Source organism: Phyllostomus hastatus, unplaced genomic scaffold (assembly GCF_019186645.2).
Source record: "Phyllostomus hastatus isolate PE091 unplaced genomic scaffold, TTU_PhHast_1.1 phas_scaffold_21, whole genome shotgun sequence".
In the NCBI taxonomy this organism is placed as follows: Eukaryota; Metazoa; Chordata; class Mammalia; order Chiroptera; family Phyllostomidae; genus Phyllostomus; species Phyllostomus hastatus.
The window spans coordinates 15,166,658-15,272,789 of NW_025334017.1; the positions used below are offsets into that span (position 1 = coordinate 15,166,658).

Genomic DNA, 106,132 nt, shown 5'->3' on the forward strand with positions numbered 1-106,132 from the left:
AACATCCCCCTGTCTATTTTGTACCTACCAATTATACTTCTTATTCCCTGTACCTTTTCCCTCATTCTTCCCCCATCCCCATTGATAACCCTCCATTTCTGGAATTCTGTTCCTGTTTTAGTTGTTTGCTTATTTTTTGTTTTTTATGTTCAGTTGTTGGTAATTGTGAGTTTGTTGTCATTTTACTGTTCATATTTTTTATCTTCTTCTTGTTCTTAGGTAAGTCCCTTTAACATTTCATATAATACGAGCTTGGTGATAATGAATTCCTTTAACTTGACCTTATCTGGGAAGCACTTTATCTGCCCTTCCATTCTAAATCAAAGCCCTGCTGGATAGAGTAATCTTGGACGTAGGTGCTTGCCTTCCATAATTTTGAATACTTCTTTCTAGCTCCTCCTTGCCTAAAAGGTTTCTTTTGAGAAATCAGCTGATAGTCTTATGGGCACTCCTTTGTAGGTAACTAAATGTCTCCTTTCCTTTTGCTGCTTTTAGGATTCTCTCCATGTCTTTAATCTTGGGTAAGTTAATTATGATGTGTCTTGATGTGTTCCTCCTTGGGTCCAACTTCTTTGGGATTCTCTGAGCTTTTGGACTTGCATGTCTATTTCCTTTGCCAGATTGAGGAAGTTTTCCTTCATTATTTGTTCAAATAAGTTTTCGATTTCTTGCTCTTCCTCTTCTTCTGGAGGAAGAGCAAGAAATGCCCTATGATTCAGATATTGGAATGTTTACAGTTGTCCCAGAGGTTCCTAAGCCTCTCCACATTTTTTAAAATTATTCTTCATTCTGTTTCGGTTGACTGTTTATTTCTTCCTTCTGTTCTGAATCGTTGATCTGAGTCCCAGTTTTTTTCCCTTCATTGTTGGTTCCTTGTATATTTTTCTTTATTTGTATAGCTTTTTCACTTTGTATAGCTTTCATTTCTTTTATTTTGCAACCATACTCAATCATTTCTGAGAGCATCCTGATTATCAGTGTTTTGAACTCTGCATCTGATAGGTTGTCTATCTCCTCATCACTTAGTTCTTTTTCTGGAGTTTTGATCTGTTCTTTCATTTGGGCCATGTTTCTTTGTCTCAGCATATCTATTACATTGTAAAGGGCAGAGCCTTAGGTATTTGCCAGGGTGGGGCAACCCACTTCACTGCACTGTGGTGCTGTACACAGAAGAAGGGTCAGAGAGGGAACAATGCCACTTGCTTGGCTCTCCCGCCACTTTTAGTCACTTTCTCCACTATCCACAAGTGAATTGGGCCCTTCTGTTACTGACTTCCAGGTGGGTGGGTTTGTGTATGTTCTAGGATCCTGGGCCCTTCCAATAGACTCTCCATGAGGCTGGGAGTTTCTCCTGCCACTACAATCCCCACAGATTTTTACAGCCAGAGGTTTTGAGGCTTTATTTCTGTGCTGAATCCCTTGGTTTTGTGATCTCTCTTGCTCCCCAGTTGTTCTTCCTGGTTTACCCACAGAAAAATGTAGGACCACCTGGTCCTTCAGCCACCACCTTGTCACACGTCCTCTCTGCCCAGCTGCCCTTCTCCACCCCTCCTACCAGTCTGGGTGAATTTAACGCCTTGGTTGTGAGACTTTCACACAGTTTGATATTCTGGCAGTTCTGGTTGTTTTATGTTTTTAAATTGGTTGTTGTCCTTCTTTTGGTTGTGTGAGGAAGCAAAGCATATCTGCCTATGCCTCCATCTTGGCCAGAAGTTCCCTTGAGGTGGACATTTGTAATTGGCTTTCTGACCATCCATCCTCCCCCTTTTCAGGAACAGCCAAAATTTTTATTTAAGGATCTATTTTCCACTATTCCTCATCCATTTCTGAAACCGTTTCCCCTTTGCTGAGAGCCAGTATATTGTTTTTTTGCTCAAGAGAATTTAGGTTGGAATTTCTGCAAACTGCAACCAAAACCCTCCAATGACTCACTTTATCATACATTCTTTGTCCTCTCTAGTAGCTAGCTTGGCTAGACACAACCAAATGTTAAAGTTGTTCTGTCATTCGCTGGAACCAATTATTAATTATATGGGGAAATACCAACCTTGTGCTGGTTTTGAGTCTCCACACTTTGATTTATTATCATCAGCATTTTACCATTTTTTCCCCTCAGTGGCCAGGCTTGCTTACTTGCCATTGCAGACTTAACATTACTCCTTGCTGGAAAGAAGAGGTCACTTTTTGCTTTCCTTTTCTTGTACATTCTTCTGGATACCATCGTTGTTTTATTTCTGGCTTCTTGCCCTAGGAAGGGAAGATTCTTAAACAAAGTTTCTGGAATTCAACTTCAGCTCTACTGACTGTTTTTTTTAATTACAGTTAACAATATTATACTAATTCCAGGTGTACAACACAGCAATTACACATTTATGGGTATATATATCTTATGAAGCCGACTGGTTCTTCAATAATGCTTCTTGGGGGCGAGAGAGAATGTCATTCCAAATGACTGTAGACTAAAGCACTGGCTATTACCCCTCAACCACATTGTTTACACCTTCTTTCCGAGAAGACTCCTCACCTAGATGGAGTCAGCCCAACTCTTCTGTAGACACTTTTTTCTTTTTTATACTTTTTCTGTGGGAAATTGTACACACCAAAAAGTAGATGGACTAGGCATGGGATTAGTGTATGGTAAAAGCCCACTGACCCTCCTACAACTAGAAAAATTAAGATAAAATATGCAAACCAGATCATTAAAGGGAGCAACAAGGATGTTTTTTTCAAATTTTCTACCATGGCTCTCATCTTTCGTTTAGGCAGTGCCAGATTCCACTTACAGATTGATAGATAAACATGGCTGAAGTAAAGGTTTCTAATTATTGTGAACTAGTTACCTAATTTAGAACTACAGGTGAAGAAGTAGAATGAAATGAGGTTATGAACAGAGTTAAACCAGTTCGGTGTTGCATAAATACAAAGGACCATAAATCTTAGGTCCTTTCTAGTGAATAGCCACAGGAGTCATTCAAAAAGGCCCACAAAGCTTTAACTACTCCTCCATGACCTTTTACCAGCTATAATATAAACAAATATCCGGCCAAATTCTGCCCGCAGACATTCATTTAAAAAATGTTTAAGCTATGTAAAATCCTCCTCTGTCTACCATTCCCATATTAGCATCCTTGAGGCAGACACGAGAACATTGCAGAGGTAAGATTCAATGAAAATTAGGAAAATGGAAATCCTCCTAATGAGTAGTTGGCCACAGGACCATCAAGGTTCATTCCTAGGGAGTTCTCCCCAAAAGTGCAGGGTACAGGACTTGCTAGATTCTCATCTCTTGTTCATGGAAGGACAGGAAATATTTCTCAAACACTTTAGCCAATATACACACTTTGAATACTTTTTGCCCATGAGATGTCCTGTGTAATGTATGTACGTTGGGTTTGGTTTTCTCTGTAGTTTCAGAATCTACTTGGGGTTTTGGAACATATCCCACACAGATAAGGGGGCACTACTACATATATATATCCTTTGACCAATGATCTCACTTCTGGGACTTGAGCCTATGTATAAAAAAATGGAAAATGTACAGAGTTAATCACTGGAAAACTGTTGCAATAACAAACCAGTGAAAAGCACCCAAGTGTTCATCCATGTTGAGCTTGTTAAATAAATTCTGTTTTACCAACACAGGGGCCTGTGGGCCTGGGCAATGGCTGTGCATGTGCTGGATGAAGGCATTCAGGACAGGAGAGCAGTGGGAGTGGGTGATTCTCTCCTAAAGTCTCCAGAAAGAATGCAGCTCTGCCAACACTTTAATTTCTTAAAACCCATTTTAGACTTCTGGCCTCCAGAACTGTAAGAGAATAGATTTCTGTTGTTTTAAGCCACTGAGTCTATAGTAATTTATTACAGCAGCAATAGAAACATAGTGCACAGTCTAAAGCCAGCAACAGGTTAGGAAGAAGCTAAAGGGATTTACCCACTAAAATCCCAGCATTTTAGTTGTGCTGAGTTGGAGGGACCCTGGGAAGGTTCAGGAATTCAGCTGGGTGAAATGGGACCTGGGGTAGAATTGAATAATGGCTCTCACTCCCCAAAAGATGTCTATGCCCTAATCCCTGGAGCCTGAGAACATTACCTTCCATGGTAAAAGGGATTTGGCAGGTGTAATTGAGGATATTGAGATGGGAGACTATCCAGGTGGGCTCAGTGTAATAAAAAGGGTACTTAGAAGAGAGGCAGGGGAGGGTCAGAGCCAGGGAGGGAGGTGTGAGGACGGAGGTGGAGGTCAGAGGGACTGACTCTGAGCAGCACGGCCTCTCTGAGTTGAAAAGTCAGGAGCAGATTCTCCCCTAAAGTCTCCAGAAAGAATGCAGCTCTGCCAACACTTTAATTTCTTAAAACCCATTTTAGACTTCTGGCCTCCAGAACTGTAAGAGAATAGATTTTTGTTGTTTTAAGCCGCTGAGTCTATAGTAATTTATTACAGCAGCAATAGAAATGTAGTGCACAGTCTAAAGCCAGCAACAGGTTCAGAAGAAGCTAAAGGCTTGGAGGCATGAGGTGGCTGAGGACGGGATCCTCAGGGGAGAAGAGTGAGCAGAAGCTGAATAAAAATGCTGACTGAATATGGGGGGAAATCAGCCCTTGAGCAGCCCTGGGTGAGAAACGGGTTTAAGAAGATCCGTGCCATCAAATGTCCCAAGAGGACAAACCACAGGGTGCCTGAAAAATCACTTTTGGAGGGGACAGTGAGGTCTCGGGCAACCATAGCCAGGGCATTTTTGGAGGGAAATGGCAGATGGCAAGAGGTTGAGCAGTGGCTGGTAGTGAGGACCAGACCAGACAGGTTGTGTACACACAGTCTCAGGAAATCTGGGGTTTGTCCCAACTGTGCCCAGCCTCAGCAGAGACCCTGGGCACAGTGGCACAAGGGCAAGATAACAGTCATGCCCTCAAATGACGGAAACAAAAGGTCCAAAGGTAGGGTGGGAGGAGAATGCCAAGCTGGAAAGAAGGAACATTTCACATCTATTTATTAAATGGGAAGTTGGTGCTGTAATGCTCAGACAGGCTTGCAGAAAACTCAGCAAGTCTTTCAGTACCCCATAAGGCAACACAGTGCTCAGTACCACTATTCAGTTATGAATCTCCACATTTAATCAGCCTAGTTCTGTGCTGGGCACATGGAAAGATTAGTGAGCTGCTTCTCCAGCCCTAGGAGATCCTGGTCCAGGGTGTGGGGAGAGAGTAAGCATGTATCTCTCCCACCAGATGGGAGGCACCATGAGGTGTGGTGGAAGGAAGGGGAGAGGAAGGAACCACTTGCCTCTCCCTTCCCTCAGAGGCCACGGAGGCTGCTGCAGCCCTGCTTCTGGGACTTCCCCTCCCCCAGGTCTCCCTCCAGCAGAACCACCGCCTCTGCCATCCCTAGGGAGGGGCAAGGACACTGGGTTGGCTACACATGTTGTTTTCCTCTTTGTTTTACACACAATGCCCCAGAAAAACATTTTGCTGATATGTAATTAGACCAACATAATAGAATTAAAGAAAGCACTTGGTCTCTTTTTAGACAAATTTGGCTTTTACAACATTCAAAGAGGATACATTAAAAAGATTAAAGCTTAGTTCTAAGATGTGGGAAAGGGCAGCAGATGAAAACATAAGCAGGGCATAGAAGGCTTCTGTTCCAAAACTCTTTAGCCACCCCTGTGGTTAATTCACATTATTGCCTGATTTTCTCTAATGCACAAGAAAGGCAACAGACTCTGCAGCCCTTTGAGAGCCCAATGAAATAATACTAGTGTTATTATTTGAGATACATTGTCTGTAAAAATGGCCTCAATGGTTACCTCCCTGTTTCCGGGCCTCTGCACAACGTAATGCTGCAGTTTCACCCCAAAAGAGGTAGAGTCCAGAAAAAGCCACTATATAATGGGAACGGTTTGCACAACATCGATGTAACCTGGCAGCCAAGGAGAGTGGCCTGGAATGCGCATGTGTGAACAATGATGACTTCACTGTACTAGTCAGTTGGGGCAGTAGATGACATTGAGTGAGCATGTGTACTGTGTGGATGTCACATTTAAAATGACTGAGCGAGTGCAGCAATGAATCTGTGTCAAATTTTGTATTAAGCTTGAACATTCCTCCACAGAATCTATTTGGATGATTTAGAAGGCTATAGCTATGGGAAACTGGTGATTGGCAGTTTCATCACAACAAGGAGCCCACTCATGTATCACATCTTGTTTTGTGCATTGTCTTGGGGAAACATCAAAGCACCCAGGTAACTCAGCCCCACTGCAGCCCAGATTTGGCACCCTGTGACTTCTGGATTTTCCCAAAACTAAACTCACCTTTGAAAGGGAAGAGATTTCAGACCTATCATGGAGATTCAGGAAAACATGATGGGACAGTTGACAGTGATTCAGAGAACTGTGTGAGGTCCCCAAGGTACCTACTTTGCAGGGGACTGAGGCATCATTATCCTATGGACACTGTTTCTTGTATCTTGTATCTTCTTCAATAAATATCTCTATTTTTCATAGTACGTGGCTGGATACTTTCTAGACAGACCTCATATAAGCCACAAATTTCACCAGTAAAATCTATTTCAGGTATTCCTTCAACAACCTAATAAAGACTCAAACATTGTTCAAAGTACAGGCAACAGAAGTGCTTACAGAAGCCATTTGTGTGGCATAGCCTTTTTGATGTGGCCTAGGTTACCTGTGATTTCTTATCAGTGCAGGGAGACAGCACTGCCCTCTCCCTTGTTCTGAAAACAAAGAAAATAATCTGCTCTAGTTTTAATGTAGCGAATGGGTCTTTATGCATTTGTTCCTCAACAGAGGTAAAGGTAGTAACCGAACAAAACTAAAGTTATTCAATATTTACTGGGGACCCCCCCTGTGCCTCCTTCCACTGAGCCTGTATAGCATCCAAGTGTGTATCTATGACACTTTGAGAGGTAACACCACAACCTAATATCCTTTAAAAAATCTCTTCCTGCTTAAATTAAGTTAAATAAACTCGGTTGCCTGCCACTGAGAATATTTATAGATACAAAGTCCAAGGACAGTATTCTGCAGCATTTTGCTAAAGATCTCCATGTGTGTCCATGGAGAAGTCCATGTATGAGCCTTCACTGGGTTAATGCCACAAATCTGTTTCTAGTGCACTTAAGGGATAACTTATATAACATTATAATATGCTAGTAGCACGTTGATCTTCTATTTTGGGGGTACCACAGTGTGGGGAGAGAGGATTAACCCCATGCCATACAGCTCCCAAGACATGACTTGAGTTGGTGGTGGGCTGGGTCATTCCCTGAAGCTCCAGGGTGTCAACCTTGACCTTCTGCAATAAGAAACAGCTAGGAATCTGGAACTGGGTGGCAGGGACCTGACAGTGTCTTAGAAATTTAAACCAGGAAAGTGTGATTGTTTTATTGTATTGGATTTAAGTTCTAAATGGGGATTTTTAACATTTTCCAAGAAAAGGACAAGATGGAAAGGCATACAAAATCCCATTTAGTGGCAAAATAATGACACAGATAAGAGCTGGTCCACGAGTCAGGAATCCAAAGTGAAGATTCTATGTAGGTTATGTTTGCCTTGGCCTTGTAGAAATATCTCACATGAAGATATAGATTCTTAAATATGCCTTTTCCCCAGCCTCTTTTAAGTATTATTTATGTGTGTGTGTGAAAAGGTTAAACTCCTTCAATGGGCTTTGAAGAAACAAGAAAAAGGATTTCGTGTTCTGGGACTAGTACTTTAAAGAGGGACAGGAAATTTTGAGGAGCCAGGCCAGAAGGCAATGTGGGGATCATGAGACAGTCTCTGGGGACGGGTATAGAAAGACCGAGGCTGGGAGGCCGGGTCTGCAGCTGTGACTGCCACATTCCCCCAGGGACTTGCTCCAGAGCTCCAGCCTGGTCAAACCACAAAACTTAATTGTACTGCACCTGGATAAGGAAAGTCTTTATCTTACACCACTGAATACCTACTAGGAGTGCTTCTTCATGAACGTAAACATACTTTCTTTTAAAGCACTGGAAGATAATGTAACAGATCAAGAAGGTACTTTAGCTTCTAATGTCTTAGAAGACCCAATTTACTTCCAATGAGAAATTGTACCAACAGTGGCTCACAGTGGCATTAATACCACTGTTATTGGGATCAGTCAAAGAACTTTTGAGAATCCCATTCTCGTCTCAACTGACTTTGAGAAATCTCTTCTCCTTCCTAGATGGTTGATGTTGAACTCTGTAAGGTAAACCCTTTCCTTTGTCTCTGCTGCACTGGTTTCCAATTACTGTTGCTGCCCCCACCCCTGGTTTTGACATTATTACAACTCCACAGGATTGAGGTTTCTTTGGCACTTTTCTGAACAAGAAACTTCAATTCACTGTGGGAAGCTTAATAATATTAACATTGTACTCTCAGAGAGCACTTTGCATCTCCCAGTTGCTTAAAGCTGGGAGTCACGGTACTCACTGGATGAAGGTGATGTGGCTTTTAAAACCCATTAGCTTTCTGAGAGCACCCCCGACCTCCCTCCCTTGGATCCAGATCATTTTCACTGTTTCCTTCTGGAAACGGCCCCAGCAACAATTAGGCCCATTAGAAATAGTGTTCTCTAAGTCCACCTTGATCTGAGGTCCAACTCTTTACTGAAATCTCAATTTAAGCTTTTCTCAGATATAATTTCTACCAAATTTTAGCTAGAAAGACACCTTATTCAGACATTCAGTCGCATACATTAGATTATATTAGAAGAGATTGAGAATAAAGGGTTTCTCCCCTTTTTTTGCAGAAGTTAAAGTTATATTCTTAGGACAGTTTACAAATATAATGAAGGAAATAGGTAACTTTTAAAAAGTATAATTAAAATCTTTGTAAAATCTGAATTAAGTGTTTTGTTGTGACTTCCAAATGTCTTTCATATTTATATATTGTACCACTACTGTGTGTAGAGGGGTTATACTGCCATGCTAAATAAATGAAGAAATGGTACATATCAAACAGACCAGGAAGGTGCTCTATTGTTCTTGGAAAATGAACTACACCCAACTCATGTTATGGTGACTCCATCATATGTAAAGAATTCTAAGATTTTAGAAAAATATTTCCAACTTTTTATTTTAATGCCCAAGTAAGAGTAGTAATTAAAAAAAAATACCCTCTATCAGCATCTCTTCATAAAAGAATTTTTTGCATCAAAATTGAACAGAGATCATAGTTGTAGATAATAAAATGGAATGGGTTTTGTTTTATAATTTTTTTAAAACTCTGATTATAGCATCCTTTTCTTGTTTTGCTGAGGACAGGTGAAAACTTTATCACAGTCCAGCCAGGGGTGTTGTTTAGAAACCTAAGGAGACCTGATTTGTAAGGTCCCTGCTGATCTGACATTCCAGGATTAAAAATAGGGATTTTCAGGGTGTTCTTTCTTTCTGAGTGTGATACTCTGCAAAATAGCCCACTATTAGGACCCCTAGAACAGCCCTTCTTGGGCACCATGAGCCCAGTGTTGGTTGTCTGCTAGGACTAACTCTTTTATTTTTCCAAATTTATCTCTCCTTCTCACCCCACCTCCCACTCTTCCACATCATCCACCCCCCCCACCCACACACACACATTTGCCATCCACCAGAATCACGCAGGAAAATCAAGGAATTTTTTTTTTAGGACTTCATGCTAATTAGTGGCTTAAGTTGTACCTTGATTTTGCACACTTAAAACTCATGAAAACACTCTTCAGTCAAAGGGCTGCATCTTTACTGGTCATTTCTCACAGAGTCAGGAAGTCTACATTTTTTAAGTTCAGTAGGTAGTGCCAGCTACCTAGAATTCAACTCTTTCTTCAGGAGTGAAGATGAAGCCAGCTGCTCTAAAGATGTCTGTATCCTCTGATTCTTTGGGCTCTACCCTTAAAACACACTTGCACAGAAAAGCACCAAGCTCTAGGACTTTGGGGAGGTGGGAATGCAGGATGGGAAGTGGAGGCAGAGACCCTCTGGGATTAGGTGGAGCAACCGAGGTGAGGTGCGGCCCCGGCCCCGCCCCTCACTCTAGGCCCTTTTCAAAAAGCATGGGAATGCCTTGCGCAGGGGCTGTGCCGCTTGAGCCTTAGCCGCCACCTGCAGTAACGGTGAACAGCAGGATGATAGACTTGGTTCCCTTTGAAATTCCCACTGAGAGTGACAAAACCTTGCTGGTGTGGGAGCTGGGCCCTGGACCCACAGCGGAGGCCTTGCACGTCAGCCAGGGCAGGGTGGAGGGAGGGATGAAGGACCATCTACCTTGGCCCAGAAATTTTCCAATGATCCCTCTTCTGTTACAGTTTCACAAGTGCCTGTTTCCCTCTTAATTTATCAAGGCATATACCTAATTTTGAATTATTTTTCCTAAAGGAGGCTACAGTATCCTCTTGATTTCACTTAAAGCTCCTAACGCGCCAGTTAAAAAAAAAAAAAGGCTTTCTATTGCTTCTAGGAGGTACAGTATTTTTTAACCAGGCATCATGGGATCCGGCCGCTTGTCACTGTGCATGCACATACACAGAGACTTGTGCGGAGGAAAATAGCTTTTTGCTAACAGAGTTCTCAGTTGAGAAGGCTGGGAGCATTGCTGCTCTGAACCCCTCTTTTCCACAAGACACAGAACCTCCCTTGTTCCCAAAAAGATTGCCAACCAAAGCCACACCCAGAAGTTCCTCTGATTGCTTATCTGTCCTTTCATCCTTTTGGAGCTTAGGCTGGCCACGAAAACAGGCCACCATCCTCTCTGGGGTAGGCAGTTGTGGGTTTCAGAGTCGCCGTTGTCTCCCAGCAGCCCTCTCTCTCAGAGCCTGGGGTGCGCTGCCAGACCACGCCCCAGAGTGGTGCAGGGGAAGCTCCTCCAGAGGATCGTCCCAGCTCATGCTTCCCTGTGCTGCTCTCAGTGTCTGTGCACAGCTCTCAGGGCAAGGGAGAGGAAGCAGCCCAGCATCTACCTGCCATGCTGCACTGGGTCACAGAGTCCCAAAGGCTGGAGCCCGGCAAGGCACACATCCCAAGGTGGGACCCTGCCTCCAGGGAGCTGGCTTCCAGCTGTGTGGGGCCCACGTCTTCCAGTTCCACAAGTCCTCCCAGAAGCAAAAGCCCAAGAAACCAAGAAGCCGAAAGAGCAAGAGACCTGGAGCTACATGTGAGAGTTTCTGCCTATCTTCTGTTTAAAAATCCTCTCCCACAATCCCATGTGTGAGGGGTCATCAGGCTTTACCAAGGTGCCTCAGTGCCCACCATTTTTCTCAGCTCCCCACTGTCTTTGACCTTCTTCTGGGTCACTCCGGTTGCATTTTGCTGAAAGGGGCAGAGATTTCCCAGAGTCTGTTTGCCCAGTGAGGGGCATGGGAGGTGCCCACCGCTCATGAAGGTGCTGAAAGAGCTCTGCCCCCCACCCAGCTTTGTCACTGAGTGGCTCAGCTGCTGGCACATTGGCACAACCACGTGGCCTTTGTTTATAGTTTGGCTCCAGGGTGTAAGAATGCTGCCCCACGATTTTGGTTTTGATTTCTATTTAGGTGGCCTCAGGTGCTTCCTGCAACCAGCAGCTCTCTGCAACTTTCTCTCTTCTGAAGGGAGGGGCTGACCCTGGCAGATTGGAGTCCCCCTGGGCTGGGGGCTCCCTCGCCTCCCAGTGACTTCTGGCCAGGCCTAACCACCCCCCACCCCCTGTTATATTTTGTTGTAATTGAGCATACAAATAAACAAACTTTGGGGTTGCAAAGTGACCCCATCTTAGCCAACAGAATTTGAAATTATCTTGTGTGATCTTTTTCCAGAGGTCTAGCCAATGGCAATTCCCTGGACCATTCTTTTGCTACAATCAATCAGCCAAAGTCCTGCACAGTGGCTGATTAGCACATGAAAATTTAGAGCATGGGTTACCCATTTTGCACTCCTTCTTATGGGTGGCAACCTCCTCCCCCAAGTGCCCGTTAGTGTGAGAATCCTCACAAACCTTATGGATAAAGCTTACTCCCAACCTGGAGGATACCCTTTCTGGTGCCAAAGGCAACTGAGGGATGCCCCTCCTATGTAGCAAACCCAAATTGTACGGAGGGCCCTCTTGGTCTAAATGTATGAACCAAGATCACTGGATGACCAGTCCCCTACCCAAACCAAATGCAGGTAAAATCTCTAAGTCCTCAACAGCAACTGTGGGAAGTCCTGGATCTGAGAGCCTGTCCTGAGATCCTCAGGTGCCGCAGGGAAGACAACAGGAGCACAGGGGGTTGCTCAGGAGCCAGATATGTTGGCTCCAGGGTGGTGTCAGGGGATTAGGTGGTCACTGCAGAGCCCCATGCAGGCGCCATGAAATGTCAACAGATGGTCATTGTTGCCAATTCAATGCCAACAAGAATCTCTAATCTGGGGTGCTGTGAAGAAGAAAACTTTATTCTTTGGTGCAAACAGCTTAATGATAACACAGCATAGCTGTAAAAAGAGCATGGCCAGGAGGCTGCCCTGGGGCCAGGTCTCTCTTCCACTAGGCAGCTCCGCCTCTTTGATGGCTGGTTCTGCTCTGCCCTATCTGTGCTGGTTCACTCTGGCCCACGGCTGTATGCCCTCTCCACACAGTCTGTTCTGCCACTCTGTTCTGGTGAGAGGTCTTCGTATCTCGCCCCCAGCCAGGGAAATGCAGTCTTTAGTCTTCGGTGGAAAATGTGCTCTAAGATTCTTTTTGAAAGACATATTTTTAATATATTAGCTGATGGGATGAAAGACTAAAATAAAAATCTTTATGAAGGGGCTCCCTCTCCATCTCATGATCCAATGCCTTTCCTTTACTGCCTAGGGTTTTCTTGACTTTTTGGCACATTATGCTTCTACACTATAGTGGTAAGAGTACCAACATGAGAATCACGCAGTTTTGATCCTCAAGAGGATCCCATACAAGAGACCATGAACGGGATGTGAATAGGTTATGCAATCTTTTTCAGTCTAGAACTCCCCCACAGGAGAATTGGGGAGATCATGCTCATCTCATAGTTTCATTATAACATGGCAGAACATCTGAAGCATGTATTAATAGGTAGCTAGATTTATTATACTCAGTGCCTAAAATATTACACTTGTTTAAAAAAAGTGTTCATAGACTTGAAGTGTAGACCTGTATGCATTCTATAGTTCTATGTCCATATTGTAATTTTGTTAGTATATAGCTAAAATTATTTCTAGAATATTTTGCTTTTACAAGTACCACTAATTTATGGATTACCTATAGGTTGCATCCAAACATACAGATCAATACAAATTATATGCCAAAAGCTTATTCAAGTACATTCACATAGGAAATTTAATACAAGTTGTGGTTAAGTTTCTAGGATAGGATATATAAAACTACATCATTCATAAAATAGCTCAATCATATGAATTTATTTATATGGGCCAAATCCCTTATCTTGAGAGCCATAGGTTATTCTGGGCATGAGTTCTGTTGAGGCTTAGATAAACCCACTGATTTTCTGTGGACTTTATTATCTTCTTTAAAACTGAGCACCATAAAATCTACAGGGAAATTTTTAGGAGAGAATGGAGAAGAAAGAGAAAATTTCAACAACACACTGATAGAAAGAAATTTAGAAGTTTCTAAACCTTTGAAGAAGGTTCTGAGCCAAAAAAGCAGTAATTACAAAAGAAATTCTATTGTTCACCCATGTTCATGTTCATAGCAGCATTGTTTCAAATGGCCAAAAGGTGAAAGCTACCCAAACATTCACTGACAAATGAACGAATAATCAAAATGTGGTACATATGTACAATGGCATATTATTAAACCTTCAAAAGCAAGGACATTCTGACACATTTATGATATTGATTAACCTTGCAGATATGACATTAAGTGAAATAAGTCACTAAGAGACAACTATTGTATAACTCCACTTGTATGAGTACCTAGAGTATTCAAATTGGTAAAGACCAAAAGTAGCAGGTGGGCTGTGAGAAGAGAGGCTGGGGAGTTGTTTCATGGGTGCAGAGTTTCAGTTTTCCAAGAAGAAGAGTTCAGGAGATTGGTTGTATCATGATGTGAAGGTACTTAACGCTACTGAACTGTAAATGAAAAAATGGTTAAGATGGTAAATTTTATGTTATGTGTATTTTACCACAGTTTTATAAAGTGAAAGAAATGGATTATAATATTAATAAAAACCTTAGATGTGGGAGCAATGTTTTTTGTTTTGATTTTAGTATTAGCTCCTCTAGAATGTTAATGATATCTGTAATACCGTAAGCAAGGCAAGAGCCAGATGACTTGATACTTCTGTTTGGAAGCGTCCTGGAGGATTATATAAACAGGTTTTTATTTCCGTTGTTAGCACTCTTTGAGGCTCCTGGGAAACATTAAATGTTCCCTCGGCTCAATCATGGGATTTACTCTTCAAGTCTCTCCCGTGGGTAACTGTATTATTCCACAAGCCCTCCAGCAGGCACTCAGTTTCAGTCAGCTGTTGAATGTCCTACTTTTCAATGTCAGTGGACAGCCAGGAACCTCCAAGCATTTAAGAAAATATTCTAAATGAAAAAATAGAAGTAAAATGAATAAGTAGGAAAAAAAGTGTGGCATAGTGATAAGATAGAGGAAAGAAAATAGTTTTAAAAAGGAAAAAGCTAACATTAATATCATAAAGAGAGGAGGAAAAATATCACATCCCTGAAAATAGAATATTCAGAAAAAATCTTAGAATAATATAGAAAAGATAATTTCCAAAATTTTTTAAATTCAATAAAAATTCAGAAAATAAGATTAAAAAAATGTCACAGAAAGTAGGGCAAACAGAGAGATAGTTGGAAAATAGCAAGAGAATAAGATAACTGGGGGACATACAGATATTTGGACTTCTAGGAAAATGGGCAAAGAAAAAATAAAAGGAAGGAAATAATTCAAGAAAATTTCTGAGAACAGGTGATATGAGTTGACAGATAAAAGGGCCTACCAAGTGTCTAGCATAATATGTAAGAAGTAGAGAAAAACTGCAGAAAACACTAGCTTCAAAAAGAGAAAATATCAAAGTGATTTTTATTAAAAAAGGGAAATTATTTTTAAAAATTAAAAGAGACTTCTCAACAGCAGCACTGAAAGATAGGAGACAATGGATTAACATCTTCAAAATTCTGAAAGAAGTTTATTGCCAAACTAAAATTTTATACCCAGGACAACTATCTATGAAGTGTTCAGATGCAATAGCAAGTTCTCAGAAAAGTTGTCCCCAGTGTGTTCTAGTTAAAGAAGCTAAAAGAGGATTTGCCACATCATATCAAGGGATTAAAGAAACAAAGAAGACATGGAATCTGGGAAGCAAGAGATTCCTGACGAGAAAGGAGGTGAGGGTCACTACCAAAATCATAGTGAAAGGGGGTTTTAAGACAACACCTTGGGGTAGGACCAAGAAAAACCCACCCAGACTGAAGCATGTCAGAGAGCTCTGAGAGAGACTTAGTCAAGAAGATAAAATTTATAGTATCTCTAAAGTGTTTGAACATACTGAGAGGAGATTTAAATAACTAAAGGTGGTTAAATAAGGAATAAATACATATAAAAGCTGGCAAACAAAAAAATAAGACTATTGTTAATGTGAGTGAAAATAAAACATACAGAACAGAAAAAATGATCACTGTATATTAAAATGTTCAGCTTTCATGAGCATTTCTATCATCCTATGAATGTAAAAATGATAAAGTAACATTTTGGGAAGCATGAGTGTGTGTTTGTGTGTGTGGTAGTGAGAAGGTAAAAAAGGAGCTTATACCTATCTTCTATTTTTAGCAGAGGACTAAAATTGAAAAATTAGAAAGTAAATAAGAACATTACGTTGAGATATGGAGATAAATATTACAATAATTAGATTAAAAATTAGAAGTCATCGTCTTTGTGGAATAGAAAATGGTGATAGTATGTGTATGACTTTTTTAAAGCATTTAAAACTATTTGTTTAAAACGTGTACACCTGTGATAAAAAGTAATAATAGAATTTTTAAAAATATTAGGCCCTGGCCAAATAGCCCAGTTAGTTGTGCATTCAATTCCCAGTCAGGGTACACACAAGAATTAATCAATCAATGCATAAATAGATAAATAAGTGGGATGATAAATCTCTCTCTCTCTCACCCTCCCTTTCCACTCTCTCTCTCAAATCAATAAACAAAAGTATTAGAGCCCTGGCTGGTGTAGCTCAGTGGATTGAGCGCAGGCTGGGAACCAAAGTGTCCCAGGTTTGATTCCCAGCCAGGGTACATGCCTGGGTTGCAGGCCATGACCCCCAGCAACCGCACATTGATGTTTCTCTCTCCCTCTCTCCCTCTCTCTCTCTCCATCTCCCTCCCTTCCCTCTCTAAAAAAATAAATAAATAAAATCTTTTAAAAAATAATAAATAAATAAATAAATAAAAGTATTAGAATATTTATATTAGAATATACTATCAACCTCTGCTAAAATGTCAGCCTCTTAAAACAAATAATATGTTCTTACTTTCCATGGTAGGAAACAAATGTCTCCACCAACTTCTGGAGCCAGTGGCTTCTTAACTGACTTCTAAATCCTGTGTCTCTCCTCTAGCAAATTTTCTTTATGTAAGAAGACAGGAAATAACATTGGTAATTTAAAATAGAAGTAATATGAAAACTTGTATATACTGGTGGTAACAACACAGTGCCAGATGAAATTTCCTGGGAAATTTCACAGATCCTATCCTGACAAATAGAAAATTTAATCAACACTCCTAATGTTGTTAAATTTCCATGACAAACACTTCCATTACATAGGAAGGGAGACAGGAAAAAGAAATAACAGCTGTGAACAGTAATCAGCTTTATGCCTCCACGAATCAATATTTACAAACGTGGACAACTCAGAGCTAGGCAGAGCCTGAAACACCACCTAGGATAAAGCTTTGTGGATTTTTAGCTCTGACGTATGGGAGAATTCTAAAACCCAGAGTAATTAGTGGACTGACCTGCACTGATTTTGTAAAATACTAATTTTAAGATAAAACACATTTATTATCTTTAGACAGTGGGTCCTTTGTACAGAGACATAATTCACACAGCATGTAGGAAAGCTTAAGCAAGCTTTTGCTTCTGCTCCTGGCCTCCCAGAACCCAGCTGTAAGAAGAGGGAGAATTGCTAGATAAAGGGGAAGGAATAGACCTTCAACCAGCTTCAGGGCAACCACAGAGAGGAGAAGGAGGTGGTGGTAGATGGAGGCAAGCCAGATTTCCCCAAAAGTATAGGTTCTCCAAGCATCTGGTTATTTTTATGTGGCAGGAGAAAGGCAGAACTTTCTGAGAGGCGCAGGGCAGCGGGAGCAGTAGCATGAGCCTCCCAGTCCCAGTAAGCTGGCTCTCGGCCCCTCTAACAGACCCACCAGGCCATCCTCCTGCTCCCTACTTGCTGTGCCCAGCCACGGAGAGGCGGGCCAGGTTGTAGGAAAGGGTTATCCTACAGCATAAAGGGAGGCCAGACAATTAAGTTCTGGAGCACTCCATGCAAAAAACTAATTCTTTAAAACAATATATGTAAAATCAACCATAACACTTATATTTTAAACATACATCAGAGCTAAAAATTCACAATGCTCTACTGTGAAGTTTCATCAGTTAACTTTGTACCTCAACTTCAAGTCTCAGAATTGGTCTGGTAGCCAATGAATGCCTTCTTACAAAGTGGTTTTGGCGTGGAAGAACATGTGACCCCTAATGCTTGTGTTCTAGAAACTCCACTCCAAGACATTGCCTAAGTCGGTAAAGTCAGGAGTCAAATCCACCCTTTCTGATTACAGACTATTTTCCCTTTCCACACAATCAGTTTATGTGTTCTTTACAGAAAGATATGTGCATGGGCCAGGAGAGTGAAACACAGATTCAATTCCCAGTGATGGTACAGCCTCCATCTGTCCTACCAGTTTTGAAATTTATCAGACTCCTAGCATTCAGCTCCACCTGTTTCTATCCTTTCAGATAAGGTGTTTACTTTGTTGATTCACATGTCTTTTAACTCCAACCTGTCTCTCCAGCCACAGCTTCCACCTCTCACTGCCTCCCCTGGCCCCCAGGCGTAGAGAACCAATGGCTCCTGCATCCCATGGCTTCTGTTCTTCTCTCTGCCTCAGGCACTTCTGTGTCCCCTTCCAGGTCTGGCCACCCCCAATCATCATTCAAGATACGGTGGATCACCCTCCAGAAGCATTCCTTTCTCAACCAACTCCACCCATCCCCTACTTCCCTCCAAGTCCATCTGGCTAAAGATTCCTTTTTCCCTGTTCCCATAGAATCCTGTCTACTTCTATTATCTCACATTATTCAATGATTATAACCTCCCTGAGGGCAAGGAATAGATCATCTTTCAACATCAGACAGAATGAGTGTCAGGCCTTGAGGTCACAAACCAGGACCCATAATCTGTACTGAGCTCACAAAAGTGTTACTGTCCGACTTGCCTGGCGGTACAATTTGACATTGAAGTTAGGACACCCACCTGGGCCAGCATTCTCGCATGGTGACGACCCAGAGCCACAGGTGGTGTTAGCAGTCTCCAGCCCACCGCAGCCCTCACACTCTCCATCGCTCCCAACCCTCACTGCCAGCTGCCATGTTTCTTTGACTTGTCTGCCATCGTTTCTGGGTAGAAGATTTCCTGGCCACTATGGGCATTTGACCTGAATCCATGTTAAATGAGCAAGAAATGTTTTTGAAATGAATAAAGACATTTATAGATTAGAATACATGACAGGAAACAAGGTCTTTTTAAGAGAGGAGAGAATTTGTGCCTTTAAAGAGAAGAGGGTGGGGTAAGGTGAATTTTTAAAATTCAAGATATTGTACTACAAGCCAGAGTCAATTATTTTCATGATTTTATTTATTTTATTTTATTTATTTATTTTTAGAGAGGGAAGGGAGGGAGAAAGAGAGAGAGAAACATCAATGTGCAGTTGCTGGGGGCCGTGGCCTGCAACCCAGGCATGTGCCCTAACTGGGAATTGAACCTGCGATGCTTTGGTTGACAGCCCGCGCTCAATCCACTGAGCTATGCCAGCCAGGGCTTATTTTCATGATTTTAAATGTCTCCAAATGGCTCTCTACTGTTTTCCAAGGCCAAGATAGTCACTCTGTCCACATCCATACCCGTCTCAAACCTGTTCCTTGAATGTGCACTAACTAGATTTATCCTGTTGACAGAATCATAACTTTAACTTACAGGTAGCAAGGTTATGTTCTCAGTTCATACCAAGCAAATTCCAGATACATCCAAACCAGGGGCTCTCATCAGATTTAATCATAATTTTCTCATCAGACCCTTAATTGTATTAGTTCACTGACTCTATGATTGCTGTTTCACATCTCTTCCCATCCCATCCATAAAGCCAATTATTCCCTGAAGTCATTTCATCAGCGTGTGAGCCAGGAAGCCACTCTGAGTTGTAGTGAGGTGGTGCTGTTTACAAGCCGCTGTCTTCAGAGCGCCACCCTGGAGCGGAGGGAAGTCCCTTCTATCCCGGCGGGTCCGAGCAGCACGGGTTTTATTATCCACATGCTTCCTGAACACAGGAAGATGTAGGTACCACTCCATTTACAGTGTTTCATAAAATATCTTTAGAAAGTCACAGAAAAAAATAAAAGGAGGAAAAATATTGACTATTTCAAAATAAAATTACCTCTAAATACGTAATTTTTGTTCCACAACACATACAGTGGTAAGCAGTAGCGTGGTGGCCCCTTATCCGCAGGGGATACGTGCCAGGGCCTTCAGGAAATGCCTGAAACCAAGGACAGCACTGAACCCGTAATGTATACACATACATACACTTTTCGGCTTCTCTTTGGCATCTCTGCATTGCCAGCATCAGTGTTCTTGCTCCTGGGGGTTAGGACGTAAAATCAGGGGAACTTGAACACAAGCACTGAGATGTCGGGAGAGTTGATCTGAGAACCGAGCGGCTACTCCGTCACTGACGGGAGGGGGCGTCCACGGTGCCGAGACGCTGCACAAGGGACGATTCCCGACCTTGCTGGGACACAGCCGGCTGGCGTGAGCTTTCATCACACTATCCAGAACAGCAAGTAATTTAAACTTGTGAATTGTTTATTTCTGGAATTTTCCATTTACTATTTTCGGACCTCAGTTAACTGCAAGTAACTGAAACTGAAAAAAAAGGGGAAACTGTGGATAAAGGGAGACCACTACACATTTGAGAGATTATGAGAAAAATATACACTTCCATTTTTAAATGGAAAAGGTATATGTAGATATTTTATTGTAATCAGACAATACTAAACCATCTTTGACTTTACTGACCATTATGTTTCTAGGAGACAAGGCTACACTAGGTGAATGTCCAGCAGTAGGGGCACTTTATAAGAAGGAGGGAAGCTATCACTTGGCTCTGACAGACCTACAACCCAGGGTATAATGGATGGAAGGCTATAAACATGATATACTGATGCATGTATTCCTGTTAATTAGTTAATTATTAATGTTATTATTCCTGTATTAGTTAATTATTAATGTAAGTGTTGTCCTCGGATGTCTCACACTGAGCCCTGTACATAGTAGTTGCTCAAAAGACAGTTGTTTAATTTCCTGAATGGGACGGTGGCACCCCAGCAGGAGTGCGGCTGCAGTGCCACCTCCCGAGAGGCACCCTCTGATTGGTCTGCTCCCCGGCCAGCAGAATCCTGTGTGCCAGTCTCTCTAACAGCGTTTAGAACAGAGCACACCAACAGCACTGGGAAGCTGAGAATGACGGGCCCCTCTGCATGGAATGAGATGGGTGGGCAGTTTTCTATATAGTTCACTAAATTATAGAGGGGGATGAAGTAGTTAGATGGACACATACGTGTACAAATAAAACAACTAGAGTTCATTAAAACCTATATATCCTTTTTTCCTTGTCACCATCTATCTATCCATCTGTTATCTGCATACAAACACTAGACAGGCAGTGGTTTTCTTAGATTTTTATCCTTCTCATAACCAAGTGCCACAAACTGGGTGGCTTGGACAATAGAAATTAATTTCCTCATAGTTCTAGAAGCTAGAAGTTCCAAGATCAAGTTGTCAGCAGGGTTGATTCCCTCTGTGGATTATAAGGGAGAATCTACTTCATGTCTCTCCCCACCCCATTCTGCTGGTTTGCGTGCAATATTTGGTATTCCCTAGCTTGTAGATGACATCACCTTCATCTCTGCCTTCCTCATCACTTGGTGTTCTACTTATGGGCATCTGTCTCTGGGTCCAAATTTCCCCTTTTTAAATAAGGACACCGGTCACTGAGTGAGGGGCTCACCCTGCACCAGTATGGCCTCATCCTAATTACATCGGCAGTGACCCTATTTCCAAATAAGACCACATTCTGAGGTTTGGAGGTTAGGGCTGAAACATATGAGGGTTTTTTTGGGGGGAGGGCATTGCTTTGGAAGGAGGTATACAATCCAACCCATTATGTCAGGGATGCTTCAGAAAAGTGTCCTTGTTCTATGCCTCCCAGATCCCATCGTGCCCCAGGACGTCACTGCTTTGTGTCAGGTATCAGGGACCTTATTGCAAATTGGGAGATTTTACCAAAACGAGGTTCTGGGTTCTGTTTAGTTTTGCAACTTATAGCCTTGTCTCAATTAAAAGTAAATTTTACCCTATTTCACATTCTTCCCTAACAGGCTAGCTAGAGGTAATGGAAGTTTGTTTTACATTAGTCATTTAGGTAATAATCAATAGCATTTATTAAGCTCACATTGAGTCAGTTAATCAGTAAACAGCAGAATCTCAGTTATCTTGAACCCGTGTGGGCTAAGTCAATCTAGGGAGCTGAATTTACGGATGACTGAACCTTGTTGCTTTCAGCTGTAAAACTTAAATAAATTAGTAAATAAATAAGCCTTGGATAGGACTTTTCCCTACTAAAATCTATGTTTTGCTTCTTACCTTAAAAGCTATTTACCTTTAAATTCTGTTGGAAATAAGTTCATCAGTATGGAAATAAATTACTGTTCTGAATTTTATCACAGCCATTACCCCAAATTCCATAGAAAAACAGACGACTATTTGTTTCTATGCTACATCATCCGAAATTACTCTTTGAATTCTTGTAGTAGCTTCTGGTTTTCTTTCTGTCCTTGCTTTGGATGTTGCATCTTTATACATAATTCTATTAATGCTCTTGCTTCATACCTATTTTTATAACCCCTTTTACAGCTCTTCATCTACTGTGGAAACCAGACCTGTTAGATTTCTATGTAAAGTAAGCATAGGATTAGACACCATGTGATACATTTGTGAATTCTGGTGTTTGCACACTATGATACCAGGGAGAGAAGCCAGTAGGAACAAAAGCAGAAATGAGAAAAGGCGTGGAGAGTGCTGGGAGTTGTGGAGTGTCAAGTCCGAGGCATTTGCTGTGAGAGCCAGTCAGGGAGGGCCCTGTGTCTCCTCTGGCCCGCTCAGGAACTGAACTCTATCCTAAGTGATAGACATTTAACCAGAAAAGAGCTGGTAAGATTTGAGGTTGGGCAAATGCCCCTTTCGGCTGTCTGAGGGATCTATTTGAGAGACAAAAGAATGGGAAATAGATTAGACTGGGTCAAAAAGTGAATGAGAGATGAGGCAGGAGAAACAAGAAAGTAGTGGTAGTGATTTCAAGAAGTTTGGATTATAAGCAGAGCGAAGGAGGACAGAGGTTTGGAGGCTTTTGTTTTTTAGAATGGGAATGTATTTCTCTCCTTACCTGCTGACGGAAAGGGGAGCCTGGAGAGATGAAGAAGAGAGGGGATGAGTTTGAACAAGGTCCTGGAAGAGGCTGAAGGCTTGGAGTGCAGGTCATGGGCAGAGTCAAAGGCACAAACAGGAGGGTTGGTCTCCACAGGAAGAGAGGCCCCTCATTTGGGCCCATGCCAGAATCCCCCTGGATGAATTGTCAGCTCTCTGAGGGCAGAGACATTGCTCTTAGTGGATGGTGAACACGGCCTCTCTTGCTGACGAGTGAGTGAGGAAAAGAGTGGGACCAGGGTAAACAGTGCAGGAAGGCCGAGTGAAAATGGAAGAGGATCACCGGCCTCAGTTTCCTCAATGGAGTATGTGGGTCCTATCAGCCAAGGGCATATGTATCCACTAATTTTGTTCAACATCCCTCCTGTCTCCAGCAGAAGCATCAGAGACTTTCTTTTCCCTGGGATTCCACACTTTCACTGCAGTCTTCAGCTCCTTCTTGTCTCTTATCCAGGTTTTCATTACTCTGGTAATGAGTGGGCCCTTCTCCAGAGTGAGGACTGGGAGGCCCGTCCCTGGGGACCAGCTGAGACTGCCCTGGACAGGGGCTGCTCAGGAAATCCTGAACAACCCCACCCCATTTACATGACTTTTAGATCATCTAAACTCCAAGATAAAAGCAACATTAGCATGTCTACAATGCTCAGAACTTGCCTTGGTACCCATTAAACCTCCCCACCAAGCAGCGAGCTTCTCACAAATACGAGGCCCGGACTGTGCGCTCCTTGGTGGTGAGGTCTGAGTCGTATTTACTTGTACGTACTCAATGCTCAAAACAATGCTGGGCATAATGCAATTGAATCAATCAGTAATGGAATGGGTAATAAACACTATTTTTTAAAAAATGATACCTCCTCCAACTATTGCCTGACCAGCTTGAATGTTCATGTTTCTGGCCTGGCCCAAGGCTCCTCTCCCTACCATTTCTTAGATTTCAACCCCAAGCCTCTGGTTCTTAACTTTGTCTACACTTTGGTACCACCTGGTGATTTAAAAACATGGATGCATTGGTCCCACTTCTGGAGTTTTGGATTTGATGAGTCTGGGGCTTTAAAACAGCCCAAGGGACTCTATTGTGCAGCCAGAGTTGAGACTACTGATTTTCTCACATTGACTGAGTGACATTGCTCCAGACCCGAGAAGCCTGTTTCAGTGCCTGCATCCCAGGGACCGCCTGCTCTTCATCTCTGTGGTCCTCAGCACCCACCATTGTGGCCCAGCAGCAGGCCTAAGGCAAGCTGCATTAGTGTGCATTAGTGACATTCACCTACAGCAACAGATTCACCGAGTCCATTCCCATTGTCTAAATATTGCTTCCAAATCACAGCATATAGGGTTTTATGAAGCCACAGAAAGCAGGGAGCTGTTCTTTTTTTGGGGGGGGGGGCATTAAAATGTATATGTTTAGCTTTCCCATTCTTTTTATACAATTTATTAAGTGAATTTTAAAATTCTTCAATAATTTGATTTACATGGGATAAAATTAAGTTTTTGAAAAAATACAAAAATACAATTTTTATTATAAAAAGTCACGAGCTGTTCTTTGAACAGGGAGCTGCTCCTCCCCATGGCCTCTCCTGAGGGGACAGTGCTGTCCACTTATCTCCTGTTTAGACTGCTCATATCTGGTCCCCGCCCCACACCGCTGTCAGCACCTTTGAAGCTGATGCTACATGGACGCGTTCTGTAAATTATGTTTAAAATCAGTAATCCCCAGGATGAAAGCACATTTCTCCTGAGGACATCGATATTTAGATTGTGCTTCTGGCTTGCTGTCACAAAGAGAAATGGTTAGTTAAGATTGATCACAAATGACTTGGTTGGATTTATAAAGAGCATGCCCAAGGTAGCTGCAGCACGGCTGCCACCTGCTGGACATTCTCAGAATCATCCTTTTAACACCACCTTATTTTCCTGTATTTCTTAGGCAGTAAAACTCATTGTGAGCGCTCTCTCTCTCTCTCTCTCTCTCTCTCTCTCTCTCTCTCTCTCTCTCTCTCTCTCCCTCTCCCTCTCTCCCTCCCTCCCTCTCCCTCTCCCTCTCCCTCTCTCTCTCTCTCTCTCTCTCTCTCTCTCTCTCTGCCAATTGCACTTTACTGTTTGTTAAGCAGGCTGTCAGCATCCTCTATTTGGCCAGCAGCTCCTGGGGAGCCATGTTTGATTATTAAAAGCAGTATCAATACCATAGCAAGTGACCTATTTAGTCAATTCCTGCCTTTATCCTCTAAGTAATTTCCATAATAGATGTTACCTTCATTTTCATGTTTCATAGTTGTTACCAATGATTGCTTATCAGTAGAGGCTAGCATCACCATTCTCCAACAGGAAGAATAATCTATAAGGGATACACACTTAAGGAGATATGTGAACTTTTTAAGCTACTTTTTTCCCAGTGAAGCATTATTATAGGACCCTCTGACCTCTCACTCTATAATATTGAATAATTTAAATAGTTTAGATCATTGGCAAAGTATCCCTGGATATACAAAAGGCATCTGCTATTTTATGTCATTTGGCAGATTTGGGGAAAGTAAATGGAACTTCAAATGCTTAGACTTCATTGAGTGTTCCTAATCACCCAGATAACAGCATGTCCAAATTTTATTGAATCTGAACACATAAAGGAAAATAATTCACCTCTACTCACTCAGCACTGCTAAATACTATTTTCCTACAATTACTTCCATGTAACATCTATCTTGAAAAGCTTCTGATACTAATACTGTTATGTCTCATATTTTGAACATAGGACTGCATAATTACTGTGATCATATTTATAATTTTCCTACTGGTGAACTGCATGTTGGTCAGCACATGGCTCCTTTCCTGAGCAATGACAGACCAATCAGTTACAGTCATGCCTTGGTACTCGCAGACTTCAGAACTCGTCAAATCCTGTACTCACTGCATTTTGATGAGAGGAAAAGCTTTCAGCACTATGCACTTGCTCTGGACTCATCACACTTGCTAGAACTTGTGTGAGTCACAACACCACTCGGCAACGGAAAGTGCTTTATTGTTTGGTACTCGTTGGTTTTGGCACTCATCACTAGTTCCCAAATGATTTAAAGATGAGTTCTGAGATCAGTGCTGCCCGATACAACTTCCTGCTGTGGTGGTAATATCATATCTGTGCTACCCTGTAGTAGCCACTAGCCACATGCATCGTGCTGGCGCTGCTAGGACTGTTGTATGTGGTGCTACTAGAAAATCTAGTGCTACTGAGGAACTGAATTCTAACCTTTATTAACTCTGAATTGCTTTTAGCCACGTGTGGTAGTAGTTGCTGTACTGGAGGACACATTTCTGGATGGTACAAATGACTTGGCCGATAGATCAGAATTATTTCCCATCATATTAAACTGAGTAATGTGGCCTTGTGGGTTCAAGCTCGTTCAGCTACTTTAAGTGCATTTGTTCAGAGAAGGCTGTCTCAGAATTAAACTTTTAATAAGAGGTCATGATCTCCTTTCAGATCAAAGTCTTTGTCAGATTCCCTCTAATCAGTCTGGTTCTTTCTAAAGCTCCCCACCCCCAGCCGAACTCCACCCCCAACCCAACCCATGGGTTCCTACTCCTCCTTTTTATTGATGACTCTTTAAGATTTTATTTTTAGGGAGGGAAGGGGAGAGAGAAAAAGAGGGAGAGAAACATCAATATGTGGTTGCCTCTTGTGAGCCCCACACTGGGGACCTGGCCTGCAACCCACGCATGTGCCCTGACTGGGAACCAAACTGGTGACCCTTTGGTTCGCAGGGCAGCACTCAATCCACTGAGCCACACAAACCAGGGCTCTTTTTTTTGTTCTTCATGAGCTTCTTGTTCTTTTGCTGCTTCTGACCACTGACCTCTGCATTCTGCGTATACTCCCTGAGTTCCCCCTTTCACTTCATGGTTTTGCTGATTTCCTACTAAGTAGCAGCAGACCTGACCTTGGCTATGCCCCCCCCCCCCCCGCCACCAGCATATATCCAGTTCCTTAATGGATATCACCACCTAGGGAGCTCCAACATAAAATAGCCAAAACTAAGCTAAAGCTTCTCTAAGCCTGTCCCTCCTATAAGCAATGTTTCCATTATAGCTACTCAGTCACCATGCCACACACTGAGCTTCACCATTTCAACATTCTTCCTTCACCCTCCCCAAATAATCAATCACCATGTTCTACTACTTTTAGCTTCTGATAGTTCTCAAATCCCTCTTCCTTCTCTGTCTTTCTTCCTTCTTTGCCTTTATTCTATAATAATTATAACTATGTTTCACTATTCTGACCTTGATGGTCTTTCAGGATATCAAGGACTTCAGCCACTTTTAAGGGAAAAGAAGCTTCAGTGCTTGGTTGGTAGCAGACAGCATGGACCCAACCTTGGCTGTGCTGAACAGGAGAGCTACTGCTTGGACAGACCTCTGGTGAAATCTCCTGCCCAGCACATTCATTGTGTCACGCAGAGATGCAGAGAGATACTTCCACAGTCTTGTGAGTAGAATACTTGCTATCTAAATGTTTGTATCACAAAGGAGCCACTGATGGGCAATTACCTCGAATGCTTTAGGCAGGAGCCCAGTTTTTATTTTGCAGACAGGTTTTCACATGACTAGAGGGATGGGGCAAATGACAGAGGTGCCTGTGTGTCCACACACACGCAAAGGTTGGAACACAGAATTTTGTGTCTTTGTCAAGAAAGACATCTTCCTTTCAGTGGCTCACCTTATATTTGGTGCTTGCAGTGGATACTTATTACCACCAAAATGAAAACGAAGAGGAAAAGCAAGTAAATATTTCCTCAAGGCATCCTCTCATGTTAGAAAACACATTTTGAAGAAGGCTAACTAGAAAGCCTGGAAGAGCAGTCTTATTGATCCAGACAGACACACACTACCCCCTGGTGGCACAGTGAGAAATGGCACAAGCGCTGCCGGGCTCATGGTTCTGTTCACAACAGAAGTCCACATGAAACTGAGACGTCTCTCCAGGCTACCATTTAAATTAAATTATAGTCTGTAAGATTCATGTCTGTAGTGTGTGTCCCAGTACAAGTAATTTTCTTGCCATCTCTGGTTGCAAAATACATAGGCCAGTTCTCAACTGCAGTATTTCAGAGAGTTATTACTGCACACCTGAGCCAGGTTCTGGGTCCCAGCACAGCAAATAGAGAGGGAAAGGGTTGGGAATGGCTTGTCTTCCTCACAGCTGTGTGTACTTGCTTAAAATAAACATTAGTATAACAACCAAAACATATGTATAAACTCATCCCAATCATATCAACCCTAAGATTATTTTTTAATTGGAAGACTACAATTCAGCATATTTTTATAATGCCATCTAAATTTATGGAAAAAAAATTTTAATGTGATTACCCTTCATTCATGGTCAGTTTTTTACTTCATATAAGCAATTATTTCATGCCTTCTGATTTCTACAAAATATATGTTTTATAGCTCCATAGTATTCATTTAAAAAAGTTGAACATGAATGACCTGCTTTCATTGTGCCTGCTGCCACCTGCCTCCAGCCACAACACCTTCTTTGTCTCTGAAAGGGGACTTCACCTGCAATCACCTCCAGACAGCTTCCAGATCGGAATTATTGGCTCGAATTCCAGACCCATTCCACTTGAGTGTTTTTTCCCAGGATGTGACATGGCATGTCACATGTCTTGTGATTTTCTTTGGATATGGAACTTCTCCCAGGCCAACTGCTACTAAATCAAATCGCACTTTAACTGTCAGTACAGTGATTGGCATACTTGGATTCATAGTGTATCAAAAACACTATGAATCCAAATGAGTTACACACTGTGTCCATAAAAAAGAAGGAAATTTGCCCTGGCTGGTGTGACTCAGTGGATTGAATGCCGACCTGTGAACCAAAGGGTGGCTGGTTCAATTCCCAGTCAGGACATATGCCTGGATTGCAGGCCAGGTCCCCAGAAGGGGGCGTGAGAGAGGCAACCACACATTGATGTTTTTCTCCCTCTCTTTCTCTCTCGTTTCCTCTCTCTCTAAAAACACATAAATAAAATATTTTTAAAAAAGAAGGAAATTTTACCTTTTGCCACAGCATGGATGGACCTGGAGATTATTTTGCTAAGTGAAATAAACCAGTCAGAGAAAGACAAACACCATATGATCTCACTTATATGTGGAAGCTAATGAACAAAATAAACTGACAAACAAAATAGAAACAGAGGCATGGACATATGGAACAGACTGACAACTGTCAGAGGGAAAAGGGGGGACTGAATGAAAGATGGTGAGGGTTTAGCCAAAAATGTATACGAGTATGTATGCATGACTTATAGACACAGATGATAATGTGATGATGGCCATGGGCAGGGAGGGGGCGGGGGCTGGGTAGAGGTGGGCAAAGGAAGGGATATGGGGATATCTGTAATAGTGTCAACAATAAAAAAATTAGCAATGTAACTGCCTTATGATCCAGTGATCCACTTCTAGCAATATATATCGAAGAACCCCAAAACACTAATTTGAAAGAATATATGCACCCCTATTTATGTTCACTGCAGCATTATTTATAAGACCCAATATATGGAAGTAAGACAACTGCCCATCCATAGAATGGATAAAGTGGATAAAGAATTTGTTGTACATATAAACAAAGTAGTATTACTTGGCCATAAAAAAAGAATAAAATCTACCCTGGCTGGTATGGCTCAGTGGATTGAGTGCCAGATTGCAAAGCAATGGGTTACTGGTTCGATTCCCAATCAGAGCACATGCCTGGGTTGCAGGCCAGGTTCCTAGTAGGCGACGCATGAAAGGCAACCACATATTGATGTTTTTTTCTCTCTCTCTCTTTCTCACTTCTTTCTCCTCTCTCTAAAAATAAATAAATAAAACCTTTTTTAAAAAAGAATAAAATCTTACCATTTGTGACAACATGGATGGACCTACAGGGTATTATGCAAAGTGAAATAACCCAGACAGAGAAAGACATCATATGATTTAACTTATAGGTAGAATCTAATGAACAAAATAGACACACAAAGAAATAGAAACAGAATTACAAACACCCAAAACAGATTGAAAGATACCAGAGGGAAGGGGGCACAGGGATGGGTGAAATGGATGAGGAGATTAAGTACAAATTGATAGTCATAGAATAGTCATATGGATATGAAGTAAAGCATAGGGAATATAATCAACAATATTGTAGTGACTATATGTTTGGTGCCAAGTGGGTACTGGACACTTCGTAAAGTATGTGATTATCTAACCCACTAGGCTATACACCTGAAACTAGTACAAAATAATGTTGAATGCAAACTGTAGTTGAAAAACAAAATTTTACAAATGGTTGTCCTTATTTTAAAAAGGAGAAAGTCATTTGGAACTTGACTAGTTAAGGACAAAAAATAAATTACAAATGTTTCCAACACAAAATTTGGATCCACTGTGTTTTTATACCCTAATGAGTTTCTTTTCATGACTGAAGGTCTCCGTGTCTATTTGTGTATTTCTACATATATATGTTGTAAATGTGAAATAATTTTCTACCTCCAAATTGTTGAAATTAATTTAAAGGCAAGCACTTTCAAAAATTGAATGTTCTAAAATTCTCAGAACTATAGAAACTAACTCAAATGCTTTTCAAGTTTACATAATCTAAGATATATCTTTAGTAAATAAAAGTTAGTTTAAGTTGTTTAAATAGAACAGATATGTCTTTTAAATTATTGATAATATTTATAATTTATATTTATATTTTACTAGGGCTTTATAAAATAAATCCATGTTAATAATAGACTTTGATGTCTATAAAATGTGCTTCTAGAAGTTATAAAATATTTTCATATATTTGCCAAGCTAAAGAATGCTGATTACTTCCTAGTTTTCAGAAAGTGAGGTTTTAAGGGTTAAAATATTGATAAATGAAGGAATAAATTTGTCATGTTCCAGAAGGGCCCCTGGATCACCTCAGAAAGATTGTTTTTTTCTCCTTACAAAAGAAAAATCTTAAACTACTCAGGCTTGTTTTTTCGTGTTGGATTGTATGAGACGCATTGTAAGGTAAGTGGTAGTTTTATATGGGTAAATTATGGTTGTAAATTAGACGAACTAACCAAGGGTATGGGAAACCCAAGATATTCACTTGGTTCTTCCTAATTCCCCCTTTTCTTTCAGTTTTTACACTCTTTATGCATCCTGGTGCATTTAAACTAAATTTAAATTAGATAAAGGAATTTATGAGCTGACATTACTGATAGGAAACATCTTACATATTGCCAAGGTTTGATGAAGTCACTTCAGAAAAATGCCAGATAGGTAGCCTCTTCCTTTCACAGCAAGCTCCCAGGGGATTAAGGCTCTAGAGTTCACTGACTGCCACCAGATTTAGTTTTTCTTAGGGGAAGGATATCACTAAGACATTCTCCCACTTCATTGGAAGTGACCTTATCAGCACCTGACCACAAAGGAACATCTATCCTTGTCTCTGAAACTCACCTCCATGTGCAACAGACACCAAAGTCTACTCTAGGATGAGAAGATGCTAACATCGGAGGCAGACAGGTACCCCAATACATAGTTAAGACCTGTACACATATGGATTGATATTGAACTCAGAGGATCCATTGTTTATTGTCTTTGTCTGTCTGTTAGTGATATTGTGGACGATACTAAGCCTAACAAGCTCAGGGGAGGCCTGAATGACAGACCTTACAAACTCAGATGCTGAAAGTAACCACATGGGATGGTTTTAACATAAATATTCATAACCCAAAGCAGGTCATGGTGGGCAGTCATGTCCTAGGCCTGTAGTTTCCTTGACAAAGGTCAATCTTGGCCTTAAGTGAGACTGCCTATTGTGTTTTTGCACCTAAGATGACATTCCTTTGAAATGTCAGAGTCTTCTTTTCCAGACCCCTCAATGCACCACGGCCAGGGCGGGAGCAGGAGACCACCGAACCCCTCACTGTCACTTTGTTGCCCACGTACCATCTCTACGTGCTGTGCATGTCTATCATCCCATGTCCACCAATGTACAAGAAGTGTGTGTCCCTCCATTCTGTTTTTTATTCCATCCCAGAGACTTCCCTGCTTTGCTTTCTCCTGCCCCCTTAATCAACCACCATGGATTTCATGTAACCCTCCTTGTTTTCTAAGGCACTGAATAAGCTGCAAAACTGGCATTGTCAGGGGCCTTTTCTCAATCTGTTGAGATGTTGCTTCCCAGCTATTGTCAATTTGGGTCAAATAAACTCATAAAAATTCTCTATATGGTCGAACATTCCTTATATCAGCATACTAGTCATAATAATAGTTACACATATTCTTTGGGCTATTCTATATAGTCCAACTGTTATGATTACCAAACATGTCTAAGTCAATTGTTGACATTTTTATGACTTATGTAAATGTTATACTGGATGTAAAATACAGGAAAAATGAGACAGAAGGCAAAACTGAGATCGTGATCTTTTACAGAATGGAAATCATCCAAAGTGTGCTTTCTCACTAAAGGCCGAGTAAGACCTGACTGGCTTCTATTTACCTGTGCTTCCCTTTTTAAGGATATTCAGCCTTAACTCCCATCCCATGGTTATACTACTTCCACATTCCCAATGGCCCACTGTCTCAACATGTTAACCTATGGTATTGTCACCAATTCAATGCCAACAGGGATTCTGAACTTGGGGTGTGGTGAAGAAGAAAACTTTGTTCAATACAAATAGCTCAATTGCGAAGCAGCAGGGCCATGGGGACGCCCTGGGGCAGGGAGGCCCTGGGGCAAGGCAGCCCTAGGGCCAGGCCCCTCTTCAACTATACAGCTCTGCTCTGCTCTGGGCTGCTCCACCTGCTGCAGTCCACTCTGCTCTGCCCTGTTTTGGTCTGCTTCACTCTGCTCTGGTGAGATGTCTTCAGAGCTTTAACTCTCCCTGGGGAAATGCAGCCTTCAGTGGAAAAGAAAAGTGCTTTCCCAGAGCTGGAAGAGAGCTAACTTACATAGACAGAGTCCTTGACCTTGGTCCTTGATTGGTCCATCCTTACTCAAATGAGGATGCCAAATCCTCACAGTTTGGTCAAAAAAACTGTTCTGGTTGGTCAGAATGGAGCTGCTCTGATTGGTCAGTGACTATGTTGATGGAGATATAACTGTGTAGCTCCAATTGGACAGGAAGGTCTCAATCCTATTGGTTGAAATAGGATTCTAGGAACTCCTTTATAAGTACTGGCTCACGTGGCACTTGAAATACAGGAAAGCAGTTCAGTGCAGGAGGCAGGCACTTTAGTGCAGGTTTTCCCCAAAGTGCAGTTTGCATGAGAGGCCCCTGTGTAGAGATGGCTGTTAGGCTCTATTTTTAAAATTTGATGCCAGTTGGCCACAGGTACTCTTCTTAGTAGGTATCTCTATTGTGGTGTCCACAGGGAGTAAAGGCAGGGGGTATTTATGAGAAAAGTGAGGGAAACAATTAATGAATAGAAGGAGTTTCTATAACTGCATATTAGCTAATATAGTGATGCTAATTCTAAATAGTGTGTTTAATTTTTAGCTTGGCTTCTTGTCATCTTTACAAACAATTGTTTGGATACAATGCTGCTTTATGCCCAGTCCAGAGATTATTCTGGCCAGTTTGAACATTCCAAAGGTTTGAGGAATAAGTCCTGCAAGGCAGTTTCCCTGGTATAGCAGCTCAAACTCCATTAAAACATTTTTTTAATTTATTGATTTTTGAGAGAAGGGAAATATCAATTTTATTGTTCCACTTATTTATGCATTGGTTAGTTGATTCTTAAAAAAAAGATTTTATTTATTTTTTAGAGAGGGGAAGGGAGAGAGACAGTGAGAAAAGTCAATGTGTGGTTGCCTCTCAAGTGCCCCCTACTGGGGGCCTGGCCAGCAACCCAGGCATGAGCCTTAGACTGGGAATTGAACCAGCAATGCTTTGATTTGTAGACCAGCACTCAACCACTCAGCCACTCCAACCAGGTTGGTTTGTTGATTCTTGTACGGGTCCTGATCAGGGATCAAACCCACAATCTTGGCATATCCTGACAGTGGTCTAACCAACTGCCACACCTGGCCAGAGCTCAAACTCCACTTTAGAGTACTCCACTTTAGAGTGCCTCTGTTTATACTATTTTTTCACACCTTTAAAATAATGAACAATTTATTACCTACTGTTTGATTCAACCCAAAGTTTCCTACTTACAGCTGTCAACAGTTTTACTGACGTTTGATTTTTCTTTTTCACTTTTTCAATAGCTCTTCTTAGCAATGGGACCAAAAGAAGATTAAAAGGGCAATGGAAAGAGACGCGAATTTCCAAGATGGTTCTCGCTATGTCATCTCTGAGCGCCTCGCATCAGGACCGACAGCCCAGCGCGCAGTTTTATTACTCAAGGGGCTCCAGCCACCCAGCTAAGTTAATCATCGAGCTGCAAACTCCGACCAGCCAAGCCCCGCCCCCACGCGCCTTCCGGACGCTGTCCACTCTCCCGCGCAGACGGGACTCTGTATCACGGGAGTGCGCATGCGCACAGCTTTCCACTCGCCTCTTGGCTCTTTCCTAAGACTTGCCCTAAACCTGGTACCGCCTTGAAGGCGGGGCTGGTTCCCAGCCTGGCCAATGGCTCTCAGGGTGAGGGTTGAGGGGTGGGAGGTGCCTGCCAGCGGATGGTGCAGGATTGTTCCCTCGTGAGTGCTGGGCTACCAGGTGGTCATGGAGGTGGTCTCTCTCGAAGAGCTGGACGAAGAGGAGCAGCTGGTGAGAAGGCATCGCAAGGAGAAGAAGGAGTTGCAAGGTAGGGCGGAGTGGGAACCGAGACGTCACCGGACAGGCCGGTTCTGGGGGATCTTGGGCTTGGAATCTGCATCGTTCCAGACTTCCAAAGTAGCCAGTGGCCTCTTCCCCTCCGCCTCCCCTGCCCTGGCGGACCCTTAATGCCCTAACCTCCAGTGGCTTTCTCTTTCCCCAACCCCGCCGCGGTCCCCAGCCCGCCGCCCCTCCAATGCCGGTGTGAGAACACTCCCATCCCCGGTCTCCCTTTCTCATTCCAGCCCCAGTCACTGACGCTTGGCCCTAAATGAGTGCTCCTAATATCTAACCCCAATTTTAAGTTCTTAGAAGAAGTACTGAAAAGATTTAGAAACTAAATCATTTTTTTTCTTTTTTTTTCTCCTACCCCAATACACTCGCGATTATGTTAATGAGACTTGAAGGGGAGGGGGAGGACAACTCAACTTTATCTGGGCTGTTCTCTGTAATTGTCTGATTGTTATAAAATTATTCTTGTCTACATAATTACCTTATCTATATTTTCTCCCTTTATCTTCCCCTCATTGTTCCTAATCGCATCAGGGAATTGTTTCTCATTTCCTCTTAATCTCTGGGTTTTTGACTTGAAGTTTTTGGTGGCTTTTCAGCCAAAATTCAAGGTATGAAGAATGCTGTTCCCAAAAATGACAAAAAGAGGAGGAAGCAACTCACTGAAGATGTTGCTAAGTTGGAAGCAGAAATGGAAAAGAAACATAAAGAGGAACTGGAGCAACTGAAGCTGACTTCTAAGGAGAGTAAAGTATGCCTCTTTTTGCCTACAGCATTTGAAAGCGGCTGCCCACTTCTGTTAAACTGTTTACTATATAAAATCATGCACTGGGAGGGAAATGAAGTCACCGATCATGCGCATGCATTACCTTTATTGTTGTTGTGACCAGGTTTACACACGTGTTTTGTAAGGGAGGTCAGCCAAGGAAGTGCACTTTACCCATTTACTTGCCCAGAAGATGAACAGATTGATCACGTGGGCTAGAGGAAGCTTCCCCAAGTGAAATTTGGAAGTACAGACATGTAGTTCCAAAATTGCCATTAAATGTGGTTGTGACCCCCGCCCAGTAAAACTGCTTAAACTTCCTGAGCATAAATGTCTCCACATATAATGATACAGATACATCTGCTGTTTGTGTAAAGATTTTGTATGAATCAAATGGGACAATGAATGTGAAATCATTTTAAGGTGTAAAAGTGCTTTATACTCAAGTTGTAATGAATGAAGATTTATTGATGTTTGTTGGGTAAATCGGAGTATACTGTCATCATTGTAACTTATATTTACTTTATTGTAGCTAATATGTGTTGTGTGCCAACTTACTGCATGCAGTAGTATCTCATAAGTTCTCATAATAATACACTATGAGGTATTACCTATGAAGTAAGTGTAGATAATGCCATTTTCAGTGGGAACAGACTCAGTGTATGAACATTGTCCTGAATTCATAGCATCCATTAAGTGCCAAAGCCAGAGCTTAGGATGTAAATACTGAATTTTTTAAAATTTATTTAATTTTTTTAAAGATTTTATTTATTTATTTTTAGAGAGGGGAAGGAGAAAGAGAGGGAGAGAAACATCTATGTGTGGTTGCCTCTTGCCCGCCCCCTACTGGGGACCTGGCCTGCAACCCAGGTAGGTGCCCTAGACTAGAAATTGAACCAGTGATTATTTGATTAGCAGTCCAGCACTCAATCCACTGAGCCACACCAGCCAGGGCTGAATATTGAATTCTAATTTTGTATAGTGGTGGTAGTTTATTGCTTGGGTTTTGAATATCAAGGATCAGACTCCATAACCTCACTCTGTATTGGTAGTTAGCAAGTTCTTGTGTCTATGCAAAATTTTTCTGCCATAATTAAATTTTACTTTATTTGGTTTATTTTTGATCTGCTGTTGACAGAGAAAATGGCTTGTCTGTACTGATTTATGATAGAATATTAAACATAGTCTTATTTCCTTTAACTTTATTTTTATTAGCCAGTCATAAGATCCTGGCCTCCCATGCCCTTAACATATTTTATTTCCAAGTCACAAGGCTTGGTGCTGCCAGGTGTTTAGCTGTGATGTCACAGTCATGGTATACCTGATTATCTCCTGACCTTTCCTGTTAGTGAGATGGTTTTCTTTGCTCTCTCAGGCTTTTTAGTTTTAAGATTTCTTTCCTAGGTTTCCAAGCACAAAAATGTTTGATTTTTAAGCTACATATTATCCAACTGTAAAAATGCAGACTGCCTTTTTACTTTGAACTATTTTCATTTTCATTAACTTAAGCTTGTCTTCTTTCTAAAAGCTGACTGAATTCTTATGTCATTGCTGTCTCATTTTTTCCAGATGCTTCTCTGCATCTTGCCTATTGTCAGTATGGCAATTTATACATTTTAACAGATTCCTCTGAAAAATGTAATAATACTAATTTCACTAAAGTTGATAACCACTCTTTGAAATCTTAATCTGATTTTGATATTTTGATCATTTGGATGGCCCTGGAGTATGCTGACTTTGCTGGTATTAGAGGCATTATTTGCAGTAATAAAATACTAGCTACGAATCCTGGTAGTTATAAATCTAGCATCTTTTTTCTTCAGCAAATACATAATCCCCATTTAATGATTAAGACTGGTTGTAATATGTTAATGATATTTGTAAGTTAAATTCTATCTATAGCTGTCAGATGGGAAGGGATAGAGGAAGCTCACCTCGTTACTGGGGCCAAGAAGCAGTGCTCGGCGGGTTCCCGTTAGTTATGATGGAGAAAGACCTCCACTGCCCCATCTGAGGTTATGAAAACAACACAGGACCTGTGTATCCTGTGAGCACGGTCAACATTCAGAGAAGGGGAGGGGAGGGTGCAGAGTGAGTTGACCCCTAAAAGAAGTATTTAGATGAATGGAGTAGGCATGCTAAGGTGCGAGGACAGTATGCAGGGATGAGGGTTATCTTTGAAGAGCCATAAGGAAACTTCCCGGGAATCTGACAAATTCTCCCTTACAAATAGAGAAGGGAGACAGCTATGCTATCTCATATTTATCTAGTGCTGTTACTTAAATTTGAATTGTGGGATTACACATATTTGTCATTTCAATAATAATGTAGTAATCTAATACTCGGAGTGTTTTTTATTAATGAGTTACTGCTTTCTGTTTTTTTCAGAGAGACTTTGATGCTGTTAACATTTCAAACTTGGTTCTTGAGAATCAGCCGCCTCGGATATCACGAGCCCAGAAGAGACGGGTAAGAGAGTCCTGTTCCAAGTGTTTAAGTTGGTGCTGTGTGCCCAGCACTGTCCCAGGTGCTACACAAGCAGAGAGTGGGAAGGAATGATGGGGTCGCTTGTGAAAGGGCCTGAACTAACATTTATGAAGCGCTGGCAATCTGCCAGATAATAGGCTAGGTTTATAAATTATATGAAATCTTTAGTCCTGACAATAATCCTATGAAGTAGGATTTCTTATCCCCATTTGATAGAGGGAAAATAGGCCTAAGACAATACACAACAACATACTCAGTTTGCAGTTCTTCTAGAAGGATGGGCTAAGAAGGAGGGTGTACAAAGGATATTTTTTACAAACATATTACCCCAGTACTAATAATGCAGAATCTTCACAGTGTGGGCCTAGGTGATTCTGGTGCACAACTTGGCTTAAAAACTATAGTAGTAAATGCTGAAACAAGGATTTGAACCTACAAGTTAAGCAAGATACATAGGTGTACACAATTTTCAGAGAATTATGTTTCCTGTGTAATGGTTAATTACAGTGAAAATTCACAGCAGTGTTGATGAAAGAAATTACAAACCTAAAGAAAGTTTATTTTGACCCAAGGCTTTGGAGTTAATTCTAGAAGCATAATCTCAAAGGATTGAGATAATGCTCTAGGAGGAAGTAGCAGTTTTGCAGGTTATTTTCTATACTGGAAGCAAAGGAGAAGACATAAGAAAGGTTATGTAAACTCCATTGGTGGCAGATTCAGGAGGCAAAAGAAAGTCAAGTAGGAGATCTCTAGGACTGGGTAAAAAGTAAAATTGAGAGATACACCCTGGCTGGTATAGCTCAGTGGATTGAGCGTGGGCTGTGAACCAAAGGGTTGCTGGTTCGATTCCCAGTCAGGGCGCATGCCTGGGATATTGATGATATCAAGTGATATCATCAGTATGATAGTGCTTGTGGGAAAAGGGAGGAAAATGGCAAAAATGGTTTGAGAATTTATTTCTATCCCCTTAGTAAGTGTAAATTAGTCCTAATTATGAATTCACTTACTACATTGTCCTCCTGTTAGGTCCCCAGTGGGGTCTACGTGAGAGGCAACTACACATTGATGTTTCTCTCCCTCTCTTTCTCCTTCCCTTCCCCTCTATCTAAATAAATACATAAAATCCTTAAAAAACATTTAAAAAATGGAGAGATACATGTTTCTTTCTTATTGGTGGATAGTTGACATTGGTGGATAGTTAGTCCTGGTGGATAGTAAACAAACATAGTTTACAGAGGTTTGTAGATCAAAGATAAGGATGAGGAATGTTGGGGTCACCTGGCCCCATACCAGGGTGTTTACCTGTAAAGGTCTGGAGAAGAAATCATTCTGACATTATCGTGTATTACTCTAGATGCACAAAAACAGTGGACAGGGCTTTTTCAATGTGGAGAGTAATCTGTCTTATAGGCCTTAGGGCATGACTTCCCACTATAACTCACTCAATTAGAAAATTTTTATTTTTATTTTTTACTTTCATAATCAAGACATCCCATGTGGTTATTTTCAGTTATTACATGTGTCAGGCTTTCCGGGGCAGCCCCTTTTTGTTTGCAGAAGGGAAAGTTCATTGTGTTAAATAATGAGTTGGAATTTAAAACAAATTTAGTTATTTAGATAGGATATCTAAAGTAGGAGAAATAGCATAGACAAAAATGTGGAAATGAAATTTTGCATTATCAAAGAGCTATAAAGAAACTGATTTATGGGAATTAATGAGTTCATGATATCAAAATTATGGGAATGAGATTAGATAGGTAAGCTCTTTCACCTTGAAAAAGAGATTTAAATCCAGTCTTTTTAGTCCCAAATATTGTTTTACTAACACTTGATATTAGTGTTCACAGTAACTCGATGAAGTAATACTGTTTCCCTCCATTTATACATGTGAACCCAAGGCTTAAGACTGTTACCCAAAGTCACACTGTAAATGGGATTAAAACCCCATCTAGTCTAACACCCAAGTCTGTGCAATATTTAATAAGATGCAAAGCCAGGCTCTGAGTATACACAGATGAGAGAGGTGGTTTGGTGGGGCAGAGGGCGCAGGCGCCGCTACCCCGCCGCCACAGGAGGGCTGACACCTCCATTTTCCCCTGTGCACCCTATTAAAAAATGAGAAAGAAAGGTAGTTTGCCTTTAAAGGAGTTCACAGGATAGAAGATTCTGCAAGTGATGAGATCATCAATATGATAGGGCTTGTGGGAAAAGGGAGGAAAATGGCAAAAGTGGTTCGAGAATCCTATATTTTTATCCCCTTAGTAAATGTGAATTAGTCCTAATTATTAAGAATTCACTTTACTACATTGCCCTCTTCTTAGGACAGAAAAGCTGCATTGGAAAAGGAGCAGAAAGAAAGGATCGCAGAGGCCGAACTTGAGAACTTACATGGAGCCAGACATGTAGAAGGTGAAAAACTCGCTCAGATACTGGTGGCTCGACAGCTGGAGATCAAACAGGTGCCGTCGGATGGCCACTGCATGTACAGAGCCATTGAAGACCAGCTGCAGGAGCGGGAGAGCCCTCTGACTGTCGCTGCCTTAAGGAGCCAAACCGCTGAATACATGCAAAGCCACATGGAAGACTTTCTGCCCTTTTTAACAAACCCTAATACAGGAGATATGTACACGCCAGGTAATTCAATTTTCTTTAATATGTCTTGATGTTTCAATTGTGGTTGTCGTCATCGTTAACTAAAGTTCTTCCTCAGATGGAGACTAAGACAAACAGGTATAGTCCTTTGGGCAGAAATACCTCAAAATTTAGGTAGAATTGTCTTCTGTAATTTTAATAGTAGTACATTTTGCTTTATTAAATACCTAATTATTTTAAGTACTTAATTATTTCATAGTTTAAATATATTGATCGTTTTATATAAGATACTGATGCACACAAGGGAAATGCCTCCACAGTAGCAGGCACTTTCCAATGCCGTCTCTGAGAACGGACTTTCAGCTCGTTTGTACTTTTACCGATTCTCTTCTCACAGTTCTTGTGGTCTTACAGTGGAGCAGGTTTTATAGAGGCCACCTTTTTTTTTTTTTTCAGTGTATTCTTTCAGATGCAGGTTTAGGCTTTAAAGTACATGTCAAGATAGTGAATAAGGTGACAACTGTGGGGACTCATTGCTTAAGCTAAAGAGAGGGAAGTAGGCCTGTCACGTAGTGAAGGTTGTTGGGTCGCAGACTGAGGCAGGAAAGCAGAAATGCTTCGCTTTCAGATGATAGGGTGGTGGAGAAGGGTAGTGGGTTAAGTTTGGGTCTGGGAAGTGGATTAAATTCTGGAGGGGTGCCGGTGGAGAAGGAGGAAGTTTCTAGCTTGAGCAGTTTCGTCAGGAATTGTGGGAGCTCTAAAAGGGATTTTGTAATAGGAGTTAAAATTATTAAGAGCAATATTCTGTTAATTCTTTACAGAAGAGTTTGGAAAGTACTGTGATGATATTGTAAACACAGCTGCATGGGGAGGTCAGCTTGAGGTAAGTGTATAATTATTTGTAGTGATTGTGGATTGTTAAATTATTTCTAAATCCCATCCATAGTGTTCAGATACTTTTTAGATGATCCCAGTTTCTCTTTAAAGTTTCCTTTTCTTTACATAGTTGCTATTTCTCTACTGACAAAGCATTGAACTAAGGAGTTAACATTCTGAGGCATTTCAGTATGTACCTTGAGGAAGTGAAGCGGTATTTCATTTTAAATAGCCCAGTTTTTGATATGGGTTGGTGAGGCCAGTGTCACATCTGCAGTAAGTGTTTGCATTTGTTATGTTGCTACTGGATGTATATTTGATTTTTTGGATTTATGAAAGTTAAGATTTTACTTCAGTACAGTAATATTTACCCTAATGATTCAACTGACGAAAGTCAGTATTGGGAAAGTAACATATCCATTACATCAGATATGATAACAGTATTCTTATGTGAAATTGCAGTCAGGTCCTACCACACACATCTGTTACAAATGTGTGATGAATTCCTCACTGATAGTGACTGAATGACTTGAAAACATTTTTGAAGCATTAAAATGTACACATTAAGAACAATACATTTTGCCCCTTATAGGGAGTTAATCAGTGTATTTTTTTTAGCTCCAACTAGTTATCTTACTTTGGTAACTTTATTACAATAAAACACCTAAGGGGTGATGAGGCAACCTGGGTTATTAGAAAGTCAGGAGATAAGAGGGTAGATTTGGGGTTTAGGTCCTGGCTTTTCCTTCCACTTCTTAGTTTTGTGACCTTGTGGGAGTTTGTCAAACTTCCGAGCTCATTGTATGGGGGAAATAAATACCCTGGGTGTAGGTCATTTGTGGTGGGCACTAAATAAGGCAGGGAGTATATGCATAAAAGTTTGTAAGCTAAAATGCCAGGTAAATGAATCTAGCAGTATTATTAATACTGTGTAGCGATGCGCTGGCTGGTGTGGCTCAATTGGTTGGAGCATCGTCCTGTTCAGCAAAAGGTCACGGGTTCAATTCCTGGTCAGGGCACATGCTTAGGTTGTGGGTTTTGTCCTTTTTCAGGGCTGATGTTTCTTTCCCTCCCTTTTTCTTTCATGCCCTTCCTCCCGTCCTTTTTTTTTTTTTAAAGAACAATAGCATGTCTGCAGGTGCAGATTTAAAAAAATATGTGCAGTGAATATATTAGTCATCTTGAATAGTTTGTGGCTTTGAGTACTTCACTTTAAGAACTATGTTATTTAAAGGTATGACATAAATGTTTCTTCAAAATCGGATTTGGAGTACCTCTTCTGAGCCACCAGAGGGAACTGTGTCCATGCATTTTGTGGGGCTCTCCCGGGTCTCTCAAACTCAGGAAGTTTTTATAGTAGCTTTGTGATCACATTTGGAGTCATTAAAGATACTTAAACTTCCTTTTACGGATCCCAAGTTAATATGAGAATTAGAAACCCCTCTCTAAATTCAGAAAAACCTTTTAAAAATTGTTTGAAGGACATTTCTCCTAAATTGTTCATCTCCGAAGCCATTTGAAATAAGATTTGCTGTTTTCTCAATGAGGTAAATTTAAATTATGATTGATGAAATCTTCATAGGATTTCTGAAGCCTGAGAAGATTTCGAGAGCTTTCTTTGCACCCTTCATTTCAAGCCAGCTTTAAAAAAAAGTTAGGTGTGAGAAAAAAGTGCCCCAAAGGAACAGTTTGTGAGATAGAGTATGAGATTAAATTTGCCACTGTGAAAACATAGAATCTTTTTCATATTCCTGAAGTAATTTCTTTACTTTGCTCAAAACCTCCTAAAAGGACCATGCTTTGGATGGAATGATCTTTTAATGGGGCAAATACATAGATCAGGGCCCTACATTAGACACTTAAATGATTGCTTTGTTTATGAACTTCCTCAGTTTGCAGGTCACTTTATTGCCTTGTGCTTGGCCTCAGTCAGGCCTCTTGCCCTTTCTCTGCCTCAGATTCTAGGTTTTTAAAATTAGTATAACAGTAGTACCTATCCCATGAGGTTATGTGAGGATCGTATGCATTAAGGACTATTACTCATTCAGCTTTATGCTCTAATTTTATATTCTAAGGCATGCAATTCCTTAAATGTGTGCATGGATTGGAGGGAAATTCTAGGAAAGTGAAGCACAGTTCATACATGTCTCTCATCTTGTTTGGGCCTTGAAGAGCACAGCAGCAGCGCGGTCTGCACCGGTGGTGTGTCCTGTCGCCCGAAAAGCTTTCAGGAAAACACACCTCCCGTTCTCTGCTGTTCCTTCTTTCTCCCTCTCTCCCTCGAAATTGTTATTGGTTTGGCTTGGTGCTTTAACAGTGGTTTTTCAAAAACTTTTTATTATGGAAGTCTTTAATTATATTCAAAAGTAAAGTAGAGAGCCGGGCATAATGAACCCAATACGCCCGTCCCCTCCTTTTATTCAGCAGGACATTGGTATTTCTAAGAAGCTCTTGTGTAGCCAGGGCCTGAAACTTCTGCATTCGGTGTAATAAATATCGTATTTATTTGTTAATTTGACAAATTTATATTAAGTGCCTACTGTGTGCCAGGTTCTCAGTGTGTGGTGTGGAACAGAGAGGATCAGTAGCTTATAATTTCAATGAGTTTTATATTTTTATTTTTTTTCACTAATACGTTTTCTTTCCTATAGCTAAGAGCCCTGTCTCATATTTTACAAACACCAATAGAGATAATACAGGCAGATTCTCCTCCTATTGTAGTTGGTGAAGAATATCCAAAAAAACCATTAATACTTGTGTAAGTACCTAGAAATGTCTACTGTTATATTTTTCATTAAGACAAACAGGATTATTAAAAGACTTCAGGTTGATTAATTTAAAAAACTATCTTCAGTGGAATTATGTTTATTTTATGTTAAAGGCAGTTATAGAATTAAAAGCATTGTCAAAATACGTGATTTGGATAGTTGTTTGAATCTATAATGGTTTATTTTTGTGTATGAATTAAGAATAAAGTCATTTCTAAAGGTTAGAAAGTTTTAGGATTAGTTTGCTTGTTGTCCTTGGTTTGCCATTGAAAATGCTAAAAGTTTTAACAAGTCAAAAGCTGAAATATATTCATGTTGTCTGTTTGTTTATTCCTTAGAGGTTCTTTCTTCATATTGTAAAAGTATTTTACGTGATTGAGAAATCTCCTCTGAAACAGCAGGAGAGTTTGCTATTGGCTGTTAGTGCTTATTGGCTAAACCTCCTACGATGGTCATTAATGGCCTGGGTTTAGGTGAAAATTTTAAGCTTACTGAGCACTCAGCATTTCAATCCTTGTTTTTCCCCTCCAATGATTGTGCTTTAACTGACCTGTACTCAGCACAGGGTTGAAGGTCGTACTGAGTGCTTATGCTTTTCACATGGTGTTGAACTTTTAAGTAATATGCCTATGTAGTTTGTTAAATGGCAACCTTTGTGGAGTGATTCATTCATGGTGCTTGGATTTATATGCATAATAAATACTTGTATATAAGGAATTATCTTCACTAAAATCACTCATTTCTTTTTTTTTATTTCAGATATATGAGACATGCATATGGCTTAGGAGAACATTACAATTCTGTTACATGGTTGGTGAACAGAGCTACTGAAAATTGCAGCTAGTTTACAAAATGTTGCACAATTGTGTTTTAGTACAGTGTGCTGATATGAGTATTCATACCAAGTGCTGGATTGTTCTAAACATTACTGAAAAACACAACTACCTTAAATCAGTTTCATTGCAAAGCTGCTAACAAGAAGTTTTTTTAAAAAATGTCAGAGATAAACTTTAACCAGTGTCACCATGGTGGTATTTTAAAAACACTTGTAAGTGCATTGTGGAGAACATCGTTTGTAGACCAAGATGCAACCCTATTTGCTTATATTTTTATTAATATAGGATCCTGAACATTCTGTTGAAATAAATCTTAAATGTTTAAAAGCTTTCAGTAACCATATCAATGTAATTTTTCTGGAAGGAATGAGATGAATCAATTTCCTTGTCATTACAGTAATATGGGGATGGTGATAGCAAATTTAATCATGCTTAAACATGAACTTGATTGACCTTGGCTTGGTGGCTCAGTTGGTTAGAGCATCATCCCGAACGCCAAGGTTGCGTGTTTGAATCCTGGTCAGGTCACATACAAGAAGCAATCTGTGAATGTGCAAATAAGTGGGACAATAAATCGATGTTCTTCTCTTCCTCCTCTCTCTAAAATCAATAAATAAGAATAAGTAAATAATAAACTTGATTGCAGTGACCTTGGTGTAGATGGGATTACTGCTGTGAAGCTTTTTTATAACCCTACCAAAGTGAAGCTAAGAAGCTTGTTTTAATGATTAAGAATTTTAAAATGTTTTTCCCCCTCTGAGAATCAGTTGTTAACCTTTATGAAATGAGACAAATTCAAAGGTAAATAGGTGTTTCCTATCAGATTTAAACCTCCTAAGAATTGCGTATTAGCCTTTTATTTGTGTGTAATTTTAAAAGACTCAACAGATTAACGTCTAATTTATTTGTTACTACTTGCTGTTTCCTAAACAGTGCAATTAATATCATCATTTCTTTTTTAAAAATTTTCTTAAAAATCATTTTTTATTTTCAATTAGAGTTGACATACATTGTTACTAGATGCAGGTGTACACCCCGGTGATTAGGTATTGTATAACTTAGTAAGTGATCATCCACTAAATCTCTCACCCATCTGACACCATTCATAGTTATGAGATTATTACTGACTGTATTCCCGATGCTGTACTTCACATCCCCTTGACTACTCTGTAACAAACAATTTGTACTTCTTAATCTTTTCACCTTTTTTGCCCATCTCCCAACGCCCCTCCCATCTGGCAACCATCAAAATGTTCTCTGTATCTACGGTTCTGTTTCTGTTCTGCTTGTTCATTTATTTTATTTTTTACATTCAGTTATTGATAGATATGTATTAGTTGCCCTTTTTTTCAAAATTTTGATCTTAAAGAAGATGCTTTAACATTTTTGTGTAACACTGGTTGGTGGTGATGAACTCCTTTAGTTTTTTCTTGGCTGGGGAGCTCTTGATCTGTCCTTTGATTCTGAATGACAGCTTTGCTGGGTACAGTAATCTTGGTTGTAGGTTCTTGCTTGACAGTCTTATGGACATTCCCCTGTAGGTGACTAACTGCTTTTCTCTTGCGTGTTCTGTAATCCACAGTCTGAGTTTTCTTAGGGGTCTGAAATTTATAAAATAATGAAATTTTAAAGTACTAAATACCTTGGCTTTATTTTGAAGTAATCTGTTACTTTAAAAGATAAGTATTATGAAGTAATAAAACAAGGTATTATGAAACCTAGTAATTATAAATTTCATCTATATTTAAAGTATTGGAAAATACTTTATTAGCAGCTCTTTTTTTGCCTAACAAGTGGCATTTTCTTGATTATAGGTTTATTTTTTATTTTTATTGTTTTTAATTTTTAAATGGTCAATATTGTTATGAATAATATTTATATGGGTGTCTTCTGTTCTTTCATAGAACTTCAGATAAAAGTGATTGTAGTTGTAATCTAAAACTGCAGTCTTTAAAAAATGGCAGATGTTAATTTAAAAGCAGACATACTAGTTCAGTTTGCTCTATGATGATTTCATAAGCTTTCTTTTCATAAGCTTTCCTTTTTGTCGTAACTCAAAAAGAATGTTGGAGTTCTGGAATATGTGTTAAGCCAACAATTTTATCCAGTTAAATATGTTTACAACTTGTATTAAGCAAAAAAAAAAAAAAAGGAGTGTGTATAACTATAGTGAACAATATTGTTTTGTTCATATTATGTTTGCCAAAAGAAGAATAAAAGATGAATTAAATAAACATTTGTTCAAATTGTTATTCATGAATAATGTTAGAATATTGACAGAGAAAAAACCCACAGGAAGATTAAAGATGTTTTCTAAACAACGGATGAGAGAGCTTCTAAAATTCTTTATTCTACAGAGGTTTCACATGGGAACCCAAAATAGAGAAGGGGTCACAAGGAGATTATGGGTGTGGCCTTTGTCTGAAAGAATGAAATAAACTTATGATAAATTTTGGACGTTTTTAAAGGGATACCAGTTTAGGGTCAAAAGTGACAGTAGGAAGTGAAAAGAGGGTCCCTCATAACCTGCTGTGGGAATGTAACTGATGCCGCCCCTTTGGGAGACAGCCTGGCTGTTCCGAAGTTACCGTAGGACATAGTAATTTCTCCCTAGATACATAACCAAGAAAATTGTACACAAGTGTGCATAGCATTATTTGTAATAGCCAAAAAGTAGAAACAATTTAAATGTCCATTAACTGATAAATGGGTAAGTATTTTTAGACCATCAAGAGGAAGGACATACTGGTACATGCTATCACATGGAGGAACCCTGAAAGCGTTATGCAGGTGAAAGTCACAAAAGACCACATATTGTCTGAGGCCATCTATGTAAAATCTCTAGAATAAATCTGTAGGTGAGTGGTTGCCTTGGGCAGGAGCAGATGGGAGGAGTGGGGGAGTGATTGCTAAAGGACACAGGGTTTCTGGGGATAGTTGCACAGCCTGGTGAATACACTTACACCATTCAACTGTACACTCTTAAGTGGGTGAATTGTATGCTATGTTATAATGCAAAGTTGTTACCCGCCCTGCCTGGTACCCCACCCCCCTGCAAAATTCTTGAGTTTCTATGAACAGGAAGCAGTCAGAAAACTACTCAGTAAACAGCCTGTGTGTTAACTGGAAAGAAAGAATAAATCAAGAATCCAGAAAGGAGAACCAATAGCCAGTCTTAGGCAGTAGAACTGAACACTAATCAAGGGGCTAAACATGGACCTAATTGGGCTCCAGAACTGCTATGAACCAGTGACTGTTTTGGGTATCTTTTTCACTTTTTTGAATGGAATTGTTTATTGCCTATTCTATGTTCCAGCCATTGTTAAATTCTGGGCATATAGGGACAGATAACTGGTTTTCTCGGGTCACAACTTCAGATCAAGATAAACTGTACTTGATTTGGACTCAAGGAACTGCCCCAAGGAGTACCATCCACCTTTGTACCTGATTTAGATGACAGCATTTGGGGATCTGATGCTCTAAATAGATGAAACTTTTCAGGAGAGGGGGCTCTTGGGAGAAAGGGTCACTATTGGGTGTGTTAGAGGAATGTAAATGACCCAGGGCCCGAGGGTGAACTGCAGTGGCTTTTAAGACACATCCACTTAGTGTCAAGAAGTGGTCTAATTCCCTTTTCTTTTATTATGGGCTAGACTCAGTGACTTGCTAATAACATAGTAGAATGTGGCACGAGTGATGTTGCATGATTTAGAAAGCTAGGTCATGAAAGTGATAGTCGCTTCATCTGCTTCTCTCTTGGGATGCCAACACTTTGAACGAAGACACCATGTTGGGAGGAAGCTCAAGCCACATTGGAGAAGCTACAGGGTGGTGTCATGGCCCTAAGGACCCAGCCAACACCCAGCACCTACCATTAGATATGGGTGAATGAGCCTTTAAATGATTTCTGCCTCAGCCCTGAGTCACCCCAGCTGTTGCCAAGAGACACTTTGACAAGGTGTTCCTACTGAGCATTGCTCAAATTGTAGATTTGTGAATAAAATATTTTAAGCCACTAGGTTTTACAGTGGTTACCCAGTAATAGGTAACTGGAACAGGTGATATTAATAGGATTGAATGCATGTTGGGAGTAAGAGAAGGAGGAATCAAAAATGCATACCAGATTATCTAGGTTAATCAAATTAATAGAAAGCAATATCTGATTGTAGTGGCCTGCTCACTTGTTTCAAATAAATTACTAGCATTTGGATAGTTTGGGCTGAGGTACTGGCCACACAGTCACTTAAGAGGAGGTGAGTGTCCATGAGACACTTGTTAAACCAAAGCCCTGTGATCACTTTGCTTAGATACTAACAGGATGGTTGTTCTTAGGAAACTAAAATATTATCAAAGAAGTTAGAAAATAGGATTGGAAGAGGTAAGACAGAACAGTGATTAAATGATCATACTGGCAACTGGAAGTCGTTATGAGTCATCACCTCTTGTTTTACTGTTATGATATTGATGTTCATTATAATAATCTATGAACTTGATTCCTCTTTATGACTTTCACCTCTGCTTTACCCTCATACTGGAAAAGCCCTTGTTTCTAATACCAACTGGTCAGCAAGCCTCTCTCTGGTCATCCTGGGCAAGACTGCAAACTCTTTATTCCCACCCTCCCTATTTTTCTTACCTGCTTTATGAATTTTTTTTATTCCTTAGCACTTAATACTAACATACTAGATTTACTTATACATCTCGATTTTTTTTCCTCCCCTACTGGAATGTAATTTCAGTGAGAGGGATTTTCATCTTTTCAATTCACTGCTTTATCACTAGTGCCTGGAACAGTATCTAAAATATAGCAGGCACTCCTAAACATTTGCTGAATAAAGAATAAAGTGGTTTTTGAAGGGAGGATTGAATTACGTTCTGAATATTTTCAAGTCAGAATGTATTTTACAGTATTCAAATTTTTGCAAATAAGCAATCTAAATATATATGCATATTTATATATATAAATATATAAAATCTCAAATGTCTCCAAGCCTTGTAACTGGCAAAATGGGATTCTAATAGTAATCAAATGTCACTGGCTCTAGCTCCTCCCTCTTTCTCTTGTTTTTGTGTTTGTCAATCTTTTATTTGGAAATTTTTAAATATATAGAAAAAATAATGAGAATAGTATAATTAACCCCTATGACCCATAACTGAGCATCACTAGTTTTTCAATGTTTGGTCAATCTTGTTTGATTTATTTCTTCCACCCCCCACCATCCCCTCCACTCTCCTCTCCTCCAATTATTTTAAAAGAAATTAAAGACATGAAATTTCACCTGAAAATTTTAGATGCATTTCTAAATGTTAAGTACATTTAAAAAAAAACACACTACCACCATTCTATTACCACACATAATAGAATTAGCAATCCCTGTCATCTAATACCCTGCTGTGATCAAATTTTCCCAGTTGACTCCATGATATATATTTTTTCAAACCAGGATCCAAACAAGTTTACACGCTGCATCTGGCTATTATTCCCCTTAAGTCTCATTAATTTCATACTAGTTCCCCCTCATTTTTATTAATGCCACTAATTCATTCGTTAAACCTTGTGTCATTTGCTTTAGAATATCCCACGTTCTAGATTTGGCTGCTTTCCTGAGATGAATTTAGCTTGTTTTCTAGTCCTTATATTTTCTGTCATTAGGTCCAGAAACATGATTAGATTCAGATTTAGGTTTTTTGATAAGAATATTTTATAGGTGGTGCTGTATATTCTTTACTGCATCACATCATGAGACATAACATGTAATTAATGATCTAAAATTATTTAGTGAGTTATTAGTCTGATTATTTATAAAGTTCCTCATCAACATCTCACCTAATATTTTTAGCATCCAATGATGATCATTGTATTTCCCATTATTTCATTAGGATTTGCTACAATGGTGATTTTTCTAAATCTGGTTTTCCTTACTTATTATCTTCAGGTATTCTTTGAATCATAACTTTTTAAACTATTAGGTTATACTAAAATGCACTGTATACTGAAAAAGCAGAATAAATGCTTCATTTTTTTCCTTTGTCAATTTTCAGACTCATGAATTAGTTCCCTAGCAAGTCCCAATGTAATCAGTAAGTTTCTTTCATTTAAAAAAATACCATTATGAACTCTTAGGTGTTCATGCATTTTAATGTGTTTCCATCCACTCTTGATTATTCTTCCTGATCCTCAAATTGTCCTATGTTAGACCAGTGGCAGTCCTTATAAATTGGCTCCTATGTCCTTTTGATGTGATCTCATTAGTCTTCAATAACTTCCGTGTCTCTGTCATCATGAGATGTCCTAGGCTCATCTTGTACATTCATCACCCCACACCTGGAATCAGCTATTTCCCCTCCTTACCTTTTAATCAGGAAACTATTGGTGCTGCCCACTTTCAACATGGTAGATCTCAGAATGTTTTTGCTTCCATGACTCAACAATTATGCAGTTAGAGATTCTAAAGATGCATAATAAGTAACTTAATCCCTAGTGGTTATCTTCTCCTTTTCCTATTTCTCTTCCCAGCCCATGGCTGAAAGGTTGTTAGTAAGAGCATTGAATGGTGGTGAAAGCACTAAGATTGTTACCTTGAATGGGAAGAAGATGACTAAGATGCCCTCAGCATTAGAGAAACTGCCGGGACTGAAGGCTCTACACCTTGAGAATAACCTGATCTCCAAAGTGTGCTCAGAGATATGCGCCTTGACCCAGGTGAGGAATAGCATATCTTTTAGGAATGAGAATGGAAAACAGGAGAGAAAAGAGGAGAGAACAATAAGGCTTCAATCTGTGAAGCTTTGTCACAAAGACATCAGGAGACCTTCTCCCTCAGGGGATTCCATGTGTTAGCAGAAGAACACGTTTCAACTTCCTCAAGTTCTCTGTGACCCACATCTGGAATCAGAGGATTAGGTCTCTGACACATTGTCTTTCTGAAGGTTGTGTTCTGGAAAGGCTTGGGAGTCTGGGTTTGAGGATCCCCCAGGTTCTGTTCACACTGAGGACTATTCTGAAGCTTTTGCATATGGAATAAAGACACATTTCTGGTACAGGAAAGGGGATCCTTTTCGGTTTCCTACAGCAGGCTGAAGTTTGAAATGAAGTGTTGGCAGGGAATGGGAAGGAGGGGACATTCATTTCTTTTGAAGTAGTTTTAAATCAGTTAAATTCATTATTAAAAGTAAAGTACAATTTATTTAAATAAATTCTTTCAGGACAACTGTATTCGGAAGATGCATTTGCTATTGCACTGAACTCTGGTCTTAAAGATGCCACAGATTTTTTTAAAAGGCATTTATAAGAATTAGCAGAGTGAGCCATAATGCTGCCATTCCCCATATATCTTGGCCACACACTTGCTAATTAGAAAAATGTAAAACCTTACTATTTTTCTTATTAATTTGATTCAGTTATTTTGGTTAAATAGTTTGTGGACCCTGATGCTGTATTATGTACTATGTAGGTATAGCAAATGGGAATATTCACTGTCCTTAAGCAATTTAAAGATTAATATTTCAAATACTTAGCTCAAACATATTTATGCATGTTATCAGAAAATTATCTAACAGTTTGTTCCAAAATGGTGTCATCAAGCCACGATTTAATTCAGAGGACTTTCAGCTTGTTTTTTTTGATACTTGCAAAAAAATTTTTATCCAAAAAATAGTCATGGATATTATTTTTAAAATCACATAAATAATTGAAAGATATAATAAATAGCAAACAATTTTCTAGTGGTAATTAAAAGCTACAAACACAGCATAATTAAATGTTAGAAAAGTAGCCTGGTCCACATTCTAGGTTATGATAGGTACTACATTGAATTAAATATAGAGTTATTGAGAATGAGTTTATGGCTAGAATTTTAAAAAAACACACACCACATAACCCATTAGAAGGAAGTGAATCAAACTTGGCAGTTTGGAGCTGACTGAACTCTATAGATACTTAATTTTGAAAAAAAACAATGATGTGGAAGGATAATGAGTATTCCACAGCTGAACCATTACTTTACAGAAATGTTCTACGCAGGCAGCATTCAGTTTACTGAGCAGCTATTATATTCCAGGCACTGTTCTTTGGATGCTAGATAAATCACATAGAGATCCCGTCATCACAAACTTTCCACCTAATAGTACAGGTAAAAAGAAAAAAAATGTATACATACACATGCATACTTGAATCAGTGTAACACAAAGCAGATGATAATCAGCCGTAGTGCCTTGCAAGCATAAAAGGATAGCTTCATGGAGAAGGTGGTACATGCCAGGGGAGAGCAATTAACACAGAAATTTGTTACAGCAGTTGGAAAGCCAAGGTATAGTGATAGTGTGGTGGGGACAGAATCCTGAAACACATTTATCATATAGGAACAAACAAACAAAAATTTTCAGCAAAATTAACAAATTAACATAAGGGTTTATGGTTAACATTTCTCTCTTTCAAAAGTAGCTGTGCATGTAGAAATCTTTGAAACACTGAGTTAGAAGTCATCGAGAAAACAAATGGCTTTAAGTTAGAAAGCCGGGTGGAAGTGTCAACACACACACACATGTGAAGAACCTATTGCACTTGCAGCTCCATGTGTGTCATCTCGGCAGGCAGACTTCTGCTGGGTCTAAAAGGTTGTAGTTGGCATTTCATAGGATCTACTGTTTGCCCAGCACTTTGTTGTATCATCTCTGATCCTTAAAACAGCCATGAGAAGCAGATGCTACTATCCCCGTTTCAAAAACAGAAAAGGAGCTCTAGCTGGGTCACTCGGTTGGAGCATCATCCCATGAGTCTGCACACATGCACAGGTTGCAGGTTTGATCCTGGTCACGGCGCATATGGGAGGCAATTGATTGACGTTTCTCTCCCACATGGATGTTTCTCTCTCCCCTCTCCCCCTTCTCCTCTCTCTAAAAAATCAATAAACATATCCTTGGGTGTTAGTTAGAGTGAGTTGTCTGTGATCGCTTACCTAGTACACTACCTGGCAGATGGTCTAAGAAGCATATGCTGTGCCTTCTGCATAGTGCTGACTAATGAGTGTGTGAACAGATAGAACAACTATATTTAAAATGAGAATTCTATGGATTGCACACAAGACAATTGTATGTGTTATATGAATGTTATGTGTATATATGTGCTTATATATGATCATTCTGAGCATTAGTAAATTCTTTTTAAAAATAGGCAGCACATTATTGTAGATAGTGTGGTATAGAAGTTAGAGTATAGGCTATAGAGTGAAGCTATATTATTTCACCATTAATTGTAGCCTGGACCCCAGATCTCTTTTCCGTACAGTCAGGGGTATTGTGAGATCCACATGAGGCAATGTATAAGTCTGGTTAGCACAGTATTTGGCACACATTAAATGCTATTTAGCCCTGGTTGGTATGGCTCAGCAGATAGAGTGCCAGCCTGCAAATCAAAGGATCTGATTTGATTCCCAGTCAGGGCACATGCCTGTGTTATGGGCCAGGTCCCCAGTAGGGGGCACTCAAGAGGCACTGCACACTGACGTTTCTCTCCCTCTCTTTCTCCCTCCCTTTCTCCCTCCCTTCCCCTATCTCTCGAAATAAATAAATAAACTTTTTAAAAAATATTATGTAAATTTTAGTATATTGGTACCTCGGTACTCATTCTTAATTCGTTCTGGAGTGCAGGAAGAGTGCCAAAACTGACAAGTACAGAATGATGAAGCGTTTTCTTTTGTGGGTGGCATCATAACTCACACAAGTTCTAGCAAGTGCGATGGGTCCCCAGCAAGTGCCGAATGCTGGGACATTTTTTTTCTTGTCAAAATGAGATGAGTACAGGGTTTGACAAATTCTAGAGCCAACGAATACCAAGGTATGACTGTATTATCATTAACAAATCAATCAGTACTTTTTTCCCCCTCAAACTTCTTCTCTCCTACTTATACAAAGATTGCTACACATGAAATCTAGATGTCATAATCCAAAGGCATCAGTGGACACTGAGATGCTTATTTCATATCCAAGATGTAAGAAGAAACACACATATCTCCTTCAAGGCAGGCCAAAGATTGGATATAACTTAGAGGCATGCACGGGTCAATGCAATCAAATACATTTAGGAAGAGCTGGGATAGAGGGACACTAGGACAAGTATACAAAGATGCAGAAAAGGCTTCAGGAAGGATGGCAACATTTAGGAATATTGGGTGAAGAAATTCCTCATCAACTGTTAATTTGGGCAGCTGTTTATATACAATCTAACAGGATTGAAAAAAGGGAATTTAAATGATAGCACATCCCATTCTTTGCATTTTTCAGCTATGTAACACCATAAATAAACAATAATGATTCCTAGTATTAGAGTGATTGTGAATGGGATAAAACTAAAAAATTACATCTAGAAGGAGTTTTGAGAACAGGATTTGTCAACTGATTGAATTTAGGTAGAGAGAAAGAAGCTAGGTGATTTCAAAGGTGGGCTACCAGAGTGTTGGGAACTGCCCTGCCTGGTTTCAGAAGCTGTAACGCCCCCCATGGCTAAGGCTGAGTTGGCAACCTTTAGACCAGAAGCCACTGAGGAGATAAAGCTTACCTCCCTGGCAGGAGCTGCTTCTGCTCCTTTTACTTCATCCATAACTGGTCCCCCAATGCTTTGTCAGTTAGCCAATGACAGGTAAGATTCCCCAAAGGGGGGAATGACCTGAGACAGGCATGATCACGTGAGAGGCCCCCTAGGAAGGACTTTGGGGGGGTACAGCAAGAGGGGGTGATGGACCCTCACCCCTCGGCTTTGACAAAGCCTGAGTCCTCATTCTGTCTGCATGAAGTCTCCTAATCTCTTGGTTGCCTTACTTCCTCTGCCTAACTTAAGCCTGAGACAATGACAGAGGGTGGTGCCACCCAGTGCTGGAAAGGGCGGGTTTCCCAGGCAATCAGGCCTTAGAAAGAATATGTAAAATCCTGTGAAACCTGCTTTATTTAGAATGCTCTCAATTAAATAAGGGTCCAAGCAAGAAGTGAGTTTGTTCCTCAGAAGTTTTATTGCTCTTTAGCTATCTGACCCTGACTCAAAATAGGTCCTCAGAGTTCTTTGTTGTCTATTGTTTAATCCTTGGCTGACAATGATTAATGAGCTTTACCTGTATTCTTGTGCAAATGTACCCAATAACAGCCCATTGAGGAAAAGACTCTTGGCCCTTCTCCTTTGAGAGACTGGCCACCTTTCCTCCCCAAGCAGATCACATCTTGGTAGACTTATTCTCCTGTGTGGCGGCCAGGGAGGCCCTGAGGGCGGAGCTCCCCCCCACCACAGCATTACAGGAGTGGTGAGTGCATTAACCAAAGTGCAGATGGGAGAAACAGAACAGGTTTCTCCATCGACTTTGTCCAGGTTTAGACTTTGGATTTAAAGTGACGTCACATACACTTGAGATGTCTTTTGAGCCCAAACCAAAAACATACAATTTTTATAGGGATAACTGCATTTGAGTTAAGAAAATAATTTAATTACATAAGTCCAGATGTGGCTATCTCCCTGACTATTGATTTAGCACCTTTGTCACAGATAAGATTAATTTTGCACTAACAACGGACCCTGCTGACTAGAGTGCAAGCCAGGATCAGCTGCGTTAATGCCAGTGTAGTGATCTGCCTGAGGAGAACTCTGTGGTCCCACCAGCATCTGCATGATGAGATCACAGTCCCTGTCTCACCTGAGGTGCCATGCTTTCAGCGAGAGGTACTTGTAAAAATGAGAGAATGGATGGTGAGGGGTCTGAATATTATGTCCTGAGATAATTGGTTAAGGAAGAACAGAACAAATTCGGGGGGACTGTAACAGCAATCTTCAAAATTTGAAGAGGTCATTATGTGGGAGAAAGGAGCAGGAATAAAACTGTTTTATATGGCTGCTATGGGAAGAATCGGGTAGAAGTTTCAGAGAGTCTAAACTTAAAAAATAAATAAATAATTCCTAATAAGATAAAAAAGCTTCCCATTACTGTGTCGTGAGGAAGATATGAGATGCCCATTTGTGTTTTATATGATGTGCTAGGTGACTTATAAAAGTTCATCTGTATTATAAATACTATAATTCCCTGGGTCACAGGGCCATGAGAAACCATAGTAGTGATGGTGTCTTTCAATCTATGGCAATATGCCCATTGTCAGGAACAAAATTTACACACTGAAAAATACCAGCAGAACTTTACTCTATATATAATTGTTGAAGTAATGTTAATTTTAAATATACCAAGTGGTTGTCTCTTATTTGACTGAAGTCTTTCCTCAGGGACTGCCCATAACCACAGAGAGTGTTATTGATGAAACAGTGTGGGTGCTGTTCCTGGGTGCTCGTAATTTCTGAAACCCGTGTGAGCAAAACACCATTTAGAGTAGCCTTCCAAGACACCCCGACATCTCACTTCAGAGAGGTCTTCCCTAAAGACTCAGCCCAGCCCAAGTTACTTTCTGTTCCTTGATCCTATTTTCTTTCCTGTATATGTAGCACTTGGCACTAACAGAAATTGTTTGTGTTCTTATTTGTTGTCTGTCTGATTTCCCAATGTATAAATACTACAAGAAAGGGAATTTTGTGTGTCTTTTTTACTGTAGTACTCAGAACAGTACCAGACACCTAGTAGACATATGAGGAGGAAACCCCCCAAAATCGGAATCATCTTCTGGAGGGCGGACCCCTTGTAGTACAGGCTTCCCCCGCTAGGTGAGTGTTCTAGGAACCCATCTGTATCAGTCTACCAGCTGGCATTGTTGTCAGAGGCTGCATTCAGCCTCAGTAAGGTTTTTTAAAAGACTCTTTGAACCCGTTTACCTGCGTCATGATGAGTGATTTAAAAGTGCACCTGCCCACACCGTGTTCAGTGGTCAGTAGTTTTTGACCAAAAATGGCGTAAGCCCCAAGTCCCACCCTCCTATTCACCTGATCTTGCCCCAACTGACTTTTTTTGTTTCCTTGGCTAAAAAATGTCCTCAAATGGGAACATTTTGCTGATGTGGAAGAGGTGAAACAACAACAACAGCAACGGCAAAGGCACTAAAAGGCATCAAAATTGACCAATTCAAAAACTGTTGTGAGCAGGGGAAAAAAAGTCTCGACGGGTGTATTGCATCAAATGGAGAGTACTTTGAAAGGTGACTGAAGTTTAGACATGTAAGAATAAACACACAAGTTTTATAAATAAATCCCAGTTCTTTGGGGATCCCCTTATGTAAAAATATTATTGAACTAGTGAAACTTTTAGATTGGGTCTTGAGGTACTTTTCAAAGGGAAATTTTTCACTCCTTGCCATGGTGTCTCTGGACCTTTCTGTATAACTTATGTAATTCAGGATGAAACTCTGACATATTTGCCATGGTGACAGAGTATAACCACGTGGTCTTTAAGATACTTTTATAAATCTCAAGGTCATCAATGACTTTTTTTTAGTTATCCTATTCAATCAAGAATAATCCCAGTTTCATGTACTTCGTCTTAGTTTTAACTTTGAAATCCTTTAAATTTTAGAAAGAGATTATCAGTCAAAACTGCTTCATCTTTCACATGTCATATTCTTGGTTGTAGGGCTCAGAATTCCACATGGTAGCCTTTTCTAAGGCTAGCTTCAGTGTGATTGATAGGGTACATGAATGGCTCATATGAGATGGATAGCAATTTGAACATTTCATCTAAAATGTCATATGGTGTTCTTGAGTGTGGTATTGTTATGTTACAGAATTACATGCTTATGATTTTGTAATAAAAGATTTTATAATAAAAGGGGGCATGATTTGTGACAGACCTATATATGCATATATGTGTGTGGGCCCATGAGTATTTTTAATCCCTTCACCTTCTTTCATCCAGCCTCCTAATGCTCCTCCCCTCTGACAGCTGGCAGTCTGTTCCATGTGTCCACGCCTCTGTTTCCATTTTGTTTGTCAGTTTATTTTGTTCATTAGATTCCATATATAAGTGAGATTGGTAATTGTATTTCTCTGACTGGCTTATTTCACTTAGCAAAATAATCTCCAGGCCCATCCATGCTGTCAAAAAAGGTAAGATATCCTTATTTTTTACAACTGAGTAGTATTTGTATAAATGCACCACAGCTTTTTATGCACTCATCAACTGATGGACATTGGGCCATTTCCAGATCTTGGCTACTGTAAATAATTACTATAAATAATGCTGCAATAGATATAGGGGTGAATATATTCTTTCAAATCAGTGTTTTGGGTTTCTTAAGATACACTCCCAGAAGCAGGATTGCTGGGTCATAAGACAGTTCCATTTTTAATTTTTAAAGAGATTGACACAGTGACTAATTTCCAAAGTCGCTGCACCACTCTGCATTCCCACTAACAGTGCACTAGGGTTCCCTTTTCTCCACATCCTTGCCAGCACGTGTTTGTTGATTTATTGATGATAGTTGTTCTGACAGGTGTGAGGTGATCTCTCATTGTGGTTTTAATTTGCATCTCTCTGATAATTAGTGACATTGAGCAGCTTTTCATATGTCTATTGGCCATCTGTAAGTCCTCTTTGGAGACGTGTCTATCTGGATCCTTTGCCCATTTTTTAATTGGGTTGTTTGTCTTTTGGGATGTTAAATTGTTTAAGTTCTTCATATATTTTGGGAGTCAACCTCTTATCAGATGTATAATTGGAAAATATGTTCTCCCATTCAGTGGGTTGTCTTTTCACTTTGTTGATGGTTTCTTTTGCTGTGCAAAAGCTTTTTAATTTGATGTGGTCTCATTTATTTTCCTTTGTTTTCCTAGCCTAAGGAGATGTATTGGCAAAAATATTGCTATGAGAAATGTCTAAGATTTTACTGCCTATATTTTCTTTTAAAATTTTAATGTTTTTATGGAGTACATTTATGTCTTTAATCCATTTTGAGTTTATTTTTTTGTATGGTGTAATTTAGTGGTCTAGTTTTTTTTCTTATTAATTTGTTTAACCATTCATTCATTCATTCATTCATTCATTGTGTTTTTGCTCTCTCACTGTTACTGTGTAAGTGCTTTCCAGGTAAATATATCTTACATGTCTTATTCACCTCTTTATATTCAACACTTAGAACTAACTAGTGGCTCATAGTAGTCATACAATGCATATTTTTAAATGAATATTGAGCCACCTGCTTCATTAGGGGTGGGTGGTTATATGAGCAGTTTAGACTGCATTTTTTCATCATTTATTTGTGGATATATTTGTAAGTCTTCAAAATTAAATAAAACTGAATTTTATAGTCAACCTTGTTTATATCTTACAATTTTCTTTGACATACTGTGATATCAAATTACTGTATTATCTTGTATCTGAGCCATGTCCTTAGGTTCTGTAAAACACAATGACAAAAGTGAAACTCATACATGAGAACTGAGGGCATAGTCTACAAAATGAGCATTATACAGTCTGTGCCCTCAAAAATACTTGGAAAACATGGATGGTGTGGGAAATTACAAGTGATATTTCCTGTTGTCTATTTTAAAAAATACATATTGCCATTAACAAAACTGACAAAATAAAAACTGGCAACAACTTAAAATTACATATGGCCATCTTTTTGTTGGAGACAATGTTACAGAACAAAAAGGGGGGGCCTGGGACAATATACTATTATTGAAAAAAATCCCCCAGGTCCGTCATGTCTGCCGCCAGAGAAAAGACGTCTCTCAATGCCAGAGATTCATGAAAAGGAAAGGAAATGTTTATTTAATGCTATACAAACTTAAAGTAGTGACCTAATGTCTTTATCAAAAAAATCCTAAAGTCCCTTAAAACACCCACAAACAAGACACAGTCCTTCCTTCCTTCCCTCTTTGCCCAGTCCAGAGTACCGTATCTCAGGAAAGGAAATAGAAGTCCATGGCTCAGGCAGTCCTCTGGTTATTCCCAGTTAGTACTCCATCTCAACTGGGAGACCTCCCTGGGTTCCTGGCACCCTCAGCTGAGTCGCCGGGATCTCTGCTAAAACCAGGCGGTGGTTCCCCTTCTAAAGCTGCGGGGGTCCCCACTTTGGCAAAGGCACGTGGTCCTCTCTCCCAGGGCCATGGGAGTCTTCACTCTGTCAAGGCTGCGTGGTTCTCCCTCCAGTAGCCGTGATCCTCTCTGCACTTCCACAGCTGCATGGTTCTCCCTCTCAGGGTTGCGCATGGTTCTCCCTCAATGGCTGCCGTGTCTGGGTTTAAATCCCCACGCCAATCTTCCTCTGCAGCTCCATTTCCGACTCCTCCCACACTCGGCTTCACATGCCAGAACTCATATCCTTCCAGCTTTACTGGGCTGCCATCATGAGTCTGGGCAGGTGTGGCCCCAAGTCCTGGAGTCAATCTTCCCCAAGCTCCCTCGCAGGCGCTGTAGCTCAGGGGACCTGCCCCCAGTCACATCTTGGTGGGGAAGTTACTTCCATTCCCCTGGCTCAGAGCATGGCCACAGCTATTTAACATATCAAAGCGACCAGCCAAAGGCTATAGATGTGTTAAATGACCACACCAGAGGTTAGCTGCAAGGCTGTTGCTATGCAAAACAGCTCTCAATGGCCCTGCTCCATTTGTCCCTTCCCCCAACCCACACCTGGGGAGTGGGAGTGAGGACATCCAAAAATCCCCTGGACACCTGGAGTTCTGGACCCCATTTTAAATGCCCATTTGGGGTCCCCCCTCTTGGCTGCACCCTGTAACAACAATTCATGTATCTCTCCTGCTTTTGCACATTTTGTAAGCAGAAGTACTGACTGCCTTTGTTCTGGACTCACTCTTCCAGGATATTTATGTAGCAAAGAGCCTTGGGAGTTAGAGATGGTGTCTCCCCATGGGACAAAGGGCAGCTGCGGATGGTTAATGCTCATTATAGAAGACTCGGTTTCCTTAACTCATGTTTTCTTTTGTGTAATACAACCCACTGCACATCCCTGCATTGCTGGTACAAAAATAGCAACAATCTGGGCACTGCTGTTGCTGTGGATAATAAATTGTCCTTTGTCTCTGTTCTAGGGGTCTCATGCTTTCTGCCATCATCTATGAAATGGTGGCAAGTTAACTGTTATTTTGCAAGTTGGGTAAAATCTCAGAGCAGGTAAAATGTCTCCGGACGTTTTTGTGTTCCTCACCAGCAGCACAGCAATTTTGTTGAGCACTAGCAAAGCACTACAATTCTTTTTTTTACTAAATTTAGGCAAAATAATGAAATATACCTCCTTTTTGGAAAAGTTTTCACTGTGGTAGGCAAATAATGGCCCTCCAAAAATGCCCACATCCTAATCCCCTTAATCTGTGAATATGTTAGGTTACATGTCACAGGGGAATCGAGCATGCAGATGCAACTGAAGTTAATAGTTAGCTGAGCTTGAGATGGAGAGATGGTTCTGGATTATCTGGGTGAGCCAACTGTTATTATGAGGGTCTTAAATGTGGACGAGAACACCAGGGTGCTGTGATTTGAGAAAGAGTCTCCCAGTCATTGCTGGCTCTGAAGAGGAAAGGGCAAGCTGGAACCACAGCAGCGGGGAAGCCTCTGTGAGCTGGACAAGGCAAAGGATTCGACTGTCCCCTCAGGAGACATGGCCCTACTGGCACCTTGGTTTTAGGTCATGGAGACCCATTTCTGATCTCCGATTTCCTGAACTGAAGATAATAAATTTGTGTTGTTTTAAGCCATGACATTTTTGGTAATTTGTTACAGTGGCAATAGGAAACAAGTACAGTCACAGACTGTGGGTTAAGGGTTGTCATAAGAATAGCTGCATGAATACAAACATGTCTTGAAGATATTACACATTTGATTTCAGACTACATAATAAAAATTTCAATAAAGCAAATTGTAATCTCTTTGCTAGTGGAAGGTCTTGCCTTCAACTTGTAAAAAGCACACCACCTGTGAGGTACAGTAAAACAAGATATATTTTAACTTCACCTTTACAAAAGAATGAGGCCTCCAAGGTATATGGTCCTTTGTTTCCGGGACAATGGTAAATCTCAGAGGAAAGAGTGTATGGAAGTAGAGCCTTCCCCATGAATTCTAAGGGCAAGGAATTTCATTGTAGATAAATCTATGTCTACTTTATATTAATTTAAATCATTAACATACATCCACACCAAATACCACTTGGTATTTACATAAAATGTAATTGCCTAAATTTTTCTCTTAATAATTGTTCTTGTGTTATATAAACTTATTTATTTGTGAAAACTTCCATGTTTCCTTTTACATTTTAATGTTAAAATCCTGGAGTATGGAGTTGGTAATGAAATCTGAATGGTATATTATGTTTAGGAGTAAAAAAAAGACCTTGACCAGAAGGTACATTTTGATTTCAAATCCAAGAAAAAATATCATATTTTAGAGAACAATCCTGTATCATCGATTTATCAGAGGATCAAGGAGGATCTTTCTAACCCTCTTATGTGCAGCACCTCCTACATCTACCCAGTGCGTCATTGGTAGGACAGGTACATAGGGGCAGATCTTCTTGCCCCACTACCACACCTTGTCAGTAGTTTTTGGAGAATTTTGTGATCGCACAGAGTGATGTTAAAGCCCTCCCCTTTCCTCTCCCTCTGTCCATGTAATAGAGAAGTCTTAGTCGTCTAAATGAAAAAGCTCCTTTGGGAGTAGTATGACAGGTGGAGTTCATCTTTTTGGCTATATATGTGATTTCAGGAGATCAATGACTTTGCTGATGTTTTAATGGTTTTGAGTCTATGGGTCACAATGTTAGGACATTCTTGAATTGCTCAAGTGAGTTATAAATGAATCATTAATTGTGTTTTTGAATATTCTTGGAATAGTTTGTAATACAACTTTAGTGAAGTACTTTAATTGAAAATTAAATTGTGCTTTAATTAACATAAGTTGTTTGAACATGATGAGCTCAAATGAACTTTATTTATAAAGATCATTTTAGGCACATGTGAAAAATTTGTATGATCATGTTGAAGTGTGAGGTCACATGGATTGCAGCAAAGGGGCCTAATTATTTCCTTTTTTTATCCTTTGAAGGTAGATAATGTATGAGTCCATTAAATCTCTATATGTTTGCAGTTGACAACACTTAATCTGGGAAACAACCTTTTAGAAGAAGTTCCAGAAGAGATGAAATACCTTACCTCCCTGGAGAGGCTCCATTTGTTTGGAAATAGAATTAATAGATTTGCACCTGCAGCATGTGGTAAGTTAGTCAAAGAAAAGCAATATTATAGCATCAAACTTAGTCCCCTCATTATGTTTAACAATTTGGAACTAAAGTGAGAAAGGAATTGTACATGATTTTCTTTTTTTGGAGATATTTACACACTATTCGAAGGAATTTTGGGGACTTTTTTCAACTATTATATTATACATTTCTTTACATGTAGACCTAAGAAAATAAGTAAGCTTTAGTATTAGTGGAATTTCCCCTTTTCAGAATCAGTGTACACTTAGACTCTTGAATCTGTGGGCTCTTTCTTTGTGCTAGAATGAAAACTAGTTGAAAATCAAATCAAGAAAATCTTTCCACAGCTCTCCTTTTTTCTTCACCCTTTTTATTCTGTCTCAGATACTAAGTCACAATCTTTGCTCAAGATTTAGGTTTAAATTAATTTGTGGAGAATTTTAAAGAAAAGATAGGACATCCAATTAGTGGCATTCTTTCTGTGTATTTCCTTTAGACCTATATTTTTTTGCCATTCAATATGAAACTCGACCTATTTAATATAGGTGGAGTGGGTTTAAGGACAGAACATATGATGAAGAAATTCAGGTGAATTTTATAGCTCCATTAACTCATGTAAGGCACTTCATCACTATGTTTTTGTCCCCAGTAGTAAAACTAAAGATACATTATAGAGTTTATAAGGTTCTGTGAACTTTTGAGACTTGGGTACTATATGTAATTATAATAATCAAGCAGCCTTTATTAAGGGTATTATTGCATGGGGCACTACATTAGGCGTATATTTGGCAAATAGCACCAAGAGACTCTGGTACCATCTTTTCAAAGTACTTTTCAAAGTACAATAGATCTTGGAGAAATATTTTTACTCAAAAAATGTGACCAACATTTATCAATGTTTATGCACATTATAGACACAAAGCCATAGATTCAGCATCCAACTATAATTTACTTAGGAAGAAAAGAGTTTACCTAGGAAAAAATTCAGGGCATGGAAACAAGTAGACAATATTATTTTATGAACTATACTGAGAGAACACATTTCAGTAAAACCTGATATATATAAATGATATGAAGCAACCTAATTAGTTCTAATTTAGATTTCCATAAAGTCTTTTTCTCCTGTTGCCCTTAAATGTAAGGTTTATAAAATATGTGTCATCTGTGTAGAGTGCCCTGAATGTCTTTAGTTTCTGTACATCTTAATTTGGGGCTGTTGAAATTGAAAAATCTCGTGTGATCGACATAAACTATGTTCTGTGTCAGGTCACGACACAGGTCATTACTCAGCTGCAGAAACAGTTTGGTGTCAGGGAGTTGAGCACTGCCCAGCATATATTACATAGCCCTGTGTATGTGTCCCCTGGCCCCTGACAAGAGCAGACTGGACCAGGGTTAGATATGTGTCCTGAGCTGATTCAATCATATACTCTTTGTTGGGAGTTACGATAAAATCTAAAACAGTTTAATTAGTTTGAGCTAATTCCATGAACTAAGACAGTGGTTATAAACTGGTGGCCCATGGGCTGAATCTGGTTCACAAATAGGTTAGTTCTGTTTTGTCTACTTTCTTTTAAATCCTTACATGAGGATAAGTTTATTGATTTTGAGAGAGAGATAGATCAATTAGAGTGAGAAACATTGATCACCTTCCATACACATACCAGCTGGGTATCAAACCTGCAAGCTAGGTATGTGCCTTGACTGGGGATCAAACCCTTAACATTTTGGTATATGGGATGATGTTCCAACCTATTGAGCCACCCAACCAGCACTGTTTTGTCTGCTTTTTTAAAAGTTTGACTTTTGTGCCAAGATTTACAGATTAAGAGAATTCATATAAAAATCTGGATTCGTGGGTTTTTTTTGTCTGTTTTCTTTTTTTTTTAAAGAAAGGTTAGGCACCACTGGAATCACATTGCCATATGACAGCACTTGCTAGGAGCTGGCTGAGTGGCTGCTCCCTGTTAGACAAGACATGTGCTCTCCAGCTCAGCATGCTTGGGCCAGGTACACTTCCATGAAGCCCACTACTGTGTTCTGAGTCGTCTTCTTGATTCCTGCAGACATTTCAGTTTGGGAACTGTTTATCCCGTCTGCAAACATTTAAAAGCAGGAGTTGTAGGAGGGCTATGAACACATGGATAATTAGCGAAAATCTGTTCAAGAGAGAAGGAATTGGAGGGGTAGAGAAAACATGGATATGAAGCAGAGAGGAGCTATAATGAGAGATGAAACTATGTCTTGCATTCTCTGTGCTGCAGAGATTCTCAGAGAGTACACAATCTACAGGATTGGAGGAGCTCAGGGTGGGGAACACAATTAGCCTGGAGAATGGCCTAGAGCATGGCCTGGGTCTCTTTGGACATCACAACCTGATATAGTGGTTCAGAAGTATCTGAAGCCCTGGAGACCTAAGCATGACCATTTTTGTGTCTACCAAGAGTGATCATACACAAAAGCAATACATATATATCAGCCTATAATTACATACCATCATGTATATATTATTTGTTTATATAGTAAAATATATTTGTATTCATATGGCTTCTGGCCAGCACCACTGCTGTGGTCACAGGGCCTGGTGTGTACAGCAGTGGGGGCAGTAGGCCTGTGCAGCCCATGTCCTGGCTCATGGCGGAGTCTAAAGAGAAGCCCAACAGGGAGAAGCCCAATGGGAAGAAGCCTGATGCAGAGAAGAAGGTATGTCTGGAGCAGGAGTACACCAAGTCCGAAATCACCGACTTCAAGTTCAAGCAGCTAGTGGTGCTGCCCTGGGAGTTTGAGATTGCAATGAGCTACAACGTTTGTCTGCCCTGTCATCCTGTGGTACAGCACCATCTCAGAACTCTGCACAGGAGAGCTGTGCTAGATGATGGCTGTATGCAACAGCTAGCACTAGTGGTACGAAGAGCAGGGGGAAAAGATCAAGTGCACAGTCCCCCAGGACATTGGCTTAGTCTTGAGCTCCATGCAGAAGCTGGTGACTGATGAGGACATGTTCTCTATGAAATACAATTAAGAATTCCCCAGCTCCTTTGAATCTCTTGTGAAAATCTAAAGTACCTGTTCCATGTCCCAGTGCAAGTCTATTCATCTCACTCCAAGGAGAACCTGGCTCTGGAGCTGCAGACACTTGAACACACTCAATGTGCAGTTCATCCTCATCATCAGGGAGTCCATCCTGCTCAGCTCTTTAGAGACTGCCATTGTGGACAGTCTCACAGAGGTGCTGTGTGTGGCAGGGCACAGGACACAGAACCACGGGCAAGAGAAGTGAGCCCTGAGAATGGACAGGTGTGCACACGTGCAGGGAGACAGTGCCATGTGTGCCTGCATTGGTTTGTCTGGGCACACAGACATGCTGGGCCTGTCAGAACTGAGCGCGGATTTCACAGACGCTGGTGGGCATGGGGCATTTGGTTTCCCACTGTGGGTTTAGTTGGGATGAATGTCACCAGTAAAGAACCTTTGGACTTTATTCATATGCTCAGTACATGTTTATGGTACTGCCGTTCAGAGTTGTTGCTTTTTACAAGTCTGTGTTCTGGTGCCCTTTGCAGTGCCTTTCTGGTTCCAGTTTGTGGTAGCTTGGCTGTACCTTTTGTCCCAAGGCACCATGATGCAGAGCTGTAACTTTGTGATAAATTCAGCTCTTTTGTGTAAGATAGTTTTAGAGGTTATCTGTTACCGGCAACCCAGAGAGCCTTGGCTAAGGCCAAAAATCAGAAAGAAAACAAAGTTAACAGGGAAGCAGCTAAAAATTATTTTCAAACGTACAGCTAAAGTGACTAAAATTATTTTCCAACAGACGGCTTACGAAATTTGATCCTGCTTAATCTGAATCACAATCAGCTCACATCGATTCCTGAAGAAATCAGCAGGTAATTTTGTTCATAGTGAGACTTAGTGAGCCCCCCGTCCCCAAATCCTCCAGCCCACCGGAGCCATCTGAGAACCTATGCTCAGACTCAAGCCCTTGTGGGATTTGAATTTAGCAAAGAGGCACCTAAAGGACTGAGGCAAGCTGATAATTTTAAGCAGACGTTTCCTTACACAGCATGGCGTGGTCGTCTGAGTATAAAAGTGAGGGTTGGAAACGTAAGTTCTAGCGTTGGTTGTGTTATTGATCTCCCAAGTCGGTGGTTCTTGGAGCTTGCTCCACCACAGAATTGGTGATATTAAATTTTATTTCAGATGAGTATTGTAGTCATTTTCAGCTTGGTAGGAAAGATATTATAAAAGCAAAGAATTTAAAATCAAGATGTCATTTTCATTTTTTAAAATCCCCCATTTTATTATCATTAACAGCAACAGCAAAAAAAAAAAAAATGCTGTTTCTCCTTCCTGCACATCTGCACAGATAGGCTGCCTTTCCAGCACCTTTCTGGAGTCAGCTCACGGCCAGCCTTGTCCTTCTGCAGGCAAGTCACCTGCTTGGGCTTTTCTTCCTGCAGATGGAGAGAGAATCTTACTCTGGTTTACTTTGGAGACTCTATTGCCTATTGAACAGACACAGACATATTACAGAGTTAAGAGCATCAGATTTAAAAGAGGACACAAAGCTCTGAACAGCCTTCAACAAAGGGTTTTCCGTAGCATCTAAAGCTTATTCTATTTTCTTGCCACCACTCATGTATGTAAAAAAAAATAAAGTCTATTCTAATTCACTTATCCATATCTCTAACAAATATATTGTTTCCCAGATAGATTTTTACAGAGAAAGTAATGTTTGAAATCAGAGCCACTAAAAAAATTTTGAAGCAATTTAATTTTTTTAAGATGAGGAATATTTATAGCAATGAAAATGCCAATAGTTATCTGCTTGCCTTTTCACTTATTCAATTGATTGATGTATTGACAAAATAAAAAAAGAACACCTTGGAAGACCTAGTGAACTAGGTTCGGGTTCATATATTTGTATAACTGGCCACCAGCCTTATGACTTGGAGCGAGTAATTTAACTGTCTTATACCATAGCTTTCTCAACTCTAAAGGAAGAATTTTGAGTAGGTGAACTTCCGAATCTTTGCACTATGTTATAATTTCATAATTTATTATGCTCTGTTTGGAGTACAAAATAAAATATTAAAGGAACGGTATAAATCTATGGTGCCATGTTAGGAAAGTGAATAAAAACCTTCACTGGGCCCTGGCTCTCATAGCTCAGTGGATTGAGCACGGGCTGCGAACCAAAGTGTCGCAGGTTCGATTCCCAGTCAGGGTACATGCCTGGGTTGCAGGCCATGACCCCCAGCAACCATACATTAATGTTTCTCTCTCTCTCTATCTCCCTCCCTTCCCTCTCTAAAAAAATAAAATAAATAAAAATCTAAAAAAAAACCCTTCACTGGAAAAAGTAGAATTAGAAAATGTATAGGTCTATGCCATTTTACAGATAATTCTGGATTGTCTGTATTCTAGCTGTGCCTTAGATGTAAGCTGTATGGTTAGCTTCCCATGAGTGATTCCATTTTCTAATCTTAGGAGAGTTTCTTCAACTTCCTATACCTTGGTATCTTCATCTGCACAATGAGGACTACAGAGGTGCCTATTTCACAAAGCTGTTTTGATGGTTAAACATGATAACCCTTCAACGACATTCAGGGTTGAGCCTGGGACATAGTAAATGCTCAAAGGATGTTAGCTTTTATTATTATTGGTTATTTTTTATTCTTTTTGTATCCCCAAATTCAAATGTCAATTTTCCGAAAGGTATCTTGTCTGTAATTATAGACTCAGATTTTCTTAATGTTTTCTCCCAGTCCAGTGGCATTTTCTATCTTCGTTTTATGACTTTATGTAATTTCCTTCAGTCCATGGTGTATAAAGAAAGGCAGAATTTGTGTCTGATCCATCTGCATCTTCCACAGGGACTAAGTGATTCTCACAAATATTTGGTACAAGATATATAATCTGTAACTATACTTATATCTATACCCATGTATGTTTATATGCATATGTAAATTTGTGCATGTGTGAATATATATGTGTAAGTGTAAGTGTATATATATATATATATATCCTACTTTGTTCAATATATATATCCTACTTTGTGAATATAGATGTATATTATATACATATAAGTATATATACATGCATATGTGTGTGTGTGTGTATCCTACTGTGTTCCCTGGCTTCCTCTTCAATATAGTGAATGGATACTCACAAATAATAAAAATAGGATTATATTTCTTGAAAATCTAGGTTTTGATTACATAAACTACTTTTAACTTAAACCATATGAATATAAAGTATCTTCAAAAGTTTGATTACAACAAAGACTTTTTTATGTTCCAATGATTCACTATGGTTGTGAACACTTGACTGAAATAAGATTCGGATGAGCTACACAAACCAGGTCTGTATAGTAGTTTTTCTTATTTTTGTGAGTTTCATTCCTATGCTTTATTTTTTTAGATTAAAAAATCTTACATATTTAAGTATAAATCATAACCGGATCACCAGTATTCCTAGAGAACTTTGTTTTCTTGAGAAAATTTCTGAACTTCAACTTAACTACAATCGGCTCACTTGCATACCTGAAGAAATTAAGTTCATGCACATGCTCCAGAAGCTTTTTTTGGTCAGGAACAACATTGAAGTTTTGCCAGAGGTAAGCAAAATAGAGAACAAAATTTTATTTTGTTGGGGAAGAACTCTCATCACAACACAATAGGGAAGGGTTATAGAATAGATTTGGGTATCTGAGTACAGACCATCATCTGCCTTCCCTCTGATTAGATGTAGTCAGTTCCCAAGTTCCTGTGACAAAGGAGGGTTGTAATTTGGTTTATTTCACTTAGCTAGGGATGCCAGGTTTAGTAAATACAAATACAGGCTACTCACTTCAATTTGAATCAGTTAAGTAATGAATAATTTTCCAGTATAAGTATGTTCCAAATATTAACATGGGACATAACTTATATTTAAAAATATTCTTTGTGTGAAATTTAAATTTAAGTGAACTTCCTATATGTTATCTGGCAACCCTATATACTGCATAAATATAAGTGCATATTGGTTTTGGAATATGTGCTACATGTCTCTCATTTTTCTTTATATCCACTCTTCATCCTTTTTCAACCTACTTTGCATCTGGGAGACTCACCTATATCGGCATTACTGAGCTCCTGTGTTCTCTGGCTTGTTCTTGGACATGGCCAATGAGAGGCACTAGCAGGATATAAAAGGATGGAAGAAGAGTGAGTATCAGATGGCATTCCCCCGGTACCCCACCTGATAGGGTGCTCTGAGTTTCCTGCACACCTTTTTGGAAAACCATGGTTAATGTCAGGTGATCCTCATATGGACCATTATCACTGGCTCTTCAGACCTACAGTTCAAAAAAAAAACCTTTCCACTGTTGCTAGCTTTTGGGAACTTTGTGGGATTAGGGAACTATGTTTTGTGGTTTAGGTTTTCCTAAACACTGTCAAGCTTTTATAAGTAGTGATTTTACTAAACTCTCCTCAAATTTCCTAGTTTGAGAGTAGTGTTTCCTGCTAAGAACCTGTCAATGAGTTTACCTTCATTCCTTATGCAAATTAGAACTAATCTGGTAGGAGGGAATGCCTGTCATTCAGTAAACAGAGATATAAAAGCAGATCAACTCCTGATATTTCATTTTTCTTACAAGGGAATATACCCTTTAAAAATTTTGTGCATACTATAATGTGATATGTGAAAATATACCAAGATGTAGGCTATAAATAATTATATTTCAAAAATTTTATTCTTACATTCTTTAAAAATCCTAATTTCTATAAACAAGTAAAAAATATCTTTAAATGAAGGAATAAATCTATTAAAAGTGTAAGTCCTTTATTTGAGGGAAAAGTTTTAACAGTAGAAATATGGTCATCATCTTGTTTTTTAGTGTTTATTACAACTTTATGATGTAGCTCTTTTTATTATGCCCATTTTAGAATAAGGAACAGAGTTTATGTGACTTGCACAGAATTTGCAAAGGTCAGAGAAGGTACTCAAATACATTCTTTTCTAACTTAAAAGGACTTTTTCTATAATTTATAAGTCCCAAAAAGTTTAGATTTTAAAAAATTTGAATGCTAATAAGCCCTACCCTGAATTATTATGTAAAGAATGCGTATGATCATTTATGTCCTGGTGCATTTAATATGATTCAGTTTATCATTTTTTGTCTGCATTATAAATAATAAAGCATTACAGAAAATACTCATTTGTTCTGGTAATGACAAAATCATGAATCATTTTCTGGTACATTATAAATTATGTGTATGTCTGCACATGTATGTGAATGTATATGTACATCCAGCCACATTGGCCTTGTAGATAGATAGAAACCCTAACAGATTTTTCTTTATAAGGAAAGGGTTCTGTGAGTGCAGTGCTAAGCAAAAGGGAGCTAAGAAATAAATCATGGTGGAATTGTCAATAGAGGCAACTTTCTAAGATTTTGTCTGTTTCTCAAAGATTCTTTCTATTTTAATGATAGTAATGCCTACCAACTGCTCACTCTGTATTGGGCCCTTTAGTAAGCACTTAGTAACTTATTTAACTCATTCAACAATCATCAAAGTAGGAGCTGACATTAGCAATTCCATGTTGCACATGGAGAAATTGAAGTACAAAGAGACAGATATTTAACCAAAGTTACATAGTAAGTGTCAGAGGTAAGATTTGAACCTTCAAATAGCCCAACTCTTAGCCACCATGATATGTTGCCTTTGTATGGTCAGAGGAAATGGAAAACTCTAGAATCTGGCAATCCAAGATGTAGTGATCTCCTTGGTGAGGATATACTGAAGAATTGATCAGATAATTAGGAAAGATAGTCAACACCATCAAGTTTGAATGTAGAAGAAATATTTATTATTCTATATACCTTATAGATTTTTAAGAATCTCTCTCTTTTGTTTTCTTACACAGAGATTTTGTGATCTTATAAACCTAAGAGTCCTAAATATAGCTGGAAATATTATTCGGACATTTCCACCAGGAGTAAGTAGAGCCAACTTCTATTATAATTGAAAAGTAATTTTGTTTATGCTACTGCTATTTAAAAAATATGGACAGCCAATATAACCTGTAATAATTGGAATCTTGAATTATACAAATGACTCAACTATTTTTTTCCTAGAATTTCAAAACTTTTTCTTTCCCATTCCTTCCTTTGTGTTCAGTGTCTGCTGAACTTGTTTGAACTAAGTGAACTCTGCTATCATAAACATTTTAATGCATTTGTTATGGTTGGTGTTTTTTGTTATTATATACTGCTTTTGGTCACCTCAGACTTTTTGAAAATATTGTTTTTCAGAGCATATATTTTTATCCCTTTTAAAGAATCCAGAGGTGATACTTCTATTAGTTGTTTTTAAGACATAAACAATGGAAAATGCACTTTTTCTTCCATTTGGAAATGAATTTTGACTTTTCTGAGAAGCAGCTGGTCTGGACAAGTTGTATCTTTTGAGAAAGAAGTGGCAGTTTTTCATATCACATTTTTATATCCTAGTGAATGCTTCTACATGCAAGGCAATAACTAGAGGCCCATCAGTCCAGAAGGTATTCAATACATAGTTGTTGGTCCATTAATTACTTTTTCTGATTTATCAACTCCAAATTGAGATTTTAGTCTTTTTTTGACCCTTAGATTCTTTGCATGTGGTTTTCCAATTCTCCAGCACTATTATTGAAGAGGCTTCTTTTTCTCCATTGTGTGTTTTTGGCTTTTTTTTCTGTCAAAAATTAGTTGTCAATATACATATGAGTTTACTTCTGGGCCCTCAATTCTGTTGCATTGGTCTGTGTGTCTCTTTTTCTGCCATACCATCCTGATTTAATTATTGTAGCTTTGTAATTTAAAGTCAAGGAGTGTGATACCTTTGGTTTATGTTTTCTCCTCAAGATTGCTTTGGCAATTAAGGGTCTTTTGTGTTTCTGTACAAATTTGATTAAGTTTTTGGTGATTTCTTTCTTTAATAATTTGAATATTTAATTCCACTCTCTCTTATCACATAGGCTTCTGCTGAAAAATCTGATGATAATCTAATGGTATTTCTTTTGCTGGTTACTGTTTTCTTTCCCTGTCTGCCTTAAAAAATCTTCTTTGCATTAATTCTTCAGTTTCATCATAATGTGCCTTGGTGAATGCTTTTTTTTGGATTGAGATCATTAGGTGTTCTGTTAACTTCTTGGATTTGAGGATCGACATTTTTCCATGGGTTTGGAAAGTGCTTGTTGATTATTTGTTTAAGTTCTATTTCCTTTTTAATTTTAAAAATAATTAAAATTATAGAAATCATTTTTTTTTGCCTTGGATTCCAAGAACTTCAGAACAAAATAAATTACAGTTTAGAATTATCTTATTCTGTATATTTCAACTCTTTTTTTTTTGGCCTTAATTTATAGTTTTCTATTATAAACCACCTAATGTTCTTGGAAGATAATTTAGATTATATTAAAATACAAACTCAAACAAAAATGACAGCCTAAGCTCTCACTGAGAAGGTATTCCAAAGACTCCCAAAGCTTTCTGTATAAGATTGCAGAGTGCTTCAGAACATTTTATTTGTAATCAACAGTGATGGTAGCAGGGAGGAGGATCTATTTTCTCAATATTCTTAGTATTTCTGTTAGATGAGCATCAAAGAAATTTATAGAAAACTGCCTGCTATTCTATACATTTATCTTTCTCTTAATTTCTTCTTCTAGTGTCCATGTACAGAAAGGAATACTGTAGTGTACAGAGAAGTTAGATAGGTGTAAGTATAATGGTTAGATAGGTATAAGTATTAGTGACATTAAAGGCAGAAGTTTCTAGAAGATAATAAGGGGAAAAATCAATTCTGTGTCAAGAAGACAACTACCCAGAAGTTTCAGGGAACTAGGCCCAGAAAATAATATTTTTACTTGTTTGGATCAATCAGTTTTTCTTTAGGAAATTATGGCAAAAATTTACATGGACTAGAGTTCTATGATTAAAAGCAGAACCAACAAGGACAGGCAAACACCATATAAGATGGGTACTCTATGGTCTGATATACTCAAGATTGTTAGTCAGAGTTTCATCTACCTAGGTCATAGATACTTGCTAGAAACAATAACATGCCAAGGAGAATATGTAGAAGTTATTATATGAAAATGAACAATGATAACTAATTCTTTGAAAAGTATGTGGTTGGTTTTGTGGTAAGCACTTTCAAAGTATCATCTTATTTAGTCCTCATTATAGCTCTGTTTGCTAGGTACTATTACTGTTCCCATTTTACAAATGAGAAAACTGAGGGAATGGGGAAAAGATTACGATACCTTGCTCAGCATTATAAATTAGAGTGAAAATGTCAACCTAGATCACTTTGAAACCAAGTCAAACTTAGTTACTAGTAGTACTTTTAGAAATATACCATGCCTGATTATTGTGTATTGTTTCTGACTGTTTGTGACGATTGTATGGTCTTTGAATTGTTGTGGAGGCCTTGGCCAAGTTTAACTAACCAGGTAAAAGCCTGATCTCTGAACCTTCTTCCCCTTCTGGGTAGCCTCCTGTGCTCCTATGGGCTCTGACTCACTTTAGAATACTGAGGTCAGGACTCCTGGAAATGTGGTTTTAGAACTAAAATCACAGGTTTATTTGAGAGGAGCTGAGATTAGTAGTTGACTTTGAAAGCTCTTGCTGGAACAGAATTTTTGTAACTTGTAATTAAGAGAACAGTTGGTAGTATCTGGAGACCCCCCTGCAAAAGGAAACCCTAACCTTACTTATATTCGCTATAATATAAGTAAGGAAGGAAGGAGAGGAAGAAAGGATATTGGGGCTGGAGAGTATTTTCTGACACCATATCTGAGAGTCTGTGACTGGTATTTTTGGATTAAAGGAGAACTTCAAAGAAATTGTAGGTGTGGCTTTCTAGGAAGATATGCTAAAGAGAGATCAGAGCTGTAAATCAAGGAAATCATTCCAAATAGAAGACACTGGGTTCATAGAAGGCTTAAATAACTAAACTATGCAATGAGTGCAAAACAACCAACTCAGGTGGGGAGAGAGTAGGTGGCAATGAGGAAAGCTTGCGCGTGTCACTGTGGGGAGACGAAGGTTTCTGATATCGTAGTTCTTTGTTTTAGAATATAAAAGTTTGCTTACTTTCACTTTCTTATGCTTACAGCTAGGGAGTTGGTGCTAATCTATTAAAATAATCTGATGGCTAGATTTTCCCAGGTTTTAGGCCTGAGACTTCTTCCATGCAAATGTCGCCCAAGAATGACAGCTGCATCAAGTCACTCACACAACTCTGATAAACACATGTAGTTAAAAGTAATCCATTTCTATGTAATATTGATTACATTGATATTTCTTTTTTCTTTTTTTGCATTAATTGAAGAAACATGAAGGGCAAAAACAGCAGACAGGTCTTCAGTCAGACAAACCCAGGCCTGAATTCTGGCTCTGACAGTTAAATTTGATTTCTTATGATTCCCGCAGATAACAGCCCATTTCAAGAGATCCCTGAATTAGCCATAGAAGACAGGTTTTTCTTGGTGGATTTACAAGTCAGCTTTCCAAGGGAAATGTGGTGAGTCAGATTTTGGTAGTGACTTCCTTTTTAGGTGGTAACAGAATGAGGAGTAGCTAGTGTGCTATCTTCATGGGAGGCAGCATTATGTAATAAAAGACATAGGAACTTTTGTGCGATGTATTTGAATTCCAGCTTTGCAACTTCCTAGTTATGTGATTATGAAGACATTTTCTGGAGCCCTGAACTTCAGTTCTTTTATCTTAAAAAAACTGGATATTAATACAAATGATGCTGGCTGCTGTCATAATTGAACTAGCAAATATAAATCACCAGAAACATAGCTAGTGCTTTATACATTATTTAGCCCTAATTCCTATCTCCGTCTCTCACCATCAGAGCACAGCTTGTTTCCACAGCCCGTACACACTCTGACAGTGGGTGACCGCCACTGTGATAGCAAGGCTGAGAGAAGTTGTGCTAGAAGATGTCATGACTGCTTCTTCTCCAACTTCTTTTCCTGTTATTTCTTACATACCTGGGACCGCCCTGGGGTAATCTGACTCAGATCGTGAGAGAATAAATGGTCAGGAAATAATAAATGGAAAAGAATCTATAAATGCCTGAGGAGTATTATTGGAAAACTAATTAATATTATCAATTTTTTTTAACTTTATGGCAGGAAGAGTAATTATGGTTCATATCATTGGATGAAAGATATACTCTGAAAAGCAAAATCACATAACATAAAATAAACATGTAGCTATGTATAACTTTAGAGTGGAACAGGAAATTATTTTACTCTATGAAATTATTTTACAGCATTCCCATATAATTTTTATCCAGGCATTTACTGCTTTAAAGTACAGGTTCTGCTGAATGTCCCCTGGGGAGTAACATATAGTCAGTCTAATACTGACTGTGCTCATATTAAAAGAACAAAGGAACTTAAGCTTTCTTGAAATAAGCTGAGCACTGCCAGACAAGCACTGTCTTTCTCTTTTTCTTTTTTATTGAGTTTATTGGGGTGACTTTGGTTAGTTGTATAGGTTTCAGATATACAGTTATATACTACATCATCTATATATTGTGTGTTCACCAGCCCAAGTTCCCTTCCATCACCATTTACCACCCTCTCCTCCACCTTTTCCATCTGGTAATCACCATACTGTTTGTGTCTGTGAGATTTTTTTTTCTTAATCACTTTAACTTTTTCACCCAGGCCCACAACCACCCTCTCCTCTGACAGAAGTCAGTCTGTTCTCTATGAGTCTGTTTTTATTTTGTTAGTTTATTTTGTTCACTTGCTGTATGAGTGAAATTATATAGCACTTGTCTTTCTCTGACTGGCTTATTTCACTTAGCATAATGTTCTCCAGGTCCATCCATACTGTTGCAAAGGGTAAGATTTCCTTCTTTTGTATGATCTAGTAGTATTCCATTGTGTAAATGTACTCCAGCTTTTTTAGCCACTCATATACTGATGGGCACTTGGGATGCTTCGAAATCTTGGCTATTGGAAATAACACTGCAATGGACATGGGGGTACATATACTCTTTCAAATTAATATGTCAGGTTTCTTCTTCTTTTTTTAAATTTTATTTTAATTGTTGTGTAACAGGGTGCAGCCAAAAGGGGGACCCCAAATAGAGATTTGGAATGGGGTCCAGAACTCAAGGTGTCCAGGAAATATTAGGATGTCCTCACCACCGCCCCCCCCCACCCCGCCCAGGTGTGGGTTGGGGAAAGCAACAAATGGAGCAGGGCCCTTGAGAGCTGTTTGGCATAGCAACAGCTTTGAAGCTAACCTCTGGTGTGGTCATTTAACACATCTATAACCTTTAACTGGTTACATAGATATGTTAAATAGCTGTGGCCCTGCTCTGAGCCAGGGGAATGGAAGTAACTTCCCCACCAAGATGTAACTGGGAGGCAGGTCCCCCAAGTTGCAGCGCCTGCGTGGGAGCTTAGAGATGATTGGCTCTGTGACATGGGTCACACCTGCCCAGACCCACCATGGCAGCCAAAAAAGCTGGAAAGAATGGAGGATTGAGGGCAAGTGTGGCCGAGTGTGGAAGTAATCGGAAATGGGGCTGCAGAGGAAGATTGGTGTGGGGATTTAAATCCAGACACGGCAGCCATTGAGGGAGAGAAGCATGCGGTTTTGACTGAGTGGGGACTCCTGTGGTCCTGGGGGAGAGAGAGGACCACATGGCTGGAGCAGTGGAGAGAGAATCTCGTGCCTTTGCCATAGTGGGGACCCCCAAAGCTTTAGAAGGGGGAACCACCACCTGGCTTTAGTAGAGATCCCGGTGACACAGCTGAGGGTTCCGGGAACCCAGGGAGGTCTCCCAGCCAAGACGGATTACTGGGAAGAACCGGGGGCTGCCTGAGCCAAGGACTTCTATTTCCTTTCCTGAGATACGGTACTCTGGACTGGGCAAAGGGGGAAGGAAGGGCTGTGTATGTTTGTGGGTGTTTTAAGGGACTTTGGGATTTTGATGAAGACATTAGGTCACTACTTTAAGTTAGTATAGCATTAAATAAACATTTCCTTTCCTTTTCACAAATCTCTGGCATTGAGAGGCATCTTTCCTATAGGCGGCGGGCATAACGGACCTGGGGTTTTTCTTTCGGGTAATAGTATATTGCCCTTGGCCCCCACCCCTTGTTGTTCTGTAACAGTTGCAGTACAATTTTTTATCTTTTACTCCTATTCCAACCCACCCACCCATCCCTCTCCTCCTCCCTCCCATTTCCACCCACCCCTAGTTTTCATCCATGTGTCCTTTATATTTGTTCCTGTAAGCCCTACCCATTCCCCCCTGAAATTCCCTCTTCTCTCCCCTCTGGTCACTGTCAGTCTGTCCCCTATTTTAGTGTCTTTGGTTATATTTTGCTTGTTTCTTTGTTATGTTGTTTAGGTTCCTGTTAAAGGTGAGATCATAGGGTATTTGTCTTTCACTGCCTGGCTTGTTTCGCTTAGCATAATGTTTTCCAGCTCCATCCAAGCTGTTGCAAAAGGGTAGGAGCTCCTTCTTTCTTTCTGCTGCATAGAATTCCATTGTGTGAATGAACCATAGTTTTTTGATCCATTCATTTACTGATGGGCATCTAGGTTGCTTCCACCACTTGGCTATTGTAAATTGTGCTGCTATGAACATGGGGGTGCATAGGTTCTTTTGGATTAGTGTTTCAGGGTTCTTAGGATATAATCCTAGCAGTGGAATTGCTGGGTCAAAAGGCAGATCCAGTTTTAGTTTTCTGAGAAAATTCCATACTGTTTTCCATAGTGGTTGTACCAGTCTGCAGTTCCACCAACAGTGCACTAGTGTCCCCTTTTCACCACAACCTCTCCAACACTTGGTGTTTGTTGCTTTGTTTATGATGGCTATTCTGACTGGTGTAAAGTGGTATCTCATTGTGTTTTTAATTTGCATCTCTCTGATAGCTAGCGATATTGAACATCGTTTCATGTGTCTATGGATCCTCTGTATGTCCTCCTCGGAGAAGTGTCTGTTCAAGTCCTTTGCCCATTTTTTAATTGGGTTTCTTGTCTTCCGGTTTCTTCTGATGTATTACCAGAAGTGGAATCGCTGGGTCACAGGCAGTTCCATTTTTAATCTCTGAAGGTAACGCCACACTGCTTTCCACAGTGGCTGCAGCAATCTGCATTCCTACCAACAGTGTATAAAAGTTTGCTTTTTTAATAAAACTGTTTTTCAATCACAATTGTTCCAATATTTCCCCATTTCCTCCCTGTTACTGCCCTCCCCACTCTCCTTCACTCAGTCCCCACCCTGTTGTCCTTTACCATGAGTCCTTTATACATGTTCCTTGACTAGACACTTCCCCTTTTCCCTTTTCCCCCATTTTCCCTCTCCCCCTTCCCCTCTGGTCACCATCAGTTTGTTCTGTTTTATCCACATCCTCGCCAACACTTGTTGTTTGTTGATTTATTGATGACAGACATTCTAACAGGTGTGAAGTGATATCTCATTGTGGTTTTAATTTGTATTTCTCTCATGATTAGTGATGTTGAGTATCCTTCATATGTCTATTGACCATCTGTATGTCCTCTTTTAAGGGTCTATTCAGGTCTTTCACCCATTTTTTAATTGGGTTGTTTGTTGTTTTGGTTTTGAGTTTTGTAAGTTCTTTATTAATTTTGGATATTAATCCTGAATCATATGTGTCATTGATGAATATGTTTATCCATTCAGTTGGTTGTGTTTTCATTTTTTTACTGTTTCTTTTGTTGTGCAAAAACATTTTAGTGTGATGTAGTCCCATTTGTTTTTCTTTTGTTTCACTTGCCTGAGGAGACATATCAGAAAAAATATTGCTATGAGAAATGTTTGAGATATTACTGTCTATATTTTTACTAGGATTTTTATGGCTTTGAATCTTACATTTCAGTCTTTAATCCATTTTGAGTTTATTCTTGTGTATGGTGTAAGAGGGTGGTCTTCTTTCATTTTTTTAGACATATCTGCCCAGTTTTTCCAACATTTATTGAGTAGACTATTTTATCCTCTTCTATGTTCTTATCTCCTTTGTTGAATATTAATTGACCATAACAGTATGGGTTTATTTTTGAGCTCTCTATTCTGTTCCATTGATCTATACATCTGTTTTTATGTAAGTACCATGCTGTTTGATTACTATAGACTTGTAGTATGTTTGATATCAGGTAGTATGATACCTCAATTTTGTTTTTCTTTCTCAAGATTGCTGAGGTTATTTAGGGTCTTTTGTGGTTTCACATAAATTTTTGGAATATTTATTTTAGATCTGTGAAATATACCATTGGTATCTTAACAGAAACTGCATAGATTCTATAAGTTGATTTGGTAGTATGTACATTTTAATGATCTTGATTCTTCTAATCCATGAACATGATAAATGCTTCCACTTACTTATATCTTCCAAAATGTTTTTCTTCAGTGTCCTATAGTTTTCTTAGTACAAGTCTTTTACTCTCTTGGTTAAATTTATTCCTGGATACTTTACTATTTTTTGCAATAGTTAATGGGATTGTTTTCTTAATTTCTCTTTCTGATAGTTCATTAATGGTATATAAAAATGTCTTTGATTTCTGAATATTTACTTTATATTCTGCTACTGTGCCAAATGCATTGATTAGGTCAAGTAGTTTTTTTTTTGCGGGGGGGGGGGTGCCTAAAGGGTTTTCTATGTACAATATCATGTTGTCTGAGAATAATGACAATTTTACTTCCTCTTTTCCAATTTGGTTCCTTTTATTTCTTCTTGTCTGATCACTGTGGCTAGGACTTCTGGTACTATGTTGAATAAGAGTGGTTAAAGTGAACATCCTTGTCTCGTTCCTGGTCTTAACAGAAATGCTTTTAGGTTTTGACTACTGAGTATGATATTGGCAGTAGGTTTTTCATTTAAGACCTTTATTGTGTTGAGGTATGCTCCCTCTATGCCCATTTTGGTGTGTTTTTATCATAAATGGGTGCTGAATTTTATCAAGTGCTCTTTCTGCATCTATTGATATGATCATGTGATTTTTGTCTCACTTTGTGTATGTGATATATCACATTTATTGATTTGTGAATATTGTACCATCCTCGCATCTCTAGAATAAATCCCACTTGATCATGGTGTATGATCTTTTTAATGTGTTGCTGGATCTGGTTTGCTAATATTTTGTTGAGGATTTTAGCATCTATGTTCATCAGAGATATTGGTCTGTAATTTTCTTTCTTTGTTGTGTCTTTACCTAGTTTTGTAATTAGGATAATACTGGCCTCATAAAAAGAGTGTGGACATCTTTTGTCTTTTTGAATTTTGGGGGATGATTTGAGACTGATAAGTGTTAGTTCTTTTTTGAATGATTGGTAAAATTTGCCTGTGAAGCTGCCTGATGTAGGGCTTTTGTGTGCTGGGAGTTTTTTTTAATACTGCTTCAATTTCATTAGTCATTATCAGCTTTTTCAGGTTTTCTGCTTCTTCCTGATTCAGTTTTTGAAGATTGTTTGTTTCTAGAAATGAATCTATTTCTCTCAGGCTGTCCATTGTCTTGGTATAGAATTGTTCATATTAATTTCTTTTGTATTTCTGTGTATCAGTTATTTCTCCTCTTTTATTTATGACTTTACTTATTTGGGTCCCCACTTTTTTTTGTGATGAGTCTTGTTAAAAATTTTCTAATTCAGTTTATCTGTTCAAAGAACCAACTCCTGGATTCATTGATCCTTTAATTACTTTTTTCATCTATATTTCCTTTATTTTTGCTCTGATCTCAATTATTTCCTTCCTTCTACTCACTTGGGGCTTTGTTTGTTGTTGTTTTCCTAGTTCTTTTAGATGTAGGGTTAGATTGTTTGTTTGAGATTCTTATATCTTCTTCAGATAAGCCAGTAGTACTATGAATTTCACTCTCAGGGCTGTTTTTGCTGTATCCTATAGGTTTTTGGGTTGTCGTGAGTTTGTTTTCATTTGGTGACAGGTAGTTTTTGGTTTCTTCCTTGATTTCATTGTTAATCTATTCATTGTTTAATAATATGTTGTTTAGCCTCCATGAATTTGAATGTTTTTGAGGGTTTTGTGTGTGTGTGTGTGTGTGTGTGTGGTTGATTTCTAGTTTCAAGCCATTGCGATCTAAGAAAATGTTTGATATGATTTCAATTTTCTTGAATTTGATAAAGCCTATTTTGTATTCTACCATGTGGTCTATCTTTGAGAATGATCCGTGTGCATTTGAGAAGAATGTGCATTCTGCTTTTTTGAGGTGAAATGTTCTGAATATATCAATTAAATCCATAAAAGTATGGAATGCTTCACAAATTTGCATGCCATCCTTGTGCAGGGGCCATGCTAATCTTCTTTGTATCATTCCAATTTTAGTATGTGTGTTGCTATAGTGAGCACTGTTCCCCAAATTCTTGTTTGTTTGTTTGCTTTTTACTTTCTTTTAGCCACTATGTGTATTGTGTAATTTTCTTTGGTTAAGGTGTGTAAGCCAAAATTAATTTTAGACTGTTATAAAGAATAAAATTCATTGATTTCAGCAAAAATAAGCTGCAGCTGAGGAGATACAGATTTAGGTGGCAACCCAAATTGAGTTCCACTGAGATAAAGGGGAGGTTGTCATTTAGAATAAACGTTCCTTCCCAGGTTCTCATTAAATCTGTTTTGTGCATAAAAGGTCTACAATTTGTGCAGCTCTGATTGGACAGGGCTGGTCTCAGTCTATTGGTAGAAATAATAAACTCTTGTTTCCCTTCTGTGGTTAACTCAGATGCTGTAAACAAACAGGCATAGTATAGGAAGCCGAGAGTTAAGCCTGAGGTTCTTCCCGGTATACGGAATATGTAGGAAGCCTCAGTCAGAAAATAGCCACTAGACTCTTATTATCTACAAAATTTGGACCCTTAGTTGACCATGGGGAATCCATATCAGCAGATAAATATTTTCTCAGGGCTCAAAGCAAATTAATCTTTCTTCTTGGGATCTAGAGGTACATTGCCTTGACATTAATGAAAATGTTTCTGGTTGTTGAATCCTTGAGTCATAAGCCATTTCCTTCTCAAACTACTAAGTAGATGATTCCATTTTATTCTATACTTTAATGATATGGACAAACCTGAGACCAAAATATTCAAAGAAGAAAAATGTTCAAAACCCTGAGGTGAAGAATACTTGGAAAGAAAGCTAATGTGGACAGAATGGAGAGAGAAATAAAGAGTGTGAGAAGATGTGTAACTACCAGGAGGTGAGGTCAAATAGACAGTTCCAGGTCTACTCATAACTGAATCCTGTTTGTCGGTGTGAAGGCTTTGCATTTTATTTTGAGTGAGATGAGAGCCACTGGATAGTTTTGAGCAATAGAAGCGATGTATTCTGATTTACACTCTAAGGAGATTGTGGTGTTGGAGGTGGCACTTACAGGGCAGAGTAGATGCAGAGGCCTGTTCAGCTGCTGGTGCTCAGATAGTTCAGGGACAGAGATGGTGTCTAAAGCAGGTATGGGATAGGGATTGTGAGAAGATACCTGAGTCCTCCAAGATTAGTTGCTGTTTTTACAGTGAGGCCTGAATATGATGCTGAAGCCACTGTTCCATTAGCTTTAAAGCCCAGCATATTGAAGTCAGGGAGGTGGCTGGGCTTCAGAGCCTTCAGCTGCTTCTCCCCGGTGTGTGTGTGTGTGTGTTTGTGTGTGCACACACACGCATGTGTGTAGAGCCTGGAAGTTCAGTTATCTCCTTCCCTCCAGGCTTCTCTTGGTGTCCTTTCTTCCATTAGCTCTAAGGGTCTTCTCTTGGATAGTGTCCAACTGAACACTTCTCACTCAAGGTCACTTTCAATTTTCCTTTCATTCATATAGGGTATATGGGAGGAATATTCACAACAGATTTCCTGACTTTCTTATATCTAAAGGATACTAATCAGCCTAATCACTCCACAGTTCTGTTTAGATATCAAGCTATACATTTTCTTGAATTTCTTATTGGTCACAATTCTTATTCATGTCCTTTTTAAAAAGAATTGTTAACTAATATATATTTTTTGGCTGCCATAACCCCCACACTTAAAATCTCACCCTCCACACAAGTTGGTCTTTAGCTTATTTAGAAATTCCAATTCTTGCTAAAGGATAACCCTGTGAGCTTTGAGACGATCTGAAGGGTACATAGTACTCTTCATTGCTATAGCTTATTCATCAGTTCTGTTTTTGAGTCCATGTAAAATCCCAGTCACCTTTCTTTTTTATTTTATATTAACAATGTTCTGGCTAAAACAGCCTTCTTCTGATTACTTTAGGTTAGTTCAAAGCAAAAAGGGACTTATGCATTGCTGAATTTATATGTTGCTCCTAGGGCATGGAGTTTTGCAGGACCAGCTTTAACAACCAACCAAGTCTGGAGAAGCAGGCCTTTGCAAACCTTGAGTGCCCAGGGAGAGCTATGTGTACTTGGGGTTTGTGAGAAGATATTCATTTATGTATCAATGAATTGGGCATCAGCTATGCACTGGCCACTGAATTTAGAGCTTGCATTATACAGTCATTTAAGATAAAGCTCTTAAAGAGAACAAAGCCTAACAGATAAAAATAGACTTTTCATAGCATTTATAGATAGTATGAATAATTTATACATAAGGTCCAAGCAGGAAACAGGGAAACATTTGATAGAGAAGCTTAGGGAGGTGATATTTCAGGCTTGAAGAGATTACCCAGGAGTAGGTAATCTCTACTCACCCAGGAGTAGGGTGAACAGAAGGGCACAGTATGAGTATTAACTGTGAGAAAAGACCCCTATGTACCTCAAGATGGCTGGTGTATGATGGTGAAGGCAGGAGTTACCAGATACATGGTTAGAGAAACAGGTTGAGGTAAGCCAAATATGATGTACCTGGTGTTTTGATTTGTCCTGTGAACAAGAAGGAGACTTGAAAACTTGTAAGCAAAGTTGTATTATGACCAGATTCTCATTTTAAAAGATTAAGTTAAGAGCAAAGCATTTCCCTGGGACCAATTAGAGTGCTGTTGTCATAATTCACGTAAGGTAGAAGTCTTAATCAAGGCTGTGACTGGGATGGGAAGTAGGAAGAGATTGTGTAGAGGTGGTGAGGAGAAGGGTGGGATGGAAAGAAAGGATGAGAGAAGTTTTAAGAAGATAAAAAGGACATGATGGGAGATTTGATGTTAGTGATGAGGAAAAAGAGAAAAATGTGTGGGAAACATGAGGTGGGGTTCAAATGTTAGAATTTGATGATTGTGGGACTTCCAGCTGGAGATGTCCAGTAGGCCAGCAAATATTTGAGAGCATCACTCAGAAAGTTGCTTTGTAAAGGTGGTTTATGCAAACAATTTAGATTCCAAGATACATGAATCTTCCATTTTAATGATCTTTGCCAGTCTTTACCTCAGCAAACCACCTGCTCAGTCATGTCTCGGTCTTAACATAATCCTCACCCACTCTAGACTTAAAGAATTAAAGCCCACTATGTCCATTTGACCCCTGGTGTCCCCTGTGTTCCAGCTCCTTATTGCTTTAAAGCCATATATTTTCTTTTAGATCACTGAGAGTAATGCCCATCTATTTCTCCTTGTTCTTCTAGTCCATTAAACTTTGTACCAGGTGGGTACTGAAAATATCAGAGGCAACACTTTGTAAGCATATGATTGTCTAACACTTATTCTGTACACCTGAAACTAATACAAAATAACATTAAAATGTAAACTAGTATTGAAAAAAATAATTTAAAAAAATCTTTGCACTCTTATTTCTTTTTTTAAATCTAGTGTAGACCATGAAAGGCCCAATCCAAATCAATTAGTTTTAGTACATACTGCATGGTCATTTCCTTGCTTTCTCACATGTCCATTCTCCAGATTCTTGATATTGGATATGGACTGCCAGATGCTAAAGGGAAGCATGCTATACATGGACAGAGTCCAATACAAATGTGTGGATTCTAGTGGGTCCCTTAGTACCTCTGTACAATATTTTTGCTTGTTCCTAATCAGGACCTCTTTTTTTTTTTTAAGATTTTATTTATTTATTTTAGAGAGGGAAGGGAGGGAGAGAGAGAGAGACAGAGAAACTTAAATGTGCGGTTGCTGGGGGTTATGGCCTGCAACCCAGGCATGTACCCTGGCTGGAAATCGAACTTGGGACACTTTGGTTCCCAGCCCGAGCTCAATCCACTGAGCTACTCCAGCCAGGGTTTGATCAGGACCTCTTATAAAATCTATGGAATATTTAAATGTGTATTATCTTCTTCATGCATTCTTCTCTATCAACCATCCAATCCCATACCTTCAGACTCATCCATGACTGCTTCTACACCTCCTTTCTTATGGTCACAGAGGGCATAATTTGAAGATGTTAATATTCAAAGATAATTTTGTATTCTTTACCTGATCATTACTTTCAAGCATTCCTTCTTTCTCTTTTACATTAATCTATGTTGACACACCTTCTACATGCTTAAGTTTTCTTCATCTTAAAAAAATTAAAACTCTCATTTGAACCAACATTTCCCTCAAGCTGCTAATCCTCTCTCCAGATAAGATGGGGGAATGTTTATATAAGGCATCAATTGTTTATGATCTTGTGTCTCTAAACCAGGATTTTCCAACTTTAGTACTATTTCAGGCCTAGAAATTCTTTGTTATAGGTGGTTGTTCTGTGCATTGTAGGGTATTTAGTGGCATCCCTGGTCTTTACTAATTAAATGTCCCTGCCTTCCCCATTTGTGTTAACCAAAACTATCAGTAGACCCATTTTGGACAGGAGGAGAAAAATTTGTTCCAGTTAAAATTAAACACATAGCAGTGGTTGTTTGAGCAGGCATGCTAAAAGAGACTCTGAAAAGCTGTACCATTTTATTTGTAGCAGAGAATGTAGCTGATTATACTGCCAGAGTGAGGACAATTAAGAAGTCTGATAGGACACCCAGTAGTACATATAGAGAGAAGGTATGAAAAAATGTTGCTCTGGGGAATATTCAGAGTGGACATTGAGAGGTTGCGTGACTAGGTTATTGAAATGTAGCTGCTGTAAATTTAATTAATTGTTATTGTATTAAGATGAATTCTTTCTGATACATTTTATGTAATATGTTAGCAAGCTTGACAACTCATTACTATGCTTGATAGAAGAATAGTAACAGGATTTGAAGAAAGAAAGACATGACCCTTAAAGAGAAATGTATGCCCTTTGAACCATGGTCAAATTTGAAATGAGGCTTGTATGTGTTAATGATATTCACGTATACGAAAATGTTCAATTTTCTATCAGTTTGGAGAAAAAAGAACTGTGAGTGTAGGTATAAACTGTGGAATGTTGTTCTTTATGACAGAAGGTTTCCATTAAGCACAAGAAGTGCCTTTTTCACTTCAGCGTCTCCAGAGCTGACTTTGGGCTACCACCCAACTCTCTAGGTTGCTCCCTGTTGATGGGAAACACAGGAACTGAACTAAGAAAGTCAGAATGTCTGTTGTAATGCTATGAGAAAAGGTGATTCCAACATGGTCTTGAGCTCTATGTTTTTAAATCTTGTCTATGTTGTAGAAATTTCCTGAGACTTTTGAAGTCAATGACATGACACCTTGGAAAGATGTTTCAAATCAATTATTTTTAATTTGTTGAATGCTTATTATGTTTCAAACCCTGGGATGAAATCAGGGAAATATCTCTAATTCTCTTGTAATAGCGGTATAATGGTGCCAGCTCATCCTGGCTCACAAGAGCTGATTTTGTCCATCTCTCCCCAACTCTGTGTTCGGTGACTGGAATCAACCATGGTGAGAGTATTTACACTATAAAATCTACCCTGGCCAGTGTGGCCCAGTTGGCAGGAGTATCTGTCGTCCCATAAGTTAAGGGTCTAGGGTTCAGTTCCCAGTCAGGTGTCTGATCCTGGGTCTGATCTTGGGTCTAAGATGTAGTATCCTGGTCTGGGTATATATGGAGGCAACCAATTGATGTTTTTCTCTCTCTCCCTTCCTCTCTTCTCTCATTTCTTTTATCCTCAGGTGAGGATAAAAATAAAATTTAAAAGAAAAGAGTGTTTACACCATGAAGTCAAAACATGCCACAGATCCACAAATCGAGATTCTGTTTTTTATTTCCAGAGAACTGTTTTGTCTGAAGATAGGTCTTATTTTCTCCATTTCACAGTTGAAACTAAAACTCAGAAAAGTAATTCCCTAAATGAGTTTGACTTTGAAAACTAGATGAGTTCTTGGGAAGCAAGGCATAATATAAATATAAAAGAATTCTTTATTTTTCTACTCAAATAATAGACTCCAGTTGAATTTAGGTTTCCTTCATAGAAGAGTGAAAATTTTTGTGAATTGTATGTTTTCCTTTTTTAAAAAAAAATTTCACTGTATACAACATGTTATAATGAGAACATGTTGATGTTTCTCTGTTTCTCTTACCTTCTTCACTGAACATAAAATGTCCACTGTCTTATAATTCTATAAGACAGTCTTTAAGACCTGAATTTTACTGTATATTAGAATGCTATTTTTCATCATATTTGGTTTTCTAACAAATATATTATTTGCAAAATGTTTCTAGCTTTTGATTAATTAACCCCTATTCCATTACTAATAATTCCTATGATCTTGAAAAAGGTTTCTCAGCTCTGTAGTGTAAGGGATGCCACCAGTGACCTCTAAGGTCATTGCCATTCTAGCCAGCATGGAGATTCTTATGCTTCTAATCACTGGAGTATGTCCTGCTGTAAAAATACTATTGCAGAATATGCCCTAAATAAAGCATTTTTAATACAACTTTATTGAATATGTGGCCTCAGAAGTGAAGTTTGTTATTTTGTTGTGAAACGAAGTTTTTATTTTGTTTTCAAAGTTTCAGAATCTGAAGCTGAGGGAATTCTACTGTGAGGAAAACCCACTGTTCCTGAAGCAGCCAGTCAGGGCTGCGATAAAGCAGGATGTCTGGAGTCTACAGGTGAGACCATCTATCACCCACACAAGTCTCCACTAAAGCCCTGGTTTCAGTTTTAAAGAGTTTCCTTTTCAAGCATTCCAACCTCATCAACAAGTGATTGATGTCACCCGAGTCTATTGGCAATGTGAATCCTAGACACAATCTCTTTGACTTGCTTATAGAATCCAGTGTCTTTCTACCTAATTTCCAGAGTGACTAAATTCAGAGAAATAGAAACATTTTTGTTGTATGGAAAGAGTAGAATTTGTTTTTACTATCACCTTTCAAGTATTTTTTAGTATTATGTAAGAATATATTTGATTTGTTCTTACTGGGGTCTTACTGGGGTTTGCCCTTCCCACTCACCTCCCTGCCCTCTTTTTAAGGATTTTTAAATTGACTTTATTTGGGTGACATTGGTTAATAAAATTATATAGGTTTCAGGTATACAATTCTATAATACACCATCTGTATATTGTATTATGTGTTCACCTACCCAAGTCTAGTCTCCTTCCATCACCATTAATCCCCCCTTTATCCTCTTCTACTTTCTCCTATCCCCCTTTCTCTCTTGCAATCACCATATTGTTATCTTTTAAATTTTCTTTTTCTTTGCCTATCCCTTTTTTACTTCAGCCCATTCCTATTGGATGAATGATTATGATCCAGATATCATGTTTGCTTTAGTCAAATAACTTGGTGATATTAAAAGAAGGAACAGGAAGTCCTGGCTGGGTAGCTCAGTTGGTTAGCATGCCATCCTGATACAGCAGGGTTGTGGGTTCAGTCCCTGGTCAGAGCACATAAAGGAATCAACCAATGAATGCATAAATCAGTGGAACAACAAATTGATGTTTCTCTCTCTCTCTTTCTCTTTACCTTTCTTTCTCTTTCTAAAATCAGTAAGTGAAAAATTTTAAAAATAAAAATAATAAAAAAGGAATTGGAAAGCATATTAGGGGACTCTCTTTGTGGGTCTCTTGGTAATAGACAAGCTAACCTTTGCAGATCTTCCCACAATTGAGTATGTCTCCATCATGAACTTCTCAGGTCCTTTTAAGGCTATAAGTGAACATTCAGGATTATCTTAAGACTTTCAAAAATTGTGTAGGATTCAAGTTTCTTAGATGCAGGAAACAACCAATTTTGTTGAATGGTTTAGTTTTTTTCTATAAATAACATTTTCCCTTGTTGCACAGATTCCATATGCTCAATACAGAGAACTAGAAAATACAGATGAATGAGGAAGAAAATTTCAATGTTATACTGATTAAAAGAAAAGTTTATTACAAAAGCAATACAAACTCATTTGGAGAAATTAGCACAAAAGCAATGGAAGTTGATAAGATTACTTAGAAATCAAGTATGTTGAGATATTACCATTATTCTCCCTGACATTTATTCTGCTAGTACTTTCCATTCATCCAGAAGTTTTTTTTTTAATTAAAGATGAATTTAGATGCCACATACTATTTGAGAGTTGTTTTCTTTTCCTCAAACTATTGTGAATATCTTTCCAGTTGATAAAAGAAATAAATCTCTGATCTCTTTTTAATGGATATATAATATTCTGGTATACTACAACATAATATTTTTAACTACTTTCCTACTGTTGGCTGTTTAGGTTATTAATAATTAATTGGCTTTTTGGCCTTTACAGAGAAGGCTACAATGACCATCCTCATAGCAAACTTCTCCTCTGCATGATATCCCTATGAGTGAAATTGCTTTGTCAAAAATTGTCATTTTTTAAAAGTTTGGCTAGCTCTTTTCAAATTCCCTTCCAGGGAGTCTATCTATAGTTCCACAAACAGTATTATTTTCTACTCTTGTGTGAAAAAAGTCCTATTTGATATTTAATTGTTAATGATTTTAGAAACTACAGGGATTAATTTGTTTAATAATGTATTTGTTCTCAAATCAAGCATTTTAGAATAACAATTATAATAACAATAATAAAAACTAACACCTGTTAAGCTTACTATGAGCAAGGCGTTGTTGTAAGCACGGAACAGAAATGAATTAATTTAACCATCCAATAAACTTAAAAAGGTAGGTATCATTATTGTTGCCCTCTTATAGATAAACTAAGCCCCAAAGAGGTTACATAATTTGTCCAGGGTCACAGAGCTAGTTCAGTGTTGGAAATATGATGCCAACCAACCTAAGCACCTGGGCCCCAGACTCCTTGTAGCAGAATCACCTCAAGAAGGGGCTGCCTGGGGTGAGGGAAAAGGAAATAGAGGGTGGGGTCGGGGCAGGTGTTGGGGAGTCCCTGGTTAAAGGAGGTTCTGGATTGCAGATGGGGCTGGAGGTGGCAGTGGTCTTATGAGGGTACTTTTGAAGGCAAGAATAATTTGGGTACTTTTTAAAGCATCTCTAAGAATTTTTCTTAGAAAGGTTAACACATTTATTACACATTTCATATTTGTACTTAGAGTAAAAGTTACTTCTACTGGACATTTGCTTAACATTACTAATTAAACTATTGCATACTTGGACTGTCAAAGAATTATAGAGCTTTGATTCAAGATAGTCTTGGTTAAGATTTTTAAACATTTTTATTCACCTTACAGATTTATGAACTAAATTTTAATGTTGATAGGTAGATTATAACTAAATATTAGCCAGAATATTCTGTGTTAGTAGGTATGAGATTAAGAGTTTTACCCATGTTATCTGATTTAATTCTTTGAACTCTATAAGATGGCATTGGACAAACTTCCCTGTTTTATTGGTGAGGTATCCGAGGTAGAGAAGTCAGAACTTGTGAGAAGAGTTACACAGCTAGTAAGTCATATAGCCTGGATTACACCTATTTGGCTGAGTTTGACACAGAGTATTTGCTCTTTTTTAAAGTTTTATTTTTAAATTACAGTTTGAGTTCAATATTATTTTGTATTAGTTTCAGGTGTATAGTATAATGGTTAGACAATTATATGCCTTGCAAAGCAGACCCTGCAATATTTCAAATGCCCACCTGGCACCATACACAGTTATTACAATATTATTGACTGTGTTCCCAAAGCTGTACTTTACATCCCTGGGACTATTTTGTGACTACCAATTTGTAGTTCTTAGTCCTTTCACCTTCTTCACACAGCCCTCCAAACTCCCAGCCCCCGGGCAACCGTCAGTCTGTTCCATCTTTTTTCTTGGTGCTATCTGTGTTTTAGTGTCTGTCCTACACGGAGTAGCGGTATCACCTGACCATAGTGCTAAATTGATCATTTCTTCCAAGGATTCATGTTTGTTTTAAAATTTTATATATTTTATATCTATATAAATATGATTTATATATAGATAGTTTTATATTTCAAGTGAAATAATTATATGTAAGGAAAAATAAAATAAACCTGCAACCAATTTTAACCTATCATGGTTTAAACATAGGAATAATCTCTGACCTACATATACTTAGCTAACAAATATTCTAACAAAATAACAAATGAACTATTCAAAAGGAACATTTTTTTTGGTCCATAAAAGATTTTTTAACTCTTAAATAACACTGGAGTTAGGCTACCATTAAGTTGTATATTCTCAAAAACTGTATTGCTTATATCTTTAAAAGATGTCTTAAAAGATACTATTAGCATGGCAAATACACACACACATATAAATATGTATATTTCCAAGTAATAACTTTATATTTCAATGGTATATCTTCCAGATGTATCGAATAAAACAGACATGTTTGGTTCTAAAAATCATAAAAAGGGAATTGCTTGAACTGTGACATATTTATAGGTCTCATGTATTTCAGTAAATTCTTCTACCATTTGATGGGAGTGAATCTTTTATTAGTTTTCTGAAGCTTTGTAGTGAGACCTAGACTTTGATTTGTGTAGCTAAAAACTTGCCCTTAAAATCAATGTTTTACTCAGAACCCCAAGCTATGCTCCATGTAAGTAGGCAAAAAAAGGGTGGTAACAGATGTGTGATTTAGTAGTCCTGGTAATATTAGTATGAAAAAGTAATTTTTTCACAAAAAATGACCTCAATTCTATACTGTATTTTGCCATGTATAATGTGCACTCATGTTTTTGTGCTTATTATACATGGGATTATTTTACCTGTCATTATACCCATGGTATGTAATTATTATACTCATGTATAATATGAATCCTCATTTTTCCCTCAAAAGTTTGGGTAAAAAATTTCACATTATACACGGCAAAATATGGTGACCACCCAGGAAAACGAGCGTCAGTGGGCAGGAGGTTGTGCTGGTGAAACATCAGACGTTTAAGGAGCCAGTGCTCAGGGCTGTTTGCTGGATAAAGAGCTCTCCCAGATGCTTCTTAAGTGGAAGGGAGAGAGTGATATTTTATTGTTATTTTTAAAAGATTTTAGTTGGGTTGAATGAGTGAAAGATTTTTTATGTACATATGTAGGTATTCCCAAAGATTCCTCTCAAAGCCTGGTGGGGACTACTTTAATACCACTGGGAAATCCTTCACTTTGGCCAGAAAGAAAGTTCCACACATTTATTAAAATTCACATAGTGCTTGTGTAACATTTATACGGGACTTCTAGGCTACTGTCACAATGGTGGGGGGCACTTAGTGGAGTAAATCAGATGTTTGTTTTGTTTGCTTGGTCAGTGAAGATTTAAGTATTATACAGTTTTATTAAATATTTTACTTGATGATATTAATAGTTATGATGAAATTCAGCCTATATATATTTCCTCACCACCTCTTTTATTATTTAATATTGTAATATTATTATTACCTTAAGTGAAGTTTCTTGATATACCTGTGTGGATAAGTTTAACATAGATTGAATTCAGAGGTTTGGTTAATAGAAATAGAATACCTGTGTGGATAAGTTTAGTACAGATTGAATTCAGAGATTTGGTTAATATTGATAAACCAGTGTTCTTTACCAATATGGCTCTATTCAGGTGCTCAAAGCAGCAGGTAATTTAGACTAATGCTTCTCCAACTTTCACTTGCAAAGGGATTACCTGGGAAACTTTGTTAACTACAGATTCTGACTCAGGAGGTCTGGAGTGCATCTGAGAGTCTGAATCTTTGTTAAACTCCCAGGTGATATGGGTTCTACTGGTCCATGACCCACAATTTTTGTAGTAAGGATTTAGGCTTTAGTAAATATGGCAGATGCAATATTTGAGTTCAGACTAAATGTTTGTATGGTCTGTGATTATTGTAATGAGAGGTATGAAATTTGAACTAAAGTTTATCTAATAATGTAAATTTATTATAATTTGGATTCACATCTGTAAAAGGCATGGAACTAGTAAAATGAGAGTAAGTTGCTTTTATTACATTGTTGAAAACTAAACTCATTTACAATACTAGTCATTGATAATATTACATATATATGAAAATTAATTTAACAGACACTGTGAGGAATAAACCAAAAATATAAATTAGTGAAATGACAATGTAATATAAAAGTTATTTTGAAAATTATCTGAAGAATCATATTTTTTTAAATCTAGGAAATAACATCAAGATTTATAATGAACCAGCTAGAAGAAAATAATCCTTTCTTAATGCAAGCCATAGAAGGGTACCCAGAGGTCAAGAACACACTCTCTAAGGGAAGAGAATGTGCAATATGTGGAAAGTTTTTTTTAACCACATGGATGGAATGTGTTGAATTTGTTTCTCCATCAAAGGTAAAGGGTGGTTTTTACATGAGTATGAACATAAGGCCTCCTCTTATTCTTTTTTCTTATCTAAATCAACCAATTCTAATTAGATTAGTATGTAAGAATTGATTTCTATGATAGCATAATGATTTTTCATAGCTTTATTGAAATATAATTGAAACAATATTATATAATTACAGTGTAAAGCATGTTGATTAAATACATTTATAAATTGCAAAGTCACTATTACCATAGTCTTAGCTACCCCCTCTGTCCCATCATAGTTATTTATTTCACTTTTATGATGAGAACACTCAAGACCTCCTATCTTAGGAACATTCATATATATGATACAACATTATTAGCTATAATCATCATACTGTACATTAGATGCCCAAACTTGTTAATCTTATAACTGGAAGTTTGTACCTTTTGAACATTTTCCCCATCCTGACCTCTGGTAACCAACACTTTACTATTTCTCTGAGTTGGTCTATTTTAGATTCTAAATAGAGGAGATATCATGCAATATTTGTCTTTATCTGACTTATTTCAGCTAGTGTAATGCCCTTAAGATCCATCTAAGTTGTAAAACCTGATGATTAGTGATGTTGAGTACTTTTTCATGTACTTGTCGTCCATTTGTATGTCTTCCTTGGAAAAAATATCTATTCAGTCCCTCTGCCCATTTTTAATTAGGTTGTTAGTTTTTTTGGCTATCGAGGTGTATAGCTCCTTTTTGGATATTGACCCTCATCAGATATATAATTTGTAACAATTTTCTCTCACCCTGTAGGTTGCCTTTTCACTTTGTCCAATTTGTTTTGCTGTGTAAATGTTTTAGTTTGATGTGTTCTCAATCATTTGTGTGCTTTTGTGGCTGTGCTTTTGCTGTCATAGCCAGGAAATCACTGCTGAAAGCCATGTCAAAGAATTTTTCCCCTTGTTTTCTTTTAGGAGTTTAATGATCTCAGTTCTTAAACTTAAGTCTTTAATCTATTTTGATTCATGTGTCTATGTGTGTCAGTGGTGTAGGGTAGAGGTGCAATTTTATTCTTGCATATGGTTATTCCATTTACAGCATTATTTATTGGAGAGAATGTCTTTCCCCATTGAGTATTTTTGGCTCCTTTGTCAAATATTACTTGACCAAATCTGTGGAGGTTTATTTCTGGGCTTTTGATTTTGTTCCTTTGGTCTGTGTCTATTTTTTTATGCCTGTATCGTACTGTTTTGATTACTCTAGCCTTTCTAGCATGGTTTGAAACCAGGAAGTGTGATTAATTGCCTTTGTTCTTCCTTCTTAGGATTGCTTTGCCTATTTGGCACCCTTCGTGGCTTCAGATAAATTTTAGGATTTTTTTAATATCAGTGAAAAATGCCATTGGAATTTTAACAGATATTGCATTGAACCTAGAGATGGCTTTGGGTAATGTGAATATTTTGGCAATATTAATTCTTATGATCTATGAGCATAGGGTTTGTTCCCATTTGTTTGTGTCTTCCCCAATATCTTTTATCTTATAGTTTTTAGTGTACAGGTCTTTTATCTCCTTGGTTAGATTTATTACTAAGAACCTTATTGTTTTTGATGTACTGATGAATGGGATTCTTTTTTATTTCTGTTTCAAATGTGTTGTTGTCACTATATAGAAACACAACTGTTTTTTGTATATTAACTTTGTATACTGTAACTTTACTGAATTTGTCAACTAATTCTAGCAATTTTTTGGAGGAGATTTTACATTATATATGTATATGAACATGGCATGTATGTGTGCATATATCATAATCATATATATATATACATGTATAATATACATGTATATATCATATACACATATATGATCATGTCATCTGCAAATAGAGCCAATTTTACTTCTTTTTTTTCTATTTGCATGCTTTTATTTTAATAACCTGTCTGTTCTTGCAAGCTTTTCTGGGGCTGTGTTAAATAGAAGTGCTGAGAATCAGTACCGATTACAAAGAGAGTTTGTACATGTTTTATTGCTGAGAATGCCTGATGAATCACAAGATCTGGATTTAAATGCCAGCTCTTCTGCTCCATTGCATTTTTAATATATTACATACGTATCATAGAGGTAAATCTGGCAGAGCCATTGCCAGTGAGGGCTACTGTCAAAGTGAAATAACAGTTAAGGAAAAATTTAAAAGTTAAAACCAGCTGGACATTAAACACTAAGAGAAAAGAAAGGTCATCAGGAAAAATGAAAATAGATATGTGTGTTGGTTCTCAATGTGGGAGGAAATCTCCATCTTGCTCACTTACATAACCTTCTGGAATGGATCGTTATATTGAGGAGACATTTGATGACTACAACACAGGCCATATTATTTGGCAAAAGTTGCCAAAACAGTTTTCCACTCCATGATATGAATTCCTTGGGCAAGTTTCCGTGTTCATTTTTTCCCAATGAATATCTTCTTGGGACAGATCTTGCTCTGATAGATTCCTTCTCAAAACACCTGATGAGCTGCTAGTCTCATCTCAAAGAAAGAAATTGCAACCTAATAATAGTAACCACAGCCAACATTCATGTAGCACTGAGTATGTGTCTGACATTGTGCTAAGCATGTCACCTGGGATACTTCAGTTAATGTTCAAAATAACCCAATGACACCAAAGAGAAGTCCAAGGTGCCAAGGAGTGAAGTAATTGGGCCAAGTTCACAAAGATACTAAGTAGAGACTATGATTGGGGAGGGAACCCATGTGTGATTCCTTGGGCTTAACCAGAGATCCTGGACCATCTTTCCAATGCTATTCAACTCAGTTATTCCTCATTTATTTCAACCGAATTTAAGATACTCACGCTAAAGAATTTTATTCTGTCATCATTTATTTATCCACTCAAACTCATTAATGTTTTCCTTATTATGTGTCAAGTCCTTTACCAAGGGCTGAGAATAAAGAGCTCCAGCTCTCTGAGAATTCATGTGTTCCTGGAATTTTGGAATCTGACAAATTAACCTTGATGAGAGGCCCTAGCTCTTATCACCTGCATCATCTTAATTTCCTCTTTGAGACTAACTTTCCATCAGTGAAATTGTGATAATAGTGGTCCTGTCTCACAGGGCTGTGATCAGTGATACCTGAGGTAATCATGGGCAGTGCTTAGCAAAGCAGGTGATTAATAAAGGTAGTACATAGTAGATAATTAATAAATATTAATTTTTTTAAAATATCAAAGCCTTTAGACAAGAAAGAATGATGACATTTTTGTGGTAAGTACTATAATGGAGGAGTGTACTATGGTGCTATGAGGAGAAAACATCCCAGTTAAGAGGGATGCTCTCTGCTCTATCTCTGGGGCCTAGTGCAGCGATTGTACTTGGTACTTGGAGAACGTGAAATAGATGTTAAAATTATTTTAATAGGCATTGTTTATAAATGTACTTTGAATGATTGGAGGCATTAGAATAGATAAACACCAGCAGACAGGCATTTAAAGTGAGGAGACTACCAGTGCAAAGGTATCAATGTAAATAGATTACACAGTAAGTGGAGGGAACTTAATACAAGTTATAGAGATGAAGTTAAAGAAAGAAGCAGATGTGAAATGGCTCTTTGTGTAAAGTTGGAAATTAATTTCAAAATCTATTTTATTAGTTTATTATGTCTGAGTGAATTGTAAAAATAACAACAAGGTGGCATAAAAATATGGCATGTGTTAAAAACATAATGGTTAAGAAATTAAGACAAAACCTTGATGTGAATTTTTGCTAATGAAAGAAAATGTTCCAATATTGAAGGAAGACGTGATCACAGCAATAAAGCACATTGAGTGCCAAGCAGAATAAACAAGACCTAGACACATCCATGCCTAAGAACATCTTGGTAAAACTGCTACTACCAAAGAGAAGCTCTTAAGAGCTAAAGCTGAAATTTTGAGAAAATATATCACCTACAAAAAATGGCAATGAACTAAAAGCAGATGACAAAAAATGTATAATATTATTAAAGCCATAAAAGATAATGGCTCAGAATCTAGAATTATATGCCTAGATAAATTGATAGGCAAAAGCCGCGTCAGTGTTAGAAAATTGTTAAGAAGAAATTTTAGAAAGGAAACTTGTTATGCTTTGAAATAGCCATTGGTTCTAACCTTATTAAAATAACTTTTAAGAAATCAAAAATTACCTTGAGACAAATGAAAATGAACAGACAACTATTCAAAATCTGTAGGATACAGTGAATGCAGTTCTAACAAGAAAATTCATAGCAGTACAGGCCTATTTCAAGAAGCAAGAAAAACCTCAAATATAAAATATAACCCTGAACCTAAAAGAACTAGAAAAAGAACAACAAATAAAAACCAATGTAAGTAGAAGGAAGAAAATAATAAAGATTAGAATGGAAATAAATGAAATAAGAAATTTTTTAAAATATACAAAAAATCAATGAAAACAAACACTAGTTCTTTGCAATGATAAACAACATTGACAACCCATTAACCAGACTCACTATAAGAAGGAGAGAGGATCCAAATAAATAAGTCAGAAATGAAAGAAAAACAGTAAAAACTGACACCACAGAAATACAAAGGGCTGTAAGAAAATATTATGAACTATATGCCAAAAAAATAAGACATAGGATGAAATGGATACATTTCTACAAACATACAACCTTCTAAAACTTAATCAGGAAGAATCAGAGAATCTGGATGGACAGAAAGATTACAAGTAGTGAAATGTGGCCTTTATATATGTTCCTTGATGACCCTTCCCCATTTTACCCCCTTATCCCCCCTCACCTCCCCTCTGGTTACTGTCAGTTTGTTCTTTATTTCAATATCTCTGGTTCTATTTTGCTTGCTTATTTGTTTTGTTGATTAGGTTCCCCTTATAGGTGAGATAGTACAGTATTTGTCTTTCACTTTCTGGCTTATTTCACTTAGCATAATACTCTCTAGTCCCATCCATGCTGTCACAAAAGGTAGGAGCTCCTTCTTTATTTCTGCTGCATAGTATTCCATTGTGTAAATGTACCATAGACTTTTAAAAATATATAAAAAGTAATCAAAGAAAGATACTGGATAATTATAAAGGGGTCAATCCAAGAAGAAGATATAATAATCATAAGTATCTATATAATCAACATGGGAACAATTAAATATATAAGACAATTATTAATAGACATAGAGGGAGATATCCATAGTACTAAAATAAAGTAAGAGATTTTAATACTCCACTCACATCAGTGGATAGATCATCATGACTGAAAATTAGTAAGGAAATAATGGTCTTAAATTACACATTAGATCAGATCAACTTAATAGGCATTTATAAATATTTCATAAAAACTATAGAGTTCACACTTTATTTTTTAAAATTGAATTTATTGGGGTGACATTGGTTAATAAAATCTATAGGTTTCAGGTAAATAATCTATAGTACATCATCTGTACATTGTACTGTGTGTTTACTACCCTAATTCAATTTTCTTTCCATCACCATTTATCCCCCCTTTATTCTCTTTCACCTCCCCCCACCCTCTTTTTCCTGTGGTTGTCACATTGCTGTCTGTGTCTATAAAATTCTTTTTCTTTCAAGTGCACATGTAACATTCTTCAGGGCAGACCACATATTAGGCCGCAATATAAGCCTCAATAATGTCAAGAAGATTGAAATCATATGAAGCACCTTTTTGGACCATAGCATGAAATTAGAAATCAACTACAGGAAAAGAAATGAAAAAAAGACCCCACAGTTTTTTCTCTTTTAATAGAGACTAAATAACATATTACCAAACGATCAATGGATCAGGCAAGAAATGAACTATCTAAAAACAAATAAAAATAAAAACACAACTTTTCAAAATTTATGGGATGTAGCAAAACATCTCTAAGTAGGAAATTCACAGCTATATAAGGCGAACTCAAGAAACAAGAAAAGTCCCAAATAATCTAACTCTGCACCTAGAGGAGCTAGAAAAAGAAGACCAAATGAAACCCTAAATAAGCAGATGAAAGGAAATACTTCAGATCAGAGCAAAAATAAATGAATTAGAATTTTTTAAAAGAACAGTAAAATAAGAGCTGATTCTTTGAAAAGATAAATAAAATTGACAAACCTTTAGCTAAACTAATCAAGAAAAAAGAGAGCCCAAATGAAAGTGAAGTTACAACTGGCATAGCAGAAATACAATCATTAAAGAATATTACACTTATTTGCAACAAATTTTAAAAATCTAGAAGAAATGGGTACATTTCTAGAAGTATATATAACCTTCCACTGTTGAACTGGAAAAGTACAAATTCTAAACAGACCAATGGCTAGCAATAATAAAAAAACTCTCAACCAATGAATGTCCAGGACCAGATACTTCACAGGTCCTAACCATCTTAAATTCAACTATTTCAAAAATTTAAAGAGAAAAAATGCTTCCAAATTTATTTATGAAGCCAGCATTACCCTGATATAAAATCAATCAAAGGCATTACAATAAAAAAAAAATAACAAGAAAGAAAGAAGGAAGGAAGGAAGGAAGGAAGGAAGGAAGGAAGGAAGGAAGGGAGGGAGGGAGGGAGAAAGAAAGAATAACAGATCAATATCCTTGATAAACATAGATGCAAAAATCTTAACAAAGTTTAGGCAAACTGGATTCAACAATATATTAAAAGGATTAGACATCTAGACCAAGTGGGACACATCTAAGTGATGTAAGGATTGTTCAACATCCATAAATCTTTCAATGTGATACATCATGTTAACAAAACAAAGAATAAAAATCATAATATAGAAAAGAATTTACAAAATTCAACATCCTTTAATGATAAAACTCTCAACAAAGTGCGTATAGAAAAAACATATCCCAACATAGATGGCCTTTATAAATAACAAATCCACAGCTAATAACATACTCAATGTGAACAGCCTTTCCTTCAAGATCAGGAGTAGGACAAGGAGGCCCACTGTCACCACTTCTATTCAATATAGTATTTAAAGTCCTAGCCACAACAATCACACAAGGAAAATAAATAAGGGCATCCAAATCAGAAAGGAAGAAATAAAACTTTCATTATTTGCAGATGACACAATACTATATATAGAAAACCCTAACGATACCACTGCAAAACTGTTAAAACTAATAAATTAATTCAGTAAAGTTGTAAGATATAGAATCAATACACAGAAATCTGTTGCACTTATGTATACCAATAATGAATGATCTGAAGGAATTAAGAGGACCTATATCAACATTTCTCCAAAGAGGACATATGGATGGTCAATGGACATGAAAAACTGCTCAATATCACTAATCAGGGAAATGTAAGCTGAAGCCACAATGAGATATCACCTCATACCTGTCAGAATGGCAATCATTAATAAATCTACAAACATCAAGAGTCAATTGGTGAAGATGTGGAGGAAAAAGAACTATTGATGGGATTGTGAATTAGTGCAGCCACTATAGAAAAATGTATGTGATTTCTCAAAAAATTACAAATAGAGCAATCAGACAATCCAGCAATTACACTTCTGGATATCTATCTGAAGAAAACAAAAACACTAATTTGAAAAGATATATGCACCCTTATGTTCATTGCAGCATCACTAGTAATAGCCAAGATATGGAAGCAACCTAGATGTACATCAGTAGATGAATGGATAAAGAAGATGTGATATATAGATATAGATATGGATATATAATACAATGGAATATTATTCATCAATAAAAAAGAATGAGGTCTAGAGGGTATTATATTAAGTGAAATACATCAGAGAAGAATGGATAGCATATAATTTCACTTACATGTGGAGTCTAAAAAAACAAGGCAAATGAATAAACAAAACAATAGAAACAGGCCTGTAAAGAAATAACATAGCCATTTGGTATTCAGCATCATCCTTTTAAAAATATATGAATAAACTCTTCTTTAACAGTTAAATGTAATCCAATTATTCAGTATGATCTCATCAGAGTAGATTTAAAATGCTATACATAATATATCATTGTAAAACTGCTTATGATGTTTTACCCCTGCACTAATGTATTTATCATTGATATCCATGTGTCAACATCTTATGTTCTATATGTTGTTTTCCCAATATAATACCTATATTCTTGAATGTCTTCTCTGATATTCCACCCTTTCTAAATATCTTTTCTGTCCTCTCCAGGTAGCCATATCCTACTCATTCTTCAAATCCCAGCCTATCATTCTCTTTTGAAATCTTGCTTAATATGCAGCCTAGGTTGGTGTCTCCCTTCTCTGCACTCATATAGAACCTATAATTGGGTTCAGCCTTATGATTTTAGTTGTGTGTGTGTGTGTGTGTGTGTGTGTGTGTGTGTTTATGTCTCATCTTTCCAAATGGAGGCTAAAAAGATTTTTAGAGACAGGGATTTTTTTTTACATATCTGTGTATCTTTGGCACTTTACCTAATGTGGTGCAGAATTTAAGTTGCTTGTAAGTTGTCACAACTCTTGGTTGCAAGTTAAAGAAACCCAACTCATACACTGAGTAATAAAGGAGGCCCAGGGCTGTGTCAGCTGAGTATTTAATCATCCTGGATCAGGTAGCCAAATTTATCACTGGTATACAGTACATTTTCTATGTACTGTATCTGCATTTATTTGTCTTGGTTTGGCCCTCATACAGGAGCTCCCTAAACTGTGTCCTCTGACAATAGAAGAACAGCTTTCCTCTCTCAACACATGCAGGGAAAGCCCTGGGTTTGATGCTCTTTGGCTTTATTTGGCATTATGGGGTCATGTGCTCGTCCTGAGTCATGTTGTTTATCTTGAGTCATGGAGTTGGATGAGCTGCCCTCTCCCTCCTGTAATATGTGCACTCAAATTGGAGAAGGGGTGGTTCCCCAAAGGAAAGGTGAGCTTTTGTTTCAGCATAATGGGAAATTGATGCTGGACAGGCAAAAATAAAATGTCTAGTGGGGATTTCAGTAAATATTTGCTGGTTAATAATCTAAACTTTCTTATAGGAAAGAAGGCAGGTTTGCAGAGATCCTGTACCATTTTCCACCTTTATCTAAAATATTTTATCATTAGAATAATGCCATGGATCCTTTGAGCACTCCATAATCTCTGTTGGAGGTAGATACGAAGATGATATGATGTATGACTTTGGCTTACCAATGATGTATCACCAAAGTTGAAAGGCTATTACTCTCTCAAGGAAGGATTAATAACTTTACTTAGGTGTTTGAACCTTTAAATGGGCCCTAAAATTCTTTTGTGGAGGAGTGAACAGAACAATAATAAAATTTCTTGCTGTGGATTGTGATGATGACAGCCCAATAGGTTTATAATAAAACTAAGTAGTGTGATCAACCAATTAAACTACTGGTTGTGCAGGTCATTTTTGGATTCTCTGAAAGCTACGTTGACTTCAGCAGTTGTGTGTAAAGCATAAAAATGGTAAGCTTTTGAGGTTACCCTTATTTCCAATATTAGTGGTCAAGACACTGTGTCAGCTAACAGTTGTTGACTACCTATTTTGTGCAATAAGAAGTAAGATTAGAGATATTTGAAGTACAAAATCTTAAGCCATGTATTGGACAACCTGCCTGAAACCCCACTAGTGAAGATTTTAATGAACATTGCAGACAGAGCACAGGCAAAACCAAGGTGTCCACTGCATAGTTCAATAAATGTCTGCTGATTAATTCATTTAACATCCTTGTTACAGAAGTGAGGTTTGCGATGATTTTGCATTGTAATTTACCTTCATCCTAACCATGTTATGGCTGGACAATATAGTGTGTTTGATAAAAGCATTGAATTAAAATAAAAGTCTTTTATTATTTGAATTTATTTAGTGTTGAATAAGCCTTTCCTAGCTAGTTAAGTTTGTGTGGAAGAAATATCAAATCAAGCATAAATAGAATAATGTGTCCTTTAGAAATCAATGGTATGAAATTTCTGAGGAAACTAATATTTATTTTATTCAAAATGATTTATTGAGCAATGCCTGAATTTTATTTCTGATCTTTACTTTTTAGAACTGGAAGATAAGCAGAAATCTACATCACGTACCCCTTCGAATATTAATTTGTTCTTTCAAATGTTTTAATCAACGTGGCAGTAACCTGTTTGGAATTGCCAAAGTGCAGAGCAAGTGAGATGCTCATGTAGAGTCTCATGAGATTTGCTTTGTGAGCTCTGCACATACAGTCACATTGTGCCCTAATTACGATATCATGCCTTGTCTCTTCTCTTTGTCAATACATTAAGCAAAGGAGGAAAAATAATTACATACACATATCCCAATTTAAGTCTTACAGCCTACCTCAATTGTTTAGACTCCAGGTGTACTGTTCCTTCTTTGACTTAAAAACAAAATAATAAATGAGACAATTAAGATCTGTGTGGTGAGTGTTATTCTTTTCTGTCATTCCAGGACCACCAACCTCCTTTTCTGGTATTTAGAGACTTTGATGGAGACATGTTTTGCAAATGAAATTGCATGCTTTACAATTGAAAGAGAATCACTTTTTAATGTTAGGGTGCTGTATCACCTTTTTATAGTTCAATTGAGCCCTTATTTTTTAAGAGGCACTAACATCTTATTGACCAAGATAAAGCCTTCATTC

General features: G+C 38.4%; 2 protein-coding genes, 1 non-coding gene and 1 pseudogene across 4 annotated transcripts; 3 read left to right on the forward strand and 1 right to left on the reverse strand.

Annotated features, from left to right (window-relative positions):
* Positions 1-34,345: 34,345 nt before the first annotated feature.
* OTUD6B (OTU deubiquitinase 6B) lies at positions 34,346-46,083 on the forward strand. Of its 2 annotated transcripts, XM_045861582.1 has the most exons (7): positions 34,346-34,530; positions 35,153-35,304; positions 37,708-37,788; positions 40,128-40,440; positions 41,220-41,281; positions 43,926-44,032; positions 44,802-46,083. In XM_045861582.1, the coding sequence occupies exons 1-7, from the start codon at positions 34,449-34,451 to the stop codon at positions 44,884-44,886; spliced, it is 882 nt and encodes a 293-aa protein (XP_045717538.1). In that variant the 5' UTR covers positions 34,346-34,448; the 3' UTR covers positions 44,887-46,083. The 2 variants fall into 2 exon arrangements, with proteins under 2 accessions (XP_045717538.1, XP_045717539.1); XM_045861583.1 differs by lacking the exon at positions 43,926-44,032.
* A 5,315-nt stretch (positions 46,084-51,398) lies between these two features.
* On the forward strand, positions 51,399-105,661 carry LRRC69 (leucine rich repeat containing 69). Its single transcript, XM_045861373.1, has 8 exons — positions 51,399-51,581; positions 63,889-64,015; positions 67,812-67,884; positions 70,421-70,616; positions 72,911-72,982; positions 89,851-89,952; positions 95,402-95,581; positions 105,542-105,661. The coding sequence occupies exons 1-8, from the start codon at positions 51,399-51,401 to the stop codon at positions 105,659-105,661; spliced, it is 1,053 nt and encodes a 350-aa protein (XP_045717329.1).
* Positions 66,635-67,280, forward strand: LOC123833214 (annotated as a pseudogene).
* On the reverse strand, positions 83,289-83,395 carry LOC123833411. Its single transcript, XR_006788245.1, has one exon. It is a non-coding gene; the product is annotated as a U6 spliceosomal RNA (small nuclear RNA).
* Positions 105,662-106,132: the final 471 nt, after the last annotated feature.

Coding starts and splice junctions, on each gene's coding strand:
- OTUD6B (XM_045861582.1), top strand. CDS start 34,449: ATGGAGGTGGTCTCTCTCGAAGAGCTGGACGAAGAGGAGCAGCTGGTG. Junction 34,531..35,152: donor GGAGAAGAAGGAGTTGCAAG/GTAGGGCGGAGT, acceptor GTGGCTTTTCAG/CCAAAATTCAAGGTATGAAG. Junction 35,305..37,707: donor TGACTTCTAAGGAGAGTAAA/GTATGCCTCTTT, acceptor TGTTTTTTTCAG/AGAGACTTTGATGCTGTTAA.
- LRRC69 (XM_045861373.1), top strand. CDS start 51,399: ATGGCTGAAAGGTTGTTAGTAAGAGCATTGAATGGTGGTGAAAGCACT. Junction 70,617..72,910: donor ACATTGAAGTTTTGCCAGAG/GTAAGCAAAATA, acceptor TTTCTTACACAG/AGATTTTGTGATCTTATAAA. Junction 72,983..89,850: donor TTCGGACATTTCCACCAGGA/GTAAGTAGAGCC, acceptor TTGTTTTCAAAG/TTTCAGAATCTGAAGCTGAG.